The 144,179-nt window shown below is 39.4% G+C and overlaps 1 protein-coding gene across 11 annotated transcripts; it reads right to left on the reverse strand.

Moving 5' to 3' along the window:
* Positions 1-23,561: 23,561 nt before the first annotated feature.
* On the reverse strand, positions 23,562-121,148 carry RALB (RAS like proto-oncogene B). 11 transcript variants are annotated; one of them, XM_078146800.1, is made up of 9 exons: positions 113,838-113,937; positions 100,971-101,107; positions 55,801-55,941; positions 46,989-47,070; positions 46,119-46,215; positions 43,793-43,960; positions 39,885-40,093; positions 33,558-33,735; positions 23,562-25,249 (listed from the first exon to the last, which is right to left on the reverse strand). In XM_078146800.1, the coding sequence occupies exons 6-9, from the start codon at positions 43,904-43,906 to the stop codon at positions 25,130-25,132; spliced, it is 621 nt and encodes a 206-aa protein (XP_078002926.1). In that variant the 5' UTR covers positions 43,907-43,960; positions 46,119-46,215; positions 46,989-47,070; positions 55,801-55,941; positions 100,971-101,107; positions 113,838-113,937; the 3' UTR covers positions 23,562-25,129. The 11 variants fall into 11 exon arrangements, with proteins under 11 accessions (XP_078002926.1, XP_078002930.1, XP_078002925.1 ...); XM_078146807.1 differs by lacking the exon at positions 55,801-55,941 and adding an exon at positions 26,632-26,669 and having other exon boundaries at positions 25,174-25,249; positions 113,838-113,938; XM_078146804.1 differs by lacking the exons at positions 55,801-55,941; positions 113,838-113,937 and adding an exon at positions 121,070-121,148.
* Positions 121,149-144,179: the final 23,031 nt, after the last annotated feature.

Here is a 144,179-nt window from a genome sequence, read left to right on the forward strand (position 1 = left end):
CACAACAACCTTGGGAGGTAGGTGGTATTACTATCCCCATTTTACAGATGAGGAAGTAGAAACAGAGGTTAAATGACTTGTACAGGGTCACACAACCAATAAATGTCTGAGCCTGGATTGTACTTAGGTCTTCCTATTTCCAGGATCAGCACTCTAGTTACTTCTAACCTACCCTAATCCGTCTTCTTTTCAGAGTCCAATGGGTTCATGCTGACACTTAACTATCCAAGGCACTAGAAGAGGCTATGAACCCCACCCAGGACTGCCTAAACAGGGTGGCATTCCATGCTTTTGACCAGATGCTCCCTTTCACAAAAAAAAAAATTTTTAACCAGTCTTGTGTTCATCATCTCTGCTTTCCAAGAGGACAACTAAGTAACCAGGCACAGTCATTTGAGTTGCATTTGTGGATGCTAATGGTTTAACTTATTACACCTCACAGGTTTGAATTTTAACAGGGATCTTCTTCAGAGAATACCTTAACCCAAAGGAGTAATTAATGAAAGATAATTTTACCATATCAGAATTAGTTGGAAAAATATCATGAAGTATGTGGGTCTCTTGATACCCTTTAAATCACATCATGTAGGGAGGCCCTAGAGAAGGAGAAGTTGGGATTTACTAGAACAAGAGAGCAGCTATTGGTTTATTTAATTTTAATTCATCAGATCTGGAGTTAAATGAGCCCTTTGTAAAATATCACAGAATCTAACCCCTTTCTTTTACAATTTTAATAATAAGATGGTGTCTATTTTTTACCAAGCACCTACTGTGGGCCGGGCCCTATGCTACACGCTGAGGATAAGAATACAAGCAGAAGGAAAGGCAATCCCTGACCCAAAGGAGCTCATATTCTAGTGAGAGAAGACAGTACATAAAATGGAGCAGAAAGTGGGGAAGGGGAGATGGGGTCCTGTGTAAGAACAAGGTGAAGAGGTCTGGAAAATCCAAAGAAAAGTTGGGCTTGTGTACTTCCTCAAATGGAGGTTCCAAGCTAGGACATACCAATTAGAGGAGAGGGCAGAGGCATCTTCCAGGGTGAGAAGGCTGCTAGGGTGAAGGTGGAGAAATCCAGAGGGTTAGGAGCACAGCCAGGAGATGATGCAAAGGGTAGACATCCATAGCAAGTAAGCTTGATTAAGGTTAGGAAGATTAAGTGACTTATCCCAAAGGTCACAAAGAAGAAGAACCTCTTCCCTATCTTCAAGACTGTCAAAATCCACAACTCTCTATCTCTCTACATACCTGTATGAAAACTTAAAAAAAAAAAAAGATCTGACAGAGGAAATCAGAGATGCCTAAGGGCGTTTACTTTTCTTCATTTAAAAAATAAATTCATCCCTCAAATTAGCTTCCTATGTCACCCCCATTTAAAAAACAAAACACAAATAACCCACCAGCTACAAACCCTGAAACTTTCCATCTCCATCTCTTTAGTTGTGTTTGGTTCAGGAACTTTAAAATAAGCCCTTCTTGGCAAGCCTAATTTCTTCCCTATCTTTAATTCTCCATAGCACATCTTTACAAACATGAAAGAACTTTTCAAGTTCTGGCCCAAACTGATATGTTGGAGCTATACTGGCGTAGTGGCACCACTGATTTGGAGTCCGGGTCCCTGGATTCAAATCCTGGCTCCATTACTTATATATGTGATCTTGGGTAAGTCCCAATCTATCTGGTCCTCAGTTCCCTCATCCATAAAATGAGGGGTTAGATTAAATGACCCCTGAGTTCCCTTGCAGCTCTAAATCTATGATCCTATGAAATATAAACAGTAAGAAATTGAATTTTCAGAAAAGACAACTTGAGGAGAAACTGCAGTCAATCAATAAGCATTTATTAAATGTCAACTCTGTGCCTCGCATTGTGATAGGAACTCTGAGAAATACACAAGAAACATATGGTATAGTCTGGTCCAAAAGGGATCCTATTAATAGGAGGACTTTGGAACGTATAAAAATCAAAGCCATTTGCAAAAATCACTTTTAAGTGATGACAGACCAAAATTAGACATAAAAAAAAATCTTTCCCATTTCACTGGGCTAAGAAAATACAAGAATTTGTCTGCATCTAATACACTTACAATTCCCACAAATTGACTCCTAGTAAAAATTACCATAAAAGGAGTAAAATACAAATCATCACAATATACAGAAACAAACAAGCATAGTAATCTAGCATTTGAAAACCCAACGATCCAACTATTAAGACAAGAACTCCCTATCCTATATAACTCTTGGGGAAAACTGAAAAGCAGGCAGTTTGGCAGAAACTGGGTATAGACCAACCATATATCAAGACAAGTTCCAAATGGGTACATGATTTAGACATAAAGGGTGACATCATACATTAGAGAAGCATGGAAGAAATTAGCTAGCAGATCCATGATGGGGGAAGAGTTCATGATCAAACAAGAGCTAGAGAGGTTCACAGGAGGTAAAACGGACAATTTTGCTTATACAAAATTAAAAGGTTTGTGTACAAGCAAAAACAGTTCAGCTAAAATTAGAAGAGAAGCAGTAAATTGGAAAAAAAGTCTTTGCAGCAAGTTTCTTTGATAAAGGTCTAATTTCTAAGACATGTTGGGAATGAGTTCAAAATAAGCCATTCTCCAATTAATAAATGGTCAAAGGATATGAATAGGAAGTTTTCAGAGGAAGAAATCCAAGTTATCACTAGCTATGTGAAAAATAATGCTCACCTAAATCATTAACAATTAGAGAAATGAACATTAAAACAACTCTGAGGAGCCACCTCCCATAATTCAGATCAGCAAAGTTCACCAAAAAAAAAAAGGAAAAACAACAAATGCTGGAGGGGCTGTGGGAAAATAAGTACATTAATACTCTACTGGTAGAACTGTGAACTGATCCAGTCATTCTGGATAGCAATTTGGAACTATATCCCAAAAGCTATTAAGTTGTGCATTCTCTTTGACCCAGTGATACTGCTGCTAGGTTTATACCCCCAAAGAGATCGAAGGGAGAAGAAAAAGAGTAATATGTATGAAAATACTTGTATCAGCTCCTTTGGCAGCAAAGAATTGGAAACTGAGAGTACCCATCAATTGGGGAATGTCTGAGCAAGTTATGGTATATGAATGTCATGGAAAACCACTGTCCTATTAAAAAAAAAAAAAGATAAAGGGGATGCTTTCAGAGAAACCTGAAAAAACTTACATGAACTTCTACAGAGTAAAATAAGCAAAACCAGGAGAATAATTTATACAGTAGCAACAAAACTGTAAAAAAAGACTTAGGAACTCTGATCAACACAAGGATCAACCACAGTTCCAGAGAATTCATGATGAAACATGCTAACCACCTCCTGTTAGAAAAATGATAGACTCAGAGTGCATAGTGAAGCCTATTTTTTTTTTGACATGGCTAATGCAGGAAGATTTTTCTTTCCTATACATGTTTGTAATGGGTTTTAGTTTTCTTGCTTTCTGAATGGGGGAGGGACAGTGGGGAAAAAAAGAGAATTTGGACCTGAAAATAAAATAAAAATTGAATGTTTAAAAAGAAAACAAATCATTAAAATTAGCACTAGAACTGATTTGAGGGATGAAGTATATTTCATTTAAGCTTATGGCATAAAGGTCAGTGTTCATTTCCATGGCTGCCCTAAGTAGTTCAAAGGAGAGAAAAAGGTAGCTTAATCATCTATAGGAAAGTCCTCCCTCAATTACTTATCCCAGTATCCAACACTATAAATAAATTTCTTCCTTGTTTCTGTCAAAAATCCAAGCCTTCCCTACACACACACACACACACACACACACACACCTGAAATTCTCAGTGAAGGAGGGTGACAGCTAGGAACCTCACTGTGTAAATGGCCCTTTACATACATAAAGATTACACTGGGTCTTTTCTTAGCTCTAAGTTAACAAACCCTAATTTCTCTCTAAATTTTTTCTTATTTTCCAACTGCCCATTTTGAATGCCCTTGTCCAAAATTTTTACAAATTCTCCACATCTCCCAAAATCAAGGAGCCCAGAATTAGGCACAGTACTTAAATGGGGCTAACTAATAGTGATTGTAGTACAGTTACCCCACAGTTCTTTTACGTCAATTAAAACTATAAATTGAAATTGCTACTTCCTAGAATCAAACATAAGGAGAATCACAGGAGATGCACTTGTCATTTCACTTACATCAGGCACTTTCAAATGAGGAAAGTCCTTCTACCAATAAAGGTTGGCATCTTCTCTGAAATTTATAGTCTTAGAGAGTTACCTAGAGCACTGAGAGGTTAAGACTTGCCCAGAGTCACATAAACCAAATGTGTCAGAGGTGGGCTTTGAACTCAGGCCTTTTTGGCTCTGAGCTGGCCAGCTCTTTATCCATTATACCATACTGCCTCTCAGAGCCCACATTTTGGGTTCAGTAACATTATATATTTAACTAGACAGCTGGAAAAATCTTCCACACATCAGTCAGTCAAAGGCATTTATCAAGTACCTACTACTGTGTGCCAGACTTGGTCTCAATGCTAAGCCCTGAGGATACAAAGAAAGTCAAAAAGTCCCTGCTTTCATGGGACTCACAGTCTAATAGTTGAAATAACAACATACACACAACTATGGAGAAATAAGCTATATGCAGGGTAAATTGGAGATAATAAATAGAGGTAAGGTACTAGTATTAAGTGGAATCAGGAAAGGCTTCCTATAGATAAGATTTTAGCTGGGACTTGAAGGAAACCAGGTAAGCCAGGAGGCAGATATGAGGAAGGAGGACATTGCAGGTATGGAGGACAACCAGAGAAAATTCCCAGCCCTTGATGAGTATAGAAAGAATTTCAGATGTGGCAGATTCAGAGAAATTCTACCTAAGTTTATTTTCCAATATTAAACAAAATGCTACAGTAAAAATGACAAAACAGCATACAGGAAGAGTATGTTTATATTATACTGTGCATATGTTTTTGCTTAGTGTTTGAGTAATAATGAAATCTTTTATCAGAATCCCAACTGTACTCAGAGATGCCTGGCATCCAGCAACAATGGGTATAATTCTACCAACATGTAATCTGTTAGAGCTTTAAATAACCAGGAATTTGCTTCTCTTTTAGCTCAATTTGTGAATCAGTTTTGAAACTGTGTGCCAGCTAATTAAAAGGTACACCATAAAAATGAGTTTTGTCCAAGAGGGTGGGGATGGAGAAGGGGTAGCAAAATATAGAGGGCAGACATAGCCATTGTTCCTTGCTAGAATGAACTTCATCTGAATGACTCCACATCTCTATAGGCCAGTCTTCATTCCCCTCCTCAGCCCTGTTCTTGGCTCCTAGACTTCCAAATCATGTTCCTTGAAGGCAGCCACCTAGCTGCCCCATCAGCGTAGATGATCATTCAATTGATAGGACCTGATGAGACCACCAAATAAAGTAGTACAGAGGAAGAAAGGGGGCCCAGTACAGAACCCAGAGGGACACCTACATGTAGAGGGCATGATATGGAGGAGGATCCAGAAAAGGAGACAGAGAAGGAGCAGTCAGAAAGGTAGGAGGAGAACCAGGAGACAGTAGTGTCCCAAAAACCTAGAGAGAAGAGATTACCAAGGAGGAAAGAATGATCAACAGTGTCAAAGACAACAGAGAGGTCATGAGGATGAAGAAAAGGCCACTGGATTTGGCAACTAAGAGATTATTAGTAACTTTGGAGAGCAGTTTCAGTGGAATAAGGTCTGGTGCCAGATCGAAAGGTATTAAAAGAGTGAAAGGAGAAAAGTGGAGGCACCTATTGTGGATGGCCCTTTCCAGGAGAAATAGGACAATAGTTAGTTAGCAGGGATAGAAGGATCAAGCAGGGGTTTTTCCAAGATAGGGGAGGTGTGGGCATGTTTGTAGGCAATAGGAAATGAGTAAATAGAGAGGGAGAGATTGAAAATAAGTGAAAGAGTGGGAATGACAGAGAAGACAATCTGTTGAAGGAGTCAGAATGTAATGGGATCACTTGAACAAGTAGAAAGTTAGTTCTGGTGAGTAATGAGGCCACTTCATCATGTGAAACAGGGCTGAAGGAGGACAAAGTGGCAGAAGGCTCCTGAGGGATAGGAGAAGAGGAAAAGGAGAGAAAAGGGAAGTTCACATCAAATGGCCTCAATTTATTCAGTAAAATATGAGGCAAAGCTCTCACTTGGGGGTGGGGGAGGGGCAGGGGAAGAGCCATGGGAGGTTTGCCCTACAGAAATTATGAAAGTAACAGGATTGAGTTCTGAACTCCATGGGTTTAAAATCTAGTTGAGAAGATGTGTCCATAGCAAAAGAAAACAGAGGACAAAACAAGCAATAATTGAACACTAGATCATGTGGTACATACTAACTACACATCTGATAACCTCCACATCTCTCAAATCTGACCCCTTCTCTCTACTAACACACCCTCAACCTTCAACTAGGACTTCTTATCACTTCTTACCTGAACTGCTTTAAAGGCCTTTTAATAGGTCTCCCTGCCTCAACTCTTTCCCTACTCCAAATTCATGCTCCACATAAGCAAAGATCTGCTCATGCTATTCCCCCTCCCCTTAAACTCCAGTGACTCTCTACTGCCTCATGGATAAAACTTTTTGTTTGGCTTTTAAAGCCCTCACAAACTAGTCCCTATCTATCTTTCTAGTCTAATTATACGTTACTCTCCAGAGTCTATGGTATAGTCAAATTGGTCTTCTCTGGTCTTCAAACAGCATCGCATCCCTCACTGCCCTTACCTTCCCTGATCTCAGTGCATAAGCCCAAGGCACACTGGCCAACACCACACACACACACACACACACACACACACACACACCCCATGCCTGGAATGTACTACCTCCTCACCTCCACCTTAAAGAATCTCTCACTTATTTCAAGACACAGCTCAACACACCATCTACTCAAAGCCTTTCCTGTTCCCCTCAACTGTTACTGTTCTCCCTCTGCAGCCACATTACAACCATCTTGATTTACTTTGTATTTATTCTATAGCATATATGAACACATCTCCTCTCAAAGAATGTTAGCTCCTTGAAAGTAAAGTATTTTTTTACATTTATCTTTATACTGCCAGCATTTAGTACAGTACCTGGCATATACTAGCACTTAATAAATGCAATAATTATTGGTTGGGATTGGTTAAGAAAGGCTTCATAGAACAGAGAGGGCTTGAGGTTGGTCTTAATGAAGTATAGGATTTAAATTGGCAGAGAGGAGAGGTTAAGAACATTCTAAGACAGGGAAAGAGCATAAAGAGAGGAATAAGCATGGAATGTGTGGAGCATAGGAAGGAATTGGCTTGACTGGATTAAAACATCTCTGTTGGAAAACAGTGAGATAAGTTAGTGGCAGTTGATGGAAACCTTCAAATGTCAGGTTGACAAGCCTAGGTTTGATCAAAAGGAAGCCACTACAGGTTCTGAAAATTGAGAGAAAGAAAAGAGAAAGGAGACTGGGAGAATGAAACTTACATGATAAAGCTTTATTAAAATTAATCTGTATTCCACTAGTCTGGCCACTAGGTGCTAGATTCTTTGTCCCCCACAAACCACTGGAAAAAAAAAAGGTAGAAAGTAACTCTCAGTACCGTTCAGTCCACTTCTGCAGCAATGTGACTGAATGACCAAAAAGGGGGCAGAGAGTGCGAAATACCAGTTTTTAGACCATAAAAATTAACTTCCTTATTAGTATTCTAAATATGAGATCATTGCCCAATAACCAATGAGTAGACATACTACTAGAGGAACTAAGTAATATCAACTTACATACTTATAAGTACAAATGAAACCAGAAGATTAAAAAAAATTATAACTATAGATTTAGAGCTGGAAGGGACCCTTTAAAGTCATCTAAAGCGACCTTCTTATGTTACAGATGAGGAATCTGAGGCCCAAAAAAAGGTTAGGTGACTTGACTAATGTCACACAGCAATTGGCAGAGATGGGATTTAAATTCAGTTCCTCTACATGCAAATCCCACACTCTTTCCACTTCACCACATTGCTTCTAGTTGCACCCAACTGAAAGGATGCCCCAGGTTCTCCATGAAGAAGCAAATAAAGGATAATCCAGTTGAATTCTTCTCCCCTACAAACCCAAACCCAAACCCAGATCCCTAGTTCTTGTTCCATTTCCTTCTTCTCCTTATGTTTTTTTTTCCCTTTCATAATCTATCCTCTGTATCTCTATACCTCCTCAACTCTACCCTCTCACTGGCCTCCCAGTCTGGTCCACTGCTTACTTAACTTTCTATCAATATTATTTTTAGTATCATTTACTTATTATTTTGGTCACATGATAAGTTCACAAAAAAAGATGAGAAATCCTGGATGGCCTATGGCAAAATGGATAGACTGTTGCATACCCGTTCACTACTGGTGGAACTGTGAACTAACTGGTCCAGTCATTCTGACTGAGCAGCTAATGGTACATTAACTCTTTTTTTTTCTTTTGCCAATTAGTCGTGTCCCACTCTTCATGACCTCATTTGGAGCTGTTTGCCATTTCCTTTCCTTCTCCAGCTCATTTTTCAAATGAGGGAACTGAAGCAAACAAGATTAACGTGCCCAAGGTCACACTGATAGTAAATGTCTGAGATCACATTTGAACTCCTGACTCCACTGCCAGCATTCTATCCATCTCGCCACCTAACTGCCCATAATGGAATACTAACTGCAACATGTGACAAAAGATACTTATTCAGAGAAGCCTGGGAAGACCCGTGTGAAGTAATGACAAAATGAAGCAAGAAGAAAACAGAAGAACCACACATACAGATATAGATGGACAGATAGATAGATAGTATCTTCTTCTGGGTACTTCCTCATTCCTAGGTCTTGTTACATACCTTTCTGGCTTACTCCCTATATTTTTGGCTGTACCCTCTCAGTCTCTCTTGCTTGTTCTTCATCTACGTAATGCTCATTAATCATGGGTGTACCCCATAGTGCCGTACTGAGGCCCTCTTTCTTCTCTCTACACTATATCACCTGGAGATTTCATCAATTGCCATGGGGTCAGTAATCTCAGTGCAGATGATTATCATATCTATATATCCAGCCCTAAAGTCTCACCATCACCAACTAACACTCATATATCTCAAGCTGGATACCTCATAGACATCTCAAATTCAACACGTCCAAAACAAAACTTAATACCTTTCCCTCCAGACCCTCCCCTCTTCCAAACATTTCTATTTCTGTCAAGGGTACCACCATCCTCCCAGACTCACAAACTCGGCGTCACTCCCAACTCCTACTCAACCTACATATCCAATCAGTTGGCAAATTTTGCCTTCCATATCTTCACATCTCTCATATACATCCTATTCTCCACTCAAAAAGGTATAAGCCCAATTCAGACTAGCATCACCTCTCACCTGGACTATTGCAATGGCTTTCTAACTCTACTCCCTATGGTAAGTCTTTCCTCATTGCAATCTATTCCTTACTCAGCTGTCAAGTTGGGTTTTTTTTCCCTGAAAGTGTCACTTTGCTTCCCAATCTCCAGGCTCTGTTGTGCACTTAAGGTTCTTCATAACCTAGTCTTCTTACACCTTATTCTCCTTTACACATTCTATGATTCAACTACACTGGCTTACTACGAACATGATGGCTTCATCTCCCATGTCTCTCTGTGCCTTTGCACTTCCTATCCCCCATGACTGGAATGCTCCCTCTTCTCACCTCCGTCTCTGGGTTTCCTTGGCTTCCTTCAAGACATAGTTCAAGTCCCACTTTCTATAGGAAACCTTTCCTGCTGGGTCCCTGTCGCTTCTAGTATCATCCTCCTCTCAGATTACCTTCTATCTATTTTACACATAGCTTGTATATAGTTATTTACATGTTGTCTCTCTCATTAGAATGTATGTTCCTTGAAGACATGAACTGTTTTTGCCTTTCTTGGTATCCCCAGCACTCAGCACTATGGCTGGTACATAATAAACACTTAAAACTTGTTGACTTAAGGTTGAAAGTAACTTTGAAAGAGCTGAGAACTCTGATTAATACAAGATCCAATCATAAATATAAAAGACTGATAATGAATTATGTGTCACCTCTTGGCAGAGACGAAATGAACTAGAGATTCAGAGCAAGAAATACATTTTCAGACAGGATCAATACGTGAATTCCTTTTCCTTGAATATGCTTTTCTCGTTACAAGAGAAAACCAGTTAGTGGGGAGTGGTAGATATGCAAAATAGAAAAGAAAATACCATTAATGAAACATTTAAAAAAAAACACAGACAAAAGCAGAAGGAAGTTCATAAGGGAATACAAATAATATACATATAGTTTTATTATTGCCTTAAATACAATATATACTTAAAATTGTTTATAATGGAGAGTTAGTTTCTAATATAGTCTACTTTTCTTTTAATATTGAAATTTTCAAGTTTGTTGAAGCTTATTAGTTTATTATAAAAAACAAAATTTTATATGAAAATTAGCATTATTTGCAAAAGAAAAACATTAAAAGCTTTGTACTAATATCAGGGTATAAAGAAAGGATGTCCATTGTTTCCACTATTATTTGTTTTAATGCTAGAAATGCTAGGTATAACAATAATTCTTCTTTCATAAAGAAATAGGGGGGCAAAGAGGTGGCAAAATTATCTCTAGTTGCAGATGTAATATGTGACATGAAGATTTACTTACAGTATCTCCGGAAATTCAATGAAAAAATAATCAAGGTAGGTAATCAATGATGTCAGTAAAGTATCAGGATACAACATCCTCTTCATCAGTCCTTCCATATAGCAAAACTCAAGAGGAAAAAATAGAGAAATTCTATTTTTTCAAACTACCAAATTCATAAAATATTTGGAATTTGACTACTCAGACATATTTAGAATTTATATTAACACAACCACAAAACACAATTTGCAAATAAAAGAAATAAAGGAAGACAAATAATTGGAGATCTACTCATTGTTCACTGCTAAGCTATGTGATGTAATACAAAGGGGCTATCATACTTAAATTACATAGGATTATATTATAACACTTAACATATATAGTATATTATATTATATATATTATATTTTATAATACTTAAATTACATAGGATAAATTACACAGATTTAGAACTGGAAAGGACCTCAGCCACCATTTAATCTAATCAGTTCATTTTACAGATGAGGAAAATGAAGTACTACGAAGTTAGGTGACTTGCCCAAGGTCATGTAAGTAGCAAGAACTGGAGGCAAGATTTGAACCAATGTCCTATGACTCCAGTGCGTATGCTTTTTCCATGTACCACTCTACTTAAATAACAAAGGGACTAGATAGACAAAATCTGGAAGAAACAAAAAGTCAGGAATTTCAAGGGAAATAGTGAAAAAGCTCAAGAATCAAGGCTTAGCATCAACAAGTCTGAAATTATACTACAAAGTAGTAGTCATCAAAACAATTTGGTATAGGTTCAAAAACAGAAAAGTAGATTAGTGGAACAAACTAGATGGACTGGAAGCAAATGAACACAGGAAGTAGCCCAGTATTCCATAAACTCTACAGCACACGTTTCTGAGGGAAGAGAATTCTGTATTTAATAAGAACTGCTATGAAAACTAGAAAGTAATTTGGCAGAAAATAAGTTTTTATATTTGTGCCAGTTTCCATCCAAGACCAACAGTCATTTCTAAATAGATAAATGAGGAAAAATTAGGAAGTTTGTTTTCATTCTTTAGAAAACTACCAATAACCACATCATACTCCTAATCACTAAAGTAAAATGCAAATTTTAAAAACTCTAAGGTTTTGTCTCACAGCCATGAAATAAGCAAAGACGATAAAAGACAGAAAAAGAGTCTATGTTGTAGAGGCTGTGGTAAGTCAACTAAACAAATAACTATTAGCATAGCTATGAATTGGTCTGACGACTCCATAAAATAATTTAAGTCTAGAGACAATGGATAAGGTGTCCACTAACTACCATCACCAATCAATCATTTATTAAGCACCTACTAGGTACCAGGCACTAAATGAGCTTTCATTAACTGAGGAGACAACGAGAACATTCACAGGTATGTACAGAGTAAGTACAAAAAGAATAAATACAAATAAATACAAAGTCATTAAATACAAGGTATTTTAACAGGGAGGGATGGCACAAGAAATTATGGATATCAGTATCAGGTAGAAGATGTTGCTTGAGCTGTGTCTGGAAGGAAGAGAGGGATTCCCTGAGACAAAAGTGGGGAGGGGGTGGACAGGAAGCAGTCCATTTTAGACATGGAGGATAGCCTACAGCAGGAAATGGAAAAAGGAGCATAGAGAAGGCCTATTTATCTCGATCACTGCATGCTAGACAGAAGTAATGTAGATGAGGCCAGAGAGATAGATTGGGGCAAAGCTGTGAAAGACTTTAAAAGCTAAACAGAGGAGTTTATATTTTATTCCAGAAGCAATAAAAAGTTACTGAAGTTTACTGAGTAGTGGAATAAATTTGACTATACCTACACCAATAGATTACCATTGGGTAATTCATTGAGTTATCAATATCTTTCCAAATCAGCTGTCTGTGCATAGTCAAACCATCAACTTGTTGGAGCAAAGGAATAGGAGATAGGGCACTGGATTTGAAATCAGGAAGATATGGGTTCAAATCATGCCTTTAAAACACTGCTTTACCTATGTGATTCCAGGCAAATCACTTAACTTCTCAGTATCTCTGCTAAAGTTAGAAGATTAGACTCAATGTCTCCAAAATCCCCTACAGGTATACATTTATGATCCTATGATCCAATTCTAAATTAGAAGTAAGAATTAAAATGAGAAGATATACCATGTAATTAAAAAAGCTCCAAACCTGTATTTAAACAAGCTGATGACATGAAAAATTGTAAATGGATAAAAAAACAGACATTAACACAAAATATAACCATTTCCTAAAGTAATTTAACCAACGTGAATCAGATACCACAAAAAAGATGCCCCCAAAGCCTATAAACCACCTCAGCCAGTAAATGCTGGCTCTACCTTCCTGACTGAGGGATATAGCAGCCAAAGGAAACATTACCTTAACTATAAACTCGTTCATAAAATCTTATGGAGGAGGATGGTGGAAGAACATGAACAGTGAAAAGTGGAAAGGGGAAAAGTGAGTTAACAGAAGACATGGTGAGTGATAACTCATATATTTGCCAGAACACCCTAAGTATGAAGGATGAAGCTAGAAGAAAAAAATGGAATGGGGGCGGGGAGGAGAGAGTCTTCCACTGCTTTTATAACAGATTGTCTTCTCCATCAATTGACAGTAGATCCATCATCTTTGGACTCCAATATCAAAGTTCCCAGGTGTGCTAGAAAAGGAAATACTAATGGCTTAAAAAAAAAAACGGGGAGAGCTGACAGACTGGAAACCTACACAGAAGAGAGACCTGAGCTGGAGGAGATGCAACTGAGAGGGCTGAAGGATCAATTCTCAGCATATTTGAAAAGAAAAGTCAAATGTTTAGGCAAAGTTATGGCAATTACTACTGGGGGTGCAGGAAAATTATGATTTTTAAAAATATCAAGTAATGATCTATTAATGCTACTTTTCCATCTCTAGTAAGACTCTGAGAGAAACTTTTTAGTATCCAAAGAGTAGTTCATCCAAACATAGTGATTGGAACCAGGAAGTCTTCGATTCAAGTCCTGACATATACAAGCTAAGTGATGCTAGGTAGGTCCCTTAAACTTTTAGTGCTCTAGGACAGAACAGCTGTCATTCAGGAAATTATTACAGTAATTCAGGTGCAAAGCAATAAGAATCTAGAGTGGTAGCCACAGGAAGAGAGTAGCATAGCACGAATCACAAAGACACCAACAAGTTAAAAAGCAATATAACTTGGTGACCAGATATTTAAGCCCAAAGCAAAGGGAGGAGGAGTCAAAAGGTAACCAAGGTTGAGTTGCAGAGCCTGAGACATGGTGATGCTAATATTAAGACTAGACCTAGTTCAAGACCAGAAGATACTTCTAGAAAGAAAGGTTAAGAGAAGATAGAAAGAAAAGTATTAACTAATAGATGGGATGATGTATGGTGTGGAGAGAAAGTAGGAGGCTGAGAAGGATATAGGGGTAAGGTTAGATACTAGACCTGTGATTTCACAGATATAGGGAACTCGCTGTTGAAAAAAGTTCCTACCAATATAAGTTGGCACCTTCCCTACAACATACAGTATCAAAGAATTGCCTAGAGTACTGAGAGTTTAAGGGGTCTACCCAGAAACACATAGCCTGCATATGTCAGGATTTGAACTCAGTACTTCCTGGTTCCAAAACTGGCTTTATCCCCTATGCCACAATGCCTCTCAATATAGGGGCAAAATAATAATAATAGCTCATCTATATAGCATGCGAAGGTTTACAAAACATGTTACATCATTATCTTGGTTTTTATAACAACCCAATGAGGTAGGTAGCACAAATATTATTCCCATTTTACAGATGAGGAAACTGAGAAGATTGAATTTTGCCCAAGATCATATGCTAGTAAGAGGCTAGTATCCTGGAGAGTGATTACAGGGCATGACAGTATAAGAAAATTTATGTTCTGAGATACAAAAAGGGAGATGTAAATTTTGGTCAGATGTCTAAGGAAAGAAAAAGTTAGGAAACCACTGCCTTAGGCTATACCACCTCCTACACAGACAGTATTATCCAAGGTTAGTAAAGAGCTGGCATAAAGCCCTATAGTCTTTCATCAGGCTAGCCACATCAGCTTGCCCTGTTTTATTACCTTTGCGTTGCCTCAGAAGAGCTCACTCCATCTGGTTGTGACTGTTAAAAATGTGCTTGGCTTTCTTCTTAAAAATAAAAGCCCCAATCAAGGGATAAAAGAAAGTATTTTTGGAAGCAGTCCAGGGAACCACTGCATACAGGTGGGAAGGGAGAGAGAAATGAGAAGATGAGTGAAGAGGAAAGTCAGGTGAAGGTAAGAATCAGAAAATGTTGAAAAAAAAATTTGTTATAACAAAAGCACCCACTTTCAAGCACAAGATAAGCCAAAAGATGTTTTCCAATGCCCAGAGACTGCAAAGATCTGCCACTGAGTGTAAAGAGGGAAGGGAGGTGTGAAAATGTAATTCAAGAAATATGCAGCTACTTTTAGAAAGGCAATGCCATAGAAACATCTGTTAAAAGCCTGCATTGAAATGTAAAGCAACATATACTCACAACTCTTATTTTCTACAAGTGAATGATCTGTGCTTTGTGGGTTATCTATAGCAGCCCAAGGTCACATTCAATCAAATAGCTAGGTTCTCAATCCTCAACAGAATGGAGCTAGAAGGGGATTGAGACCAAGTGCCACACGTTGCAAGTTCCCCTTCCACCTTTAGTTACATCCATCCCAATCTTAAGACTTTTTTTTTTGGGGGGGGGATTCTCCACAATATTTACAATAAGTTTCTTCATAGCAAGTCAACAAGCATATTCCCCTGTTCTCAGGCAGACTTTCATGAAAACTTTACCAAAAAACTAGAATTTCCTAAAATTAGATTTAGGTCTACTGCCTAATTTCTGTGATGATTCCTTTTCATGCTGAAAGTATATGCTTCATGGTGGGCCTGGAACCTTTGACATTAGCTTATTTGGGAACAGTCTCTGAGGCAGAGGCCATCACATTCAAATACAGTCAAAATGCCAAGTGGCAGCAACTAAAAGCATACCACTTTGACATCACAGCAGAAGTGATTCTCAGAATCAAGGCCCAAGGCAGGCACTCTTTAGGTGTATAGCAACTTGTATATTCAGAAGAAAGAACTCCTTTGCATCTGGGTTGCCTTGGTCGGCTGTAATTTCCCTTTAAGACTCCAAGTCATTTTGCAGTAAACAAGACTCAGTGTGGGAACAATGTCCCTATAAATTACAATACAAATTGATTAATGCCATAAAAATGTTGCTGAAACCACCGGCCCTTGGAAACAGTGGGTCTTATGTTGTCTGATGTATTCCAAGGAAGATTTAACTTTGGAGCTTGTATATTGTTCACCCTTTATGTTGGCACACACACAGCCTTCTTAAAGCATATAATAAGGCAGGTCATTAAACTAAACAACTTAATTTGGACCATTTTCAAGGGAGTGATTCAGTCATGAGTACTCAACACACAATCAGTTTACAATATCTTATCAGATGTTATAAGAGGAGTGGGAAGACAAGCCAGAAAATGTTTTTCTTGCTTTCTGGAAAAGTTCACCTTCTCATGGCCACAAGGTGGAGCTAAATGGTTTTTTTAAAAATAGTTAAAAGCAACTGCTACAGCTTCCAACTCCCTAGGCTATATCATCTAGCTTATACAACTAAATAGAAAAAGGAAATAACAGAAGAGATTAAACGAACATGAAATTCTTACGTGTGATGCTTGCATAAAAATATAAATTATGTTCTGAACATAATCAAAATGGAAACAATCACTTGCTTTTACTTAGGATCATACACAGGACTTAGGACCATAAGATTTTAGAGTAGGAGAGAAACCTAAAGTCATCTAATCCAACCCCCTCATTAGACAGATGAAGACAGGGAGAAGTGAAGTGACTTGCCCAAGGTCATACATACAGTATGTGAAAGACCCAGAATCTGAGTCCTGTTCTTTTGATTCTAAATACAGTATTATATCATATTTAGAGATAAAAATGGCCATGTACATGCCATCATGAATCATTGAGAACATCATACAATTGAAATTTATATTTGGCCACGAGTCAGGAGACCCAAGTTCTAGTTTCAGCTTTGCTACTATTGAACTGTATGACCTTGGGCAAGTCATTGAAGTTCTGTGCCTCCATTTCCTCATCTGTCAAAAAAAAATTTATCCCTACATCACAATTTTGGTGAAAATTAATGAAGCAGAACTTCAGAGTTGGAAGGCAACTCAAAAGTCATGATTAATCAATCAACAAGTATTTAGCACCTTTGTACCAGGAACTGGAGTTAAAAAGACCTCCCCAAAAATAATAACAAAAGAAACTGCTTGTTTCTCAAGGAGTTTTTATGCAATCAGGGAGACATACAAAATAAATCCATAAATATAATATTGGAAGGGGGGCACTAACAGATGGAAGTAGAGTCTGAAAAAGCCCCATATGGGTGATGGCTGGGCTGAGCTTTAAAGGAAATCAAGGATTGTAAGAGGCAAAGGTGAGGAGGGAGGGCATTCCAGGCATGGGGACAACTTGTTGAAAAAGCACAGGAGAAGAGCAATGGAATGTCATGTGTGAAGAGCAGCAAAGATGACAATTTGACTAGACTGTAGGATATCAAAGGGAAGTAAAGTATAAAAAGGTAGACAAGTAGGTTGGTGCCTGGTTATGAAGGGCTTTAAAAGCTAAACACAGGAGTTTCTATTTGACATTAGAGGTAATAGGGAGCCACTGGAATTTACTAAATAGTAGAATGACATGATCAGACTTGTACTTTACGCAGCTGTATGGAGGATATACTAGGGAAGGGAGAGACTGGAGGCAGGGACCAATTAGGAAGCTAAAGTAACAGGCCACACCAAAGGCAATAAAGTCATATAGAGTCCAACTCCAACCTGAACAGGAATGCCCCTCATACTAACCCCAACAACTTGTCATCTGGCTTCCACCTGAAGACTCCTACTAAGGAGTTATTCACTAACTCATGAAACAGTCTGCTTTGTTTTGGGCAGCTCAAATTATTAATTAGTTTTTCTGTTTATATTTCTAGACATCCTGCTTTTATGTTAATGCAACCAAAGGTCACGGTATTTTTTTTGTCTACCACATAACACTATGGAATTATACTGAAACTGGGACAAAGTCTTGGCAGTCCTAATGAACAGTTGCCTAGCTAGCTATATCTTTACTTGTGCACCTGATTTTTAATCCAAATATAGAGGCTTTACATTTATCCCTATTAAATGTATCTTATTAGATTTATTCCATCAATCTTAACTTAGAGCGACTTTTTTAATCACTATTCTGTCATTCAGTATACTAGCCCTCTCCCAGCTTCCTGTTATCCACAAATAATGTATATGAAAGTACTCCATAAAATTATTGCGACCCATAAAGTATTATTTTATTGTTGTTTTTTACCAAATGGATATGGGCCTATAAAAAATCACCAGAAGAGCATTAACGATAGGCTATGTGAGGAAAGAGTCTAGGGACAAGAAGTATCTCCTGACTAAATTTTCATGTTCAAAATTAAATGAAAATTCTTACAGTAAAAAATATACTGAATTATAAATAATAAACATATATTAGTTTCCGTATTTAATTGGCCTAGTAAAAAAATATGGCAAAATTACCCAAGTATATAACTTAGCTTCTGCTTAGAAATACACACTATAGCACCAAGAACTATAGTTAGATGTAGGAATAATGAGACCAGACCATTAACTCATTAGGGTTACTGAAGGAGGTGGTGAAGTCTATGAAGTCCTATGATTTTAAGAATGGGAAAATATTCATCCACAGAGTCTGTAGACAAGCACATGGATTATATAATCTTAAGAGTTCTACCATACTTTCGGCTCAATTATTTAGTTTGTGTGGTAAGGACCTAGGAATTCCCAAAACTGTAAAGGTTATTATGCCCCAAATAATGGCTATTTTACAGAGAAAGGGATCTTTTAATACCACAAATACATCTCACTTCATACAATAAATAGTTTTCTGCCAACTTGTCTGTAAAATCAATTGTTAAAAATCAAATCTTTTTACATGCAATCAGGAATCCTGCATCATGCTTTGTAGTTTTCAAATACATCATCTATCTAATTTGATCCTAACAACCACCCTGGGAGTTAAGAGGGATGGATGATACTATGCTTACTACACAAATAGAGAAATTAAGAACCTCATTGTAATGTAAATAGTTACTTCCTAAATTTGTTTTGATCTGATTTTCTTTTATTTTTAACTTACCTTTTTTTTGGGGGGGGGCATAAGGCAATTGGGGTTAAATGACTTGCCCACGGTCACATGGCTAGCAAGTGTTATGTGTATGAGGTCACATTTGAACTCAGGTCCTCCTGACTCCAGGGCTGATGCTTTATCCACTGCGCCACCTAGTGGCCCATTGATCAGATTTTCTTAAAGATACATTTGCATTTCTGACTACATTTGCCTTCACATTCTATACTAATAAGTATAATTCAATTTTATTTTAAATAAATCATCATATAAAAGTATTAATAGCTCTAGGAAACTGCAGTATACAGTTAGTTTGAAAAGGAAGTAGGACATCAAAAGTAAGTGCTTTAGAATAAGGTAGAAAAATAAACCAAAAGACAGAATAAGTTCAAAATATCTATATTCAATCACAGGATATGATAGATGAGAAAAGTCTGGAGAAAATCCAAAGGACATAAATGTAGATCACTAAAGTAGTCTTGAAAACAGCGATATAAACAAAGCAGCTAAGTTTTAGAGATGACCAAGTAATTATTTTTCTGGAAATGTGCTTCCACTGCCATTTGAACCATACGTAAATTAAATAGAACAGAAAAGTTTCACTGCTTCTTCTTCCCTCTATGAGATGTTATCTATGCAAAAATCACATTCCTGCACATTATTTCTAAATTCAAATGATCAGATTTTATCAGAGGTAGGCAGTAGATATCACTGAACAAGAGTTATAAAATAGATAGTAGAAGATTATAGGAATTAAAATTTTAGCAGTCCATATTGTTATATATTCTGCCCTTTGTTTTGAAAAGAATAAAATGTAGAATGATTCTTGGATTGGAGCTAATTTCCATTAGGTAGTATGAGCTGTTTCAGAAAATAAAGGCTAAAATCTGTTATCATCTATTCAAGGCAAAAGTGACCAAGACCCAGAGTCATAAATTTAAATTAGGCATTGAAAGTAACATTCAGAAAAGGCTTCCTTACCATTAACTGCAAAAAACAAACATCTACAGCAGAAAACCCTTGAAAGTCCATTTGGTATAAAACAGCAATGAAACACTCTTATGCCCCTGCATTTAGGAATAATTATTGCACTTGTCAGAATGTTTATTGGAATAAGCCGATTCTGTTAGCAGATACTGCTAAGATCCTATAAGACATAAGAGCTAGGATAATAAACAAAATTCTAAAAAATAAAACTGCTTATGGATTCTGGAATCTACCCTTAAAACTGATTATTTACACACACACACACACACACACACACACACACACGTACGAATGAAGATGGGTTGGATTTGTGGTGAAAACAAGAGATAACTGTTGAGCATCTCACATGCACCACAGGCATCCTTGAGAAGAGAAAGCAAAGCTCTATATCAATAAAATCATAGGTCCAGTCTATAACCCCCAAAGTCATCACTTTATATAAATGGGTTTATTTTAAATTAAAATGGGCTTATTTTCTTATCTCATCAATGCAATTTCAACTATATTTGAGATAATTTAGGAGCCCACAGTATGAAAAACAAAATTCCTTCACAATTTCTCATTATTTAGAAGGGGCATATTTAATGTAACCACTGAAAATACTATATTAAATTCACAATTATACTCCAGAGTGATTTTCTACTTCAGTTTTCTCATCCAGAAAAACTACATGAAACACTAACGTCTGTTTAACTTGCCCTAACACGTAGAAGCCAGTTTTAGTTCTAAGTTTTCTGTTGTTTTTAAAGTTTTGTAGTCTTTATTGACCTTGGGCACATACAGAAGGTTCAACAGTAACTCACAATAGGAGTTATAAGTCAAACCTGTTGCATTTTTACATTAAGCTTAAATTTAAAAAAAAAATACACTATACTGATTTTCTACTGGTGAAACCAATTGGCTGGTAAGAAAAAAATTTTTGCCATCTGTAACTACAGAAGGGTATTAATCAAGAATTGTAGTCCATCCCTTTGTATCAAGCTGTGCATCATTCAGACCATCTTAGGTCACTTTTAATAGGTGAACTACCAAGTATAAAACTTTTTCTCCCTTTGCCTTTCCTCCCCACTAACTCCCTGCCCCTGGGGTATGTGTGTTGTGTGGGTTTGGGTGGGGAGGGGAGAGGGAGAGGGAGTAACATTCTGACTTCCTTGTCAGATTGAGTCCTAGTAGAACTCAATTCTCCTTTCCTTAACTTCATTTCTTTCTCAAACCCTGGTATACCACCTAATATTGCAATTAAAAACAGAGGAAGAGATTACAACACCTACTGTTATCAATTCCTTCCTTTCCCAAGGTAGCTGGGGGAAAAAATCCCACTCAAAGGGCTAGCATAATGTTTTAACAAGCATTCCCTGCCAACCTGGACATAAGCCTCAGTCCTCACTTCTCTAGTGTTACTAGGCTACTGTTACACAACCAGGTATGCCAATTTTGACTTAATGTGTTACTTGTGTGGTAATGAGTCATTCTGGCAATATGCCAAATATAGTATAACTGAAACTAGTGGCCAAAAATAAGAGAAGAGAGATGAACAGCTATATTATGTTAGAACATGATTTAGCACTTGAACTAAAAAAAACCTGTGGGAAACTTTTTTCTGTTCATTTATCCCTACTTAAACAGTGGAAATTAGTCATCTGGTTAGAAGTGTAAAAAACTGTAAGCTGCTCAAATCAGCATGATTTTGAAATTTTCAACAAACAGCTTCTCCAAATGCTTTATAGAAAACTAGAATTTAATGAAGGAACTCAAACAGCATGTCAAGTAGTACAACTCAACAGTTCCCATGTTCATTTTGCAAAAGGAAATATTGCTTGAGAGCAAGATAAAGAACACTGAATGAATATACAATTTATGCAAAACATACCTCAAGATTTTAAAATAGAAGTCAGTCCAAAGTCTCATGGTCAATGTCTGTAAAATCATTAACATCAAGAAAATAATTATTAGATCAAATCCTGAAATCTGAGGCAAGAGGGCACACTCTTTATAAATTTAAATAAGTGGAAAGACAAATAAAACAAATATCACTTTACAAATTCATTGCGGGGGGGGTTTAGATAGGGAAGAGCTGATACATTATACAAATGAATTCAAAAGAGGCATGGACAAAATTTATAAATACCTGCCCTTTAAGGCTGATGTATAACCCTGAACAATTAAGTCACATCATTGTTTCAGGTCTCAATTTTCTCTTCTGTAAAATGAGGAAATTGGACTAGATAATCTAAAGGCCCTATCTCAAAAACTAATATTCTATGCTGGGGAAATAACTGTACTTTCTCACATGTCATAGACAATCTCTGTTGGCAACAGAATAAATACTAGGCTGTTCAGCTGCGGCAATTACTATGTTCCTACAAAATGAAAATTGTTATAAAGTCCTATGAATTAGTCCTTCAATATTACTTTGTAATATCTTAATATGGCCAAGTTATCCAAGTAAACATCTTCCAAACTCTTAAACACTGGTTTGCAATGAAAAAAATATTCACATATCTGAAAACATAAAAGCTGAATCTACTTAGGTCTTAGGATATGACTTGGACATAACTATTCACAGTTTTGAGATTCTGTGGCTTATTTTTTTTTCACTATGTTTCGATTTCCAGCTGAATACAAAATCCATGTTTCTTGATTTGCCACTTTTAAGTCCTACAATTATAATAATATACCTAACTACTGTTCCTTTTTTCTTCCAATAACCCCCAATGAGTGTGTGTGTGTGTGTGTGTGTGTGTGTACAATTTCTGTATTTCAAGGACATGTGATCTCATCACTGTATGTACTCCCTCAGCATTCAGATCATAAGAGTATACAAAGATATAAATAACTGGGGAGAACAAGTCCAAATTATAGGACACTAACATCATCCAGTGGGCTAATAAATGACTATCTCAAATTTTCAAATAAGGCAAACTGTCTTTTGTTTTTCAAATGAAAATAAGTGTCTATACAAATCCTTAATATAAAGACTAAACATCTCTAGTTATTGCTATTCAGTTAAGCATGATTTTTTTAAAACACCAATTACAAATACCAAAAGGAATTTCCACAGTCCAAGTTACAATATCTAGTATTCACAATACAAATACATCCCAAACACGCTTTCCAAACCAGTCACAAGATCGTCTATGTAACACAAGCAAAATGTGGGGAAAAGACAGAATCAGAAAATCTAGGAAACTACTTCACAGAATCACAGTTTTAGAATTGGAAGAGGCTTTAAAGGCCTTCTAGTCAAACTCCCTCCTTTCACAGCTGAGGAAATACAAGTTCACAGAAGTTGTGACTTGCCCAGGGTCACAAAGGAAAGTGATAGAGCTGAGATTTAAAGTTGTGCTCTCTAATTTACATACTTCCTCACCATACATTTAGATTTATTTGAGAGATCTCAATAAATATTTCTAAAAGGTGATGCTCAATTAAATGAATAAAGCTAATCACATTGAATAATAGCTCAATGAAGGATTCATGAAGATTAAAGTGACACTAATATTTGTAATCTTGTTTCTTTTCTCCAATTTCAGAGAGCTAACACAAATAATAATGTTTGTGTGGTAGAGATTCAAGCATGAGAAAATAAATAAAAGGAAGAATGTTTTCTTTTTACTCCTTTTCACCTCACCAGCAGAGTGCCTTGCATACTATATAGGTACACTCAACAAAGTGTGAATGAATGGTAACAAAACGTAAAATAAAAAGGCCCAAATTCAGAAGTTTTTGTCTGTTTTTTTATTCCAAAAAAAAGTTCATGATTCATTGGGAAGTTATACAAGATGGTTTTCCAAATCAAAATCATAATCTTTACAATTTCTGTAACAATAAAATAGAGAGTGTTTTTCTTTTTGGCACCCACACTTGAAGTCTCATTTTTACTGAAAAGAAAAGGCAGCTAACTTTTTACTTTTTTTTTAAAACCATATTATTCTTCCTTCTGGCAAAATTTGCGTGATTGCTCAGCTTAGAAATATGGCAGCAGCAAGTAGGACAGCTACACTTAACCGTTTTTCTTCCATCATTAAAAATCTCTTTCTAAATGTTAATATGTCTGTCAGAAGAAAACCATATGAAAAACTGCAACCAGAGAGAACATGGCAGTGGCCTACCTTCACTCTCCTCACCGTTTTTCTGATTTAAATTTAGAATTACTGAGTAATTCTGTGAGAGGTAGCAAAATGTCTGGCACTGGCTCTGGCTTCATGATTTTAGGTTACAACTGTAGCTCATCATTCTTCCAAAGCATTTGTATTAAACTAAACAAGGTAAAGAAACAAAGTAGAGCATCAGCAACATTTACTCCATGCACAGGAGTTTATCAAGTGCTGTTAGAAAAAATATAATTTTTAAATGATGACAATTACTTTGGGGATAAAATGGTCCTTGTAAATTGTTAATGCCAATTATTGTGTGAAGCTAGCATAGGCATGAAATTTTAAAGTATGTTTTGGGATAATTGTTGTTGGTTTTGTTTTGTTTTTAATTAAAAAGCTATAAAAGGTGAAGTATAAGAAAGTGCATTTTTTTTAAAGTTCCGACACAATCTTAGGACCCTTAGGGAAGAACCAGACAATAAGGTAAAACTAGCCAATATTTAAATATTAAAAGAAAAACAAAAATAAAGCCAGGACAGATTACATTTCATACCTTAAGTGTGTATGAATAAGGTTTATGAACTTCACAATGACCTAGTTGAGACAACTCAAATTTACATTTTAGCTACTTTTTGGACTCTTCTGGGAAATACTAAGAAAATCTGACTGTAAAAGTCACTCAATTTTACTTAAGTCATTAAACACAAACAAACCACTTGCTTTGTAATTTAATGATTTTTCTGACTGCCATTAATAAAATGGTAAAGTGTTAGATTGCTGTGTGTAGAAGAAAGTCTGGTTTTCCTTCCCCAAACCTAAAGAAAACAAGAAAATTTTAATTTCTGACTGAAATGGTGATGTTATAAACTGGAAAAATATCATAAGCTACAATACAGTATTTTTAAAATTAACACTGGATTACTTTCTGCTTGTGGTACTAAGTTTGTTGTTTCTAAGCTTTCAGTTTAAAAAAAATTGACAGAGGAATAGTTTCACTCCATGGAAAATGAGTCATTTTTTCTGCCAGCTATTGACTGATTCACAATTTTTTTTTCATTTAAAGAAGTAATGCATGAATCGAATAAAAAGAAAAGACAGTACAAGTAAAGAAATACAGTCTTCCTTTCATGAATCCAGTACTATGTTCTCAGTGGCAACTGACAGATTTGATCCATGTTCTCAGCAATCACAGTAAACAGCATCTTTCTTTAAAACTTTTCTTGTTTTTGCTGCTTTTTTTGCCATTCTTATCTTTGTTTTCTGACATCTTCTTTGCTCTTATTTCTCTCATTAGATCAAAGAATACCTAGAGGAGAATAAAGAAGAGGGAAAAGAAGGCCATTTTACCAAACATAATTATACAAAGCAATAAAATCAGAATGATGTGCTAAAGCACAAATCAAAGTTAAATTTGAAAAAAGTAAAAAAAAATACGCCAAGAACATAGGACCTAAAGCAAAGAACAAAAATTACTTGAATATAGTTGTCAATTGAATAGATTAATGATGTTTATATCATGTAAATGATCAAAAGAAGAGAATGGAAAAGGGTATTCTTAATTGTTACTAGTCATTTAGCAATCTGCTTTAAAATAAGCTTGTTGTTATTGTTTTTGTGAAGCACAAAAACAAAATACAGTGGCAGAAAGAAGGTGAAAACCTTCATAAAATTATGTGAGAAAAGTGACTAAACAGTCCATGTCCTTTGATCCAGAAATGCCTCTACTGAGCATATAACCTAAAGGAAGGGTCTATAAATTTTAATTAAAACTTTCATAGCAGCACTTTTTGTAGAAACAGAAAACTGGAAATATCAGGTACTCATCAACTGAGAAATGGTTCAACAAATTACAGTATATAAATTATAGGATATTAATGAACAAATGGAATGACAAATGTGAGAAGTTCAGAGATACATGGGAAAACTTGTATGAACTGAAAACAGAAAGCAAAGAAAACAGAACAGCTACAACTACAATAATATAAAAAGACAAGAACTGAAAGTCACTATAAGAATTTTGATCAATTTCTGACCAATGATGGATTCAGAGATGCTGAAACACACTAACAACACAACTAGCTTGGGAACTCTGCACAAGTCACTAACTCTCTTTGAGCCTCTGATAACTCTCCCAGATTCTCTTTTGGGGAGTGGAAAGGATTAATATGAACTTTCTGGAACACTACAGCAAGGATAAGTTGTTCCTATGAACTGAGGATATAATAAATTTTTGAAGGACTGTCTATCTCCAACACCACTAACCTTCCCCCCAATTTCACAATGCTCTTAGGAGTTTTGTACTACAATGTGCAACTTTAATGTTGTGACCTTAAAGTTGCTGGGATAAATTTTTGCAATTCCACGATGACTATGCTATACTCTGCCCTGAAATTCTCAGGAGCTTGATAATTCTTATCCCAGTGATTATCAATCCCCCAAAACTGTAAATCCACCAATACTGTATATTCTTTTCATTTACCTTTTTTTAATTCTAGTGTTTTGTTGACGTATGCCTGTACTTTTATACCCAATAGCTTCAAAATTTTATTATATCTTCAATTCACAGGAACAACCCTTACCCTTGCTCTAGTGTTCCAGAAAGTTTGTATAAACCCTCCCCTCCACCCAAAAAAAAGATAAGGCTATTAAACATTTTCAGATCTTCTCAAAGAAAAAGGAAACAAATACCTGGGCTGGTAGGTGGCACAATGGCTAGAGCATCAGTCCTGAAATCAGAAACACCTGAGTTCAAATATAACCTTACACACTTCCTAGTAGTGAGACCCTGGACAAGTCATTTATCCCTATTATGAATCATCCCTTTCTCACAAACCCAGTTCTCTCAGAAATTGATGGAGACAAATCAAAAGTATTTGTTTTGATTCCAAAGAATCCTAAAAAACACAATTTGGATGGATATGCTCACCCTTACACAAGTCAAAAAAGGACAAAAACTTTTTCATCGTCTTATGCACAGCATTAAGAGTTGGGAGAAACCCTGAAAATCATTTAATTGAAGCCCCTCTTTTTTTATAGATAAGCAAGATGGGGAGGAAATATTAAAGTAATACCAGTAGACATTTAAAAAATCTTTTCAGTATTTGCTACCCAAAGTAAAGCAAATGAAGATTCTACATGAAACCACAAAATCATTATTATGCAAAGCTTGCTTTTTGAAAACTATATCATAAATTCAGTATGTTACTTTTGAAGTTTTTCTGATCATCTGTGAACCTTTGAACTTTTGTTTGCTTCTGCTCATTTTTTTAAAAAATGCTTCAATGACCCTTTTTGCTTTCTTTTTTTTTAAATACAATTTCTTAGCCTCCCTAAGGAGAAAAAAAAACTTATAACATACATGCATAATGAAGCAAAATAAATTTACACAATGGTCATGTCCAAAAATGCATGCCTAATTCTGCACTTTGAGTCCATCACCTCTCTGTGAGAAGGCAGGCAGCTTTACTTTATCATCAGTCTTCTGGAGTGGAAGTTGGGCATCACATTGATCAAATTTTTTTAAGTCTTTCAGAGTTGTTTTTTTCTTTACAATGTGATTTTTTTGATATACATAGTTCTACTGGTTCTGCTCACTTCACTTAGTTCATACAAGTCTTCTCAGGTGTTCCTGAAACCATTTCTTTGATCATTTCTTACAGTATAATACAAAATACATTGAAATACCATAAAGCTGTTTCCCAACTGATGATTATCCCTTTAGTTTCCATGTAAAACAAAATGCTATTTTTTGTATATACTAATCATTTCCTTTTTTTTTCTTTAATCTCTTTGGGGTACAGACCTACCAGTGGTATGATGGGTCAAAGGATATGTGATTTTTGGAGCATAGTTCCAAATTGCTTTCCAGAATGGCTGAATTAATTTATAGATCCACCATCAGTGCATTAATATGGCTGATTTCCCACAACCCCTCCAATAGCTGTGATTTTCCTTTTCTCTCACCTCTGCCAATCTGACGGAACCCCTAGAGAGTTTGTTTTAATTTTCATTTCTCTTATTATTAATGATTTAGAGCATTTTTGTATAGCTGTGAATAGCTTTTTTCCTCTGAAATTTGCCTGCTCACATTTTTTGACCATTTATCTAAAGGGGAATAGCTATTATTCTTATATATTTTAATCTCTTCCTCATATAACTTGGATATCAGACTTTGTCAGAGAAACCTGCTACAAAGATTCTTTTTTAACCAGCTAACTGTTGCCCTCCTAATTCATCCATTTTACATAAAAACTTCTGAATTTTATGCAATCAAAATTGTCCATTTTATCTCCTGTGACTCCTTCAATATCTTGCTTCAATAATTCAAAGCTGTAAAAATTATTTCTTTCCCTGTTCCTGTAATTTAGGTGTAATATAACATTTACATTTAGCTCATGTATTATTTGGAACTTATCTTGGTATGTAGTGTGAAAGCTAGTCTAAGACTATTTTCTGCCACAGTGCTTTCCAGATTTCCTATCAGTTTTTGTTGAATACTTAGCCCTTGTCCCACTAGCTGAGATTTTTAGGTTTGGTTAACACTATGTTATTGTGTTCATTTGCTTCTGTATTTTGTGTTGTTGATTTGTTCCATTGATCAACTTTTCTGATTTTCAATCAACAGCAAATAGTTTTCGAGACTATTTTGTAGTATAATTTGAGACCTGGTATTATTTAAGCTTCCTTCCTTCTTGCTTTTATTCTCTTAGATTCTTGACTTTTTGTAACCTAGACAAAATGTAATTTCTTCTAGCTTTATGATTTTTTGGTAAATTGACTGGTTTGGCATTGAACAAATAAATGAATTTAGGTAGTATTGTCATTTTTATTATATGACATGACCTAACATGAGCAACTAATACCTCTCCAATTATTTAAATCTGTTTTTATTTTTATTTATTTATTCATTTATTTTTGGTGAGGCAATTGGGGTTAAGTGACTTGCCCAGGGTCACACAGCTAGTAAATATCAAGTGTTTGAACTCAGTTCCTCCTGACTCTAGGGCCGGCGCTCCATCCACTGTGCCACCTAGCTGCCCCGGTTTTTTTTAATTAATTTATTTATTTTTAGTTTTCAACATTTATTTCCACAAGATTTTGAGTTCCAAATTTTCTCCCCATCTCGCCCCTTCCCCTACCCCAAGTGAGAGTGCATTCTGAATACCCCTTCCCCTAATCTGCCCTTCCTTATATCACCTTCCCCCTTCTCCTATCTCCTTCCCCTTCCATTTTCTTGTAGGGGAGGATAGATTTCTATACTTCATTGCCTGTATATCTTATTTCCCAGTTGCATGTAAAAACAATTTTTAACATTTGTTTTTAAAGCTTTGGGTTCCAAATTCTCTCCTTTCCTCCCTCCCTACCCACCCTCATTGAGAAGGCAACTCAATACAGGTCATACATGTATAGTCATACAAAACACTTCCATAGTAGTCATGTTGTGAAAAACTAACTATATTTCCCTTCATCCTATCCCATCCCATTTATTCTCTTCTCCTTTTAACCTTGTTCCTCTTCAGAAGTGTTTGCTTCTGATTACCCCCTCCCCCAATCTGCCCTTCCTTCTATCATCTCCCCCTCTCTTATCCTTTTCCCCCCCTATTTTCCTGTAGGGTAAGATAGATTTCCATACCCAATTGAGTGTGTATGTTATTCCCTCCTTAAGCCAAATCCGATGAGAGTAAGATTCACTCATTTCCTCTCACACTCCCCCAGTTCCTGTCCACGGTAAAAGCTTTTTCTTGTCTGTTTTATGTAAGATAATTTACCTACTCCATTCTACCTATCTCTTTCTCCTTCCCCCAAGATAATCCTCTCACCCCTTAATTTTTTTTTATATCATCCCTTCATCTTCAACTCACCCTGTGCCCTTTATCTACACATATTTTTTCCCTCCAACTACCCCAATACTAACAAAGATCTCATGAGTTACAAATATCATCTTTCCATGTAGGAATGTAAACAATTCAACTTTAAGATTTCTCTTTCTTGTTTACCTTTTCATGTTTCTCTTGAGTTTCATATTTGAAAGTCAAATTTTCTACTCAGCTCTGGTCTTTTCATCAAGAATGTATGAAAGTTCTCTATTTCACTGAATTTCCATTTTTTTCCCCTGAAGGATTATACTCGTTTTTGCTGGGCAGGTGATTCTTGGCTGCAATCTTATCTCTTTTGCCTTCAGGAATTATCATATTCCAAGCCCTCTGATCCCTTAAGTAGCAGCTGCTAAATCTTGTGTTATCCTGATAGTGTTTCCACAACTATTTTTTTCTGGCTGCTTGCAATATTTTCTCCTTGACCTGGGAACTCTGGAATTTGGCTATAATATTCCTAGGGGTTTTCCTTTGGGGATCTCTTTCAGGAGGTGATTGGTAGATTCTTTCAATTTCTATTTTATCCTCTGGTTCTAGAATATCAGGGCAGTTTACCTTGATAATTCCTTGAAAGATGATGTGTAGGCTCTTTTTTTGATCATGGCTTTCAGATAGTCCAATAATTTTTAAATTATCTCTCCTGGATCTATTTTCCAGGTCAGTTGTTTTTCCAATGAGATATTTCACATTGTCTTCTATATTTTCATTCTTTTGGTTTTGTTTTATAATGTCTTGATTTCTCATAAAGTCATTAGCTTCCATCTGCTCCATTCTAATTTTTAAGGAAGTATTTTCTTCAGTGAGCTTTTGGACTTCCTTTTCCATTTGGTCAATTCTGCTTTGGATATAGGAACTTTTGACTTTGTTGTCTTCCTCTGGTTGTATGTTTTGATCTTCTTCGTCACCAAAGTAAGATTCCATGGTCTGACTTTTTTTTGCGCAGTTTGCTCATGATCCCAGCCAATTATTTGACTTTCAAACTCTTTGTTAAGATAGGGATCTGCTTCCAGTATGGAGAATGTACTGTCCCAAGCTTTGAAGATTTTGTGTAGCTGTTTTCAGAGATACTTCTAGGGACCTGTAAGTTTTCAGTTCTTCCAAGATGGCATGATCAAGGGCAAGGTATTTATTCTTTTCCTGGCCTGTGTTCTGGTCTATAAGTGACCACAAGCACTCTTTTCTGCCTTGGAACTGTGAGAAGGATTCCCTCCACACCACCACCACCACAAGCTCTACCCTGCCAGAGCTCCTCCTCACCACAGGACCACCACCCAGAACTGGTACCCAGATCCAAGCACAGGCAAAGCATGAGAATCCTGCCTCAGCACCATCAAAGAGATCCCAGCAATCCCCCTCTGATCAGCTGCTTGATTCCCCCCCCAATCTGTGGGCCAAGAGCTCTGTCCCAGGGTTGCGCTGCAACTGGGGCCCAACCAAGCTCCTCTCTCACCAAGGTCACCATTCCTACTGACCTTCTAAGTTGTCTTTGGTTTTTGTGGGTTGAGAAGTCTGGAAACCACCACAGCTCCCTTTGATTCAATCCCCTGAGCACTGCTCTAGGTTTGCTGAAGCCTGGCTTTCACCTGCACAGCCTGTGCAGCCCACACTGAACTGTGCTCCTTTCCTAGCCCAACACAACAGACTTTTCCTGCCAACCTTCCAGGTTGTCTTAGGCTGGAAATTTGTTTCACTCTGTCTTTTTGTGGGTTCTGCTGCTCTAGAATTTGTTTAGAGCCATTTTTTACAGACATTTGGAGGGGGCTGGGGGAGAGCTCAAGCAAGTCACTGCTTTTACTCCACCATCTTTATTTTTATATTTTTAAAGAGTGTTTTGTAGTTGTGTCCAAAGAGTTCCATAAACAGTAATTTAAGGAGACTTGACCCAAGTCATGTGCTCTTCCCACTACACAGTTTTCCTTCCTTCTCTTATTCCTAAGAATATACTTCTCTGTTGCATAGGATTCCATGCACAGTTGTGTTAGTAGTGTCAAACAATAAAAGATTCTCCCCAACAGATAATGAAAACTCTGGACCTAAAGTACTAGAGGTACTCTTTACTTTAAGTTTACTACCTAAAAGACCACCAGCCAATAATTGACACACTTATCATCAGCTGTGAATTACTAACAATAAAACACACATTTCAGGTTATTTTTGTTCTAGCAACAGAGGAGAAAGGATGACTCAATTTAAACAGATGACACAAACAGTTGTTAGCTGTCTTGAAAAACAGTTCTCTTTCACACAAACTGTTTATAAGTGAAAACAATACGACTATTTCAAGATCCTGCTTGTTCTGGTTTGACAGGTAAAGCTTGTCCAAAAGGGAGAAACAAATTTCAGATGTGGATAGAAACATATTCATCAGTGATTTCATATTGAGAAAGCCTTCCTTATTTGCTTAAAATAAAGTCAATATCTGACATTTACTATTATTATTATTATTATCTCCAAGATTAAGGATCACTTAATTTCAAAGGAAGCAGAGGTCAGGAACTACACAACAACTAACATAAAGACTGAAATGAAACAGACTTTTAAACAATGTTCTGCTATTTGGTTATGTTTCACAATGAGACATTCTTAACTAAAGAAGGTAGGACTATATCTTCCTAACAGAAATCCCCCAAAATGCTTATAACTCATAGAGAGTCCTTAATAGTGAATATCCTGTAACACTATTCCTCAGAATTCTCCCTACATCTAGTTCAGAATACTTGGCCACATGTGTATAAAAGCTCTTCTTTCTTCATAATGAAGATAACTCTTCTCCCCAAATGAAAAAAATTCATACAAATGTATGAAAACCTTGATCCAAGTCCAGATGCCAATAAAACTAATATAAAGAGATCACTAACTCTGTGATTGCTAAGTGATATGTTGAATTTGAAAAACAAGACCATGCAAAATGATGGCACATGGGAAAAGCCACATCTTTCTGGTTTTGGTTTTGTTTTGTTTTGTTTTTCTGGACAAGTACACTGACTTAATAAAATCATATCTGCTTTTTAAAAAAAAAAGTACTCTTTAAAAGCAATCCCTGGTACCTAATTTTTCCACCCCTGCTCCACTTTTCCTAAACTTAATTTTTATGACAATCTCACCATCCTAGATATCCTCACAAAAGTTTTGGCTACCCAAAAGAGAAAAAAGATTTAAGGAATTTAGACCTTAAGAATGAATATTGTTTAGACACCAAGTTAGAAAGAGGTAGCTTTAGTGCTTTTTGGTACTGAAGGGTGAGAGAACTGAAATACCCAAGTTCAATAAAAACCAAACCAGGCTAATTGGCTAATGTTTTCTTAGTAGTAGTGGCTCCTCTATGAAGTGGATTGACTGAATTATCCCTGTTCCTTATTAGCAATAAGAGATCAAAACAAGAAGTACTTAATGGCTATCCCTCCCTCCTTCAACAAGCTTGACCCAAAACATACTGATTACTTAACTTTATTTCAAATATTATGTAAAAATTCAATATGCTTTAACAAAGTTATCCACTATGAATCAAAACTTTTGAGTTAACTCTTTTCTGATGTTTTAACAGGAAAAAAAAAGAAACTCCAACATTTCTTATAGTATTGCTTAGTAACAAAATACTCAAATTAATCAATTTGAATATTTGGAAAAATCCCAGTGATTGCATTCTAATTTCTGTAAGTTTCTTTATAACCATAAAGTTAAGAATGATAAACATTTTATTATGTCTTATATCATCCTAAAAGAAAAAGAGAAATTCCATACCTTGTCTACATTGGCTCTAGTTTTGGCAGATGTCTCTACATACTGGACACCCCACTCTTCAGCTTTACTTCTAGACTCTTCAATGGGTACCTGTCTCCGCTCTTCCAAGTCAGATTTGTTTCCCACCACAAGCAAAGGGATTTTATCTTCTTCAGCCTTAACACGCAGAATCTGTTCCCTAATGCATTACATCAAAAATAAAATAGCTGACAAGACTGTAGTATGTCATATCAGTAGGGACAGAAGCAACAACACATAAAGTCTTAGAAATAATGAAGACTTCATAATGGCATAACAAGAAGTTTCTGTAGGAGGCACATTCGAAACACTGCATTTTAAGCATAATTTAGATCAGATTAAAAGAGCAAGGAGCATCCCCACAAATAAATAAATATTTGAATGTCTCTGGAATGGAAAGGGAGCTCAGCACTTCCTCAAGGTGGAGCTTGATGGCAGTCTTGCAATGCCTGCTGAGGCAGCTGACTTGGAGCTAGCAGACTGAGGAGACACAAAGTTCTTCCAAGCTCAGGGACAACTGCCAGGACCAAAGGGGTAGGCATTCTCCTTCCAACATGCAGCTGAGTAAAGCTCCTCCCTTTCTTCCCCAACTAATTTTTGCCATATAGTAATCTTCATGTTCTTTTATTCACAAATAGTTTATTTTTTCTTAAGTTCAGATACACAATGTACCCCAAATATAAAATGGCAATATTACAAAGTTCACTCTCTCATCAGATACATATGCAAAGTACAATTTCATATGCTTCTATGTTTTTGCATGTATATTCCAACATATTTAACATTTGAATGATGAGGGATTTTTAAGGTATAAGGTCCTAATCACTCAGTATCTTAAGTGTAAATAGGTAAGTTATTCCAAAAAGTCCTATCAACGTTATTTATCAAATTTCTATAAGACACTATGTAAGCAGTAAAGATGAAGCCCCAGAATTTCTTATCAATTTCCAAACTCAAAGTATTTCTTCAGACTGAAAACAAAATGAAAAGGTAAACTAAGCTAACAATATAACTATCAAAGGTATCACCATCCTTATAGTCACAAATGTTTGCAATCTCAGCATCATGACAGAGTCCTCATTCTCACTTATCCCATATAAACAATTAGTTCTTTCTCCATAACATCTCTCCTATGTGTCCCCTTCTCCCCACTCACACAGCCAACACCTTAGATCTCAAACCCTCATCCACCTCTCACATGGACTACTGTAACAGCTTCCTAATTGAGCCTTCCTGTTTCAAATCTCTCCCCTTTCCAATCCATCCTCCACACAGCTGGCAAAATGATATTCCTAAAGCACAGATTAGACCACAGCATCCCCACTATTCAAACTCCATTGGTTCTCTATTACCTCTAAGATAAAATACAAACTTCTCTGTTAGGAATTTAAAGCTCTTCACAACTTGGCCACTTCCTGTCTTTCCATTCTTCTTACACCTTACTCCCATGCATGCACTCTAGGCACTCTAGTCATACTGATAGACTTGTAGTTCATCATCCATCATGCTCCATCTCCCATAATCATACTTCTGCACTGGCTGTTCCCCAAGCTTAGAATTTTCCCTTCTCATCAACCAATCCTTAAGAAATACTCTAATCCAAAGTTCAACAAATCTTGATGACCAGATGTACACAAAAATGAGGAAAGTTCCTGAGTGGCAATTCTGGGGTTGGCCAATTCCAAGGGTTGGACAGTTACAGCCACTTCTCCCTAAGAATGGCACATGAAGCTCCAAGTTCTGTTTCTGCAATCCTAGAGATGAAGGTATCCTCAGGATCAGGAAGGTGGACACGATGAAGGAAATCTGAGTAGAGGGCATATTATAGGAAAGCACAAGACAAGGTGTGAGAAGACTCAGATAGGTTTAGGAGATGTATGGAATGGATCCTCTTCACAGGAATGGGTAGAAGAAAATGCCATGGACATTAGGGGAAGGAGAAAGAATCTGAAGTGTTATTAGGCCTGAGGAAAATGGGAGAGGAACTGTTGTTATATTAATTTTTCTCAAGGAATACCATAAAAATGAATTATAGAAAAACAGCTAGGAGATCTGAAAATGAAAAACAATTCTAATAGATTTTTTAAAGTTTCATCATTAGAAGGAAAAATGTGTCTGTCTTCTAAATTTGGGGGACAGTGCCTAGATTCTAAGCAAAGCAAATTTTGTCTTCTTTATGCTCTAAATCTTACAAATAAGCTGTTTGAAGGAAATTCAGTCTTTTTTTTTTTGGCTTTTAGGCAATTAGGGTTAAGTGACTTGCCCAAGGTCACACAGCTAGTAAGTGTCAAGTGTTGGGTCTGAGGCCAGATTTGAACTCAGGTCCTCCTGACTTCAGGGCCGGTGCTCTATCCACTGCGCCACCTAGCTGCCCCTGGGGAAATTCAGTCTTAAGAGTTCATAGATCAGAAAGCAGAATTTGAAGAAGATACATAATAACTATAAAAATGTAAATGAAAACACTGCTAAAAGGCAACTAAACTCAAATTAATTGCAATGACTATCTTTGGTCTAAACAAAAAGACAATAAAACATATTTCTCCTATCTTGGGAAAGAGGTGTGTGGGGAGAGGGAAGGTTCTAAGGGTACAAAATGTTGCATGTATTGTCAAATGCAGACATTGTACTGATGAGTTTTGCTTAACTGTGCTTCTTTTGTTACAAGGAGGGTTCAATAGCAGGGAGATGATCCTGGGAAATAGTTTTATCTGAAAAACAAAAATCATCAATACAGTTTTTTAAAATTAATATAGCTATAACCTACAATGTTTTATTCACTAGAAACTAAACTTCTTTTATTTTAAAAACACTGAGATTTTAATGAGGCAAGAATCACAGCACAGTGGATAAGAGTTTGCCTCAAAGTCAGAATGAGCTGGTTTCAAGTGCTACCTCAGATACTTAACTCCTCAGTGTACCAAACAACTTTCTCAAGACTATGAATGGTTGCCAGTCTACATTGCAGGAGGAAGTTTCCTCACTGGAATACCTCACAGCAGTGAAGTCACAGGTCTAGACCAAAACAAAATCAGTATCAACAGAAAAAAAAAATCAAAGGTTAACCAAGATACTGTAACTGGGTGCTGGGGCAGAGGGAAGCCCCAAAGGGATTCCTACCTCTATTTCTGGATATAATTTTTGGAAAATAAAGTCCCCTATATAAACGTATGATGCCTTATGTGGTGGGAAAATATAATGATAAATAAACAAAAGCATGTCTTTTCACATAGTCTATTAAAAGCACATGAAACGGAATCTTCTGAAATTAGAAAAGGAACAAGCAGATGTTTGCAATTTGCCTCCTAAACAACTATGACATCTCAAACGTTTCAAGGGTACAATCATCCAAGCTCATGATTTCAGTGTCATCCTCCACTCCTCATTCTCACTCAACCCACATATCTAATCAATTGCCAAATCTCGTTGTTTCTTCTTCACAACAGCTTTCACATATGTCCTCTTCTCACCACTCATCAACCTCAACTCTAATTCAGACCCTCATCACCTCTTGCTTCGGCTAATGCCTAATAGCCTTCTAACTGGTTTCCCTGCCTTAAATTTCTCCCCACTCCAATTCTCCACTCAACTGTCAAGGTGATTTTCTGAAGTGTAAATCTGACCATGTCAGCATCTCCCTACTCAATGAAGTCTTATTAATTGCCTATTAAACTCCTCTGGTTAGCATTTAAAGCTCTTCAAAATCTAGTCTCTTCTTCTCTTTTTCAATCTTACTACACTTTACTCTTCTACACATAATCTATGATCTAGCTACACTGGTCTTCTTGCTATTCCTTGAAGATGACACTCCATCTCCCACCTCCAGACCTTTTCACTGACTATTCCCCATGCCTGGGATATTCTGCCTCCTCACACCCATTTTCCCTGGTCTCCTTTTTAAGACAACTCAAATCCCAGATTATGCAGAAGGCCTTTCTTGGTTCCTCTTGCTAATATCTTTTTTTTTCCTTTCAATTTACCTTCCGTCTACTTTGTATACATCTTGTCTTTACCTAGTTATTTACATGTTGTTTCCCCCATTAAAATTAGAAATAGAATTCTCTTCCTTAAGGATGGGGGGGGGATGTCTTGGTATTCCTAATGGTTAGCACAGTGCCCAATATATAGTAAATGTTTAATAAATGTTTAGAAATTGACTGATATGGGGTCACTCTTAAGCATATAATTTTTAAAAAGAGACTTTATTTATAGGCTCAAAACATGATCTCCTATCAAAAGCACAAGAAGATGAAAATTTATGGTTAGTTTCAAAGGGTCAGGTGGAGAGGTATGCCTCCTAAATTAGTGATCCCATTCTATCCCATCTCCTCCAACAGAATTGCCCCCTCTGTCATCTCCATTCTATCAGTTACCTTCAATCTCTCCCTCTCTATACCAGCTCCTTTTCTAATGCCTTCAATCATGCCTGTATCTCTCCCACAACCTTAAAAAAAAAAAACCTTTACAGGAATATAGTGCCATTCCCAGTTTATTTTTTAAAAGTAAAAAGTAGCATAAAAGTCACTGCATCATCAATTGATCTCTACCTATTCTCTATTCAATCACAAAAAATGGCCATTTCTGGAATCTGTAGCCAAAGTTTACATAGAACTTTATTCACAATAACACAGTGTAGTCGACAGTGCAAGTATTATCTCCATTTTACATATGCAGAAACTTTTCACTCAAAGAGGTTAAGTGATTTGCCCTTGGACATAAAATGAGTCCTGGAGCTAAGAATCCAGCACAGATATGAAACACTCTTTCCACCCTTCAGAGCTATCCTTTACATTATCACAAAATTCTCAAGAAGAAACAAAGACTTGATGTAGAACCATTAAAGAACACTAATGTCATTTTTGTGCTAGACTTGTTGGAAAGGAGAGAGTGACATAATCTTTCTCCTGAGAATAACTGTACTACTTTCCCTTTAGGTAAACCACAGAACATGAGGAAACAAAAGAACAGAAGAAAGAATAAGATGTTCGTGTCCCTTTTGTCTTTTGAAGAGGTATAAAAACAAAGTCTGCATCCCTCCAAAAAGTGAAAATAATTATGAGTACATTTGCTACATTTGGCAACCAAGGTCCACAAGGAACAGAAGCAGCAAAGGAAATTCCTGAAAAGAGACTTCTAGGAACATAACTATACTCCAATATTATGCTAGATTCTTTCTTCAGGAGGAAAGAGGGTCCTTCACACTACTGTATTATGCGTGTACAGTTGTATGGAATTATATACCATGCTAAAAGATAATATACTTTAATGACTCAAAACTATACAACAGAAGAACTGAGATACTTCTTTTGTTGCCTTCCACTCATATTTTCCTATTTACCTTCATTTCACCTTTGAGGCCTTCCTGGCTCAATGATGCTCCTTACAAATCTTGGGACAAAAAAATTAGCTTCCTCATTTTCACCCTTTGTTGGTCACCTGACTCTCTGATCAGAACTTGCTAAGAAAGGAAAAGAAAATACTGGGTGTTTTGTCTGTTTTTTTGTCTGGTTGTTAAAGTCCCCTTGAGGTTAAGATATTTTAAGTTTACTTACAATAACTGGTAACTGCTTATGAGAAGCACAGATGAAAATATTTAATTCCCCAAGAGAAATGGGGAATTTTGATTGAAGGAAGTATCAAGGTAAACAGTGACTGTATCCCAAAGATCCTATTTCTTTACAATAGAAGATTAGCAACTGAAAGTATTTTAAACCTCAATAATGTACAATTAATAAGATATATATTTATTCTACTCCAAAATAGAAAGAAATTAAAATTCTGAAAATTCTGAAGCTCTGTAGTTCCAAGTCAAATCTTTTCTTCTCCTGTCAATGTCCTACATAAACAAACCTCACAATACAATCAATGCCAACTTTCCACTGAAATTTTAAAATGAGTATGTCACATTAATCACTCACTATTTCTTAGGAGTCATACAAATATATGATCACCAAATATTGTGTGTGTATGTGTATGTAATATACACACATATATGAAACACACACACATATAAATACAAACACAAATCATCAGGTCCTCTTTTAGAGAAGATAAGATTCCAATACTTGTAACCATAAAAGCAAGAGCCAAAAGGTCCACAAAAGGAATCTAGTACAGACTACTTACTGCTTTGATGCACAAATACTAGAAAAAACAGACAGCTATACTTCTATTTAGAAGTCCCAACATCTTTAAACTAGTTACACTGGGAGTGATGTTATTGGCATGCATTGCTTCTCAACCAAGGCTATAAGGAAGGAGGACAAAAAAAGACTTCAAGAGCCTTCACATATCTTTTATTTAAAAACATACCTGAACTCTGCTGTGGCTGTAAAGGATTCATGTTCTGTTATGGAGAAGACTAAGAGAAACCCCTCCCCACTGCGGAAGTAGTTGTCTCGAATAGCTGCATAATCCTCTTGTCCAGCCGTATCCAGAATGTCTATCTGCACTTCTTCTCCATCAAGGACCACTTTCTTTCTATAACTGTCAGCTTTAGTAGGTTCATAGTCTTCTACAAACTAGAGAACACGACACACAAGTAATGTCATCAAATAACTAAACTACTTCAAAAACAGAATTTTAATATTACAAACATATACTTTGCTCATAAACTAAAAATATTTACTGAGTGCTTACTATATGTAATATAATGTCTTCATTGTATAACTATTATTAATGTTCTGCATTTACATGGTGGTTTAGCTCCCCCAAAGCAACATATAAGCTATCATTTCATTTGTCTTTTGAATACTTCTGTAAAATAGACAGGTATTAACCTTATTTTACAGATGTGGAAAAACTGAAGAACAGATAGGATAAGTTGGTAATATTGTCACGAAAACAAGAACACCTATAGCACCCTGAGATTTATAAAAGCACCTTCCTCACAATCTCTCTCCCCCATCTCTTCCTAAACACACTAATATATCTTCATTTTTGAAGTCGAACTTGTTTCGAATGCAGTAGGTATAAAATGTGACACCATGATTAAAAAATGTTACTGATAAAAACCTCCTTTGAATATCATGATTCATTTTACTTTCATTGAAGTATTTTTGAGCTGATTAGGTTTTTTTTTTTTAAAGTTCCATTTATTCCTTTGAGACTGGGAGTCAGGATGTCCTGATTCATATACCTCATTGTTAAATGAAAAATGTATGCCATTTTTAGACATCTAGAGTACAACTCTGATGTTTACATTTTTCAGCTAGGAAAACAGGCAATGAGACTCTTTAGAAAGATAGGGAACATGAACTAGACTGATTCTACAGGAAAAGACAAACATTTTAATTCCCTCTAAAGTTGTTATTTGGTAATTCTTAAACATTCAGTAGTCACAAAATCTTTATAAACCTGTATTTTTTTGTTTTTTCTCACCTACCCTTCACATTAACACCAATGTCCCCTTTGCCAGTTACTACAGAAACCATTACTGCCACAACTATACCATTATTATCTTCAGGTTTCTGAGCATCAGTGCAGGGGACACTTAATTAGAGAAACTTAGAAATGAATGCTAAGCTTCAACCACACTGAGAGGCAGTGACCTGCTAATATTTCACAAAAAATCTAAAACTGCTGACTCCCAGAGTGTCACTATTATTCTGCCTATGAAACCTGATCTTCAAATGTAAAACTAGGTATGTAACAGAAAATAAAATAAGGACAACAAAAATACAAGTCTCCTCTTACCCATTTTTTCCCTCTTTCCTTTCCAAAAGGCTTAAACTGTATTTCCTTTGTCATATTACCCCACTAACTGTCCTCTCCTCAGACCTGAACACATACCAGATCACAATACTAATAATAATAGCTAGCATTTACAAACACTTTATATATATCATCTCAATTGACTCTCATAATGACCCTGTGAAGTAGGTGCTATTTTTATCCTCATTTTACAGATGAAGAAACTAAGACCCAAGGAGGTTAAGTGACTTGCTCGGAAACATATAGCTAATAAGTGTCTGAGAAAGGATTCAAACTCAGGTCATCCTAACTGTAATTCCAGCACTCCAGCCACTATACTACTTAGGGAAAGGGAAGGGAATAAGTATTTATATAGTGCCTACTATGTATCAGGCACTATGCTAAGTGCTTTACAATTATTATCTCATTTGATACTCTCAACAACCCTGGGAGGTAAGCACTATTATTATTCCCATTTTACAGATGAGGAAACTGAGGCAAACAGAGGCTAAGTGACTTGCTCAGGATCACACAGCAAGGAAATGTCTGAGACTTGATCTGAACTCAAGTCTTCCTGACTCCCGACCCAGCACCCTATCTACCATACCACCTAACTCCAATTTCAGAGAACGGGAATATTAGAAAATGACTCAATTCATATCCATGCTTGCTTCTTTTCCTCTAGTCATCCTCCCCTTCAAAAAAAATTTTATCCATCTATGGCTCAAGCAGTCGCACTGATAAGGCTTAGGAGCCAAGGATAGGGCTGGTCCTCACAGCCTTCATCATCCTGGATTAAGAGCTACAAGGAATTTGGATATTGTCTAGTCCAGGAATTATCAAATTTTTTATACTCTTAAAAATTACTGAAGATCCCAAAGAGCTTTTGCTTATCTCAGTATACAAGTTAATATTTACCATATTAGAAATTGGAACTGTTAAATTTTACACTTGTCATTTCATTTAAAATAACAATCAATTCATATGTTAAATAACAATTTAATGAAAAATAACTATTTTCCAAAGCAAAAAAAATTTAGTGAGAAGAGTGGCATTGTTTTACATATTTGTGCAAATCTCTTTAATGTCTGGCTTAAAAGAAGACAGCTGGATTCTCAGATCTGCTTCTGCATTCAATCTGTTGTGATATGTTGTTTTGGTTGAAATATATGAAGAAAATCCAGCCTCACACAGATATGTAGCTGGAAGAGGGAAGAGCATTTTAATAGACAAATAATGTCTTTATACTACAATGAAAATAGTTTTGACCTCAAGGACCCCTCTTAAAGTGTCTCAAGAACACCTGGGGTCTGCAGACATTTTGAAAATCAATGGTCTAGTCCAACCCTTTCATTCTACAGATGAAGAAATAGTCTCAGAGAAAAAAAGTGACCTACCTAAGATTACACTGGAGTAAATAAAAGACCTGGGAATTATAGGCAAGTCCTCTGACTTCAAATCCAGTGTTCTATACCACACTAACAGGTATTCTGCTCTGCACTTGAATTCTGGGTTTGCTAATCTGGGAATGCCCGGCCATACTTTGTGGGAATCTTCCCTCTCTCAATTTAGCAAGCCTCTCTCTCTGATCCTGCTTCTTCATCCCATGATTCCCCATCCCACAAGTCACCAAAGGGAAAAACAATCTCTCTGATCTAGGGTCCAAATCTGTCTCTCCTTTTATGCAAATAGTACTTTCATTTAATCAAGCAGATGTTTGCATTTCCATTTTAGCTTGCGGTATGAAGTAAGGATAAGTGGACACCAAAGAAGGTATTTAACCACAAAGCAGAATATCATAGGAGCAGTTCTGCTACCCCTTCTAAACAGGACCAGCAAAGAACACTCCATCTGGGGCACAGAGCAGTGGGTCCTTTGCCAAACTATATGCAATATAATATCTATTATCACACCAGATGCAGCACAGTTTTGACTATGACACCCACATCAAGTAAGTGATTTAAACTTTGGCAAGGATGGGGAAGAGACAGAAAGCCAAACCTCACTCTTGCTGTATGGAAGAAAAGTAGGGAAAACTTTACATCTATTAATTATGGCAAAGAAGATCAGAGTCTAGACCTTGTGAAAACTCAATTCAGTTCCCCTCTATTCCACAGTTCACTTTTCACAAGGCTAAACACATGATCAGCCCATTCACAATGGAAGGTTACCAGTTTTTCTCTCTTTCTCTCCTCCCTTTTCTCCACAAACAGCAGGACCAAAGAAAATGTAACAAGAGGAATAAAAGCAAGAGAAAAGAAACGTCCCCTCCAGGCCCTACCCAGCCCTGCCAAAGTTTAAATCACCTACCTGATATCAACAATTTATAAATTTTATTCTTGCTGAGATTCACAGGAGGCTGCAGACCTTTCACTCTTCAGGAAACTTTTACAGGGTTGATTGGTTACATAACCCTAGAGGGCACATAGGGAAATACATACTAAGAAAAAACTTTTTATCTTTTTGAAAGGGGGACATCTGTACCAACAGGTAAATGAGCTGGACAACTTGTGATTTAATCATCTTACCTCATCATACATGAACTGAAGGGTAAGTGCAGATTTGCCCACCCCTCCACTGCCAACCATAATCACTTTGTGAAGAACTAACGAGCTCTGGTTCTTATTCTTGTTTGCAGCCATTGTGCTGGTTGTCTAGGGTTGCTGAGCACTGTTCGAGGAGCTGTTGAAGAATTGCTGGTAAAAAAGCACAAAGACTTAGGGGCACTTTTTTCTCTATCCAACTGAAATAAAACAAAATCCATGCCCTCTACCAAAGCCTAAGCTCCACGTTTCCAAACAGGGGCTAAACTTTTGACATGGGAAAGCAATAAAAAGCTTCCCACAGTTCAGAAAGTCAATAATTATAGGAGTCAAACCAGGTGAGAAGCAACAGCACACATGGTCCTGCCTATTTCATTGGGCAAGCTAGTTAAGGGAGAAAGAGCTTGAACAAGGAAAATTAACATCTTACAAACTGCCACATGTCTCCTCATTTGGAATGACCAAACCGCCCTGAGTGGTAGATTCCACTCCCTAACCCTCCACATCACTGCCACAGGACAGAATGTCTGTGCCAGGCTCAGAATTTATACAACCCCATTTTCCATCCTCTAGTCTGTCATCCTCCTCCCCCCTCATAAAAGCTTCCATCTGAACTGGTGTGAGCTATAAATGGAGAGAATTGGGTATATTTTTAATCCACTACCCAACACTGTAAATTTAAAGGATAAAGAACCAAATTTAACTTGATTCTCATATTTGTGTTGAAAAGGTAAACAGGAAAAGGAAATCATAAGGGACTTATTAAGGTTGACCTGTTTACATTCCTATATGGAAAGATGATATTTGTAACTCATGAGACCTCTGTCAGTATTAGAGTAGTTATATGTATAGATAGACTGATATATAGAGGGCACAGGGTGAGTTGAAGATGAATGGATGATATCTGGAGAATAAAATTAAGGGGTAAGAGGTGATTATACTGGGAGAAGGAGAAAGGAAGAGGTAGAATGGGGTAAATTATCTCACATAAAACAGACAAGAAAAGGCTTTTATAGTGGAGGGGAAGTGGGGGAAGGTGAGAGGGAATGAGTGAATCTTATTCGCATTGGATTTGGCTTAAGGAGGGAATAACATACACACTCAATTGGGTATGGAAAGCTATCTTACCCTACAGGAAAATAGAGGGGAAGGGGATAAGAGAGTGGGTGGGGGATGATAGAGAGGAGGGCAGATTGGGGGAGGGAGTAAGCAGAAGCAAACACTTCTGAGGAGGGACAGGGTCAAAAGAGAGAATAGAATAAACGGGGGGGGGGGATAGGATGAAGGGAAATATAGTCAGTTTTCCATGGCATAACTACTCTGGAAGCATTTTGCAAGATTACACAAGCATAACCTGTATCAAGTTGCTTGCCTTCTCAATGAGGGTGGGTAGGGAGGGAGGAAGGGAGAAAATTTGGAACCCAAAGTTTTAAAAACAAATGTTAAAAATTGTTTTCACATACTACTGGGAAATAAGATATACAGGCAATGGGGTATAGAAGTCTATCCTGCCCTACAGGAAAATAGAAGAGGAAGGGTATAACAGAAGGTGGGGGGGAGATAGAAGGGAAGGCAGATTAGGGAAAAGGGTATTCAGAACGCACGCTGTCTTGGGGTTGGGGGAGGGACGAGATGGGGAGAAAATCTGGAACTCAAAATCTTGTGGAAGTGAATGCTGAAAACTAAAAATAAATAATGAATCTTAAAAAAATAAACAGAGGTTTATCCACACCCTTTAACAGTAAACCAAATCTGATTGAAATCAGTTTATTCCTACTAAAGTTACTCTCAAATGAATAAATATAAAGACACAAAGGACTGAGCAGTTGAATCTGAAACAAAGATCTTACTTCTTTAGTCAATTATTTTCTAAATGAAAATATATGTTAAGGTTTAGAAAAATAAACGTACACAAAAATAACTTCATTTAATTCTTTTAATCAAATTTTATTTTTATCATTAATAGCACTAAGATTAATTGATTTTTTCCTATACCTCAAGAGACAGTTGAGGAGACAATTATTTCCATTTTATATACAAAATAAAGTTAAACCTCATACCAGAGGCAATAGGAAAATAAAAGGGAACTCTTGATTGTTTATACTTTAGCCAGAAGGTTGTCAATACTATAATATTAATTTTACCTAAATAGTTTTATGATATTTTGGAGGGGAAGGTTATTTTTTCCTAATACATTTGCCGTGATTTTATTAAATCTGGATCAATTTGTCCCACAATAGTAAGGAAGAGGAGCTAAAATAAATAATATACTAAATCTCTGCTACCAAGAAAAATTGACTTATCCACTTACAGTAATTAAAATGTTACTTCAGTTTCTTCAGGAAAGATTAGTCTTCATTCTTTACCTTGAGAAAATAGCACAAACTACCTTCTTCTTTCAATGAGACCTGAAAATTTAATTAAAGGAAATGTTTAATATAATATTTGATGGTTATTTCTTTAGTTATTGACTCAAAAACTCCAATATCTTCAAACTAGACAATTCAATCATTATTCCAACAGAACAGAGCTCTACCAAGTTCTCCTATATCACCCACCTCTACTCCAACTTTGGCTAAAAAATATGGTCCTAAAAAGCTTCACATTTTCTGTAATTTTAGTATATGGCTTTAAAAATTTATATATCATTATGTGGAAAATTAAATAAATCCTTCAATATTTTTAAGGTTTTGTTCTTAGGTTTTCTCTGGCTTTTTCTAAGATTTAATTGGCTTTAAAAGTTTCTGTTAATCAGCTTCTGCTAACTTATTAATTTTTGCTCTAAGACTTAGAAATTGTGATTCTAATTGTTAACCTTAGCTAGCTAATTCTTCCACTGGCTAAGAAACTGGGGTGTTTATCACCTTAAGGTTTCTTTAGACTTAATTGCTTGGGAGGTTGGGGAGGAAACAGGTGAATTTCAAAGGCTAAGTGTTCAAATCACTCAAAATATTTGGGAAGTAAGACTACAATACATATAATTGCTGCCTGTTAGGAAATTGTCAGCAGTTATTTCAACCAAAAAAAAAAAAGGTTTTGCTCTGACACTTAGATGCATATATAATAAGATACTATATGCACTCAAAAGACAGGAACAAGCTAAATATTTGTAAAAATGTCATTTTCTCGGGGCAGCTAGGTGGCACAGTGGATAGAGCACTGGCCCTGAAGTCAGAAGTACCTGAGTTCAAATCCGGTCTCAAACCAAACACTTGACACGTACCAGCTGTGTGACCCTGGGCAAGTCACTTAACCCCAACTGCCTTAGAAAAGAAAAAAGAAAGAAAAAAAATGTCATTTTCTCCATCCCTAAGTCATCATACAAGCTTTTCTAAATCTATGATTTTTAGTTGTATAGTGAGCAAAATAGGTTAGAAAACTATTTTGAAGCTTTGGATACTGTTGTATATGAGAGAGATAGATTTTTAGTATTTAAATAAATCTGTAAAAGACTGTATTATCCATTATACAAAAATTCATCATGTAAAATTTTCACCTCCAACATGTCCTATTTAATGGTCTGTGGCTTTGAAAATTTTCATTTCAAGTCTAAAACCATTTAACTTTAGGTAAAAGGAGGGGAAAAGATCTAAGTAAGCATATAAATTCTACATTCTAACAGATGAAAGCACAAATGCAGTACTTGCTAAATTAAAGTAGGTTTCAGGACTTCTGATGTTCTGTTTCATGGGCTCTTAACCAGGGATCCAGCATCCTAGTTGAATTTTTTACTTTATGCACTTAAAAACAGTATACTGGGGAGGGGTCCACAGACTTCACCAGATTGCCAAAGGGACTCAGGATATGAAAAAGTTAAGAAGCCCTACTCTACTGTGATCCCTAGAGACAGATGCTGCTGCGGCTTGAATATCACAAAACAGTAAAATGTATGACAAAAGAAATTGTGAAGGAAAAAAGCAAGGGCTAGGAGTACTGACATAAGTTCAAAAGAAAACTAAAATAAAGTTAAGATTAAAAAGATAGGTTTATAAAAGAAAGATACAAAGGTCAGGCTTAAACTGTTTTTCTAAAGATAAAAATAAAACTCATCTTATGCCTCCACTCTGCCCTCTCTAATCCTAAAGTTCACATTTCTTAGAAAGTAAACTTGCCTGCTTGTTTGTAGCTAGGTGACACAGTGGATAAAGCATTGTTCTTAGAGAGAGAAAGATTTGAATCCTGGTCTGGTCTCAGACACTTAGGAGCTGCATGACCCTGATCAAGTTACTTAACCTATGTTTGCCTCAGTTTCCTCAACTGTAATATGAGGATAATAATAGCACCTACTTCTGAGATTGTTTTGGGATCAAATGAGTTAATATTTATAAAGTGCTTACCACAGTGAATAGTACATAGTAGGCGCTTAATAAATGCTTATTCCTTCTTCCCCTTATCCAGATTTTTAATTATAAAAGAGATTATAGAGTTGCTACTTATAATATACATCCTGGTTTTAACAACATAAATCTTGGAAAGGGAGATCTGACAGTTGAAATCTAGAAGTACCTTAAAATAGCTATTTTGATTTGGGTGGGAGGAGAGGCATGTTTGGTATGGACTTATGCTTCCAGCAGTGAAAGGAATTCCTGTAAGGGAATTCCCTCTACCAATAAAGATAGGCAGCTATTCCGCTATTTAAACTATCGGACTTACTTGAAAGAAATATAGATTTATAGATTCAAGGGATCTTAAAGGATAGCAAAGTCCATCTTCCACTCTCTGCAGCCCAGAGGTATTAAATGAGTTGTCCAAAGTGACACAGATGAGGATTTGAACTCAGGACCCAACTCCAAAGCAAGTGCTTTTTCCACTATGCTTAAAGGATTATCTGGGAAAGGTGGGGAGGACACTTAAGGCAACTAGATAAGGAAGGGGAAGGGACAGATACAGAAGGATTGAGTTTAGTGACTTGCCCTGCCCAAAGAAGCTGGCTCTCTCTACCATTACCCAATGCTACTTCTACATCTAAGATGTGCTTAAGAGCATAGATACTATTAAGAATTCTTTTACTTAAGTATTAAATATTAAGAACTAATCTCCAATGTTTTTAATATTTAAACAAAATTATTTATAATAATCTGGTCATTACTCAAAGGATAAGAAAACAAAGGATACGAACAGGTGATTCTCAAGTGAAGAAACACAAATGATCAACAACCATATGAAAAACTGTTCCAAATCACTAACAATGACAGAGAATCTATTAAGTGCTTACTATGTGCCAGGCACTGTGCTAAGCACTAGAGATACAAGTACAAACAAACTGGATAGTCCCTGTCCTCAAGGAGCTTACTTTCTAATAAAGAAACTCAACACATATACAGAAGGGTATTTTGTAGTATTGATTTTATTACGGCCCTCAGAGGAACATAAGCAATGAAGATAGTCAAGGAGTAAATGGTGGGCCTGGATCTAGGCTACATCTGGTGAACACTCACCAATCAAAAGCCTAGGGATCCAGAGACAAAACCTTAGTATGCCACATCGAAGGTGCAGGCTAGGGTGTAAGAGGATGGCTCAATGAAGATTACAAATTGAAAACAATTATGAGATTCTACCTCACATTCATCATACTGGCAAAGATGACAAGTGGAAAATGAGGACTGTTGGAGGGGCTGGGTACACTAACATAGAGTTGGTAGAACTATGGTGCAACCACTCTAGAAAACAATTTGGATCACCAAATCACCAAACTGTATATACCCTACGACCCAGCTATATTCTTACTAAGTATATATGCCAAAGAGCTCAAAGACAGAGGAAAAGAACCTGTGTATACAAACATCTTTAAACAGCTCCTTTTATTGTAACAAAGAACTGGGTAAAAATGGGTGTCCATCAACTTGATGGCACAGTGAGCTGGGCCTGAAGTCTGGGAGACCTGAGTTCAAATCTGGCCTTAGATACTTATTAGCTGAGCAGTCTGGGTCCTGGTGACCCTAGGTAAGTCATTTAAAATTTCTGTGCCTCAGTTTCCTCAGTTGTAAAATGGGGATCATGATACACCTACCTTGCACCATTGTTGTGAGGGTCAAAAGAGATAATATTTGTAAAAGTGCTTAGCACAGTACTTGGCACATACTTGGCACCTGACAAATGTTTGTTTCCTTCCTCTTTCTACCAAGTGAGGAACGACTAAAAAAATTGTGACATATGGATTAATGAAATATTATCACTCTGTAATAAATGGTGCTGCTATGCCAGGCCTGACTCAGGCTAGTCTGGTACTTCAGGTTCAGAACTGTAACGAAATGAAACACTCATAAACTAATAGCAAAAGAAATATTTATTTAACCCAGCAAGGAAAGAATATTCAGCAAGGATTTGGTTGGGTACAATTCTCCTGCATTTATGTGGGCCATGGAGGTCAGCTAGTAGCCTGAAGGAAGGGAAACTTTATCCTTGTGGTCTGGCTTTTATGCTTAGCCACCAGGAAGCTATGACAATGGCCAGAAGTGAGCCAATGAACTCTTGAGTACAGTTTTCCATCCCGTTAAAGGACAAGCTAGCCTAGCCTAGCCTACAAAGCAGACAGGTTCCTACCACACATGAGAAGACTTACATGAACTAGAGCAGAATGAAATGAGCCGAGGCAGGAGAACAATTTCCACAACAACCAAAATAATATAAAGGAAAACAAGTCTGAAAATCTTCAGAACTCCGATTAAAGCAAAGATCAATAATGACTTCATGCCTTCCATCTCTTGTCAGAGAGATAATGGACTTGAAGCCCAGAACCCAACTGAATCCTTTGACCAGAATCCAAGGGGCCTCACTTGAGGACCTAGAGGGCCACATGTGGCCTCAGGGTCAAAAGTTCCCCACCCTTGTGCAAGACCCTAGGGATACTAAGACAAATATTAAATAATCCCTACCCCTAAGGAGTCTGCATTCTATCAGGAAAGATTAAAAAGTACAAACATAAGTATATTAAAAAGATATATAAGGTAATGGAAGGGAGAAGGAGGGAAAAAAAGAGACGGTCTCCTGTAAAAGTGGTCTGACTTGAGCTCTGAAGGAAACTAAGGATTCTTGGAGGTAGAGATAAGGAGGCAGTACATTCCAGACATCAGTGACAGTTTGTGGAAAGGCACTGAGATTAAAGGAGTGTCTCATGTGAAGAAGAGTAAGAAAGCCAGTTTAGCTGGACTGTGGCATTTGTGAAAAGGCATAATGTGTAATTGGCCTGGCCAAGTTAAGTTGGAGCCAAGTTGTAAAGGGCTTTAAACACCAAACACAGGCGTCTGTATTTGATGCTAAAAATCAAAGGAGAACCACTGGAATTTTAATTAAGCAGGATACTGACACGGTCAGACCTGCACTTTAGGAATATATCACCTTGGTTGCCCAGAAGAGGATGAACTGGAAAACAAAGGGGCTAAAGGCAGAAAGTCCAACTTTCAAAGCTACTGCCACACTCTAGGTAAAAAGCAATGAGGAACTGAACCAGGGTGGTGGCCATGTGAGTAGAGATGACGGGATGGATGTCAGAGATGCTATGGAGGTAACAGAAACAAATTAGGAGACTAACTGATTAGATAGATATGGGAGATGAAGGAGGAGGGTAAGAGTGAATGGGGAGTTGAAGGTTGCTCTGAAGTTGCAAACCTGGGTGACCAGAAAGACAGAAATGTTTCTGCCAGAAAATGGATGTTTCATGGGTTGCTATAACCAAAATATTCACTATCTGGTGACCAATTCAATATTTTATAGTTTCATATTTCAGATTTTTAAAAATGCTTTAGACTCGCAACTCAATCCAAAACATAATCTCCACAAAGTCTTACTCTAATGGCTTCACTGTGGCACATGAACAAAAATGCAAGAATCTAGCAGTCTACCATCCTTTAAAGGCTTCAAATATAGTCCCTACAGTAGACTATTTTCCAGCTTGCCTAGCTAAAAATGGGAAGGATCAACCCTAAAAGGCTAGCTACAAAAATACAAAATGGCCCACCGGCCTGTACCAACCCCTTTCAACTCATTTCATGAAGTACCTACTTAGCCTCTTTTCACAAAACCTCTAAGAATATCTATATTTGTATCCTTGATATGGTTTTGAGAAGGGAACACAAGGCTTTTACAATGATACAGCAAACTACATCTTTATAATGACATAACTGACTGAAAGATGCAGAGAACATAAGATCCCATTGTTTGTTCCCTAATTATAGAAAAGGATTTGATTTGGTAGAGAAAATGCCACCTTTATTATTGCATTCAATAAGCATTTATATGGCATCTACACTTTGTGCCAAGTACTGTGTCAGGCCATGGATTTACGAAATAAAAGCCAAATGTCTCTGTCCTCAAGGAACTTACATTCTATTGGGGGGGGGAGGCACACAATTTATGCACAGAAAAATAAGTAAATGTAAAATGCATACTTAAATAAGTATAAAATATGAAGTTATTTCAAAGAAAAAAGGAAGAACATTAGTAACTCAGGGGAAGGAGGCAAATCAGAACACACTTCTTATAGGAGGAAGCACTTGAGTTAAGCATTGAAGAAATCTGAGAATGGTTTTACACAACAGAAGAAGGGAATGCATTCCAGACATGGGTGACAGCCAATGCAGAGAAATAATGTTGTATATTAGCAAGTTTGGCTGGAATGCAGAATGCATGAAGAAGAGTAACAAAAAATAAACCGACAAGTGTAGGTTTGAGTCAGAATACAAAGCTCTTTAAAAGCTAGGGAATTTTCATTTGATCCTAGAGGCAATAGGGAGCCACTGGAGCTTCTAGAGCAGGGAAGTGATATTGTCATGTGAGAGATGGCCTGAAGTGCAGTTTCCTCAGGCCTAAGCTCCGAGTTGAGTTTCACCTTTGTCAAAAAGCCACGTCAGCACAGGAAGTTCCTGGTCACTCCTGCTTCCTGGAGCACACATACATCTAGTTCCTAAATATGGGTATGTTTGCTTCTTTTGAGTATTAGTTGCCGCGTTTAGATTGTACGCCTTAAGTACCCAGCCAATGGGGGAAAGAGGGTAAGAGAGTGGGAGGGGGCATGCAATAGGGCTATAAAACTTTGCTTCTCACAGCCAGTTTCGCACTCCCTGGCTGCTGTTGCTTGAGTAGCCACAAGGGCTGTGCCCTTTCTCATGAGAAAGAATAAAGACCTTTTCTGATCTCTGATTCAGACTCCAAACTCTTGATTTCAGTGGTCACTGTCCCACACAGTCAGATCGTGCTTTAATAGAATCATCTTGGTGGCTTGTATTGAAGAAAGAGAGAAACCTTAGGCAAGGAAAACATTTATGGGGCTAGTGAGCTAAGACATCAAGATTAAGGGAGAAGGAAGAGTTAAAGATAACTAAGGTTGCAAAACAGGACAACTAAAAGGATGATGGATTTCAACAGAAATGGGGGGGATGGGGAAGGGAGTTGATAATCTATCCTGCCATTCTACTGTGAACAAACTGACATACTTTCTACGCTTTCTTCTCCCACTGGAATATAAACTCCTAGAAGCAGGGATTGTTAATTTGTTATTTTGTTATTGTTAATTTGTATTTATACCCGTGTATTAGCATAGTACCAGACACAAAGTAATCAGATAAAGTCATAAATGCTTTATCTGTAACTGTTAATTTGTATTTACACCTGTGCATTAGCTCAGTACCAGACACAAAGTAAGCAGATAAAGTCATAAATGCTTAATCTGTAACTGTTGAAAAAGATATTACCAAAAAAATGTAGATTCAAATGGAAGAAGTACATCAGTGTACTTATTAAATCATGACACTAATTTTTCAATCCCATCCACCAATTACGCATAAGTTTTTGTTGAAATCTGGCTAGCTGATTTTCATTTTGCCAGATGTCAATCAGTTGTTTTTGGAAGCTAATCAGCATTATAGTTTTAACAAGTTAATTAACCCACTGAAACTCTTCTTTTGGAAGATTAATTTTAAACAGGTTAAAAACTTTTGTTTCCAAGTTAAGTGTGCGGATATGAAAGTTTTCACAAATGTCACATATTTTTGGCAACAAAAACTTAGTTTCTAAATGCCTTGGTAATCCTGGTGGCTTCATTCTATCACTAGTTAATATCTCAAAACACAACATATACACACTTAAGGTGAGGTACATCATTAATAACAGTGGGTGTGAAGCAGTATTTCAAATAATCTTAACAATTTCAAGTTGTCAGGTATAATTAGATAGTCACTGTTTTTACTTGTAATGTAGCTAGCAAAAAGTGTCAGTATTAGTATCACAATCCATTCAGTTTCTTTGCCAGAAATTTTTTTAGCTGTTGTATCCTTTAAGAGTGAATTTAGTTAAAATTAGATTATGTAATCCAAAACCCCACTTAGCCAGACACATATATAAACTGTAATATGCACAATATACTGAAAGCAAGTAAATGACTGAACCCTTCCACACTGTGGAACACTCAGCCTTTCCGCAGGATGCCCTGAAAACCATACATGACCCTATAATTACCTTACTCACTCTGAGCATCTAAATTTTAGATTAAATACTAGTCAAACTAAATTTCTTATTTTTTAAATAAAAAGTATAATAAATATAAACAGAAGTTCTCATTTTTCTCCTTGCATGCCAATGGAACATTTTATGTGGCTCCTGGCATGCCCAGACCCAAAATGAAGTTCAATGCTGTTGTCAATCTCTGAAATACTAGGACAAATTCACTAAGTGCTGCGTAAATTCATCTTTGGTGAAACTTATCTATTGATTTAAAACTCACCCTGGCATACTGCTTTACATTTTACAAAGTGCTTTCCTCAAGACAACCCTGTAAAGTATTATTCCCATTTTATTGAAGTGGAATTTGCGCCTCAGAAAGGTTAAATGACTAACCTATGACCATACAGCTAATAGATTATAGGATTTAGAAATGAAAGGTAATTTAAGAGTTTATCTATTCCAACCCTCTCAATATCACAGATAAGGAAATTGTAGCCCATAAAGGTTTAAATGAATTGTCCCAAGCTTATAGCAGAACAGCCTGGGTTCAAACTGAGATTCTCTGACTACAAATTCAGTGTTCTTTGCACAGCTAGCTGGATTTGCATTAGAAAGCTGGAAAATGCTAACAACTTCACATGGTCCTTACAAGCTCTGACTGAGAAGTCAATGCCAGATACAATGATGAAAAGAGATGGAATAGGTTAGGAATAGGTTAGGACTTTGTTCTTGATGGCACTCAAAAGACCACTTCATCACTTGCAATTTCTGCAAGAATCATATTCACTAAAGAACAATCCAAATCTATACCTACTGATGGTCTGTAAGTCATCTGGGCTAAGTCCAGGTAGGGGGAGGAGAAAAAGGAGAAAGTGGGCTCTTCTGGTGCCCCTGAGCCACAAAGGACTATATCAGTCCCTTTGGAAAAAGAAGGAATATTTTCTTGACAGTCTAGGAACTTAGGCATGATCCAGTTTACATTTTGTGGCTTTTGGATCAGGTTAAATAACACCTGTCCCATAGTCAATGCCTCATCACTAAGTTCTTGCAGAAGATCAGTGGGCCTTTTTAATAAAGCAAAATAAAGGGTGTCCTTAGGACTTTATCTAAATTGGCAACTGACTTTGCAAGTACATTAATAAGTACACTAAAATTATACTAGAATATATCATGCTGAGAGTCAAGTGACAAATGAATTTTAATGTTGCCTCTCCAAATTAAAATAATCACTTCTTAATCTAATTTTTAAAGCATTTTCTTAATCAGATTTTATTAAAGCACAGCAAACCTGCAACAGTATTCACAATGCGAACTAAATAAAACCAATCATTTTACTTATTCAAGTATTTTTCCCCACTTACAGTTCAGCCTCTCCCACAAATTGACATAAGAAAAAAATAAAAAATGTTTCCTCTCTGCATTCTCCTTCAAGTAGGCTGCCACTATCTGGCAAACAGAAAATCTGAATTAGCTCAGTTTCCCCAGTGACCTTCATTAAAATACATGTTGTATTACTTACAATCTGAGGTTAATTATTTATTCATCAGTTTCTTTACCTGTAAAATGAAGGTTAAAAGGATAATCTCCAATTCTTGTAATTATATGTGATCAATAATGTCCTTTCAGTTCTTCATAAACACAGAATCTTTAAAATAGACTAGGCTGTGTTGTCTGAGGACATCTAGTGCAACTTGTACCTAAAGAAGAAACCAACAAATGGCCATTGGCATTTACTTGAAAACCTCTAATAAAAGAGAACAAATACCTCCTGAGGCAGTTGCTTCCACTCCATCATCCACCCAAAGTTCGTGGGTCTGCTCTCTAACATTAAGCAGAACAAGTTCAATCCTTTCTCCACAGTATAGCCTTTTAAATCCTTAAAAGTGACTACCATATCCCTGCTAAGTCTTCTTTTTAACACACTAAATATCCCCAGTTCTTTCCACCAATTCTCACAGAGTTTCATTTAAGTTCTTGACTATCACGGCTGCCTTCCTCTGGACATTCTCCACCTTATTAATGTTCTTCCTAAAATATAGCACCAAAATATAATATATAAACATATATATACACATACACACACACACACATATATACACACACACTTAAAATATTCCAGATGTGAACTAAACAGGACAAAGTATAGAGCCATATCAAACAAGTATTTATTAAGTGCCTGTTCTGTGCCAGGAATTGTGGATGCATAGATAAAAACAAAACAGTCACTGATCTCAAAGAATTTACATTTTATTAGAGAAGATACCATGTAGGAGGTGACAGTATCATCTCTATTAGTCTAGAACACTATGCCTCTCTCACTACAGCCTAAGAATGAATTAGCTTTCTCAGTTGCCAACTGATATCTATCTATGCTTCCTAACTGTGTTTCAGAAATTGATTTAACAAAAGTATAAGATTTTATATCCATTCCTATTAAATTTCATTTTATTAGACTCAGTACAAGTACATTATAGCTTCTAGAAACACTTTGGGATTCTGTCATACAAGGAGCTGAGTATCTTATTTAGCTTTGTAACATCTAGAAATTTGATAAATATATCATCTATACTTTTTCCAAGTCATTGATAAAAATATTAGACAGCAGATGGGTCAAACAAAGATCCCTGAGGCATTCCATAAGACCCTTCCAAACTGACACAGAACCATTATTAACTACTTCTTGGGTCCAGTCATTCTACCAGTTCAGAAGCCAGCTAACTAGACTATTTTCTAGCCCTCAAAGAATCACAGTATCATAAATTTAAAGCTGGAAAGGACCTCAAAGGCCATCTATCTAGTCCAACTCCATTTTAGAGATGAAGAAACTGAGACCCAGGGAGGTAAAGTGACAAAGCTGGGGTTTGAACCCAGGGTCTTTAAATCCAGAGCCAGTGTTCCTTACTATCTTTACCATAGAAAGAGTATGCAAGAGTCTGTCCACTGTTCTGCTAAAATCTAGGTAAACTTAAATATAAAAATAGCTAGTAATAGCTAGAATTTATTTAATGCTTTAAGGTTTGCAAAACGCTTTGCAAATATCTCATTTTATTCTCACAATAACCTTGAGAGGTAGGCACCATTATTAACCTCATGTTACAGATGAGGAAACTGAGGCTGAGAGAGGCTAAATGACTTGTTCAGGCTCACACAGGTAGTGTCTTCCCCACGCTAGGTACAGCATTCTATCCACTGTGATACCTAACTGCTATCTACAAAATTCCCCTGATCTACCAGTTAGTAACTGTTAAAAAGGGGAAAAGTCTGGTATGACCATCCAGTGAAAGTAGCCCTGGAGTGAATCAAAAGGCCTAGGTTCCAATCCTGGTTCTGCTACTTTCTTCCTGTTCAACCTTTGGCAAGTCACTTCACTCCTGTGGTTCTCAGTTTCATCTGGCACGTAAGGAGGCTGGATTAAGAGACCTAAGCCATGCTGACTTTTTGCACTCATTGTTTTCTTTTCTAGATGCTCACTAGCCAAACCTTTAATTATATGTTCAAGAATTTTGCCAGCAATTAATGTTAAGCATACTAGCCAATAGTTTATAGAGTCTTTATAACTGAGCCTAAAATTCCTGTTTTTCTGAAATTAGATGAGTCAACACCTCACTTTACCACTTCTTTTTGCTCAAGCAAATGCCTGAAAAGAATATATTTCCATTTCCCCCAGAAATAACATTTCTCAAAATACTTTATTCTGAGCTTCTTAAATGAATATAGCAGTCTGAGATAAAACTGCCCCAGTCAAGTTTAACTTAATTTAGATAAGAGAAGGGAAACAGAACAAGCATTTAGGTAGCACCTACTATGTGTCAGGCACTATGCTAAGTGCTAAGAAATATCTCATTTGGGGTTCATAATTTAGATATAAAGGCTGATACTATAAGCAAACTGGGAGAGCAAGGAATAGTTTACCTATCAGATTTATGGAGAACAGAAGAATTCATGACCAAAAAGGAGATAGAGGACATTATGAAATGCAAAGTAGATAACTTTGATTATATTAAATTGAAAAGTTTTTGCACAAACAAAGCCAATGAAACCAAGATTAGAAGGAAAGTAGAAAACTAGGAAAGAATTTTTATAACCAGTCTCTCTGATAAGGGCCTCATTTCTAAAATATACAGAGAATTAAGTGAAATTTATAAGAATACAAGTCATTCCCCAATTGATAAATGGTCAAAGGATACAAACAGGTAGTTCTCAGATGAAGACATTAAAACCATCTATAGTCACATGAAAAAATGCTCTAAATCACTATTGATTAGAGAAAAGCAAATCAAAACAACTCTGAGGTACCACATCACACCTATCAGATTGGCCAACAGGACAATGACAGATGTTGGAGAAGATGTGGGAAAATTGGAACACTAATGCATTGTTGGTGGAGTTGTGAAATGATCCAACCATTTTGGAGAGCAATTTGGAACTATGCCCAAAGAGCTATAAAAATGTGCATACCCTTTGACCCAGCAATAGCACTTCTAGGGCTATATCTCAAAGAGATAATACAAATGGGAAAAGGACCCACAAAGTACAAAAATATTTATAGCAGCTCTTTTTGTGGTGGCAAAGAATTGGAAATTGAGAAGATGCCCATCAATTGGGGAATGGCTGAACAAGCTGTGGTATATGAATGTAATGGAATACTACTGTGCTATAAGAAATGATGAAAAGGCTTACTTCAGAAAAACCTGGAAAGACTTGTATGGTCTGATGCTGAGAGTGAGCAGAACCTGCAGAATGTTATACACAGTAACAGCCATATTGTGCGATGACTAATACTGATAGACCTAACCTTTCTCAGCAATACAAGGATCTAAGATATTGCCAACGGCCTCATGATGAGGGGTAGCTAGGTGGCGCAGTGGATAGAGCACCCTGAAGTCAGGAGTACCTGAGTTCAAATCCAGCCTCGGACTAAATACTTGACACTAGCTATGTGACCTTGGGCAAGTCACTTAACCCCAACTGCCTAAATAAAAAAAAAAGCCTCATGATTGAAAATGCTATCCACATCCAAAGAAAGAACTATGGAGTTTGAATGTAGATTGAAGCATACTATTTGCTATTTTTTTTCTTCTGTTGTGTTTTGTTTCCTTTCTGGTGGTTTCTCCTATTAATTCTAATTCTTACTTACAACATCACCAATGTGAAAATATGTTTAATAGCAATGTATATGTATAGCCTATATCAGATTGCTCACTGTTTTGGGAAATGAGGAGGGGAGGAAGGGGGAGAAAAATTTAAAACTCGGGGCAGCTAGGTGGCACAGTGGATAGAGATCTGGCCTTGGAGTCAGGAGGACCTGAGTTCAAATCTGGCCTCAGACACACAACACATAACATTTACTAGCTGTGTAACCGTGGGCAAGGCACTTAACCCCAATTGCCTAGCAAAAAGAAAAAAAAAATTTTAAACTCAAAAGCTTATAGAAATGATTGTTGATAATTCAAAATAAACTAATTCTTAAAAAATCTCATTTGATCACCACAACAACCCTGGGAGGTAAATGCTATTATTATCCTTCACAGATGAGGAAAATGAGGCAAACAGAAATTAAGTGATTTGCCTAGGGTTACACAGCTGATAAATGTCAAAGGCTACATCTGAATTGTGGTTTTCCTGACTCCAGGCTCAGAGATTTACTGCACCAACCAATTGCCTACATGCTCTTTAATACAGGAAATCACTAATTATCAATGCCTTTCAAAATGTTAATTACCCCTCCCCAGTTTGTGCTTTGCAAAAATATTTCCACACTTTCAGGATCAGATACGTATGCTTTTCATATTTAACAAAATGATTTTGGAAAGAAAGGTTATTTCTCCTATGGAATATGAAAAGTTTTTCACAAAAAGAATGAGAGTTTAGAAATTGATTTAGGACCTTTAGAAAAATCTAAAAATTTACATAAAAGAAGTCAGTGCCAAAAAGGTTTTTCCCACCTTATCCCCCTGCCCCAAAAGAAAAAAAAACTACAACCAACATATCCTACCAGGAACCAGGGGCAGTTGGGAAAGTAAGGAGAACTTCAAAGAATTAGGAAAAGTTTATCTTCAGGACCAAAATTAGCAGTAATCCTTCTTATCCCATCCCCAAACCCGATCATCTGCATACTGATGCATAAAATTCCTTTAATGGAATTCCACAGTGAAATAAAAAATATAAAACACAAATGTTGGTTGAGGTAACACACGGAAAACTCTAATCTCTACTAAAAGTATAATCAATCAGCAACAAATTACTGACTGACATCTGATTTTTTCATGCCCTGTACAAGAATAATAATACTTATGCTAACTACCATACAGGATTATGAGTCAAAAAGCACTTTAAAAACTGTAAAAGCATTTAATGTGAGTTGTTTGTTTATTATGATATAAAAATATCTAGGAACACAATACCAAGTACACTACCAGAATTTATTCATTTGTGGCCTCAAGGATAGGTGTACACAGTACAGACACAGTACAGAGGTGCTTAGAATAAATGTTCAACAACTTGCATGGCAGAATCAAGAGAGGTAAATTTTAAAACTGAATCCCTTTACTCTTTTTTGTTTTTGGTTTTGGTTTTTAGGCAATTGGGGCTAAGTGACTTGCCTACAATCAGACAGCCAGTAAGTGTCAAGTGTCTGGTCTAAGCCAGATTTGACCTCAGATCCTCCTGACTCCAAGGCGGGTGTTCTATCCGCTGCGCCACCTAGCTGCCCCTTGAACCCCTTTACTCTTACCTCCCCCTTTCATAACTCTAGTTAAACTTAATTTAATATAAAGACTTAGGAACAAATACAACTAGTTTAGGGAAAATGTGATAATGAAAAAACAAGTGGACCCTCAGAGCACCTGAAATAGTAGGAGCTGGACAGCACCAAATGGGGAAAAGGAAAACTAGGCAAATTTTAATACATTCCCAATTTGACTGAAAATGGGCCTAGTTTACCTTCCACAGAGGAGGAAGAAAAAGAAACAGTGGTAGAAAGTCTTCCTGTCACTGGTCACAAACACACAGAATTTATGATTGAGTTAAATCTTCATTCCCAAAGGATTTGTTAATTGAGGCATTGCTGTAGTTTCCAACAGCTTTTAAGAGGCAAAAAAGGAGAAAGACTGGTAAAGTAAAAATTTACTGTTACAAGATAAAAGGTCAAAAGGAAGTTTTTGTTCCCCAAGAGTGAAGTATGCCACTTTGCCAACTACTACTTTTCAAATAACACTGAAGATTAACAGTTTAAAACCCTTCAAGTAAATCCTTTTGGTATTACTCTTTTTACCAACTTGTTTAGATGGTAGGAAACCCTAAATATCTAATTCTAGTGATCCCATAAATATTAAAATTAAGCTCAATTTTTAAAGCTCCAAAGCTACTGCACATCTGACTATTTAACTGAATCATTTTAGCATCTGGTGCTAGAATCCATAAACAAAAAAATGCTAAGCTGCAAAGCACATACATTAAAAGCACTAGCGCAGTCAAAATTCCAGCTCTGCTTTAATTCTTTACAATAACCTTACTAATAATGAAAACACATGTAGGTCAGGGCAAAAAGTACAAAAATATCTGGGCTAAACAAAAAATAGCAATTGATACTTATCAAGGACTTACTACCTGTAAGGCACACCAGGTAAAATGCCAATGACCAAGCAGGACTAAATTTTCCTTCAACTTTGCAGTGCTGGTTTAAGGGTTATCTTCTTTAGATGTACAATATACTCTGTTGAGAGAGAGCAGCTGGGTGGCCCAGTGGATAAAGCCCTGGGCCTGGAGTCTGGAAGACCTCAGTTCAAATCCAGCCTCAGACATTTACTAGCTGTGTGACACTGGCCACATCATTTATCCCTGTGTGCCTCAGTTTTCTCATTTGTAAAATGATCAAGAGAAGGAAACGACAAACCATTCCAGTTACTTTGCCAAGAAAGCCCCAAATGGGGTCACAGAGAGTTAGACACAACTGAAATGACTAAACAACAACAAAAATAAAGACTCCGTTGAAAATGTTAGGAAATAACTGCCAAATATATCCTTCAGGATACAAGGGGAAATGTGATAAAGAAAACATCACATAGTAGTAGAAAGACAGAATTTAGAGTCAGAGGACCTGAATATGAATCTCAACAGTGTTACCTATATTACCTGTGTAACCTTGTGCATGTCACTGTGTCTGGGCTTCAGTTTCTTTACATGCAAAATTGAAGGCAGTGGAGAGAAAGGTATGGGAAGTGAAAAAAGCACTGCCTAGGAGTCAGAGGCCCTGAATTCAAAAGTCTCAAAGATGATGCTTACTCACTATGCGACCTTGGGCAAGTAACAACCTCCAAAGGCATGCACAAAATAAAAGGGGTTGTTCTAGATAGCCTATGGGCTCCTTTCCAACTCCATCGATTATGCTATTAAAAGGAAAGATGGGTTAGGCTAAATGATTTCTAAAGTTCTTTCCATCTCTGTCCTTTTAACCCTAAATTTTATAAAAACAATCAATTTTAAAAACCGTATGTGACAAACTAATGAGTCTAAAAGAAGCGCTCCTGTACGTTCCCTTCTCTCCAGTAACACAGGCACCACCCTAGTCCACGCCCTCATCATCTTCCTTCCAGTCCTGCCTCATCTCTCCCTCCTCCAATCTGTCCTCCACACATTTGCCAAATTCATTTTCTAGAGACCACGTCACTGCCCTACTCAATAAATTCCACTGACTCCCACCGCCTATCTCTAGGAGCAAGTGTAAACTCTTCTGTTTGGCATTTAAAGCTTTTCATAACCTGGCCTTTTCCTATCTTTCCACTATTACATATTACTCCTTTCTTGCTGCTCCTCAAATTCCATCTCCTAACCTTCAAACCTTTACACTGGCTGGTCCCCATGCCTGGAATATTTGATTGCTATCTTCTCATCTCCCAATCTCTTATATCCGCGGCTCCCTTCAAGCACCAGATCAAGTGCTATCTTCTGCAACAGTACTTTTCCAAGCACCCTAACTGCTAGTATCTTCCCCTCTAAAGTTACCTTTTATCCATTTTGTCTGTTTATACATGTATATGCATATGTATGTACATGTTTTCACTTTCATTTGAATTTAAGTTCCTTGAGAATAGGCACTATTTTTGCTTTTTCTTTATATCTCCAGTGTTAGTACAGTACCTGGCACATAGTAAGGGTTTAATAAATGCTTGTCAGTTGATTGGTCCTGGTCTAATTTAAATATGTTTGATGATATATATGTGTATGTGTGTATATATACACACATACACATATATATATGTATATATATCTATACTTTTTTCATACTCACTCCAATATCTTTGCCAAGAAAACTCCATATGGGGTCACAAAGACACATGACTGAACAACAACATTAATACATAGGGTTTATATCAGATTTCTTTAAAACAGTATTAATTTTTCATTTTTATTTGAAGATTTGATACTTATGATGAAAAAGTTTACCATTATTTCAATTGCAATAATTTTATTTGATATATTTTTTAAAATCAACGCCAACTTTTTCATCTAATAGGCTAGGAATATATAGCAATCTCAAATTATAATTCTGTGCAGGTTTCACTGAAAAAAATACAAAATAATTTAATAGCAAATGTGGAACAACACCTTTGCATTCTGCTGGTTTGTTGTTGTTGTTTTTAAAGGAAAATCTAAAAAAGCTTCTAGAGTTTCAAACCTTGATGAAGATCACTCAAGAAAACTGTTAATAGCTGGGCACCATACAACTGTTGTGTTCAATCTGAAGTTAAGAAACAACTGTCATCCTGTGTTTCTACTAACAACCTAATCATCTTCCTTCTGAGGCATTTATTATCTCATATCCAGTCTATTCCCTCATCCATTTAATAATACAAATACATATTCGCTCCCCAATCTCACCCAACACATCTAGTCACCAATTCTTATAATATGTATTTCTAGGAAGGCATAAATATATACATGTGTTCCAGATACCATAACTGTGGAGTTCATTAATGGCACCTACCATCCCAGCAAAATTTATGATCAGAGATCATTTATACTTGCCAGTCAGTTCTAGGCTACACAGTTATTTGGAATCAGGCTGAGAGACCACTACCACCAAACTGAGTTCCCAAACTGGTTCCCAAACTGAGCCACGAAGGCTACTTCATGATCTCTGAATGAGTAGCCCTACCTTGGATAGTTTGGGCCAACTTTTCCCCTCCTACTTAGCTCCTGTATTTCCCAGTCAGAAAGCAGATGATGTAGATTAAATATTTTTTGTAAAATAAATCCTAAAGCATAGCAATTTGTAGTAATCCCCACCTCCGGCCCTGAACTGCTAGATTCTCCCCTGAAATATGCATTCAAGCATTTGCCCTACTATATACACACAACAGAGGGGAGTCAGAAATCAGTTTGAAAGTGGTCTCTATGTCATAAAAATTAAGTAGGCTTAAAATCTAGCTATGCAAGGAGACTACAGCTGCTTCTCAATGAATTCAATTCAATTCCTTATTACTGTTACATAAAGGTTTGTGACAGAATGCAAACGATTGTTCCAATTTCAAATTTATGACCATTAGTTATGGCATAAAGTTTCTTGAACATAACACCACTTCTACACTTGTCAAGTGTAGAACTAAAGCCATAAGAAAATTCACAATTCTGGTGGTAGAGCCAGCAGAATGCTCCCAGACCAACTCAATTCTACTACGAGCAAGGGATTGTACTAAAGCAGAAGCAAACAAAACCTAGTGGTTGCTTTCAAAGAGCTTACTTTGGGGGGGGGTACTAAGAGATGCATATTATACAAAGGGTGGATGCTTTCTATAGGGGGAGGGAAGAGGCGAGACCTGGGGACCGAGGGCCTTCACCCTACCCATGGGTGGAACGACACACTCCCTTTTCTGCAGGGTTTCAACTGACTGGGCCAACCTGCATCTGCCAGGTACAGGTGACTAAGGAGCTGGGCTGGGGGAGATGCTCAGGTAAATAAATACAAGATAACTTGAGGAAGAAAAGCATATTACAAACTATTAGCAAAAGCTAACAACTATGGGCAAGGTTTCAGTGGTACCTGAGCCTTGTAAGAAGCTAAGGAGTCAAAGAATCCTTAGGAGGAAGGGCTGCTTTCCCAGCAGGAGAAATGGTCTGTGCAAAGGCACTGAAACAAAAGGGGGAGTACAAGATTAGCCAGTTACAATGTAATGTAAGATGATGTAAAATAAGGTTGGAAAGGTAGGATGGAGTCAGTGTGCAAAGAACTTTAAAGGCCAAGCTAAAGAATTTAACTGCATATCACAAACTCATATTTAGGTTTTAAAATTTACAAAATTTCTTATAACACATTTGAAGTAGTGAATACAACGATCATCCCCACATCATGGAGGAGGAACTGGAGTCCCCAAGAGGTTACATGACTTGCCCAAAGAGTAAGTGATGAAACCTGGATTCAAACTCAGTTCTCCTAAAGGCAAGTTTTTTCCACTGCTGCCCTCTACTTCCCATCCACAATCTTTCCACTTTGAACCTCTACTTAAACATTCTTTTTTTTTTATCAGTTTTCTTAACATAAAAATCTTGACAGCATGGCCCAGAGTCTCAGATATTCCAAAATTATTTACATGGCCAAGATACACACTACTCCTCTGAACAGCCGGGCAATACTTACCTGGCCCTAAAGTTATACTAAAAATAAATGACTTTAAAAAGTAGATTGAAAGCTCTTTGCAGCAAAACTGCAGAGGTCAAATCAAAGGACATCAATTCAAGCAGATTAATAGCCCATTAAGTAGCATCAATCAGCTTAAACATTAAACAGGCATCAAAAAGTTCTTAAAAGCTGGCTAACTTCCTCTCCTCAAAATTCCTGCTTGATAAATTTTTAATTTTCACCTTTTCCAATAAATTCCAACTTCAATATTTTCCAAAGACTGGCTACAACTGACCTGGAATGTCAGATCTCACTTATCTCAATACCAATCTGTTTAATATTTTATCAAACATAACTTTAAGCGTATGGCATTCCACCTAGAAACATCTGGAGGATTGGCAATAACACAGCTCTTGCCTGCATCACAAACACAGAACATGAAGCTTGCCAAAATGAAACTCTTTTAGTGTATAGCTGGGTAATGTGTGATTAATGAATGAAAGCAAAATGCCACACGTGGGGTGCTAGGAATCTAGGTAACAAGGATCCCAAACGGAGAGGGCACAGATCTGAAGGAGACAATTTGTCTCGGGTCCATCACCCAAACCAAAGATGCTTCACTGTGTACTGACGCTTGCACAGAGCACACGGAGAACTTTGCACAACTCGGAAAGCATATGAACTCTGAACGTGACACCAGCTGTGGGAATGAGGAAGGGGATCACACTCAGCGGAGGCCTTCCTTTAAGAGAGGTAGGAAGTTAAAGTCTTAGCACTTCTGGGGAGCGGGTTGACGAGGTGAGGGGGGGAGAAGGGATCACTAAGAGATGCATATTATACAAAGGGTGGATGCTTTCTATAGGGGGAGAGAAGAGGCGAGACCTGGGGGACCGAGGGCCTTCACCCTGTCCATGGGCGTAACGACACACTCCCTTTTCTGCAGGGTTTCAACTGACTGGGCCAACCAGCATCTGCCAGGTACAGGTGACTAAGGAGCTGGGCTGGGGGAGACGCCCAGCCTGAAGGCTGGGAGGGGTGGGCAGGGAAGGACACGGGAGCTTCGGTCCTATTAAGAATCCCAGCTTTTGAAGTTTCACTCTGGGAGACAGAAGAGAGCCTCTAATGGGCCTGGAGCCTCACAGCATGGGGGGGGGGGGAGCAGGAGAAATGGAGCAGACGCCCCCCCACTCTCTCCGCCGCTTCTTCTCTCCGCGGCGGGGCGGGGACTGGGGGCAGCCGGCCTTAGAGCCAGTCCCCCGCCCCCTACAGTGGGGAGGGGGAGAGAGAAGAGGAAGAGGGAAGGGGAGGGGAGGGGCCACGCCCGAAGCCCTGCAGGCCCGCCCCGCACCCGGCTCCCCCTCAGCGCCCCCGCTTCGGCCGTTACCTGGACCTGAGAGCGGCCGGCCCCCTCCTCCTCCTTTTCTTCTTCTTTTTCTTCTTCTTCTTCTTCTTCTTCTTCCCAGCCCCGATCCACCCTCTCTTACTCCCGGACGCTTTTAAATTTCTCCTTCCTCCTCCCCCGCCGGGAGCCGGGCCACCCTCCGCCGCCGCCACTGCCGCCTCCTCAGTATTGTCATTGAGCCACCCAGGCACGCTCCCGGAGGCGCGCCCCCGCCCGTCGCCGAGGCAACCCAGCGGGTCTCGGGAACGCGCGCTCCGAGCGCGGTTCCGTTACCACCCCCTCGGGCCCAGCAGCCAATCGCGAGCGAGGGGCGGGGCGGTGCCTAGAAGTCACGAGGGATAAGGAGGAGGCGGGAGCTCTGGGGAAGCCGGCCCGAGTCGGGCTGGCGCTCCCCAGCCCTCCTCCCCTCCTCCCTCCTTCCCCAGGGCTTGAGGCTGCGGAGAGAGCCGGGGGGCGAGGGGCTGGGGAAGGTGGCGGGGGCGGGGCAGGCCCTGAGCCGGGCTTAGGCCAGAAGGAAAAATCTGCAGAGTCAGGAGAAACCCGCAGAACCGGGACGTAAAAGATGCATTTAAACCAGCCCGGAAAGCGTGCCCGGAGCGCAGCTGCGAGTGGACGCCTGACTCGAGCGCTCCGGGTTTGAGCGAGTCGATTCTCCTGTCATTTGTCCTCATCTGCAAAATGACAGGGTTGGACCTAAGTCACTGCCAAGTCCTCTCCCAGCCTAAGGGTCCAGGGCTTATATCCTAGCGAAAATAGCAAGGACACTCATACGGGTCCGCGAGCTTTGAGTCGATCAGTGGAGCAGGGTCCCAAAAGCAAGGTTTCTCAATAAAGCAGGGTCTCCCAAGCTTTGAGTCAGTTAATCAAGAATTTAAGAGCCTCCTATGTTCCAAGCATTGCGATTAAAAAAAAATCTCTGATATTTCACTGGGGTAGGGAACTCAGTGTTTAAGTACTTTCTCTTTAGGTAGCCGCCACCAGGGGTTCTTAACCCCTTTGTCAGAGTAAGGCTTATAAATTATTTGAGGAAATGGTAAATTTCAGTTAAAGGTTAGTGAAAATAAAGGTGTAATTTTTTTTTTCATATTCAAGTTCATGGACCCCCTGAAATCTATGCACATGGCAATCTAAATAGCCCTGTAATAAGAAATAAGCTTTCAGAATTGATTGGGGGGTGGAGGGGCAGGCACTGAAGTTATGTTAGGAATTAGGTTATCAATGCCAGTATGTGCTCCGGGCCAGAATCCCAGTCTTCCTGATTCTATCTACATGTTACTCTCAAGTGCTAGGATCATCTAATGGTGGAATTAATTGGAATGTTACTCAGTAGAGTACCCCAGAGACCATACCTGAAAAGGGTATGGTCCCTCTACAAGATAGCAGGCATTGGGTCAAGAGGTCACTACTCTCTGAAGCATCCCATTCCACTTTAAGGAAATTTTTCCTTGCATCAAGCCTATATTTGCTTCTCTGAAATTCCATCTGCCCTCCAGAGGCAAACAAAACAAGCCTAATCCCTGCTCTGAGGTTGAGGGTGAAGTGAGTTAAAGTAGGGTGCCTTAGGGTAAGTGACTGAGCCAAGTCTATAGCCCAGGTCTCTACTAGTACACCTAGAACTTGAACTCTGCCCCTGGGCCCTCTATTCTATATGTATATATTTTCTTTCTTAGTGATTTCACCAGCTCCTATGAGTTCAACTATATTTATGCTATACAAATATTCTTTGATTTGATCCTCACAACAACCTTGGAAGGTAGGTGCTGTTATCCCCATTTTACAGTTGAAGAAACTGAGTTAAGTGATTTGCCCAAGGTCATACAGCTAGTGGTCTCTGAGGCTAGATTTGAACTCAGATCTTCCTGACTCTAGGCCTTGGGTTTGATCCACTGTGCCACATAATCTCCATCTATCCTAATTTAGCCACCATTCTAATTCAGCCTTTACCAACTCTTGCTTAGACTACTGCAAAAACCTTCTAAGTGGTCTCTCTGACTACTCTTTCCCTTCTCCAGTCCATCTTCCATACAGATGTCAAAATGATTTCCCTAAAATACAGGTATCACCATGAAACGTCCCTGCTGAAGAAACTCCTCTAAGATAAAGTATGAACTCTTTCTCTGGCTGTTTAAAGGCCTTCACGTTCTGGTCCCAGACTACCTTTACCAACATATTACACATTATTTCCCTTCACATACTCTACATTCCATCCAAATTTCCCTCCACAGGATAATCTATCTCATCTACATGCCTCTTCACCTACTGAACTGCTGCCTACAATGCACTCCCCCTAATCTATGCCTTTTCCAATTCATAGCTCATTTTTATATTCCATAGGGTTTTGGAGGATTTGAAGCCCTATTCTCATTCACTAATGTAAAGAACATTAATAATTAGCTGGATAGCTATATGTATATACTAGTACATCTATTATAATAGCAAAAACTCACTCTTATGTAGTACATTAAGATATACTCAGTACTTTCCTCAACAACCCTGTGAAACAGCTGGTGCAGATATAATTACGTCTATTTTGCAGATAAGAAAACTCAGGCTTTCAAAAGCTGAGGTTAGCCCATGATCAGTCATGGCAGGTGTGTAAGGCAGGATCTGAACCCAAATCTCCTGGCTCCAAGTTCAATTTTATATTTGTATGTGGGAAGTAACATTCCTTTTTTAAACTCCTAGCACCATAGAGAATATTAGAACTGGAAAAAAACCTTAGACATCACCTAGTTCAAGCTCCTCATTTTGCTGACAAAGCAACTAAGACCCAGAAAGGAGATTGTCCAAAGTCGTGATTCCATATCCAGTGTTCTTTCCATTAAGATCTCCTTGCCTCCAAATATTTATTATTCTATATCTGATTAAATGACTTCCATCAGTGTCCAGAAAAGACCCCACTTAAGGTGATACAATAATTAAAGTTAGAGAAACATTTCCTCCTCAGAGCAGGAGTTCTGAACTTGGAGTCCAAAGATCCCCAAGAATTCCATGGAAGGTTTCAGGAGGTCCATGAACTTGGATGGGAAAAATTTTACATTGTTATTTTCCACCAACCTCCAACTGAAATTTAGCACATCATTCAGTTACAAATTTTTAAAATTATTCCAAGAGGGGGTAGAAGGAAGGAAGACTGCCAAGAGGGTATATGACACAAAAAGAGGTTAAGAACCCCTGTTCTAGAGCTTCTCTATTTACAATAGGAGCAGTTTAGAGTTCAACCATATCTCCAGAGGCCATCTAGTCATCCACTCCAGGTCTTCTTACAGGTGAGAAAACTGAAGCCCAAAAAAGTTCAGTGATTTGCTCAAAGGAATTCAAACCCAGGTCTTATGCCTGCAGATCTAGAGTTACTTGCACAAACCCTGCTGCCTCTTTTGTAACACCATCATTTTTTTTAAGTTTGTAACTCCATAGTTTATTTAAAAAATCAAAAGCCAGAATGGAAATTTAAGACTTTTTTCCTTTGTGCAATATTTTAACCAAAGCAAGTTTAGATATGTGAGCCAAGCCCCTATTGCCAAAGCCAAATGGGAGATTCAGACAGCAAATTGAACAAATTCAAAGGCAGACTGAGATTTTCCAGTAACAATAGTGTTCTTAAGTGATTTCTTACCCTTCCTTAGTAAGATTTAAAATGATCATTTTTTTTTCAGATTGCTAACTAGCTGTGGCAGGGTCTACACTCTGCCTACCCCCTTGTTACTCTCCCAGCTCAGTACCTAGAACCATCTCTCATCACTCTTTTCTATTGTTCTCTGTTTCAAGGATGTGAGGCCTGTCTTTGCTAAGTAGGCAACAAAATCTTTAAGGGAAAAAAATCATGTTTTATACTACTATTTTTTTTATCCCATAGTACCTACCATAAGGCTAAACCATTATTTTCATCATTGGAGTAAACAACTTCCATTTTTTTAATCGTGTGTAAAAATAATCTTGATATGTTACTCTTGGAACAGATTTTCATTAATAAAGAATTTTAGTTTGGGGAAAAGATTTTGCTAGGATTTTTGGTATGATAACACAATGCATAATGCATAATGTAATGACTTACAAACTGGGTAAACAGAAGACATTTATCCTAAATAAAATTGATGGTCATACAATCTTATTTTCTAGCCACCTGAACAAAAATATAGTGACTATTATTCACATTCATGATTATCCATTAATATATTCACATTCATTATTGTTATTCACCATATTTTTATATTTAACAGTCCTTATAATAAAGTAGGTCCCTGGTTTTGCCTGCAATAAATAATCTCTGACTCTTTAATGTTTTCTTTCTCCTAAAATTATATTGAATTTATTTATCTGTTACATCCATTGAATCTGTCGTATAGCTTTAATAAAAGGTAGGCTGCCTGAGGGCAGGGATTGTTTCTCCTTTTATCTTTGCATCACTAGTTCCTAACACTATGTAGTATACAGCTAACTTGGTGCTGAGGTGCTCAGTGAATGAATGAATATGAGGTGTTTGATGAATTATTAGAATAGTATGTTATAATGGAAAGGAAACGGAGCTATTGTCCCAACTCTGCCACTGAGTCAACCTGAGCAAATCACTTCATTTCTTTAGGACCTCAGTTTTCTCCTCTATAAAATGAAGGAGTTGGGTTAAGTCAGTCAATAAGCATTTATAAAGTGCCTACTATGTGCCAGGCACTGTGCTAAGCCCTGGGGCTGGGATACAAGAAATGGCAAAAGACAGTCCAGTCCGGCCCTCAAGGTGCTTACAATCTAATGGAGAAAGACAACACACAAAAGAAAGCTGAAAAGTAACAGGGTAGGGAGGTATTCAGCAGGAGAAAGGGGGATGAGGGTGGAGAAAGTCCAGAGGAGTGCAGCCAGGTGAGAAACGAAGAAGTGATTTGCTCCTGACAACCTAGTTTAACGTAGGTTTAATGCATAACCTAAGCACTCTCCTTGAAAGGAGGTTGTGGGAGTAGCTCTCAGTTCTCTATCCTCTAATCAGCCAGGGCCTGGCCAAGTTTCTGTCTTTTATTTGTATCACTCACAGTGTGTGCATTTGACTGTCTTACCCATAGTAGGTGCTTAACAAATACTAAATCAGTCAGTCAATAAATCTTAATTTATGTGATCTCCAAGCTCCCTCCAGGCCTCTGACATACTATGATTCTATGATTGATCCCTGTACTCCACTTATAGTTCTCCAATCTTACTCTTTATTTCATGTTATGCGTCCTATACCTTCACTATCTGACACCTGTCCATAGGATGGTTAAAGAGGAAGGTGAGCCCAACTTATCTGGATGCTCAAAGAATACTATTTATTCTAATCATCTGGAGAACATGACAACAGTCTACCATAGGTAAAACTGTGAAGTCATCAGTGTTCATCTTCCATTCCTCTTCACCTCCCTATTCTTATTCATCTTTCTCATTCATTAATGAAGCCCCGTGTCTTTGGGCTCACTGTCCAGTGTACCAAAAATCACTCTCAGGAATGGATTTGTAAACTCTTTCACATTCACTCATTCATTAATTCCTTCAACAAACATTTATTAGCCACCTACTACAGGCAAAACACTGTGCTAGGGGGTGAAGGAGAATTGAAGTTTAGGTAAGACACAGCCCTGCCCACTGGAGTTTACAATCTTGTAGGAGAGATCAGTCCCATATCACTGATACAATTAGAGAATAGTAAGAGGGAATGGGTCCTAGATACTACATACTCCCTAGTCTTAGAATATTTTAAGAAATCAAAACTGAAATTTATGTATCAATCTAAATATGGAAATTGTTCAGTCCAATGATTGATTTTCCCATATCTGGTCTACTGAAATTCTACTTCCTTTAAAAGATCCAGCTGAAATGCCATCTACTACAATAAGTATTCTCAGATCTTCCCAGTCCACATTGATTCTTCTCCCTAGACATGGAATAGGATTTAGTCCATACATCTCTCTTACATAGGATTTAGTCTACACCTCTGTCTTACATCCTTGTTATTTTTTAGTCACAGCTGACTCTTCATGATCCCTTTGGGGTTTTCTTGGCAAAGATACTGGAGGGCTTTGCCATTTCTTACAGATGAGGAAACTGAGGCAAACAGGGTTAAGCGACTTGCCCAAAGTCACACAACCAGTAAGTATCTGAGGCTGAATTTGAACTCAGGTCTTCCTGACTCCAGTCCCAGCACTCTATCCATTGCACTACTTTAGCTATCCATACATTAAACAAGTTCTATTCTGCACTGTTGGCAGAACTGTAAATTGGCCCAGTCATCCTGCAAAGCAAATTTGGAACTATGCCCCCAAAGTTAATAAATTACAAATATTCTCTGACTCAACTACCAGACCTATACCCCCCAAAGAGATTTTTAAAAAAAGAGGAAAAGGACCCATATATACAAAAATTTTTATAGCAGCAATTTCATAGTAGCCAAAAACTGGCAATCGAGAAGATGCCCACTTACTGAGAAATGGCTAAACAAGTTATAGTTTAGGAATGTAATGAAATATTATCGTGCCTTAAGAAATGATGAAATGAACAGTTTGAGAGGAAACCAAGAAGACTTCTATAAAGTAGTGGAGAGCAAAATGAGCAAAATTAGAACAATTTATACAATGATAATGACAATATAAAGAAAAACAACTGTGAAAGACTATGGAACTCTGATCAATGCAATGATAAACCATGAGTCCAGAGTAGTGAAGATGAAATAGGCCACTCATCTCCTGCCAGAGAGGTGACAGACTCACAGAATGAGACATTCATTTTTGGATGTGGGGATCTTTGTTGTTAGACTATGTGGTATTTGATATGAGTATTTTCTTTTTCTTTTTTTTTTCTTATTGTTAAATAAGGGATGGAGGAGGCAGGGAGAGAAAAGGATATTAATATGCATAAAAATAAATAAATAAATGTTTAAAATATTTTAGGTTCTATTCTGTATTATAGTTGATGGTATGTTTCATGTGCCCCTACTAGACTGTGAGTTCCTTAAGACCTCTATTTAATCCTGTTTCTTCTTCAGTACAGGGCTCTGTAGAAGAGGTTGTGTTAATCAAAGTTGAAGCAACAGTTTAAAGTATGACTCCATCCAGGGGTATTCGGATTTTAGCTGGGAGCTTCAAGATAAAGAAATGGTGTCTTAACATCCTCCAAGGAGTAGGCAAGCATCTCTGGTGCTCTCTTTTTTTTTTTTGTAAGGCAATTAGGGTTAAGTGACTTGCCCAGGGTCAAACAGCTAGTAAGTGTCAAGTGTTTGGTCTGAGGCCCGATTTGAACTCAGGTCCTCCTGACTTCAGGGCCAGTGCTCTATCCACAGCACCACCAAGCTGCCCCACTGATGCTCTTGAAATCACCAACTCCAACTGACTATGGCATAGTCACATGTAAAATCACAATAATAAATCCAAGCCTTTTACTCAGACTTGACCTGGCAGCTCAGGACCATATGGAAGAATATTTTTTGAGTGGAGTACCAATAATAGGAAAGAGGACTGCCATTTGCAGTGTGGGACTCTCCAAATAGGACAATGCTCTCAAATGCCCTAGTTATAGACTCATCAAAGGGAAACCCTCCATTTTCTTGTGGAAGTTTATTGTAGCACTCCCTCCCTCTAAAAACTTTAAAACTCATTTCAGCATTCCAACTTAATAGTTATTGGAGTAGCAAGATAACCAGATATTTTTTTAAACCAATGACTTACAAGTATCTTTGTCAAAGGTCTTTCCAAAATCACCTATCACAGGAGAGTTTATCTATTTATTAAAGTCCCTCTAGGGAAGGAATGGGGGGAACATTGCCATGAACTAACCAAAGATTGGTAAGAGTAATAAGGCCCAGGTGAGCCAGCCCATGAAATTAGCTTTGACATGAGCTATCTTCTTCCACAAGAAATTTATCCAGTCAGAAAACATCCCACCTCCTGCCCCCCAAAAAACTATCTTAATATATCAAAGTAGCTGGAATTATTGACTCACAGGCAGAAGTTAAGGAAAATGAGTTCCCCAAAATAAAATATAGTTCCTTGCATTATTTAATAAGATCACTGTAATGCTAATTTCTCACATCCTTTGGTCCTTAGTTTTTCTAACTTTTCTAACGACATTACTCGAATTTCAGAAATGGAATTGATTTCTTAACAAAACGTTTAAACCCATGCAAAATAGCAACTAGAAAGATCTGCATTCAATTTACACAAATGAAGAATAGAATCTGCTATAGCATTGTTCTCCTTGGGTAATTTTTCTCTTAAATATGTGTATTTATTTTTCCTCCAGCTACTGTATATTATTCCCAAATCACTATGATTCAGAGCTAGTCTGACAGTAATGAAATATTCAAGTTAAGTACATCTCCTCTTAATCTTGGCTTAGATTTTCCTGTCCTGTGACATGAAAGTCAAGTCACTGTGGATACAGTTGAACTTCTTCTTGATGGACACTGGATAAACAGATGACTAGAAGGTGAGCTTAGAAAGGGTATGCAATCTCAAGTATCAGCTTCTAACTCATGGATGAGAGGAAGGAAAACCATAGAATCAGAGTTTGAGTTTTAACAGACCTTAGAGGTCATCTTGTTCAACCCCCTCTTCCCATTTTACAGTCGAGGAAACCATGGCCCAGGAAAGTTATTCGGCCAAGGTTAAGATCACCTTGGTGAAGGTGGAAGATGTAGGAAGATGTAGGTATCAGACCCTGAAGGATAAGTGGGGAGTAGGGAGTTCATTTCAGATAGCAGAAAAAGGACTGAAGTTGTTCTGTCTAAAAGATTTTATATCAGTCATTTACACTCTAGTGCGAAACTATGTCCCTGGGACCCCTCTCCCAGAAGGAATCTGCATGGAAACCTTAAATCAAATCAATCAACAAATAAATTCGACGTGTGGAATGACAGACTGTGTTCCTTATTAAAGAAAGTTCAAGTGTCAGAGTTATCAGATGACCTTCCCAGTGCTTCTTATGATGTAGTTCATATATCAAGAGCTAGAAAGGACCTTAGACAATCTCTAATCCAATCCTCTCATTTTACAGATGAGGAAACTGAGGCCAGATAGTTCAAGTGCCTTGCACAAGGTCATTTAGGTAGTGAGTAGCTAACCTGTTCAAACCCAGTTCTTCTAATTCCATATTCAGGGCTCTTTCACACCAGTAGCCTATGACATCTAATGCAAATTAGTTCAACAAACATTTATTAAACTCTTATTATGAGCAGCTAGGTGGCACAGTAGATAGAGTCAGGAAGACTCATCTTCATGAATTCAAATCCAGCCTCAGAGAGTTCAAATACAGCCTCAGACACTAGCTGTGTATCTTGGGCAAGTAACTTAACTCTGTTTGCCTCAGTTTCCTCATCTGTAAAGATGAGCTGGAGAAGAAAATGGCAAACCAATCCAGCACCTCTGCCAAGAAAACCCCAAAATGGGGTCACAAAGTGTCAGATATAACTGAGACAACTTAACAACAAAATGTGCAAGGGCACCCAGGACTCGAAGATGGGCCTGGCCTCCCTCCACCATCATAAAACACTTCAGAGAAAAAGTTCATTGCTCCATCATGTCAACATCCTCATTTCTCTGCAGGTTGAGTGTGGTTTGGGTATAGATAGAAAGTCCTTGTGTCTCCTACTTCACCCCAGTTGGCTTCAGACGCATTTGGAAACAGCTGAAAATAATGGCAGTCTATGAAGCCTACAGGCATACAGAGCAAGACTTCCTAAAACAGGGACAAACCTCCCCTGGATGGGAAGAAATAAGCTGAGTCAGTTCTGGGAGGATGTCTGCCGAGCTGTATCCTGGAGCTGAACCATCTAACAATTCTGCCATCATCTGCCCCTCCCCCTTGAATAGGTCAGCAGTCCCTTAGGTGAGATTTCTATCAGTAATCTCTTTCAAAGCCAAATCACAGCATAACCTCTTCTTTACAGGGACTCAGAGGAAAGAGAACAAGGCCAAAAGCATGACTCAAAGATGTCTAAATAACACTGTGTCAGCAGCTAAGAAACAGAACAGGGAGGCTCCTGCACTGGAAAGAAGTTGACATTTTTAATCAATTTATTCTTCTCCACTCCCACCAACCATCTTCACTTGTTTAAAAATACCCTGTATTCTGGATTTGCAGTTTTACCTACGATCCTTTCCTTCTGTTCTACTGTGTCTATAGAAATACTCATTTTATTTAGTGAGTAGGTTCAGAATTTTTAAAAAGAAAAATATCATATTTTAATATATTTTACATATACTTATTTCTGATTGTCTAGCTAGTCTATGGATAGATCATAAATTTATAGGATGCAAGAAACCTTCAAGATCTTCTAACATACCAATTAGAGGCAGCTAGGTGGTTCAGTGGATACAGCACTGGGCCTGGAGTCAAGAAGACCTAAATTCAAATCCAACCTCATGTGACTCTGGGCAAGTCACTTTAACTTCTGTTTGCCCTAATCCACTGGAGAAGGAAATGACAAACCACTCCAGTAACTTTGCCAAGAAAACCCCAAGGACAAATGAACAAACAACAAAAAGAGTGGGGCAATGGATCGAGAGCTAGGTGTGGAGTTAGGAAGACCTGGGTTCAAATGTGATTTCAGACAGTTGCTAGCCAGGTGACTTTTGGGGAAGCCACTTAATCTCTGTCTGCCCAGTTTACACAATTGTAAAATGGGGATAATAACACTATTCCTCCCCACACACACACCTTGCTGTGAGGATCAAATGAGATAGTATTTATAAAGTGCTTAGCTCAATGTCTGGCATATAGTAGGTGCTATATAAATGCTTGTTTGCTTGCTCCCTTCCTTCTCCTCAAATTACAGGTGTAGAAACTGAGGAAATACGGAGCAGAGCAAGATTCTGAAGCCAGGTTATCTTATTCCAAACCTAGTGCTTTTTCTACCATTCCACATTGCTTGCCAGGCATACGCTAGACTAGAAATCAGAATGACAAAGAGTCTTTCTGACAATGGTATTTCAACTATTTTACAGAGAAGGAAACTGAGTCTCAGAGGGATGAAGTAATCTGTTAGCCTAAGATGGACTTCAAGACTCTTGACCTTTAGCCAAAGGATATTTCCAAAATCTCTCCTTAGGCTCTGCTAGGATTCCCAGTGCTCTCCTAGACCTTCACATTTTCTCTAGAGTGAAGTTTCCTTTAACACATTAGCTCCCTGGGGGGAGGGGCAGCTAGGTGGCACAATGGCTCCAGCCTTGGAGTCAGGAGGACCTGAGTTCAAATTCGGCCTCACATACTTGACACTTACTAGCTGTGTGATCTTGAGCAAGTCACTTAACCCCAAATGCCTCACCAAAAAGCAAAACAAACAAAAAAAGAATCCACCCTCTTAATGGGTCTTAAATTGTCCACCAAGGGGCCCACAACAAGGGCAATACAAGAGTGATTATCCCCACAAAAGATCTGTGGGTGTCGGGTGCCTAGGGAACTTTATATCTCCTTCTCTACATCCAATCACAGTCATAAACTTGGGTGATTGGGTTTAAAAGGTTCACAAGCACAACCTCAGCAAGATAGGAATCTGATTGGAACATTTATGACAGCAAATCTCTCAAAACTCTTTAGGTATTCAGTTTATTCCCAGGGCAGACTGACCCTGAGACTTCCTGCCTCACCTTCCCAACCAAGGCTGCCAATCAGAATTCCTGCTCCCCCAACTCCCAAACCCCAACCAATTATACAAGTCTTTCCCATCATTCATGGCCCAGTTCAAATCCCTGTGGCTCTATGAAGCCTTCCCTGAGGTTGCTGGCCCAAGCTAACCTCTCCCTCTGTGACCTCCTATAGCACTTATAACTAGTGCCACCCCATGTACTACTCACTCCAATGTCTTACTTTGTTCTGTTTTATTAGGGTTAAATCTTAACACCTCAATTAGAACATAAACTCACCAAGGAAAAAAACTGGGTCTTCTCCTGAATCCTTCATAGTCCCTAGCTCAGAGCTAGCTGGGTACCTTAGTGCTCAGCAACTGGGTGTGGATTGAAGTGAAATTGGGCTTTGGTTACCCCAGAACCTATCACTCAATCACCAGACAAGGTTTTCTTCACCACTACCCTTATAAATTTGTTTATCAAATTCATCTTTAGGTAATTTTTTATTATTATATTTATAAAATAAAATTTTCTACAAAATTTAATTTTATAAATATAAATTTACTCATAAATTTATAAATGAAAAAGGAAATTATACTCTCCTTTTCCTCTCCAAGAAAACATCCTCTGTCCTCTCTCTTAAAACCTCAGGACCTTTACCAAGTCTCTATGACTTTCCTCCTTCAAAAGATGGAATTTCTATTCTGGAGCTGATTCTTACCAACAGGGGAAATTGGGTTGCTGTGGTGGTAGCCTACTTAGTGGGCTAGTGACCATTCCATCTTAGGATCTCTGATAGAGGAGAGAAAACCCATGAATAGCCTAACACACACCCTAATTTGAGAAAACAGATTTCAAATGGTTCAGAGGAAAAATAGGTCTAGAACCATTGCCTTCGATTCCTCACCTTCTACTTCTCAATCCCCTGAAATCTGGCTTCCACCACTTGCCTGAAATTGCTTGCTCCAACATCAGCAATGATTTTTTTTAACTACTAAATCCAGTCCTCTTTTCCCAGACTTCATCATACACGATGCCTCTGCAGTTTTTGAAACTACTGACTATCCCCCCTTCCTAGACACTCTCTGGTTCCTTAGCTTACACAACTTTCTTGGTTCTCTTCCTACCACTCAGACCATTTCAGTCTCCTTTGCTAAACCACCATCATCATCCTCCCATCTACTTACTGTGCTGTCCCTAAGAGCTCCTTTCTCTTTTCTCTATATTTTCCCTTGGTCACCTTATCAGATTCCATGGCTTTAATTATCATCTCTATGCAGATGACTCCTAAATCTATATGTCTAGCAGCTAGACTCTAGCCCTTGTCTCTGAACTCTAGTTCCATTTCACCAAATGCTACCTCCATGAGATTTCTAGCTCTACATTCCCAAAACAAATATCCAGTTTCTCTTGAGCTTACCACCATCCTTCAAGTCACCCAGGTTCACCACATTGGAGTCATGCTTAGCCATTCACTCCCCCTCACCACCCATATCTAATCAGTTCCCAAATCTCATCAATCTTATCTCCACCGTCTCTCACATCTACCCCTTTCTCTCCACAGAACTCCCACTTAGCCTCTTTCAAGTCCTTATCTTTCACTTAGACTGTTGTGATAGCCTTTTATCTTCCCAGTTCCAGTTTGCCCCCTTTCCAATCTATCCTCCCAAGTGATAGTCCTAAACCATAGATCTAGTCACCCCTCACACCCATGAGTGCATGTACATACACTCAAAAATCCTTAATGGCTCCCTATAAACTCTAGGATAAAATACAAAGTCCATAGACTGTCATTTAAATCCCTCTACAGTCTGGCTGCCGACTCCCTTTCCAAGCTTATTCATATTAATCCCCTCAATATCATCTTTGTTCAAGTCAAATTAGCCTATCGGCTACTGGCCTTCACACCTTTTTACCCATGGTCCCTCAAGTCTGGAATGAATTCCTTCTTCACCTCTACCTTATGGGATCTCGAGTTTCCTTCAAAGTATAGCTTATGTCACCTCCTATACAAGGCTTTTCATTGTGTCCCTCTTCCTCCTAAAACTACTTTGTATAGCATCATATATGTATGCTTTCTATTTACTAGCTTGTGGGCATGATGTATTCCCCCAGTAGAAGGGAGAGCAGGGACTGTTTCATCTCTGTCTTTGTGTTCCTAGTACTTAGTACAGTGCATACATAGCAGGCACTTAACATGTAATTAATTAATTATAACATATATTATATAAATTATAAAATGTATATTATTAATATTATATATATAATATATTATAATATATGAATACAATATAATATATTATAATATATAATTAATTAATATATAGTGTTTGTTGAATTGAATTAAATTGAACTACAACACGACAGCTAGAAAATTTGAGAATAAGAGAGGCAACAGCAAGTGGGAGGGGGGGAGGGGCAGGAGAAGGGAGCTGGGAAAGCCCCTAAGACAACCTTTGTAGACATTTTAGTCAAGGCCAATTATGTTTTCTATTAAGGGTGACCCAGAAAGAATAATAAGGCATGCAAAAATGTTAAGTGACGTGGTTTAGGAGGTGGGGGTAGGGAATTTTCAGCTAGGTTCTGAGCATTTCCACATAGGCTAATGCTTCCAGATGCCCCTCTGTGTTTGTGGTCCCACAGCAGCTAAGAAATGCCTCCCTAGTGAATTTAATTTAAAAGATGGCATTGCTGCATAAGTTATATTTCTTAAACATTTAGCAAATTGTATCTGATTAAGGTATCATTATTGGATAAGCTTAGACTTAAACTAACCAACCAACAGGTATAGCCGAGTCCAGTCAAGGGACATTTTTTTTAAACGTCTACTACATGTAGGGCACTGTGTTAGGCACTCAGAAAGCTACAAAGATAAATAAACCACAGGCCCTGCTAAATAAACTCATAATCAAATATAAGTAAGAAAAAAAGTCATCTTATATTTTTACCCAGCACTTCATAATTTGTAGAACATTTCACAACCTTTGAAGTAGGTAATACAAGTATCTTTAGCCACATTTGATAGATGAGAAGAGTGAAGATCAGAGAGGTAAAGCAATCTGCCCAAGGTTGCACAGCCAGTAAATGTCAGAGTTGGGAGCAGAAAAATGTCCAGCCATCTTTCCCCTAAACGGTGCTGCCTACCACAAGCTAGGACACAGTCTTTGTCCCAAAGGGCCCATAGTAAAATAACCCAGAAACATAGCATTGGGCCAAGCCCAGCAAATTGACAGGGACATCTCAGAGGTAGAGATTTCCATGGCAAACACAGTATTATAATGGAAAGCACACTAACTTAGGAGGCCAGAGACAAACTCTAGCCTTGGTTCTTACCTTAAGTCACTTAAACCCTCTATGCCTTGGTTCCTATTTGTCAAACAGTGGAATAATACCTGGGCTACTTAAGTGGCCATACAATTATAAGATATTATCAATTAGAATCCTAAGAAATGAGCATTTGTGATCAGTCTGAAGCACTTAACCTTCCCCTAGTTTACATTTGCATTATGGAAAAAGAGACAAAAAGGGGGGGGGGTGCAGAGAGAATATTAAATTCCTAAAGAAAAAATGATTTCAAAAACTTCAGCAACATCTATTTGCATATAATTCACATTAGGCTCATAGGATCACAGAGTTAGACCTGTAAAGGAACCTTAGGGTCCCAACCTCTTCGTTTTAAAAATGAAGGAGCAGAGGCTCCCAGAGGTTAAGTGATTTGCCCAAGGTTACACAGCCTGTAAAAACCAGGGTCAAGTCCCTGGATTCCAAATCCAGCAATTTTTCCTCCTGAGAGCCCCTGCTTTGCAATACTTCATTTTTCACTGTTCATTTGGGTTTCTGTGTGCTTGAGAGCAAGAAAATTGCACTTCTTTAAAAGAGCCTACATTTTACACTTTTCACTCATTCAGGCTGACCTCCCTTCCATTACCCTCCTCTAAATCTGCAGAAGTAGGTAGAATTTTGTTCAGTCATGTCTGACTCTTCATGACCCCATCTGGGATTTCTTGGCAAAGATGCTGGAGTAGTTTGCCATTTCCCTTTCCAGTTCATTTTACAGATGAGGAAACTGAGGCAAACAGGGCTAAGTAACCTGCCCAAAACCACACGGTTAGTAAGTGGCTGAGGCCAAATATAAATTTGGAAAGAAAAGTCCTCCTGACTTACATCTAGCTGCCCCAAATCTGCAGGAGTAAGAGCTTTAATTGGATTTCTCCCTCTGCCCCTAAGTAGGACAGCACCTGAATCAACTAAAACAGATATGTGCCTCACCTTCCCTTCATGCTTTTCTTGATGAGGAGGCATCATGGTACATTGGGAGTTTGTGCTGCACTTGAACTCAGAAGACATAGGTTCAGGCGTGGCTGTTGTCACTTAAGAACTGGGTGACCAAGTGCCAGACTCTGAGCTTCATTTTCCTCGTTGATAAAATAAATCCGTTGCTAAGGAATTTGTTGCCTAACCCGAAAGCCCCACGCTGCAATTTATGCCCTTTCCCCCTCTATCTTTAGGGGATATCAATCATAGAATCATAGATGTAGAGTTGGAAGGGAGCTTAAGAGGCCATCTAAACTAATCCTTGCCTTCCTGCCTTCCTTCGAGTCCCAACCAAAACCCTACCTTCTAAAGGAAGCCTTCTCCAACCCCTCTTAATTCCAGCGCCTTCCCTCTGTTAATTATTTCTTTTATTTTTTAGCCTGTATATAACTTGTTTTGTATATATTTGTTTGAATGTTGTTTCTCCCCACCCCACCTCCATTAGATTGTAAACTCAATGAGGGCAGGGACTGACTTTTGCCTCTTTTTGTATCTCCAGTTGCTCAGCACAATGCCTGGCACATAACAGGGTTTTAATAAGTGTTGATTGATTGATTTTTAAAATAAGGAATCTGAGACCCAGGGAGGCTGAGTGAGCCCAAGTTCATACAAGTAGAGGTGGGACTTGAATCCAGATCCTCTGACTCAGTCAACAAGCATTTATTAAGCATCTATTACATGTCAGACACTGGATACAAAGAAAATTCTAGAAAGACTTTCAATCAATGGGTATTGAGTAGGATAAAATACAACCAGTCATAGGATTATAGATTTGGAGCTTGAAGGGAACTTTTTGTCACTGTTCTACATAAAATCACCCTCTATAAACCTGAAACCTACAGAGTCACTGGTCTTTTCTTCCTGAATGAAAGCAGGGCTGAAGATGAGGTGGGGGGCACAGTGATAACTCCAGTTCAAGTTTGAAAGGAACAAAAATCTAATTGTGAAATTTCAGTTATCAAGGGTAAGAGATTTTGTGATAAGAGGAACGGTTGGGGAATTTCTTTGCATCTCTCAAATCCCAGCACAAAGGCAGTATGTATTCTGCCTTTGCATGAAGCTGGCTTGTGACCCACAAAAAGCTGGCACAACAGAATGAGACTGGAGACCTAGTCTACCTACTGGGCCTCCCTCTCTGGGAACAGGGAGCAACAGAGATACCAGTGCCTACGGTGGTACGTTAGATTGGACGTGCAGCAGCAATTAAGGGCCAAAAAGCCCATTAATCACAGGGGCTTATTTTACAGTTGGGGTTTTGTGAGCTGACAGGACATGTTAATTGTAATGTACACTTAGCAGACGAAAACAATGGCCGGTAATTACCAGGTAGTGAGTAACCCAGGTCATATGTCTGGCACCATTCCCTGATTCACGAACCCACAGCTGAAGCGCAAGGGCTTATGGAGCATGTCTGGAGTTAGGTGAGGGGGAATAGGTAGAAAAGAGAACAGGCAGGTGCACAGCAGGCCAAGGCCTGGCTTTAAAGAAACCCTGAGAGAGCGAAGGCTTAAGGTTCCCACAGGAGAAGTAGTTCCTGCTAGCCTACACAACAGAGGGATGGACAAGGGAGGAAGGGTGAGCTCACCGCAGAGCTAAGGATACGGGAATCATTCAACAAAGAAGTTCTGGAGGTCCGGGCTGGGCAGCCTCCTCAAAATGGATTCAGAGGGAGAGCCAGACTTCTTGGGACACTACTACCTGAACTCTAGTTCTAACCCACAAGTATGCCAGAGGTTTAAACGAGCCAGCGTCTGGGGGAGTCTGACTGTGCCAAGGAGAAACAAGAAACCAAAATAAAGGACCTTCACAGGAATCTGAAACATGATATGGGGGAAAGAGCACTGAACTTGGGGTCAGAAGCGGCCTGGCTTGAGTTCCAATTCTGCTAGCTATGACCTTGGGCCAATTACTTCTCCATTCTGGGCCTCAGTTTTCCCATCTGTGAAGTAAAAAGAGGTAAACTAAATGATAGCTTAAATTCCTTCCCAGATCTAACTTTGTGATTAAGTAGTCAATAGGGCTGTTTATTTTTGTAGTAAGTTCCTTCTGTTCACAGTCCCATCCTATCATCTCTTATCTTCTTCTTGTTGTTCAGTCTTTGCAGTTGTGTCCAACTCTTCATGACCCCATTTGGGGTTTTCTTGGCAAAGATACTGGAGTGGTTTGCCATTTCCTTCTCCAGCTCATTTTACAGATGAGGAAACTGAGGCAAACAGGGTGAAATGACTTGGCCAGGGTCACACAGCTACTAAGTGTCTGAGGACAGATTTGAACTCAAAAAGAGGAGTCTTCCTGACTCCCAGGCCTGATACTCTATCCACTACACCACTTAGCTGCTCTAGCTCCTATCTCACAAATACATATTTATCAAAGCCTACTATATGCCCAGCCTTGTGCTAGGTACTCTATAGGACACAAAAGAAGACATGATCCCTGACCTCTAGGAATTTACCATCTCCTATAGGAGGCTACCTCCTGCATGAGATCTTTCCAAATCCTCCCACTTGCGAATGCCTCTTCCTAGAAATTAACTTTGTAGTATGTGTGTACACTGTGGGGAGTTATCAGGATACCTTTGATCAATTGATTCCCATCCCCTCTTCAGCCCAGTTAATGAAAGTACAAAAGCTGCCAACAATGGAAAATGAGGTAGTAAGGTCTTGAGAGAAGTACAAAGAAGGAATTAGAGTGCTGTATCCACTGGCTGGCAGACAGATCAGCTGCCATGCCCCTATATCTCCCCCCCAACCCTTGAAAAAGAAATCATTCCCCTGTCAATGAAATGCATGTTTTTTAAACAGAACCCTACCTGGGAATCATCATACCGTTGGCTAATTCAGTTGGGGCATGAGTAACAACGGGGCAGAGGGCAGTCTGACTGATGATGCCATTGTACCAAGTGGAAGGGCAACCCTAACTTGGAAGGTTCAGCCATGCTAATCTCTTTCTCTGGTAGGGTCAAGAGGGTAAGTCCAGAAAGAGGGTCAATAAAGGAATAGGAGGCTGAGATGGTTGTAGAACACAATGCTGTGGCTGAGGCACCAGGCAGGGATGGTATTTGCTACGAGGGAGAAAGCTCACCTCCCTCCTGGTCAGCCCTATGAGGCAAAGCCCCTATTGCCCCTCCTTAATTACGGTTCTGTTTTTAAATGTCAATATGTTAAATAGACTCTCCCTCACAGGGTTGTGTTAAACTGTAAAAGACTATATAAATGGAAGCTCTTTTCATTGCCTCCTTCATGTACATAAGTAAGTGGAGTATAAGGTGGAATGTAAATGAGTTCCACCCTTGTATTGAGACACTAAAGAAAGGCTCTATGCAAACTGTCAACATTTTTAGCCATCACAAAGATCTGTTTACTTACAGCGCATTACAAGAAGGTAAACGTGTTGCTCTCCTAATAAGAATCCCACCTGCCAACAGTAGATCATGCACTTTCAGTCATTTCTCCAAGACCAGGCAGTGATTTGTCCTGCCCCAGACTGACCCTTCCTTACCCAGTTCCCTCGGTGAACAAAAGCACACGTTTGCATGACTGGACTTTGTGAGGGCTATTCAGTATCAGGCGGAGCCCTGGAACAGAGTGACCACAACTGGCTTTCCACATGATCAAATGATAGGCTTGGCTTCCTTGGCTCCCTGCTCTTCTAACCAGTTCCTGTCACACACTCTGAGGCCCTTGTTCTCATTCGTCCTATCCAGATTCAGCTGATTGTCCAGGCCTAGCTCATGTCCCAGCTCCATACAGCCTTCCCCCTACGTTCCACTCTACAGGGATCTCTCTTCCTTCTGAATTCTCTTCCTTCTGAATTCAGCCCTTAATAATCTGTGTATATCTTGGTCACTGTTATTTTACCCCGTTTGGCTTTACTCTCTAACTAGACTGTACATTCCCATCTGTAGGGACTGCGTCTTTTGAGAGAAAAGAGGGAAGTACCAGTGTACAGAAAAGGGGGTGAGAGGAATCACTGCATCAGAGATTTAAAACTGGGAGGGACCTTTGGGATCATCTGGTTCCACCTTTTCCTTTTACAGATGAGGAAATTCAATTTGGGAGAGAGGTAGAATAGACAGAAAGGAGAAATGAAAGGGAGAGGAAGGGAAGAAGAGAGAGAGAAGAGAAAGGTAGGGGACAGAGTGAGCAAGAAAAAAATGAAATGGGGGGGAGAGAGGGAAGGATGAAATGGAGAGAAAGGGAAGAGAGAAATTCCCACTCTAGAAGGACAGGGGTGGGAGGGCTTTTTTCTGCTCCCTGGCTCTGCAGGACACTCTGTACATCCAGGAGGGGAGGATCCGTGGTTATTACAATTTGTCTTGGAAATTCACCTCTTTCTTTTCCTCCTCCCTCTAATGAAGCCTTTGTCTCCCCGAACTCCCCATAGAGCCCCAGGCCCTCTTTACACCAAAGGGATGATGCCAACTTTTTCATTATCATTGTTTGCTTGTTGCTATTGTTTTCTTATAAGAAATAAGCCATTAGTGAACAGCAATCTTTACTCCACCCTTTCTGGACATTTTGGTTCTTTCAAACAACCTCCCCAGAACAATGGATCACGGTGATGATTTCCTACTAGGACTCCCCCTAAAAATCCCCCAGCTAGTGGGAAGCTCACTTAAAAGAAAAATAAGTTGCTTCCAGAGAAGAGGCACATATCCAAGTAAGCTGTCAGACACCCACCCGCCCTGCACCTTGCAGCCACAGAGTTTGGCTGCCCCTTAAGGCCTAGCCCTCCCCTCGCAAACACTGAGCCACAGCCAGGGTGGCCCAAGGCCAAACTGAGAGGAGGGCAAAGCGTTTGCATCTCCAACAGCCACGTCTTTCAGCAACCTCCCCTTCCTTGACTCAATGCTCTTCATGCTGCACCCCACTTCTCAGGCGAGATCCCCGCACTGGAGCATTCCACCAGAATCTTCACCTCCTGAGCCCAATGCATCCTCTCGGGGCTCTGACGGACAAGAGAAGCTAAGCCGACAGATTAATTCATGCTATGACGTGACTGGCTAACAAAGCCTCCCAACACGTACACATTATAACAGGGGCCTTGGATGCCTCAACACAAAGAAATTACTCCTATGGTGGAATTTCAGCAGTCAGAGAATCTTGAACATGGGACCTTATCCCAGAATTCCTTCAAATCACAATAAATCGGTCTGGGGGAGGAGTGGTCCAGCCTGGATGAGGGATAATATAAAGCTTTAATGTTAGTAAAACACTGAGAAAGCCAGTGGTGCTTCATGAAAGACAACTGTCCCAAAACAGAACCTATTGGCTCCCTCTCGCCCAAGCTCCCAACCCGAATACTGCTTTCCCAATCTTGCTCCTAACCGTCATTGTTACCACTATTCTGCCAACTCAAGCTAGCTACCTTAGAATTACTTTCAACTCCCCCTCTTCTATCCCATCCTCATCTCCATCCCCTTTAGAATTACTTTCAACTCCCTCTCTTTTATCCCATCCTGCTCTCCATCCCCATCCCCGATTAGTTTCCACTACAGCTTTCAGAATCATAGCTACTGCCTTCATCCAGAACCTCCCAAGTTGCTGGAGACCAATATGATTCAGATCCTCAAATAGTAGTAGACAGCTGCCTGAGGTGTGATTATTTGGGAGGCGGGGCACAACACTTAATTTTAAATGCCAGAGAATTCTGATTTTCTGCACCTAGATAATTATTTTGTTAGAATTCAAATCTCATGAGTTACAATCATTAGCTCAAAGCCTCCAGTGGAAAAGTACCGCATAATGGCTGCATTTTTAAAGGGAGAGAGACATTTTCAAATTTTGTGTGGTGGTATAATGACCACTGCCAACCATCCCCCACCATCCCCATTGATTGGACTGCTGAACCATGATCAGTATTTTCTTAGCCAATGTATGCAAATGTAAGTGCATCCTGCTGAATTCACTTTAATAATAAAAAGAATGGGAAGCTAAATGCTGAAGCACCTAAGTAACCTCTAAACCACCAAACAAATGACTAATAAGGTACTCCTGATCAACAGTGGTTTGAAAGCCTAGTAGACTCAAGGAAACAGAACTTTAATAGGGAAATGAACCTTGATGTTGCTAAAAGGAGAATGTAGTTTTCCTTCTTCAGACAATCTAAATCCAATGACACTCAAGTGATAAATCTCATATTCTCCATATCACTCCACACAATGTAATTGTGAAATTGTGTAATACTTCTGGAAATAACCTGGCAACATACAGTAAAATGACAAAATTGGTCACACCCTCTGACCCCATAATCCCACAACTAAAGCTTTAACCTAAATATATAATTTAAAAGGAGAAGAGAGAGAGAGAAGATGAAGAAGAGTTATCTGTACCAAAGTATTCATAGCTATTACATTGTTAAAATTATTATTTTTAATTCCAAATTCTATTCCTCCCTCTAACCCCTCCCCTACCCATTGAGAAGGGAAGAAATATGACACCCATTCTACATATGAAGTTAGATAAAATATATTTCTACATTAACCACACTGGGGGGGAAAAAGCAAGAAAAATAAAGTGAAAAAAATAGATTTCAATCTGCACTCAGAGTTCATCAATTCTTTCTCTGGAGGTAGATAGTACTTTTTACAATGAGTTCTTTGGAATTGTCATGGATCATAGTATTGATCAGAGTAGCTGTAAATCTATTATCTTTACTCAAATGGATCTGTGACCTGTCTAGAAACTCTGTTTACCTCCTGTGGTGAATGAATGGGAGAACTTGGGATGCAATCACAGATCCATGGACAAAGATGTCACAGGATAGACAGGCACAGTTTGGTTTTGGCCTATATAGTACACATGCGCGCACTCACATACACACACACACACACACACACACGAAAGAGGAGATTCAAAGTACATGAGCTGTCCCTATTATTCTTTTGTAAAAGTTTATATTCTTTGTAAAATAAGTTCTGCTCATGTGATTTTATTTGGAGTTTAACTTGTTAAGAATATTCATGTGTCTGTTTTGGTTGACCTTGTTAAATCCTAAAGGTTGTCTCATCAGGAGCTTGGAGGTGACCCTGAGCTCTCAAAGGCTGTACCAATACAGCATGAGTTCTGGCAAGTTCTCCCAAATTGAAAAGGCCCAGAGAACAGGTGTGGAGAAAGTCAGAGACTCTGCAAAGACCATCCTAACTAACTTCTTCACTAGCTGTTCACTAGGCTGGCCACAGAGTGATGAATTTTTCAGCCATGGCAACACTCAAGGCCATTTGATAAGTTGTAAAGAGGGCACTATCTACGGGAGTATAAAGAGATCTCTTAGTGAAGAAATCAGTAGAAATCAATATCCTTCTAGTAATGTAGATGTTATTCAGTTTGTAATTAAAAACAATTATTTTTAAAAGACGCTTAACAGGAAAATGAGCAGTGATAGCTCCAAACTAGATATCTTAATGAGTGGCAAAGACCAAAAAAAAATACCATAGCAGCTCAGAGGAGGAAGAGGTCCATGTGAGCTGGAATTGTGAAGAAGGACTTGTAGAAGAGGTATGGCTGGAGCTGGTCCATGATGGACGAGCAGGATTCATATAGGGAGAGGAAGATGGGGGACAACTTAGGTGGGGAAGTATACAGTTTAGTGACTTTGGGGGTATAATTGCAACTTGCTTTCCAGAATGGCTAAATTAATTCATAGCTTCACCATTAGTGAATTATTGTATCTGCCTTCCCATAACCCTTCCTAAAACTGTCACTTTTCTCTTTTGCCAATCTGATGGGTGTGAGCTAGACCCTCAGAGTTGTTTTACTTGGCAGTTCTCTTATCACTGACGATTTGGAGTATTCTTTTATATGACCGTTAATCATTTGTATTTTTTTAACTGTCTGCTCATATCCTTGGATTATTAATCTACTGAGGAATGATTCTTATTCTTACACATTTAAATCAGTTTCCTATATGTGTTGGATCTCAGACCTTCATTTATTTATTTATTTGCTTTTGGGTGAGGCATTTGGGGTTAAGTGACTTGTCCAGGGTCATACAGCTAGTAAGTGCCAAGTGTCTGAGGCTGGATTTGAACTCAGGTCCTCCTGACCCCAAGGCCAGAGCTCTATCCACTGTGCCATCTAGCTGCCCCATCTCAGACCTTTATTCGAGAAATTTGCTGCAAAATTTTTCCCAGTTACCTGCTTCTTAGGTAGGCAAGGGCAGGGTGTGTTTGAAGGAAAATGAGGAGACTTAATTGACCAAAAGGGAGTGATAGAAAATCATGCTGAAAACGTGGATAAGTGCGAGGCTGAAGAGTTTAGATGTCACTGTACAGGTGTCACCATGTCACTTGCCTGCTCAATAAACTGCAGTGCCTCCCTATTCCAAGAGGATCAACTCTAAGCTCCTCTTTTTGGCATTTAATACCTTTCACAATCTGGCTCCAGCCTACCTTGATAGCCATATAATACATGACTCCCCCGCCTGGTGCTTAGTAATCACTTAATAAATGCATGTTGATTGACTGACTGATTGATTGATTGATATGCACTGTCTTTTTCCTCACACATGGCTCTATCTTCCCATCTCTGTGCATTTGCACACTGGCTGTTCTCCATGCCTAGAAAGGATCCCCTTCTCACTTGTGCTTCATAAAATCCCTCATTTCCTTCAAAGCTCAGGCCAAATGTAACCTTCTACATGAATCTTTCCTGATTCCCCCCTCCCCAGGGCTGCCAGTGCCTTCCTACCGAAATAACTAACAGTATTTATCTTATAGGTATTTTGCTTATGCTTATACATGTACATGTCACATTCCTCCAACAGAATCTGAGTCCCAAGAGACTGTTTCATTTTTGTCTTTGCTTCTGAAAGACTTCAAACAGTGCCTGCATATAGTAGGTGCCTAAAATCTTGTTGATTAATCGATTCTGAAATAGGGAATGATTGTAAGTTTTTGATTGGAATGAAGTAATCAAGGGGTAGTTTAGGAAAATTAATCTGGAAGTGGTGAGTAAATTTGATTCAAGGGACAAGACGCCGAAGGCAAAGAGATCTTGCAATAGTACTAAGGTAAAGTGATAAGGGCCTGAGCTAGGGTGGTGGCAACAGAACCAAGAAGAAGGAGATGGCTGTGAAAACAATGCCTAAGGGAAAGGTTCTTGTTGACTGCCTGAATGTAGGGGTGAATGAAAACTCACCTGGGTTTCTATTCCAGTCTTACTCAAAATTAGGCTCTCAGAAACGTTCCCTGATTAACCCCATCGAATCCTGATTCTGTGCCCCATTCTATCAATTAGGTCTCTACAGTGTTTAATTTACACATGTCTATTTATTGCTTTAAAAGTCTTCCTAAATCTTTTTAAGATATGAGCACTTTTGCCCCAAGGAAACTGTTAATCCCCCCAGAGTCCAACTAGGAATATGTTCAATGGCTGAGAGAGAGCAGCTGTTGGTAACGCAGTCTGACTTAAGGCGAGAGGAATGGAGTTGGGTCCTTGCTTCTGACACGGTTTTTGGAGGGGAGGGGAGCCCCAAGACAGCAATGACATCATTGCAGAATCTTGGGGGGAGGGGGAGTAGGGACAATTGTATCACCTGGCACTGTGGGCTGGTAGAAGTAGCTGGCAGAGGACCATGAGGTAAGACATCATGATGCTGTTCTCCCCTGAGGAAACATGGTACCCCTCTTCATGTCAGCCCTATGAGACAAAGCCCCTGGCGTTCCTCTGCTAGCTACAACAACTCTGGAGTGCTATTTTTTGTGATGTTGAGAGCCCCCGTAGCACCTAGAACATGGCTGTGCATTCATCAGGTCTCTGTTAGAAGACTCTTGACAGTCTTCTAAACAAGGTGAATTTTCCTGTGTGTATGTATATGTGACAGACGGAGACAGAGAGAAACAAGAGAGAGAACACAAACCTCTATTTAATTTGTCTTAACAATAAAAAGAATGAAGATCTGCATGCAAGGAATAATTAGGTGAATGAGAATCTATTAGACAAAATGATTCACTAACAAAATGCACCTGCACAACATTGGATTAAAAGCCCAGACCAAAGGAAATGGAGTTTTAATAAGGAAATGAATGGTGTTGATGCTTACAAAATAAAATTTAAAAACTTTTTAACACAAATGAAGTTCAATGATAAATTCAAATGACCATCCCCATATTTTTCTATTTTGTGCTATATAAATTTAGAGATGCCAGGGAAGGGGAGTGGAGAAGGGCAAGAGGGAAGCCTCTTGGCTTGACATTGGGGTAAATTGAAAAAAGCATTAGACTCAGAGTCACAGAGACCTGATCACATTCAGGCTCTAAACATCACACCTGTGTGACCTTGCCCAAGGCCATAGTGAGAAGGGAATAAGACCACGTGTGCAAAGTGCTATGGAAAATACAGGGGGCTATCGAGATGCCAGTGGGTGTGCTCTTGGGCTGTATTAGAAGGGGCACAGCTTTTTGGAGTATAGACTACTTCTGAAGTATTGTGTTTAATTCTGGGGGCCACAGTTTAAGAAGGTTATGGATAAATCAGAGATCATTTAGCAGAATGGTGAAGAGCCTTGAATCCATGTCATGCAGAGATCAGTTAAAGGAACTGGGGATATCCAGCCTGGAGAAGGTTCAGTGCAGACCTGATGGCTATCTTCAGGTATTTGAAGAGCTCTCATGTGGAGGAGGAGAAATTAGACGTAGTCTATTTTACCCCAAAAGGGCAGGATCAGGAGCAATGAGCAGAAGGTACAAAGAAGTCAATTTGAGCTTGATCTTGGGAAGATCTTTATAATGATTACAGCTGCCCAAATAAGGGATGGGCTGCCTCTAGAGAGGGTGGATGATCTCTAGTACAGGCTGGATGTACCAGGTATGTCATGGTGGGAATTCTGTGGGGAACAGGGTTTGAATAGAGGGGCTCTAATATCTTGTTCAACTCTAAATTCTGTGATTGTGGGATAATTGGACATTTAACATTTTGCTATTTCTTGAACAGATGATAAATTCTCCAAAGAGCCATACAAAATCTGCACATAAGTGTGAGAGAAGACTATAGCTGGGGTTGGGGGAAGGGATATTCAAGATTGATGTTAGAGAAACCATTCATATACATGCAGTCACAGGAACACTCCAAGGCCTGATACACTTTTCATTTAGCTCCAACAACTCATTTAAACACACCCTAGGCTCTGAGAATACTAGAATATTAAAGCTGAAAAGGACAGTAAAGATCACCCTGCCCAAATCTCTCATTTTACAGGTGGGGAGATTGAGGTCAGACTGTGACAAATGATCTGATAGGAGACACATCTTGTTATAATGGAAAGAGCATTCAAAGGAGAGTCAGGAGACACAGATTCTTGCCCCAGCTCTTCCATCTGCTAAGAGTAAGACTGGCCTTCACCTTTTGGAGCTTTCAGCAACGTTCTCTTCTTTAAAATGTGGATCATAATACACACCCTACTGTGCAGAATTATTGGGAAGACAGAGGTCTTTAAACTGTAGATCTACACAAATATAAGCTATTATTACTCAAATAAAAATTAGGTTTTCAAATTATCCACCTAGAACTCTTTTGAGTCCCCACTTGGCCATAGTAGGATGGTGCTGGTCACTGTTGGTGGGTATGAAAGATATATTTCATACCTTTCTTTGGTCTCACATTCCTATTGCCCTTAGCTTAGAGAGATAATACTGACATCCTCCTTTTATCCCTTCAAGCCATATGATGCAGAAAAATATCCTCATTGGTGAAACGAGACCAAGAAGGACTATTTAGTGAGATAGGAGGAAGCTCAGAGAGCTAATTGAATGAGTCATTCGGTGAATTAAATTAAGGATAGCAATTTAATGTCTTCTATCTGGCAAAGAAGCAGGCAGTTAACAGCTTCTCCCGGGAGACGGGAGGAGAGGGGCTGAATTTTAAAGCTAGAAGCACCCATAGAGGGCCCATCTAGGCCAATCCTTCATTTTACTTATCAGGAGATGGAGGCCTAGGGAGGTAAAGCAATTTGTCCAAGCACGATGTGCAGAAGTCCTCCAACTCCAAATTCAATGGGTTTTATCCCCATTTTTTCCTCATTATACCATGCTCCCAGATGTCCCAATTAACTGACAAAATGCTTTCCCTACAGAAAAACCTGTATACATGAAAAATAACTTTGGCACAGGGGGAAGCAATCAGGATTAAGTGACTTGCCCAAGGTCACACAGCTAGTAAGTGTCTGAGGCCAGATTTGAACTCAGGTCCTCTTGACTCCAGGGCCAGTTCTCTATCCACCCCACCATCCAGCTGTCCCTATAATAAATAACATTAAAATCCTCCTTCTTACCACCAAGAGGACCTTAGCTTATTAAAACTAAAAGGATATTTTGTATAATTCTCATCTACTTAAATGAAGTCTATAAATACAAGTTGCTTTCTTCTTAATGGCCAAAAGAAATCCTCATTTACATTGAGAAAAGAAAAAACAACATTTGGAAACAAGTTACTCTCTAGCTGTTTGACTGAATCCAACAGGGAAGGCTGGTAATACTGGATTCATGATACTAATTCATTGTCAAGAGCTGTTCAACCATCCAAAATGTCTCCCTAGACAAAGCCAGGAAGTTTATTGCCATTTTAGCCAATTTAGAAAGTGCTTCTATGACTGTAAATAATTTTTATGTACTTGCAAGGAAAAAAAAAGACCAAATGAAACCCTAAAATTTCATTTTTTCCACTTGCTGACACATTAGAAGGAATCCCATTAAAAGGCAGGGATTGCTGGGTCAAGGTTTTAAAACAGTCTCCAAGATTTATTGCCAGAGAAAGGACCTGTTTCAATTTAACTGATACTTGTAGAGAACAAATCCTGTTTTTAGAGATTAGATTTTTCCTCTCCATTGCATCGCTCAGCAAGCAGGGTGTCTGACAGCATTGCTCATGATTTATGTGCATGCTTATTAGACCCAGAACTTCATTTGATCATGTTATCAGTCAATACCAAGGAAGCATCCCTACCCTAATGAAAAATGAAGAGTCAAGAGCTGTGGTGAATATGTAAGAATCACAAAAAAGATATGTATCTTGTTATAGATGACAGAAGTCACTTAACACAGAATAGCTAGGTGGATAGAGTACTGGGCATGGAGTCAGGAAAACCTGAATTCAAATCCAGCCTCAGACACTTAATAACTGTGTGACCTTGGACAAGTCACTTAACCTCTGTTTGCCTCCATTTCCTCAACTATAAAATTGGAGTAAAATAGCACCTATCTCTCAGGGTTGTTTTGAGACTCAAATGAGATAATATTTATAAAGTGCTTAGCCTAGTTCCTGGTCCATAGTAAGTGTTATATAGATGGTAGCTATTATTATTGTTGTAGTTCTTATTATTATTCTTTATTTTTGAGGCATTAGGGGGCTTTAGAGATGATCTAGTCTAGGGGCTCATAACCTTTTTGGTGTGTCATGGACTTCTTTGTCACTCTGGTGAAGCCTAGGGACCTTTTCTCTGAATATTTTAAATGCATAAAATAAAATACATAGGATTACAGAGGAAACCAATTATACTGAAATACAGTTATCAAAAAAAATTTGAGGGGGCGGATAGGCAATGGGGTTAAGTGACTTGCCCAGGGTCACACAGCTAGTAAGTGAGGCTAGATTTGAACTCACGTCCTCCTGACTCCAGAGCCAGTGCTCTACCTACTGGGCCACCTAGCTGTTCCTATCAAAATACTTTTTTAAAAAGAAGCTCACAGACCCCAGAATAAGAACCACTGGTCTAAATTCAACATCCTCACTTTACAGAGGAGGAAGCTGAAGCCCAGAAGGGAGAAATTTCTTGTGGAAGTTACACAGCTAATTTGGCATCTTGGATCCCGGCAATACCATCATCCCACAGAGTCCTCAAAAATAGATAGACAGAAAAACAGACAGACAGACAGACACACACACACACACACACACACACACACACACACACACACAGAATGCAGTACATAACAGGGATGAACACACAATAAAGTTACTGAAGTCTCATTAAGATAAAATCCAAGAAACTACACCAGTATAGAACAGAAAGGCTAGCAGGGATTGGTTGAGGCCAGGTTATAAAAGTCTTTTTTTTTTAGGCAATCTGGATTAAGTGACTTGCCCAGGGTCACACAACTAGTAAGTGTCTGAAGTGGAACTGAAACTACAGGGCTGGTGTTCGATCTGCTGTGCCACTTACCTGCCCCGTAAAGGTCTTTTAAAGCCAAAATAGGAGTTTATATTTTATATTTTATCCTAGAGGCAAAGGAAAGCTACTAGAGGTGGGAGAGGAAGGGAGAATTGGTATTTAAGGCAAATTTCTTTGGCAGTTGTGTGTACTCAGACTGGTAGAAGATGTGAGGCTGATTACTGGTTACTGATTAAACCAGAAACCAGGTAGGAGATTATTGCAATAATTTAGGTGAGAGGTGATAAATGTTCTGGTGGTAACCATGTAAGTAAAAAGAAAGGGTCAAATGCAAGCAATGTTATAAAGGCAGAAATGACTACACAAAATTTATGGTCCATGGAGCATTCATTTGGCAATTCATCACATATTTATTGCCTTGGGCCATCTCTTGGACTATTCCTCTCTTACTTTACACTTGTAATTGTTGCTTAACTTTTCGAGTATTTTACCTAGATTGTAAGCACCCTCAGGGCTAGGACTGAATCATAAATCTTGCGTATCTCCACAGCACTGAGCGCCCACTCAATATAAGAATACATGATGGATGGATATGTGATTTTGTTGGCATGAGGTGTGCCCAGCATGGGGACTCCCACCAACATAAATGAAAACCCATCTATGACTCCAAAAGTTTGAGGGAGTTGAGTCACAGAGTTTGTGAATATCAGAAGTGGGATTTAAATCCAAGTCTTCCTGACTTCAAACCCAGCAATCTATCCCAAGGTTGCCTTTAGATACTCCATGAATATGTTAAATATGCCTCAAGCATAGTCTCAGAATGTCAGTGCTAGAAGGGGCCTTAAAGGTTATCTTGTCCAACCACTTCATTACAAATGGGAGAATTAAAACCCAGGGAGGTGAAGGTCCTAAGGTCACATGTTAAATTAATGGCATGAATGAATTGCATAAAATAAGTAGACCACTGGGTAGGGCTTAAAAATGTGCCTTTTATGTTCTGTTGCAATGGGATTTGTTGTAACAGAATTTGTCCTGTAGAAACACAGCAATCTTCAATTAAATGTAGAGAATACCATCCAGTTTCCTTTCTTTCTTGCCTCCCTAAGGATGTAGGGAGGTATTCATCTAAACTATGCCCTTGACCTGGGGTTTAATCAGTAAGCAGCACCTGCTGCCAGAGAAAGAGACCAGCCCCCTTCAGCCGCAGCGCAATTTCCTCAGGGAGAAGCTATGACAGATATGAGTGCAGGTGTCAGTATTTAGCACCAGCTATCTGAAGGAAATACACACGGAAATGAGGGCTGAGTTTCCATCAAATGTCTATTTCTATTACAGTAAAAAAAAAAATCTCATCAATTCAGACTCCACAGTGCTTTGCATATGAGTACTTAATAACTCTTGACTTGAATTCAGAGTTGATGGCAAACTTGTACAGGAACTGGACTGAAATAGGGGCTAATAGTGTTGGCCCAAAAAAAGCTAATCAAAACTTTAAAAGCTCATTCAAATTTATAAGAAAAAGAGCCATTCCCCAAATGATAAATGGTCTAAGTTCTGAAGAGAGTTCTTAAGGAAAGAATGTAAATTAAATCAATTTTGTGATTCTACTTCATTTCCATTAGAGTAGCAAAGATGACAAAAATGTTGGTGGGACTGTGGGGAAACAGGAACATTGATGTACTGCTGGTGGACATGTGAATGGGTATAACCATTCTAGAAAACAATTTGGAATTATGGACAAAATGTTGCTAAACAGTGTGTATGTACCCTTTTACCCAGCTATATCACTGGTAGACCTATACCCAAAAGAGATCAAAGAAAGAGGAAAAGTTCTTTAATGTACAAAAATATTTAAAGTAGCTTTTTTTGTGGTTCAAAAAATCCTGGAAACTACAACGATGTATAACAATTGAGGAATAACTGGTTAAATTATGGTATATGAAATGTGATGGAAAACTATCATGCCACAAAAAATGAGAAAATATTAGTGATTTCAAAAAGACATGGAAAGACTCATATGAATTGATGCAAAGTGACATGAGCAGAACCAGAAGAAATGTTTCTAATATAACACCAATGTCATAAAAATGAACAATTTTAAGGACATGTACAGACTGATGATGAATGAAATGAGCAGAACCTGGAGAACAATTCATACAATAACAACATTATAAAAACAGCTTTGAAATCTACAAAAACTGTAATCAATACAATGTCCATTTATGATTTTAGAGTAGTGATGATGAGAAATGCTATCCTTTACAGAGATGTGATTGATTTATGGTGCAGAATAATACAATTTTTAAAAAAGCCATTGAGGGAATTTGTCTTGCTTAACTATGCACATTTGTTATAAGAAATTTTTTTTTTTCCGACTAGACTGCCTGTTGGGTGGGAGTGAAAATAGATTTCTGTTAATTTTCAAACGGAGAGATGGGGAGTGCTACAGACTGGAATGTTGCATGCACTTTCAGATGAGGTCACTGCATTTTTACTTTTACTTAACTGTTTTACTTTGTTACAAAAGGCCTATCATGAAGTAGGAGTAATCTGTAAATATACATAATTTAAAAACAAAACACATCAATACCACTTTTAAAAGAATTTTTAAAAGAAAAATGCAGCTTTAGTTGCATAAATAAAAGTAGAATGTCCAAAATGAAGGGAGTGATGGTTCCTTTGTCCCTTACCCTAGTCAGACCACACCCAGAGTACTGAGTTCAAGTCTGAACACATCCTGTTAAGAGAAACACTGAAAAGCTGAAGCCTATTCAGAGGAGGGTCACCAGGATGTCAAGGGATCCAGAAATATCATTTAAAGAATGAATTAGAAACATTTCTCCTGAGGAAGAGAGTGCTTCAACAAGATATGACAAGTGTCTTCAAATATTTAAAGGACTGTCATATAGAAAAAGGATTAGATACCAATGGATGGAAGTTCTAAGAAGGAAGTTAAATGATTTAATATAAAGAGGAGGTAATGAGTTAATAAAGAGTAAATGACTCAGCACAATTTCTAATTATTAAAGCTGTGGAAATAAAGGAATGCTTATGAAGTAGTGGGTTCACCATCACTGGAAGTGTTTGCGCAAAGGCTAGATGAGTACCTAACCAGGCTGTTGTAGAAGACATTCCTGCTTCAGGTGGGAGATTAGAAAAGATGATCTTTAGATGCCCCTCGGGGCTATAAAATTTATGACTCTATAATTCAGACAGTCCTCGGATCATTAGAATTCATGTGGTTTGACTGAATTTGGGTACCTTGAACCAAATTATCTTCGGCATTCATTATGCCATTTCACAAAGGATCATGTGACACTTGCTTCTCCGTGTCTCTGTTTCTATCTCTGTCTGCTGTCTCTCTCTCTCTCTCTCTCTCTCTCTCTCTCTCTCTCTCTCTCTCTCTCTCTCTCTCTCTCTCTCTCTTTCTCTCTCTCTCTCTCTCTCTCTCTCTCTCTCTCTCTCTCTCTCTCTCTCTCTCTCTCTCTCTCTCTCTCTTTCTCAGTCTCTGTGTCTTAACCTCTGTCTGTCTGTCTCTGTCTCTTTCTCTCTCTCTCTCTCTCTCTCTCTCTCAGTCTCTGTGTCTTAACCTCTGTCTGTTTGTCTGTCTCTGTCTCTTTCACAAACACACACACACACACACACACACACACACCCAATGATTGGTTTGGTTTGCTACAGACCTCTCTAATTAATAAAATGGACACTCACCTCTTGCTTTGGACCAGTCAGCCAAGTTGACTTTTTCCCCCAACTCTTGTAGAGAGTTTTTCAGACCAAAGCTTCCAGATCAGCTGTCAGTGAGTCAGGCTCGCACACTCAATCTTGCCCTGCTTCCTTTGCCAGTTCTACAACAACATTCAATATGAAAGGAAAATGATCACTCTGTGCCCAACTTTTAAAACTGCTTATCTCAGGCAGTCCTAGCCTGGGTTTGACATGGAGGCTGGGTCTGTATATTCAGTAATTAAACTTTTTCCAACTGTGGCATAACTTTGGGCTGAACTAGTCACTTGCAGATTGTTTCCAGGACAACACAATCAACAGAGCCAGAAATATCAGTTGTACCAGTTACACGGTTCTGTAGGGAGCACACAAGCCCACGATTGGGCAAGTCAGTGCCCTCTCTGGGCAATCCTTTCCTTATCTGTCAAGTAACCTGGCTATCTCACAAGACTGTTATGAGAATCAAGAGATAACAGATGTGAAAGTGCTTTAAGATCTTTTAAACACTCCAAAAACCTGAAGTGAGATTATTTTTCTAGAATGATTCTTAAGACAGGTCCCAGGACATAGTCTCAAGGGGATATCACAAATGATGTATTTGGTTTTGTTTTGACTGGGAATTACTACACTCAAAAAATTGATAACTCTTCACTGCAGCGAAAATATACTAATTCAGATTCTTTCATCCCTTCTTCCTTCTTTCCATCACTCTTCCTCCTTTCTTTCTCTCCCTTCCTCATGCCTTCACTCTTTCTTCCTCTTCTCTCCTCTCTCTCCCTTCATCCCTTTGCACCATTCTTCCCATTTTCATTCTCTGTCTTCTTCATCTCTTCACTCCTTTCTTCTCTCTCTTCATTCCATCCTTTCTTCTCTCCTTCCTTCCCTTTTCTCTTTTTCATTTGCAAGACTCCTTTCCCCTTCTCTTTCTCTCTGCCTCTTCCTTCTCTCCTCCCTTCCCCCTTTCCCCCATCCCAGATAGACTGCTCCTTTTCTGCACAGGAAGAAATGCCAGCATGAGTCAAGAGGCTACCATGAGTCACTGATGACTTTTTTTTTTGCTACATTGTATTAGAAGGAAGTAATGTCATACCAATCAAAGAACAAGTCATGTTGACACTAGGAGTTTCTTTCAGTTCTTTCAGAAAAGGGGGAAACTTCTCCTACACTCCACCTCTTTGCACCACCCAAAGTAAAAAATGAATGTTGATAATAATTTCTCCAACTCCATTTTGGGAATTCAGAAAAATGCTGATTTCTATATTCTCTCCATGGCTATCTATAAAGCACACAGTCAGATATCTGTAAAAATTTAATTGTGAAATATTTATTTCCACCTGTTGTCTATCGATAAATTCAATTCAATAGATATTTATTAAGCCCTTACTATCTATAAATCCTGGTAATAAACTAAGTATGTTTGTTGGCCAAGGACTGTCCTAATGAAGTTTGATGGGGTTCATCACTAGGCTGGCTACAGGGTGATGAATTTTCAGCCTTAGCAACTCAAGAAGACCATCTATTAATCTAGAGAAGAGCTGTGATCTGGGAGGTGAAGGGAATGCAGATCCTTGGAATATCTATAGGATACCATAGGGAATACAAAGAGCATGGTTCCTGGCCTTGAGGAGCTTACAAAGACATACACCAGTAACTGTAATATAAAGGAGGAAATGACAAGTACTATTAAGTTCAGAGACAGACAGATAAATGAGAGAAAGATAGATACACAGATATAGGTAGGTAGATTGATAGATAATAGATAAGAATATAGATAGAGATAAGTAGATAGATTGATAATAGCTAGATAGGTAGATAGAACATTTATTAAGCACTTACTATTTTTGTTATGACATTGTATTAAATACTGAGGATACAATTAAAAGCAAGCAAGACCATACCTTCCTACATGGAGCTTACTTTCTAATAGTGAATCCTGGGAAGACTTGTGTTAACTACTCAGAGTTAAGTAAGCAGAACCAGAAGAACACTAATGCCTACAAAATGACAAAAGAAAACAACTGTGATAGACTAAATAACTGCTCAGTAACTAGTCATGACCCCAGAAGAGTGACAATTCTCTGTGCTTCCCCACTCTTGGCCACAAAGAGCCAGACACAATCGAAATGACTAAACAACAACACAACTCTTGGCAGAAAAAGAACGGACTAGCGTGGCAGGATGGGGCAGACCTTATCAGACACAGCTAAAGTGCAGATATGCTTCACTCTACTTATTTGTTAGAAGAGAGGGCTGTTATGTTGGGTGGGGGAGGAGTTGTGGAAAGGGCAATAATGTTGTTGTTGAGTTTTCAGTTGTGTCTGACTCTTTGTGACTCCATTTGGGATTTTCCTGGCAAAGACACTGAAGTGGTTTGCCATTTGTCTCTCCAGCTCATTTTACAGATGAGGAAACTGAAGCAAGCAGAGTTGAGTGACTTGCCCAGCTAATAAGTATCGGAGGCCAGATTGAACTCAGGAAGATGAGCCTGGCACTCTATCCACTGTGCCACCTAGCTGAAAGGAGGTTCGGAAGGGGATATATAGGCAAAGAATCGATGGAAGCACCCTGTTAAATTTAATATATACTTTTTAAAAAGCTGTACATAATAAATTAATTATTATATATAATTTCTATTCTTTTTATATGGAAATATTCATTTTATGTATGTCAAACATGATAATATATAATGTGTGTGTATATATACATATATATGTATATATATGTATATATACACACACATACACACATATATATTTTACTGGACATGTGATGCCATCAGTGTAGGGAGCTTTTGGTGAGGAACTCCCTCTCCTAATGCAGAGCAGCACCTTCTCTGTGACTTCTAGTTTTAGGAGGGGGGGGAAGGTGGAAAAGAGAGAGAGAGAGAGAGAGAGAGAGAGAGAGAGAGAGAGAGAGAAGGAAAAAGAGGAAAAGATAGGTAAATCGATTAGATAGATGGACAGATTGATAGCAGATAAATAGATATAGACAGGCAGATAGATAAATAGATAAACAGATATTTACACAGATAGAAGAAGTAGATAGACAGACAGACAGACAGACAGACAGACAGACAGACAGACAGATAGATAGATAGATAGATAGATAGATAGATAGATAGATAGATAGATGTAGACAGGCAGATAGAGAGTAGACAGATAGATACTTAGATAGAGGTAGACAGAAAGACAAACAAACAGATGGAAGTAGATAGATGTAGACAGACAGAAGTGAACAGATAGACAGACAAACAGAAGTAGATAGGCAGATAAATAGAGGTAGACAGGCAGAAAGACAGAGAGATAAATAAGTAGATAGATAGATAAATGATACTTCTGAGAAGTCATTTTAATTTAAAAGTTATTTTATTTTCATTTCCTAGGTAAATGGAAACCCAAAATGAATAATGTATGTCATATACACAGAGTAAAACTTTGTTGACACGAAAGCCAGCTGCTCAGAACTACCCTGGTAGTATACACTGAGCTAGGGAATGGACCTGCTATTTCACTGGTACAAGGAATGTAGCTTATGAGGAAACTCCCTGTACAGATTTGGTGGGTCAATCCCTTCTTTGTAGCCCAGAGCCACCACTGACTGATTAAATGATTTGTCCAGGGTCATAGAGCCAGTAGGTATCACAGTCAGGAATCTGAACCCAGGTCTTCCTGTTTCCAAGACCAGGCAGCCCCTCTAACCACTGAACCACACTGTCTCTTTTCATGTGGTAAGCACAGTGAAGTTTTACATTTTTATAGCCCTTCATGCTTACACAGTGCTTTCATTTGCCTGTCCTGGCATCTCAGTTAACTGAATAGTTTTTGGTGAAAAGTGAAAGAAGCAAATCACAAGAAAATGAGTTCATGTAAGAGATTTGAGGGAGAAGAAAATTAACTTTGAAAACTTAGAACACTGAGCAATGAATGCAATGATCAACCATAATTTCAGAGCATCTATGATGAGGAGTGTTACATCCTGACAGACAGGTGATGGACTCAGGATATGCAGAATGGAGACACAAATTTTTTAACATGGCCAATGTAGAAATTGGCTCTGTTTGACTGTGTATTTGTTTTAAAGGTTTTACCTTTCTTTTTATTTTTTGCTCAGCTAGGGAAGCAAAGGGGAGACAGGAGAGAAAGAATGTTTGTTACTTGAAAAAAAATTATGATTAATTTTTAAAAAGAGATGGGGGTTCTAGACTCCACTCTAGACTCAGTATGACTCACTAAATCCTTCTACACCTCCTCCCTCTTCATAGAGAAGCCTGAACAGATTTTAGTGTTCAGAATAGTAATAGATAATCCTAGAGACACTGCAATTGAACTTTATTGAACAAAGTATTTTCTACATGTTATGTTATTATTGTTCAGTCATGTCTGACTGACTCTTTTTGATGCTGTATGGGGTATTCTTGGCAAAAATAGTGGAGTGATTTGCCATTTCCTTCTCCAGCTCATTTTACCAGATGAGGAAACTGAGACAAGGTGAAGTGACTTGCCCAGGGTCACACAGTTAGTAAGTGTCTGAGGCCAGATTTGAACTCAGGAAGATGAGTCTTCCTGATTCCAAGCCCAGTGCCCTAGCCACTGTACCACTAGCTGCTCCAAAGATATATGTGACATATCCTATGATATAGGACCCCTATATATTTCAGCTGTGTCTGACTCTTCACTGACCCCATTTGGGGTTTTCTTGGCAAAGATACTGGAGTAGTTTGCCATTTCCTCCTCCAGCTCGTTTGACAAATCAGGAAACTGAGGCAAACAGTAATCTGGTTAAGTGACTTGCCTAGGGTCACACAACTAGTAAATGTCTGAGGCAAGATTTGAACTCAGGAAGATGAGTCTTCTTGACCCCAGGTCCAGGGCTCCATCCGTCTAAACACCTGCTTTTTGCATGGCACTAGAATGACCACTGGGAGCTATACAGCCAAAATGATAAACAATCCCTACACAAAAAAGAGAAAAAGATTCATCCCATTCAACTAACTATAAGGACCTTGAGGGCAGGGCTTCAGCGATATCACCTTTGTCCTCACAACTACACTGATCAATCAGTCAGTCAACAAACTGGCATTTATGAGATGTTCATCTTGTGCCAGGAACTATTCTGGGTGCTAGAGAGACTAAGACAAAGATGACACCATCCCTGACCTCAGGGAGGTTATGCTGTATCAGGGATAAAACACATAGCAGGCACTTCAATATTTGAGTGGAGGAAGCAGCTGTCCAGTGGGGAGGGCTCTCACTGCCTCTGGAGTCAGAGGGTCTACATTCAAACCCCTTCTCTGTCTGTTACTACTGATGTTCTATCATAACCTACTGCCCTTCCCTAACTCCCCAGCAACTACACCATGCTCCTCTAGAGCCTAGAAGCTGCCAAAAAGACAAGAAAAAGGAAGGTAGGACACAGAAACAAGAGTTAACAGTCTCTGTCCTCATCATCCGTACCCTCAACCCTGACAGGTGTGCAAAGGAAGTATTATAAGGACAACAGTCAATAGTCAGTAAACATTTAAGTGCCTATTAGGTGCCAGGCAGCTAGGTGGTACAATAGCTAGCATACCGGGTCTGGAGTCAGGAAGACTCAATTTTTTGAGTTCAAGTCTGGCCTCATACACTTACTAGCTATGTGACCCTGAGAAAGTCACTTAACCCTGTTTGCCTCTGTTCTTCATCTGTAAAATAAGCTAGAGAGGAAAATGGCAAACCACCCTAGGATCTTTGCCAAGAAAACCCCAAATAGGATCATGAAGAGTCAGATGTGACCAAAAAATGACTCAACAATAATCACTAAGGTTCCACATAGAAAAAGGATTTAACCCAAGCTACCTGCTGGCCTCCCACCCCACAATACAGCACATAAAATTAATGAAACAATAGCTTCCTCCAAATTAACACTGATCTGTATGAAAATAATTGGATTTGGAGTTGGAAGGGACCTTAAAGGTCATCTACTATAACCCAGCTCTGATGTGAAGCCTTCTCTCTCCTGAACTCTTAAATATGCCTGTTCCATTCATGTGGCATTTACTATAGAATTACAGAAGGGTGATGGACGCTTGGGCCAAAAAGGATCTTAAAGATCACCTAGTACGACCCCTGCATTATACAGATAGAGAAACTAAAGCCAGAGAAAGAGTTGCCCACCATGGTCACTAAGTAATAAGGCCAGGATTCAAACACAAGATGCCCTGAATCCAAATCCCTGGATCTTTCAGCACAGCCAGATTCTGCCCTTTGTTTCATGGATAGAAGGGCTTATGTGGTGTCTACAATCCTAAGTCAGGCAAGAAAACTCAGGGCAAGAGTGGCCTTATGCATAGGTAGAAAGAAATTCCACCAATGGACTCCAGGCATTTTCACTGGCTGTTCTCCACGCCTGTCCTGCTCTCCCTCCACATCTCTACTTCCTGGCTTCCTTCAAATCCCAGCTAAAATCCCACTTTCCGCCAAGCCCCCTTAATTCTCGTGCCTCCCCTCCGCTGATTACCCTCAATTTATCTTGAATATATTTTGTTCATACATAGTTGTTTGCATGTTGTCTCCCCCACTAGATTGTGAGCTCCCTGAAGACAGAGGCTGTCTTTTGCCTTTCTTTCTTTTCCTAGAGCTCAGTACAGTACCTGGTACACAGCAGGCAATTAATGAATGTTTACTGATTGACAGATTAGGGTATATTATTTGATATGAAGAATACAGAAAGGCCCCCCTCAGTGGCCTGACACATGCTCTTCTCCTCTCCTACTGGCCTATTTGAAATCCCCAACATTAAGGTCACTTCCTCAAGGTTAGACAATAAAACTCTAATCTCATGATTTAGGATTTCCAGATCATTTTCATAAACATCATCTCATGTGAGTCTCACAACAGCTCCAAGTATTACTACCTCCATTTTACTGATAAACTAAGAGAAGTAGAGAAGTTAAGTATTTTGTCCAAAGTCACACAGATAATACATGGCCAGGACTCAAACGCAGGTTCATTATTCTAAGTCTAATATTCATTTGTCTGTAGCATCGCTGTTGCCAAAATATTATGATGAAAATCAGTTCATCAGCAAGAATTTATTAAATGCTTACTTTGTGCCAGGCACCATGCTAGATGATGAAGATGTAAGTACAGACCCAGGAACACTGTTTTAGCTCTCTCTGGATAGGAGAAGACAGTTGTCACCTTAGAAGGCACAAAGAATCCAACCCCGAGGGGATGAAATCCAAGACAGGGGAGTTGTGATGGAGGGAGCAGTGACAGATTCCAGGTAGATTGAAGGAGGACAGTTTGGAGAGAGAGCATTTCCAGAGTGATGGAGCACCCGGGCAAGAGAGCATCTCACTTTAAAGTACTAGGATTCAGGGGTGGGGAACCTGCAGCCTTGAGGCTACATGCAGCCTTCTAGATCCTTAGGTGCAGCCTTTTGATAGAATCCAGACTTTACGGAACAAGATTTTGATTCCGTCAAAAGGCCACATTTAAGGATCTAGAAGGCCACAGGTTCCCCATCCCTGTAACTAGGTAGACTGAAGGCACATATGTTCTTTGAGGGTGGACTGTGGGCCCACACACCATCAAAAGGTCAGGTGAGGATTGCCATTGGCTCTCACACCAGAGTTCCACCTCATCTAGCGTCAACATTCTATGATGCTGAAATGTTTTGGTCTTTTCCTTGATCGTCAAAGGTCAAAGTGGGGCATGCTCCTGACATTGCTCTGGACTTCATCATTCTTTCCGGTGCTCTCCCCAAAGCTCTGGCTGTTTTCCTTCCCCTTCTTCCTGTCTCCTTGTTCTCAGGACCTTTTAAAATTTGGATTGGAGTAAGGATGAAGGATGAAATATGCACTGATGGGCAGTTCCTCTCATCCCCCCATTCCTCATTTCCTGTAGCCCTGGGATGCCATGATGACTCCAGACTCTCCTATGGGGGCCAGGGAGGTTGAGTCAGAGGGGGGCTAAAAAAAATAGTGTCAGGAACTCAGTGAGGTAAAGGGAAAAGTATTGACCCAGAGTTCACTGAAGATGCTTCCTGGAAATGGGCAGGAAACAGGGAGGTCACTTTCTCCTGTCAGAATTCAGCCTCACCAGTCCATCTGTCCAGAAGGAACAAATAGGCCCAGAGCTGTTAACAGAAAGGTCAAAGGGCTTTTTAGGGAAGCTGTCTTTCATAGAAACCATCAAAGTGGGACTGTGTCAACAAAGGGTTCTGTGGAAATATGAAGAACAGAAATGGGAATAAACATGGGGAGTCAGAAAAAGTCTCCACCCTTTCTCTCCCCATTTTAAAAGACTTCTCCCATACTCCCACACACTTCACTTATTGCCATTCTAGAGCCAAAGATAGACTCCCCCTGCCTCCTCAGGGGCTGTTAGGCTGTCCCACCCATGCCAAGACAGCATCTAGCACAACAGCTGGCCAGTGAGGCCAAGCTAGGCTGTCTTGGGCCCTCCTGTCCTCTCCAGGCCAGGTCAGACTGAGGGTCGCTATCTCTCATTTTCTACTTCATTTGATAGAGTGTTGGATTTCACCTCTAACATCCTTTACAATTGTAAGATTCAAGGTTTCTATGAGCTTCAGGAAGCTCCACAACCCCTGAAATCTCTTACAGGTTACATGTGGTATTAAGGCCTTAGGTTCCTCACCCCCGCTAGGATATAGCAGCCAGTATAACATGGGCAGGGAGAGAGGTAGAGATGGGCTGAGACTGGGAGGCGCAGTAGTGGCAGGAGACAGTGTGGTACTTTCACAGGGATTTGCTGGTAAACGTTTAACAATCAACTCTTCAGAAAGAAAAAAAACCCCAGCACACATGACACACTTTTAAGTTAACATTTTCTTCATCATTTTCTTAAATCTAGACAATCCACAAAACCATAAACCAAGCCCTGGTTTATAGGTTTGTCCAACATTCTCAAAGGTCATGAAACCCCATCAATTAAGCCTGTTAGCTGTTCAAAAGCACTAAACCATTGCATTGATGACAAAAGGTTAAATACCATACAGGAACCACACACACTTACCCAGAATGGCCCTCTGAGTAGGCAAATTAGGCCACAGCCTACCCACGTGATAAAAGCGTCATATTGAGCTATCCTGTTCCATCAGCCTGCCATGTTTTCCTCCTTTCCTATCTGCCATAAAATTCCATCCTTCCATTTTGAAGGTATGGGGAACCAGTTTCCAAAAGACCACGACTAAAATACACACCCATGACCAGTGAGGTAGGCAGACCCACCAAGTGATCTAATTAGCACATTTTAGGGCTTAGCACAGCCTTTATAAGGACTCCATAAATATTTTACATTCATTCATGTTACCATTAGCTGATCACTTTCTTGGAAGGCACAAGAAGCAGAGCCTTGAGGGGATGAGATAGAATAGGGATACACCAATGTGAGGTCAGCTTAAGCAGCACTGCATTTATAATCCTACAGCAACTCCATCTTTCTCTCTGGGCCTCAGTTTCTTTATCTATAAAATGAATGGGTGGTGAGGAAGGGTTGAGAAAACACACTTCTTCCTAGGGCTGGTACAGGAGACAAAGACAGTGATACATTGTATATCAGCGCTGCAAGACCTAGTTGAGAGTGATGGTTAGTTTTGTTGAACCACTTTTTGTCCTCCATCTGCTACAGAGGATGGCTTGCTAGGCTTGATAGGGATGGAGAAGTGACACATTCAGAAATGAAGGTGTTATAAAAACAAAAGCTAACAGTAAAAAAATTGATTTTTTAAAAATAGTGATTCTAAAAATGAGGAGTTGGGTGCAATGAGCACAAAAGTCCTTTCCAGCTCTAAATCAGTGAGTTAGGTTGTTTTTGACAGTGCCTGGGGTCAGTCAATTGATCAATAAAAATTTATTAAGTGCCTACTATGTGCCAGGCACTCTGCTAAGCCTTAGGGATATAAAGAGAGACAAGATGGTTCCCGCCGTCAAGGAGCTCATAGTCTAATTGCAGAAAACAAGTACAAATGAGCTGTATGCCAGATAAATTGGAGATAATCAACAGAAGGAAGGCCTTAAGAGTTAAAAAGGTAACCAAATGAGATGATACTGATTTCCATTTCAAGAAGGAACAGATCCTTTGTGACATAGGCTGGACTGTACCTAAAGTTAGTTACCAAAGGAACCCTCCTATCTCTAGATGGAAGCTCTCTAACTTTAAATCTACCATTGAGGAAAAGTAGCTGCTAAAGATGCCAAAGGGACCCCACTGGCCTGACAGCTAAATGAGTATCTGACACAACAGTGATTAGTTAGGGCAGTCAGTATCTGGAAATTGTTGCAAGCTCTGATTTTTGCTAGTTGACATAGACCCTAGATTCAGAGCTGGAAGGGATCTTTAGAGATCAACTAGTCTGACATCTTCATTTTACAGAGGATGTCCTAAGGTGCAGAGAGAGGTGAATGACTTATCTTACTTACCAGGGTCACACAACCTGTTATATGTCAGAGGCAAGACTTGAACGCAGGTTTTACTGATAGAAACCATTCTCTTTCTACTATACTATGCTGACTCTCAATTATACAGACTTGAATACATGGGATAGAGACAGGGGTGGGACCTATGATTTCACTGGTACATATATGCCCTCTTCTTAAGTCCTCCATCCATGCCCCTTGGTCATCAAAAGTTATGACAATACAGTACAATAGGTCACACCAAATTGGAAAGGCCTAGAGTAAGGGTCCAACAATGGATTGTGTATCTATTACCTGACGAGCAACCTGGCTAAGTATTAAAAAAAAAAAAAGCCCCTTATGAGAGGGCTGGTTACCAGGGCCTGAATTGTTTTCCAACCACAAAAACCCACAAAGAACCATCTACTAAAGGTGCACAGACGGTGTCATGTGTATTAATAAAGAGAGCACTGGAAAGAACATGAATCTGGAGTCAGAAGACCTGAGTTCAAATCTATATTCTAACACTTGCTTTCAGAGTGACCTGGGACAAATCCTTTAAACCTTCTGAGCCTATTTCCCTATCTGGAAAATGAGACGGTTGGACCAGATGACATACAGTCCCAGCGCTAAATCCTGTGAGCATCTAAACTGGTGAATGAAATCAGGGATCTTTGAAGCACTAATGTCTAAAACATCTGCATCCCGGGTGTGCCTGTGATGTTCTCATACATACCCTTTGGGCCCTAAAAACCCTGAAGAACTGAATGTTCTAGGGTAAGGGCAAGGGTTGGGGCAGGGGGAGATGGGTTAACCCCAGGTGGTCCTAGGGTGGAGAGGAGAATGAGGGGAGGGGGATCAGAGAAGATGGGGATCATGCCCAAAGTAATGGAATTCTAAAACCTGGGGGAATCCAAAGGAGGCAATTACAGGAGAAACTGATAAGGAACCAAAATAAGCTTCATCTGTTTCACAGTTTCGTCTGGGCCCACCTAAGCACAGTGAATTTCACAGTTGTCTAGAAAGCTCTGCCAGTTGGGAGGTGGGGAGAAAGGGAGATTAGGGGCATGAAAACAAACATTATCAAATCTACTCAAGGTTAGGTATGCATTTCCACCTTCTAGCCCCTAGCCCATGCCAAGACTGTGGGCCCTGCCTCATCAGCTGAGACTTCTAAGAGCAGAGAAACCATACCCTCATTCCTCTTCCCCTCCCCACCTGAACCCCTTATTTTATCTCTCAGATCACAGAATGTTCGAATTAGAAGAGGCCTTAGAAATTATCTAGTCAAACCCTTTTGTTTTACAACTAAAGACAAAATGAGGCCCAGAGAGGGAAACTGACCCAAGGGGACATATACAGGTAGAGCCTGGGCCAGAACTGGTTTAAGAAACCATCCCGCTTCCCCTTAGTGTAAATGGATTCCATCCCGCTTCCCCTTAGTGTAAATGGATTCATCAGATTATTTTCCTCCCATGAAGGAGGACCCTCAGGCCTTATGAAGCTACTCTTAGAAGGAAGGGAGAGAGACAGAGAGAGAGACAGAGAGATACAGAGAGACAGACAGAGAGAGAGAGAGAGAGAGAGAGAGAGAGAGAGAGAGAGAGAGAGAGAGAGAACAGAGGGCTTAAAAAGAGTATTATGAAATTTTGAAATTGGCAAAACCAAACTTTACCAATTTCACCCAAGCGCCTACCCTGTTGCTATTACCACTAGCTTCTCTGAGCTCCCAATATGAAAAGTCAAAGGTCCCAATATGCCAGTTTGTCTACTCATGAGACACCCGTCAGTCTTTTTCCATCCCAGCAGGGTCTTCCTTTTACCCCAGCTAGGGCAATTTCTGCATCTTGTTCTTCCCTTTTCAGTCCCACTCCTCTGCCAGGGCTAGGAGAACCTAGTGAAGAAGCATGATACAGCAGAAAAGAACACTCAATTTGGAGTCTGGGGGGCCTGGATTTGAATCCTAACTCTGACCCAACTACCTGTGTGACCTTGGGCAAGTGATGTAACCTCTCTGTTCTTAATTTCCTCATCTTTAAAATGAGAAAGATCACAGATTTAGAGCTGTAAAAGACCCAAGAGTCCATCAAGTCCAATCTCATCATTTTAAATGAGGAAGATGAAGCCCAGGGTCACACAGCCAATGTCAGAGGCAGGATTCGAACCCAGGTCTTCCAAACTCCAAATCCAGGTCCCTCATCTACTATAGTTGAGGCTAGAGGACCTCTAGGGTTACTCCCTTCCAGCTAGAAATCTATGCTCAAATAGACAGTCCTATGATTTCCCTTTGCAGCTACCACCCCTTTTCCTTTCCCCCAAGGCTAGCCTGAAAAAAAACCAGCTGTCACCACATCTGGCAGGGGCGGTCCGCGGCCCACCCACCACCACCCGGTGGGCAACAGCCCCAAAAAGCTGCAGCTGCTCCTAAATGCTTTGCTACTTACAGCACCCACCAGAGCCTGGACATGCAGAGGCCGCTTCCTCGAGAGCAGCAGAAGAAAGCCTGGGGCAGGGGTGGGGGCATCCGCCGCCTTCCCAGAGCGGCTCTCCCTCCCCCTCTGGCAACTCCGCCCACACTCCCTTCCTCCCTTCTCCCCACCTCCCCCCTCTTCTGGCTTGGGAGGGCTAGGAGAAAAGGGAAGGGCTCAGGATGTGAGATCACACTAGGAAACAGTCAGAGATAAGGCGCTGCCCAAACCGCTGAGCCAAGAAAGTTTTATCTGTGGGGTGTGCAGCCTGCTTCCAGGGTATTGTTTCTCCTGGTGCAAATTTCAAAGTTCCCAGTTCCTATTTAGATCTTTGGTTGCCTTTTCTCTTTTCCCTTTGGAAAACACAAGAAACTGAGATGCAACCAATACCTTTGTAACTGTCAACCAATGGATGCGTATTTCTTGAGGAAGCTCCTATGTACCCAGCAGGGTTTGCAAAAGTGACCAGTCAGTCCCTGCCTTTGAGGAACGGACAGTCAGGCTGAAGAGAGACAGAGAGAGACAGACAGAGACAGAGACAAGTTCACAAGAAGCAATAACAAAATAGGACGAGACCCTACATGTTGTAAAGAGTAAATGGGGTAATGCTGTCAGTGCTGTGGACATCCGAAAAGGACAAATACCCAGCATTTTAAAGTTTTCAAAACATTTTTCATAGCTTATCTCATTTGAACGTCACCATCACTCTGGGGTTATCATCCCTATTTTACAGATAAGGACAGAGCCCTTTCTTGTTCTCTCTCTACTCTCCCTTGGTGACCTCAACAGCTCCCATGGGTTTAATGGTCATCTATCTGCATATTCTCACAGCTCTATCTATGTTTCTAGATCCTCAAGTGGACATGTCCCCCAGAATCTCAAAGTCAGCCTGCCCCATAATAGAATGTTTACCTCCTACTACGCCCTCACCTCTTTTGAACTTATTTCCATCAAGGGCAACTACCATTGTTCCAGGCTTCCAGGTCTGGGACCTTGGCATTGTACTATATACATCTAATCAATTGCTAAGGCTTTCCACCTCCCCTCCATCTCTCCTACCTGTTTTCTACTAACATAGACTATATTATGGATTGGTTCCTCACCCCCTCTTGCCTGGTCTGCTGCAGCAGCCTGCTAGTCTCTCCCCACCCAACCCAACCTCCACATTGCTGCCAAAGTGATTTTCTTTGAGCGCAGATCTGACCATGTCCGTCCTCATTCAAAAAGCTCAAGAAGCTCTGAAGTTTTTCTCTAGAAACCTCTAGAATAAAATGTAAACTCTTCTGACTTTTAAGGCCCTTATCAACTTAGCCTCCATCTATCTTTCCAGCCTCTTTATATATTAATACCTTTCCCACACTCTTCAGTCCAGCCAAACTGGCCTTTTCTGTGTTACACACACACACACACCACACACCACACACCACACACACACACACACACACACACACACACACACACACACATACTACAGTCTCCCACTTTCGCATTTTGGTAATCCCCATACCTGGAGTACACTCCTCACAGAATCTCTCATTTCCTTCAAGATTCAACTTAAGTACCAATTTCTACAGAAAGGTCTTCCTCACCCTTTCAACTGTTAGTGCATTCTCTCCTTATCTTTTGTTGTTGTCCAGTTGTGTCCCACTCTTTGTGACCCAATTTGGGGTTTTCTTGGCAAAGATCCAGGAGTGGTCTGCATTTCCTTCTCCAGCTCATTTGACAGATGAAGAAACTGAGGCAAACAGGGTTAAGTGACTTACCCAGGGTCACACAGCTAGTAAGTGTTTTGTGTCTGAGACCGGATTTGAACTCAGGTCCTTCTGAATCCAGGGCCAGTGTTCTATCCATTGCGCCACTTAGCTGCCTCCTCATACGGCTAGTAAGAGACCAGATTTGTACTTTTCCTGATTTCTGGTTCAGCTCTCTATCCACTGTGCCACCTAGCTGCCCTTCCTTATCTATCTTATGATAAACACCATTTGTTCATTCATTCATTTTGTTGTCAGTGCTGCAGGCAATTAGAAATGAATAACAATTATAAAGCACTTTTAATAGCTTTATCTCATTTAAGCCTCAATCTGCAGTAAGGTAGGTACTCAGGAATTATAATCTCATTTTACAGATAAGAATATTTAGATCTCAGTTTTTAAATTACCTTTTATTTCTTTTGTATTTGTTCAGTATATATTTTTTCTGGCTATATTCATAAATGAGCATTGCTGGCAGCAGGCTCACCAACCCTTCAAGGGTGGATTGGCCATAAGCAGAGTATGTGGCACCTGCTGAAAGGACCAGGCTCCTGTTGGCCAGTCCCTGTCACATGTACATGTTGTATCTCTGGATAGAATTCAAGCTCTTAGAAAGCAGGGACTATTTCAATTTATGATCTTTGAATCCCCGGAGTCTGGCCCAAAGTGGGCATTTAATAAATCTTTTATTGTTTTGATTTGACTCAGAGAGAAAAAGTGACTTGCATGAAATCACACAACTTGTATCAAGCAGGATTTGAGCCCAGGTTTTCATGATGCCAAGTTCAACACTATCCATTTTGCCGTGCTGCCTCTCATGAAGAAGGGGGAGAGAACACTGGATCTAGATTCAGAGGACCTGGTTCCAGTCCTGGCTCTGCTCCTTTCTACCTCAGTGATGTTGGACAAGTCACTGAGCCTTTCCAGGCCTCAGTTTCCCTATCGGTAAAATGCGGGTATTGTACTTGTTCTCTAAGGCACCTTTTAGTGCTAAATTCCAAGATCTTAAGTGTGCTGGACTAATCAAAAAAAAGGTTTTAAGGAGGAGGTGCAATAAAGCTTTGAAGAATGAGTGGCATTGAAATAGAGAGCAGGGCAAGGCATTACAAGCAGCCATGACAGCGTGAGTAAAGACATCCAGGCTGGACAGACCCTGAATATTTGTGAGACAGTAGGGGGAGTGGTCTAGGCCAGAAAACCAGCAGAGAGAAAAAGTGAGGGATAAGGTAGGAAAAATAGAGTAGGTCAAGTAGGGCATGCCTTGAATATCAGAGTAAGAAGTTTGGATTTTGTGCCTTTAGGAAACCACTAGAGGCCTTAAAACAGATAAATGATAGGAAGAAATCCTTATTCTCAGAAGGAGAATAATAATCTCTGACAACAATTTATAGGATGGTTTGGAGGGGGAGAAACCATAGGCAGGGAGACCACAGAGGAGACATGAGGTGATAAGAGATAGGGGCAAGAGATAATGGGAGAAGCACAAGGGTTCAGAGAGCAATGTTCCCCCCACCTCAAATTTTGGTAGAATGGATACTATAGTAATCCAGAGGAGGCTAAAGTTGTTAAGTTCAACTTTAACAATGAAGTTAACAAATAAATAAATAACAAATAAACAAATAATAAAGTTATTAAGCTTTAAGGATGAAGTCATCAATGAAATCCCTTGATCCATAGAATGTCAGAGTTGGAAGGGACATCAAAGCTCATCTACCTAAACAATCCAACTCCAACGTCCTTAACACATTATCTTGAATTCTTGCGGAAGATGACTCAAGAAGCGTAACAGGCAACAAGTCTTCTGTTTGAGCTCTGGCTGAGGAGTGCTCATTTGTCAAAAGCTCCAAGTTTAAGTAGACATCATTTTGATGGGGGGCAGGGAGAGAAGAGATATTAAAGGCATGAAATCTGTTCTATGGCAAGGTTGAGATGACTACATAGTTAAGAAAATTAAGTATTATCTCCACAGAAAAAGATGCCCAAGGGTTATGTTGTCAACAGGTACAGATAGCTAAAAGATGACATATACTGTACATGATCTAGCTAAATGTTACTTTTAAGATATTTTCTCAACAGTATGGATTAACTAAATGAAATAGCATATATATATTATATGTATATGATAGTAGCATATATATGATAGATAATATATATATAGCATAGTAGATCGACTCAGTATATAATATATATAGCATAATAGACTCAGGATGATAGTTCTTGACAGTTTAGTCATATGATCCTGGACAAGTCACTTGCCCTCTCAATGCCCTAGTTGCAGAACTATTTCCTCACCTAGAATTGTTCCTTATACTAATTAAATCACGTCTTACCGAACAAGTCTTCCCTGACATACCTCTGATATGAGGGCTTGCTGAGCCCTTCTTGGGGCTGCTCATCCTTTGGATATCTTTGGTATCTACCTGTCAACCAGCTCTCACCTGTGGCTCCAAGAAGCTGTAATATGTGCAATGGCCACACTTCAGTCTCAGGTAAATGGCCTAAAGCAAGTTGAGGGTAACCAACCGCAGTGAGTGAGGGGGATATCTACCCCAAGCATGTGAAGACTTCCCCCCAGGAGGAATGGGTGGATGAGAACAATTTGTTCCAAAGGCCATGAAGGCAGCTGAAGCAGATGCTGTGGAGGGCTTAGCAGGGGTCGGGGAACCTGTGCTTTGACCCTCTAGGTCCTCAAGGCGGCCCTTTGACTGAATCCAGACTCGAGGCACAGGCTCCCCACCCCTGGCTTCCAGCTTGGTCAGTCATCAAAGACAATAACACCATCCACTGCATCTTGGGCCATTGACAGTCCTCTTGATGTTTGTCTTGCCACTGGACTTGGATGGCTCTGGAAGAGAGAGTGAGGCTGATGACTTTGTGCAGCTCTGCCTCGCTTAAATCCAATTCACATGCAAGTCAATACATCACCCTATGGTGTCATTGGTCCTCCTCAGAAACAATAATAACAACAGGAAAGGATGTCTATCCCTTCCTCCTGGTTTCACCTTTCCTCCCTGTTCCCTAGGAAACAGAAATAGAGGGGAAGAGAGACAGGAGACATTTCAGAGGAAGAATCAGTGTACTTCATGATATAATGGAAAGGGCACTAGATTTGGAATTTTAAGACCGAGGTTCAAATCTTGGCTCTGATCCTTCTTATCAGTGTGAACTTGGCCAAGTGACTTAATTGATTTGGACTTCAGTTTCCCCATCTGAAAAACGAGAAGTTTGAACTAAATGGCCTTGGAAGTTGTTTCCATCTCTAAATCTGTGAGCCTATCACTTGGTAACTAACAAGTAGAGAATGTAAATCATAGGTCATAAACTAACCCCTGACAGCAGAGTGATACTGGGGCCATCACTCACACTGGAAGAAGGAAACCTTATTGAAATAGACTTCTGCTAGACTTAATTTATGACTTACCCACAGTCTAATTTTTCCCATATAAATCTTGTTGGCATAGAGTTATTTGCATGTTGTCTCCTCCATCAGATAGTGAGCTCCTTGAGGGCAGGGACAGTTTTTCCCTTCCTTTGTATCTGGAGAGCTTAGTATAGTGCCACATACATAGTAGGCTCTTAATAAATGCTAGTTGATTGACAAGACTTAAAGATGGAAAGTCTCATGAAGACTAAGATGAACTCTAACGTCCTGTTCAGCTCTGAATGTCTCTATATCAGTATCTTTGTGTTACAGAAATGTATCTGCTTTGACTACACCCCCCACACCCTTTCCTCCTCTCTCCCAATTCAATTAGGTCAGAAAAAGTAAAAGAAAACAAAGCCTCTGACCCTGTGAAACCCATGGCTGTGATCAAAACAAATTCTTGTTTTAGTAGCCACCCAGCTCCTTATAGATCCCCCCACCCCAGGCTTTTTCCCTAGGAAACCCAATCAAAAAAACTGTGGCTATAGATAACAATAATGATGATGATTGCTAACATTTATTAGCACCAAGGGTTTTATAGAGCACTTTATATACAGTATCCCAGCTGATCCTCACAACAGTCTGGTGAGTTACATTTTACAGATGAGGAGACTGAGGCTCAGAGAAACCCAGCTCCAATTCACATAGCTAAATAACAGAGCCAGGATTCTAACCAATGTCTTCTGATTCTGAGTCTAGCACTTTTTCTACTAAATCATTGGTCTTGAAGTCAGAAGATCTGGATTCAAATCCTAACTTGTCCATTCATATCTGGGTCACCTTGCAGAAGTCATTTCCTTTTCTCCAAGCCTCAGCTCACTGCTCATCTAGAAAATGGGAATAAGTAAAACATCAACTACCTACCTTGTAGGGCTGTTGTGAGGAAAAGACCTTGTAACTTTTTAAAGCACTAGATAAAATGTGAGTTATCATTGTAATTTTCTCACCACAGCTGCCTCCCTGAGTACAAAGAGCTCCTTGGAGAACATGATTCTAAGCAGCCCACACAACTGGCCTGGCTGTAACTGGTCACAGTTCAGTTCCCGTTTTGCAAGTCACTTCCTTTAGTATTGTAATGGGGGAGATGAGGTGAGACTTCCTATTGTACCACCTCCAGAGAAGGAGGCCTCAGTTCTTCAAAACAAAACAACTGTCTGGCAGTTCTATGTTAGCTACTTTTTCTGTAATCTTTCCCTCGGTCCCAACTAGTCTCATCCAAATCTTCATCCATTCATCTTGTTATATTGGTCAGGATGTTCAGTTTTAAAGCTGAGTTTTCCCCCTAATAAGTGTCTGAAGCCAGATTTGAACTCAGGTCTTCCTGATTCCAGGCCTGGTACTCTATCTGCCACCTAAGTGCCCATACATTATAGTATCAGAGTTTTAAAACTAGAAGAGATTTTGGAGGTTATTTAGTCCAACCCCATCATTATATATGCAGATGGAGAAACTGAGGCCCAAAGAGGTAAAGTAACTCATCCATGGTCATAGAAGAAAGAGTGGAGCTGGGGACTGAACTTAGATCCTCTGAGTAACAAATAAAGTATTCCATCCACTGTCCCATGCTAAGTAACTTGTCCTGTGATATTGACTGAATCCAAGTAATAATGAATCATATTTTACTGGGCTCAGATTTAGGGCAATTCTTATCTCATGGTATTTCTGAGTCTAGGCAACAATGGCTCATGTGCTGGGGTTCATGCCTCAGAGCCCATCTAATCCAATCCCTCACTTTATAGATGAGGAAAGTGAGGCCCAGTGAGATTGAATGACTTGCCCTAGGTCACACAGATAGGGCCGCTAAGTAGCACAGTAGATAGAGTGCTGGGGCTGGAGTCAGGAAGACTCATCTTCCTGAGTTCAAATCCAGTCTCTGACACTTAATAGCTATGTGATCCTGGACAAGACACTTAACCCTGTTTGCCTCAGTCTCCTCATCTGTAAAATGGTCTGGAGAAAGAAATGGCAAGCCACTCCAGTACATTGGCCAAGAAAACCCCAAATGGGATCATGAAGAGTTGGACATGACAGAAATGACTCACCAACAACAAAAGGTCCCACGGATAATATGTCAGGGGTGAGCTTCAAACCTAGATCCTCTGGCTCTAGCATTAGTGCTCTTTCCGCCATACCAGGCTACCACATTCATTTTCAGAGCAACTGGGAAGGACAATCATGGATGCTTGTCAAAAAGCAGAAATTATTCAGCAATTTGCCATCAGTCTTAACCTGGCGCTGTCCGGATATCCTGTTTATACATTATACTTCAAAGAAAAAAAATACAAGGTGATTTCATAACCTGCCTACCCCACAGATGCAGCAGCTGCAGCTGCAAAGATCTCTGACCCCAGCACGCAAGCCTTTCAACACAACATTGTCACTCACCATCCTGAGGATCATAGCCCTGCTTCCTGTGTCCTGGACTGTCCTTCAAGGCTTCCGCTACCTGCCTGAACCCTGCAGGTCCAGGATTTCTGGCCTTTGCCAGACTTTCTGTGTAAGAAACATTCAGGCAGCTAGGCAGCACAGTGGATAGAGTACCAAACTTACAGTCAGGGAAGAGTCATCTTCCTGCATTCAAATCTGGCCTCAGACACATACTAGGTGTGTGACCCTGGGCAAGTCACTTAACCCTGTTTGCCTCTATTTCTTCATCTGTAAAATGAACTGGAGAAAAAGATGACAAACCACTCCAGTATCTTTGCCAAGAAAAACCCTAAATGGTGTCATGACGAGTTAGATATGACTGAAATGATTGAACAACAACATAAGTGACATTCACCTAAAGCTCTGTCTTAGACGTGATGTGGCTTCAAAGGGTCAGTTGGGTTTATGTTGATCTCAGTCTAGTTAGTAAAATTTTAAAGCCCACCTCTGTATCTCATATCCATTGTTTATTTCTGCTATAGAAGCTCAGGAGAGAAGAAGATGGATCTACGTGACATAGTGAGGGAAAAATTCTTGGGTAGAATTAGAGCTAAAGGGTGAAGTTTCAAAGAAGCAAATTCAGGCTTGATAAATTTAGATAACCTTCCTAACACTCAGAGCTGTCCAAAAGTGGAATGGGTCCCCTTGGGCATTCACAAGCATCCTCTTCCTGGAGGTCTTCAAGCAATGGCTGCATGACCATTTGTCCAGTATTTTATAGAAGGGATTCTAGTTCATCTCTGAGTTAGACTAGGCGGCCATAGAATACCCTTCCTAATCTAAGATTCTGAGATTCTGGGACTAAACAGAGGGTCAGCAAAATTTTGAGGCAGGCAAAGGATCTATGACTTTCCACCCATTTCAATTTCCAAACAGAGGGTTTAGCCACCATAAGAAATGGAAACTGACTTTCATGAGACCTTTAACTGAGTGACAGTGGAAAGGCGGAAACAACATTCAGATGCAAAATAGCTTTCTCTTTATACTTTATTTTGATGCTTAAAAATGCACAAAACTACCCTGCCTCATTCTAAGGCCAATTTTCTTTACAAATTCTTTTTAAATGAGGCAATATAATATAGTGGAAAGGTCATTGGGCTGGATTAGGGTTAGAAGACACTGGGTTCTAGTCCTTTCTCTATCACCTTGATCAAGACATTTCCTCTCCTCTGAACCTTAGTTTTCTCCTTTGTGATATTAGGGAGTTGGATCAGATAGAGGATGGATAACTTAAGCCCCTTCTCAATAGTCTTAGATTATAGGGATGTGCAAACCAGCAAGTTATAGATGGGGTCTAGACCTGGAAAGGAACTCTAAGAGATAATATCAATAGAAAACATTTATATGATGTTTTTAAGGTTTGAAAGTGATTTACAAATATTTCATTTGATCCTTACAACAACACTGCAAAGGAGGTACTATTGTAATCCCCATTTTACAGATAAGGAGACTGAAGAACAAAAATTAAATGATTTGCTGCTTTAACACAGATTTAGCAGGTTCAGAATACCGAAGGTCTAGTACAAGGAAAGATAGAATTCCTAACAAGACAGTAAAGTTGTTCAGTCATTTCTCAGTCAGGTCTGACTCTTCATGACCCCATTTGGGTTTTCTTGGCAAAGACCCTGGAGTGGTTTTCCATTTCCTTCTCCAGCTCATTTTACAGATGAGGAAACTGAGGCAAACAGGGTTAAGTGAGACAAGTTTACTGAGGGAAAACGCAAAACAAAAGGCAGTCGGGGAAGATTACATCAACAGATCTTTTGGGCCCCTGGGTAGAACTGGGCACTGCCTGCTTGGGATCCCAGAAAGAACGGAGCACCTTCTCCCAAAACAAGCAAAGCAGATGGATTTTTATAGGATTTTATCTGGATCTGGCAGGACCAGGCACTGGGGAAAGGAAGTAAGGAGTGGTTTCTTTGCTCAGAGGTTCAGAGAGACTACTGTATTCCTTCCACTTGGCCAGGGTCACACAGCTAGTAAGTGACTGAGGCAGACACTTCCTGGCTCTAAATCTAACACACAGCAACCTGCCTGTCATCTACTCAGACCCACTCATTTAAAAGATAAGACAACTGAGGCAAAGAGGGATTAAATGATTTGCCCTAGATCATACAAATAGAAAGTAGCAGAACTAGTATTTAAACCCAGATTCTGTGGCTCCAGATCCAGTGTTCCTGCCACTACACCACACAATTCTCTCCTCAATCCAAGACTGATAGGAATTGAATGATCTTGGATGCTCCTACAGGTGATGGAATAGGAAAGGGCTTCTCTTTGTTCTCCACTTCATTGAAATGGGAATGAAGAAGTAGACAAGCCAAGGGTGGCCCTACAGTCATCTCCTTCATGAACCCTTCATCTAATTGCTTGCTAACTGATTTTTTTTTATTTATTCATTTATTTGCTTATTTATTTATCGAGGCAATGGGGTTGAGTGACTTGCCCAGGATCACACAGCTAGTAAGTGTCAAGTGTCTGGGGCCGCATTTGAATTCAGGTCCTCCTGACTCCAAGGCCCATGCTCTATCCACTGTGCCACCTACACTGTGCCACCTTGCTAATTGATTTTTTTAAAAATAATTTTTAAAAAATTAAAAAACCCCAAACCTACACCATACCATTTCTCTTTTATAAAGCAGTTGCCTGTAGCAGCTCCCAAGCTATAATTTTGCTTTCTGCCCATTTCCCCTTAGGTCTGTCCCTAAAAATATCTCTGGTTCTTTGTTTAGTTCATACTCTCAACCACCCCTTTCCCCAGGGATTTTCCCATCTTCACTTCTTCAGATCCTCCAAGATTAAGATCAAGTCCTCACTACTCCTTATGAAGTCTTTCCTGACCCACTTCACCCAATGATCTTTCCTTCCCTTGAATTCATATCATTTACTGCCTGCACCATGATTTGGTCACTTATGATTAGACACTTGTGACATCTCCTGTGTGGTGTTCTTGTATTCAAAGGATCTAAAAATGATTTAGAGATGAAAGAAACCTTAGAGATCATTTGGTCCAACTCCAAATGCAGCACATTGCCTATTATATCCTATTGTCTCTGTCAGTTTATTATGGTTTTATAAGCTTCCCTTGGGAAGAAACTATGTCTTAGACCTCACATCACCTTATATAGATGCTCAATAAGTAAGTGAGAAAAGAAAGAAGGAAGAATGACTCTTAAAGAAATAACAAAAACTACAAGAATAATTAGGCTCTTTAATGCATTGATTCCATTGTTGGGATTATGCTCTGACAGTATTATTTTAAAAAAAGGTATTCATTTAAAGATTTTCATAGAAAAACTATGTGTAATTGGGGAAAAAACTGGAAGCAAACTAATATACAGCAGAGTAACAGTTAAATAAATTGTAGTACATTAGTGTAATAGAAAGTTATAATTAAGATAAACAAGGGAACAAACATTTATTAAGCACCTACTATGTGCCAGGCAATGTGCTAAGAGCTTTACAATAAACAAGAATGAGGAATACAAAGAAATCTGAAAAGATTCTTATAAAATAATTCAAAATGAATATAGCACCTAGAGTATCTTTCTCTCTCCCATTGGGTCCCTAGAGTAGGCTACCCAGGTTTCAAGTATTCTGTGGTCTGTAAACACAAAACCATAATTCCCAAGTCTCTAGCTATCTTTCCTCCAGTTAACCAAAGGAAAAATTAATTTTAAGCAAAGGTGTTTCATGAAATAATATAGCAACAGAAAATTTTCCTGGAACAAAATCTCTCACAAATATATCATTTGTGGGAAAAGTAAACTCACCGAGATCACTAATGACACATGTACACATATGGAACATGTATGGACTACTCACAACTCTGACTGCCAGTGTCTTTGGGTGATGATCCAGAGCTGCTCTCGTTGAGTTTGCTTCCTGAAGGGTGTGATGTCTCCTTTGGGCACTATGCCTCTTGGGCCAGGTCATTGTTGTTATTTGTCCTTTGTTCTCAGAGAGGACCATGGCGTCAGGAAGGTGAACTGGATTTAAGTTAGAGAGGGGTATGCAAAGTCACCAGGCTCATTTTCTCCTCCAAAGCCATTGTAGTGTCTGCCTGATGGTACTATCTGCTACCAGCTTTTTAGCTTTATTTCTTCAAGACCATCTTTTGGATACTTTAGCTTCAGCATTGTAGAGCAATGGTCTTCAAAGTAGAGCTGCAGCTGCCTGGGAAGTCCTAGAATAAGATCAAGAGGAAATCAAAAGGGGTATGAGCCACAAATCAAAGGGTGGGAAGGTGGGTCACATCCCACTCTCTTCCTCCACAGCCAGTTGTGGACTTGTCTCCAACACAACTACCCAGATAGTCAGTAAACACTTAAGTACCTACTATGTGGTAGGCATTGCGCTAAGCACTGGGGATACAGAAAGAGGCACACAGAGCTTACAATCTAATGGGCGAGACAACCAGCAAACAAACAGGCTATTTAGGCAGAGATGAAGAGGTCTTGAGAACATTCCAGGTATGGGGGATAGTTAGAGAAAATGCCTGGAGTGAAAATATAGAGTGTCTTGTTTATGGAACAGCAAGGAGGCCTGTGTCACTCAATAGAAAAATATATGTCAGAAAGGAAGTTATAAGAAGACAGGAAAGGGAGAAGAGGACTAGGTTATGAAGGGCTTTGAAAGCTAAACAGAAGATTTTGTATTTTCTCCTGAAGGTGATAGGGAGCTACTGGAGTTTATTGAGAAGGGATATGATATGGTAGGACCTGTGCTTTTCTTTTGTTGTTCAGTTGTTTTAGTCACATGTAACTTTCTGTAACCCTATTTGTGGTTTTCTTGGCCAAAATACTGGAGTGGTTTTCCATTTCCTTCTCCAGTTCATTTTACAGATGAAGAAACTGAAGCAAACAGGGTTAAGTGACTTGACCAGGGTCACACAACTGGTGTCTGAGGCAGGATTTAAACTCAAGTCCTCCTGACTCAGGCTCTATCCATTGAGCCGCCTAGCTGCTAACCATCCCTTTAATGATGTAATGGGAATCTGGGTTAGGCAAAGATTACATCCATTGTCTTCTCCCTAAGGGGAGACTCCTTCCTGCTTCTGGGTGTTGATATGGAATGGAAGAACCTTGGAGAGAAGGAGCATGCAGAGACAGTCCGTGACTGGTTGTAGTCTGCTAATCACATGGATAAGAGGAGACTCTTTAATTGGCTGCAGAGGACTGTCAGCTTTAGCTCTCTTTTTGCCTCAGAACCCTTGGGGAAGCTTGGAAACTGGTGAAAGGAGTGGCATCTGTAATCTTGTGAATATAGAAGGCCCAGAGGGCTCCTTGGCACCCCATTGCTGCAGAATTTGTGTTTGCAGCTGGTAAAGCATCATTGGCCCTGGGATACAAAGGGAGCTGAGCCTCCTTCAGCATCCCAGAATTCTTAGAATATAGTTTTTGCAGCCTATGTCCTGAGGATCAAGAAGCAACCCTTGGAAGTGACCTTTGGAATCCCAGCCCAGTCATAGCTGAGATGTAGACTCATCTAATATCACACCACCCCTGGACATGAACTTGGTAGGACCAATGCTATGCAGGAACTGAGCTAAGTTCCAAGGCTACTCTCCCAGAAACTGAGGTGGTATAGAAGAGAGTATTCCTCAAGGTGTTGGAGGAGGGGGAAAATGTATATTTATTCTTGCTCTATCTGTGAAGTAAAAGTCTCTTTGTAAAAGCTATTCAGCGTTAAGTAATTAAATGGTGGAAAACCAGGCAGGAGTCAGGAAGACCTGTGTTCAAATTTGGCTCAGACTTGTGCTAGCTGTATGACCCTGGGCAAGTCACTTAACCCTGTTTGCCACGGTTTCTTCATCTGTAAAATGAGCTGGAGAAGGACATGGCAATCCACCCCAGTATCTTTGCCAAGAAAACCCCAAATGGGGTCACAAAGAGTCAGACACAACTGAAAGAACAAAGTGCTATTCATAGGCCCTTCATAAATAGGGAGAACACAACTAGTGGAGGCTTAAGCCAGTGGCTGAGGGAAGTGATGCCTCCAACCCTTCACAGCACTCGAGAGCCCTCAAGGAAAGATGCAGCTGGCCATGGCCAGAGCACTCATGGTACTGTAAGAAGTTCTGGAATGTTGTCAGGAATCAAAGTCAAGTTCACCTGCTTACACTTTTCCGACTCCATTCTCTTCCCTTTCTTTGAAATCTGTAGTCCTTTTCCTTCCTCATCAGTATCTCCCCTCTGGCATTCTCCATGACCTTTTAAGAGATCATTGACGGTATTTCTGCAATTCTAGTTGTCAATTCTTTCAGCACCCAAAGATGTAGATCATTTGGGTCAGGTGACTTGAACTCATTAAGAGGAACTAGGTACTCTTTATCTCCTTACTTATCTTGGGTGTCATCTCCCTAATGACCATATTTGTTCTGTCCTTTCCAGTACAAAGATCATTCTACTTGCCAAAGACAACAGAAATAAGAGTCCAGCAGCTCTGCCTCCTCTTTATCATCAGTTATCCCATCTATTACAAGCCGTGGCCTCCTTATCCCATCTTTGACCTTCCTGTTGTCTAAATAGAGGTTTATACACACACACACACACACACACACACACACACACACACACACACACACATACACACACACCATTTTTGTTGCTCTTAGCTTTCCTTGCCAGACTGAGTTCATTCTGAGCTTCAGCATTCCTGAAAGTATTTTTACAGAACCATGCTACACTTATATTCAGCCTCTGCTACCTGCCCTTAATTTTATCTTCCAGAAATGCCTTTTTAAAATCTGCACATCCACTTTGGTTTCCTTTAAACAACTTCCCTTTTTCTTCCTTATCAGAATAGCTTCTCTTTATGTCTTCAAGATTTCATTCTTGGAAGTTTTCCATCTATCCTAGGCTAATTTACCCCATAGAATTTTAGTCCACAGTATTCTACTTAACTGTCCTCTACACCTTCTGAAATCTACTCTCCCAAAATGTGGGAGGTATATCATACTATTCTCATATTTCTCATTCTCTATCATAAACTCGAAAATGGAATGATTACTTCCTCCTAGGGTTCCCATAATTTTCAGCCTAGTAACCAGTTAGTCTCTATCAGTGGGAATCAGATTGGTTAAGAATAGAATTTCCCTTGGTTCTTCCACCTTTTGAAGCTCAAAATTATCATTGAGAGAAGCTGAGAGAGACAGACAGATAGACAGACAGAGACAGAGAGACAGAGACAGAGAAAACAGAGAGACATAGAGACAGAGACAGAGCTTAAGAAACAGAGAAGCAGAGACACACAGAAAGAGAACTCTGGTAGATGTCCAAATAATTGAAGTCTCCATATCACCACTATCTCATGTCTCTATGCTAAGTTTGTGATATTTCCCAAACTTTTCATCCATTTCTTTCTTCTGTCCAGGTGGTCTATCATAGACTCCAATAACAATACACCTTCTGTTTCTGTCTTCACTGATCTTGTCACAAATGCTTTCCACAATGTTCAATGCCTCTGGTTCCTAGACTTCCTCATATATTCCTCATATATTCTTAATCTACCCAGACATGCATTGTACTAATGTTCCTCTGGGGTCCTTGCTCATAACGCTCTCTACCTCCCACCACCTTACTCAGACAGTTTTTAAAACCTTTCTCAAATATTACCTCTGCTATGAAACCATCTCTCAGCTGGACGTGACCCTTTTAAATTCTACAGAGAAGTTGGTTTCTGTCTCTCTAAAACATTTCTTATATGTTATTTTTTATTAATTTGCCACCATTCCTTTTTTAAAGAGGCAGCTGGTGGCAGTGCATAGAGCATTGGGCCTGGAGTCAGGAAGATTTGAGTTCAAATCCAAGCTCAGATGCTGTGTGACCTTGGGCAAGCTATGTGACCATACTTAGCCTTTAATTGCCTGACAAAATGGATCCACTGGATCCAGTGGAGAAGGAAAAAAAAAAAGGTTTCGCGAAGGATTAGGCAAGACTGAAACACCCGAACAACCACGCGTTTTTAAGATCCTTAGGAATAAAATCTGTTATCTCAATTTTTTGATCCCCAGCACTGACTGCACTAACATGCACATAGCTGGCATTTCGTATTTGCTGAATTGACCTTCTCCATATTAGACAGGCAGAAGACCTAGCTCACTGCCATTTACGATTTCTGCAATGTTAGGCAAAAGCAGCTACTGTACTCCCAGTGCCGTGTTGGGTAGAACACCAGTGGAGAAGGATTCTGCCTTTAAGGAGTTTGCACTTGAGTTAGTGTTAGAAATTGAGACACATGAAACAATTAGAGAATAAGTGAATGCTAAGCATCAAAGTTTGGGCTTCCAGATGTTGTCTTGTCAATTTGATTTGCTTTGCCTGACCCAGGCAGGTTTGAGAGCCATGAGAACACCTTCCTACCCATGAGAACTGAATAAAAATGGAATGGAGGCAGTGACTTCCTGACTAGAGGACTTCAGGGTAAAGGTAGATAATTGGCAGCTATATTGTAGAACAAATTCTTCTTTTTGTTGTTGTTTGTTTTTTTGCTAGGCAATGGGGGCGAAGTGACTTGCCCAGGGTCACATAGCAAGTAAGTGTCAAATGTATGAGACCAGATTCGAACTCAGGTCCTCATGACTCCAGGGCCAGTGCTCTATCCACTGCACCACCTAGCTGCCCCTTGTTTGTTTGTTTATTTGTTTTTTTGAGGGGGTGGAGGGAGAAAGGGGGATGGTTTGGAATAACTCTTTCTCTCACAAATCCGAGGTCTTCAAGCTGCTCTAAACTAAGCCACCGCTTCCTGATCTATAAAATGAGAAGGTTTTTGTTTTGTTTTGTTTTACTAAATCCCTTCTAGACCTAAAATCTCATAAATCCATCCTCCTAGACTATAAACTTTATGAAGGTATCTTCCTAGTCCTAGCATAGTGCTGTGCATACAGTAGGTGCTTAATAAATTTCTGTTGTATTTCACCTATTCATAGCTTGAGAACTAAAAGGAAACTTAAAAGTCATATAGCTCAACCCTCCTTGTTTTACAAATGAGAAAACTGAAATGAAAAAAAATTATACTGCATGGTTTCAATAGACAGCTACTCAGCACTGTTTAGGACTTGAACCCAGATCTTCTGGATCAAAATCCAGTGTTTTTTCCACCATGTTACATTGTCTCAATTTATATTTATATAAGTGAAGGGGCAGTCTGAGAATCCTCTTTGTGGGGGAGAGGTGCCAAAGTGAGTAGAGTACTAGACCTGGAGTCAGGGAGACTTCAGTTCAAACCTAGTCTCAGACACTTAGTAGCTTTATGACCCTGGGCAAACCATTTAATCTCCATCTGCCTTAGTTTCCCCAACTGTAAAATGGAAATATTAATAGCATCTACTTCCTAGAGTTGTTGTGAATATCAAATAGAATCATATTTGTAAAGCACTTTAACACAATGCCTGGCACATAGTAGGAACTTAATGTTTGTTTCCTTTCTTTCCCTAGTGAATACCCAAGGCTGTTGATTAACGCATCTAGCTAGGCAGATGGCTTCACTGTTCAAAATGGGTGGCTAGCCACTGAAGAATGGCTGAACAAGGAATGTTGCGGAATATTATTGTGCCATGAGAAACAATGAATGTGGGGAATTCAAAGACACATGGGAAAATCTTAATGAACTGATGCAGAATAAGGTAAGCTTTTTTGCTACCACAATGAGTGATATTTTGTTTTATATATAGGACCTTACAGAGCAGCTAAGTGGGGCAGTGGATAGAGGGCTGGGCCTAGTGTCTGGAAGACTCATCTTCCTGAGTTCCTATCTGGCCTCAGACACTTATTACCTGTGTGACCATGGGCAAGTCACTCAACCCTGTTTGCCTCAGTTTCTTCATCTGTAAAATGAGCTGGAGAAGGAAATGCAAACTACTACAGCATCTTGGTTAAGAAAACCCCAAATGGGGTCATGAAGAATCAGAGATGTCTGAAAACTCAACAACAACAACAAAACAGAACTTTTCTGTCACTGACATCTTTGCTGTCCCCTCATTTTACAGATGAGGACGCTGAGGCCTAGAGAATATTCCCAAGGTCACACAGCTATTAAGAGTAGCTTCACCACACTGAGAAGTTCAGTTCACCAGAAAATCCCATTCTATGAGGATTCTGGTCAATTGAGGTTCCTTGCCCTGATCCCTCAAGTTATGACCTGTGACCCTGAAGGTCTTCCCTTCTTCCCACCCTCACTGTGTAGCCTCTCCCTCACCATCGTGTCTGTTATTTCTGAATTCCTTTCTCTGGACTTTCTCTGCTCACACCTTTCGCTTCCCTCCCCTGTCTCTTTGATGCAATGGCTCTGGCCTCTTTGCTATTCCCTGAAGAAGAGACTCAATCTCCCAATCCAGCTGTTTTCCCTGGCTGTTCTCTCACACCTGGAATCCCCTCCCTTCTGTCTCTGCCCCCTGTCTTCCTTCAAGCCTCAGCTAAAACCCCCCTACTAGAGAAAGCCTTTCCTCATCTCCCTTAAACCAGTGCCTTCTCTCTGTCAACCATTCCCCAATGATTCTGCATCTAGCTTGTTTGTTCATGGTTCTCTGTCTGTAGTCTCCCCCATTAGACTGTGAGCTCATTGAGAGCCGGGAATGTCATTTACCTTTCTTTGTGTCCCTCATGCTTAATCCAGTCCCCAGAACACAGTAGGCACTTAATGCAAGTTCATTGACCACTGAGTATGGTGTAGGTGATTTTTATATCCCGGCTTCATAAGACTTAGAGCTGGAAGAGACTTTGTAGCTCATTTAATGAAATCTCTTCATTTTACAGCTAAGAAATTGAGGTGCTGATCAGGGAAGAGACTTCTCCAATGTTATACAGTTAAGCCACAGAGATAAGATTTGAACCCAAGTCTTCTGAGTACTTTTCACCATACTCATAGCCTGTTTTCCTCTGTCATCTACCCTTCACCTAAAAAGCGTATTAATAATAGTATTCTAATAGGTCTGTTAATAATAATGGCTTATATTTGTATAGCAGCCTGGCAGAGAGCTAGCCTCAGATTCAGGGAGATCTGGGTTCAAGACTCACCTCTGACTATGGCTATGTAATCTCGGGCAAGTTACCTACCCTTTCTTGGCCACCAGGCAATTCTTTAAGACTATAAGTTGCAGCATTCTGCAATTCAATTCAATTCAATAAACATTTATTAAGCATCTACTATATGCCAGGCATTGTGCTAAGCACTGGGAAATAGAAATAAGAAAAAAAAGTCCCTACTCTCAAAGAGTTTACAATCTAGTGATGGAAAAATACACAAAAGGAAGCTAAAAAAGGGGGCTGTCAGGGAATACCTAATATGGGAGGTATGATATTCAGTCGACTGGAAACCAAATAGGGATGCTGATGAAAAGTGGAGAGTCACTTGAAAAGTTGAGAGCCCTCTATAAAGGAAGGCTTTGGGAGGAATTTCTTGCTCCAATCAGAAGGAGTGATATCACAGGTCAGGAAACCAAAAAAAAATAAAAACAATAATATTAATGCTTAGCATGTATGGCCCTTTAAATTTCATCCAGCAGTTTCAAACCTCTCCACTCATCTGATCCCTGAGGAGTTCTTAGGAAGTCAGGTATTATTAGCCAATGTGACAAGTGAGCACTGCAGAGGCTCGATATCTTGTTTGTCTAAGCTCATACAGCAAGTTATTCTCAGAGCTAGGACTAGAACCAAAGCCCCTCATTTCTGAGTACTGCTAACTCTTCTTCCCCGATACCAGTGGACATCAGAGTTACCCAGCATTTGGCATAAACAAAATCTCCTCCATTTTGTACCTTTGTTCACTGGCCCTGTGGGCTCTGACCTGGTTTAGATTTAAAGGGAGAGCCTGGGAATGGGCTGGCCCTGGGATCCCAGAAGGGAAAGGAGAAGTTGAGCCTCCTCATTGCATAAACAATGAACAGGAAGTCCTGGTCAGCTAGGCAGTCTCCCACCGCCCACTACTTCCCTGGGCCTCAGAGAAGCCAGCACTTCCTCTTACCTAGGCCAAAATCTCAGGGCCAAATATAGGATGGACAGAGTTAACGAAGAGGAGAGGGCATCGAGACTCGAATGCAATGAGTCAGGCAGTTGTCTGACTCAAACATACCCAAGGCCCATCCAGTCCTTTAGCTCTTGTCTGGGCAGTCCTTCCTGTTTTGCCAGTGTTTTATGATTCCTTGGGCTGTGTCTATACACATCAACTGGTTTAGGGTGAAAAGGTATGAATTCAGGAATATTCTCAGTTTTCCTTCAGTTCTTCTTGCCTGTGTCTTTCAATTATCACCAACATTACTGATCATCAATGGTGAACGTTCATTCTGATCAATACTTGTAGTGATCAATGATTATGTGAACCGATACAAAGTGAAGGAAGTGAATCAGGGAAACAGTCCATACAATGAATACAATGATGGAAATGAACATCAAAAAATGTAAACTGAGCATTGTCTGATTATAAGGACCAACTATGATTCTGCAGAAGAGATGTGAGCCCTTGGTATTAGCCCCCTCCCCACACCCTACCCCAACCACCTTTATAGCCTTGTTGCACCTTACTGGATACCGTGTCCTCTTCCATCCAATGACACCAGCCTCCTGGTTGCTCCATGAACAAGATATTCCATCTCTTGGCTCCAGGCATTTTCTCTGGCTGGCCCTCATGTCTGGAATGCTCTCTGTCTTCATCTCTGACTACTTCTCTGGCTTCCTTCAAGGCCCAGCTAAAATCTCATAATCTCTAAGAAGACTTTCCCAATCTTCTTAATTCTAGTGTCCTCTCTTTTAACTATTGTCTATTTATCCTGTGAGAGCTCATTTGTACATAGTTGTTTGCATATGTGTCCCTCATTAGATTGTGAGCTCCTCAAGGGCAATGACAGGTCTTTTGCCTTTCTTTGTAGACCCAGAGCTTTGCAAAGCACCTGGCACAAAGCAAGCCTTTAATAAATATTTATTAACTAGCTGACTGAGGATGCACCTCCCTCCCTTTTTTGCAGAGGTGGAAGACCATGGGTGTAGAACATAGCGCACAATGTGAGACTCGGCTGATGTCTGGGTTAGTTTTCCTGGACTGCTTTTCCCCCCTCTTCCTCTTCCATTCATTTTTATAAGGGATGGTTCTCTGGATAGGGCAGGGAGATATCAGGAAGTGAAAGTGATAATAAACAAAAGATATCAATTTTTAAATGAATTATTTAATATTATTCATATACTTTAAAGTTTCCATGCATTTTGTCAGTCTGAATACTCCCCTCATCCTCTGCTGGTATAGTCTGATATCCTTCCCTGCCTTCAAATCCATGTTTTAATATTTTAAGTATCAATCACTCTGGAGAACATAGTAGAAGTATGGAAGAAAAGGGAAGGGAATAAACATTTTGACAGCACCTGCTTTGTGCCATGTACTCTGCTTCTGAGAGTACAACCCCAATGGGCCGTCCACATTGTTCAAATGTAAAAGGTACACGTGCCAAAAAGACTATTTTATGGAGAACTCACACGGCAGCCAGAAGAAGCGATATAGGTCTCTCTTAAGAATTTGAAATTGATTGTGTGACATGGGAGACACTGGGACAGGACTACTCAGCATCAGAGAAGGAGCTGTGCTCTATGAGTAAAGCAGAATGTAAACAGCTCAAAGAAAACGCAGGATGCATAAATTTAGAGAATCCATCCCACACGTTCACACAGACTATTTGTGCCCAACCTGTGGTAGAGCATTCCGAGTAGTGTTGGTCTGCTCAGCCACAGTCAGACACACTGAAACTTGACTCCAGCACAGTGATGTCATTGTAGTCTTCTTCCACAGCGAAGGACAACAACCAGACATGTCATGTACTTTTTTTTTCCTTTTTGGCTAGGCAATGGGGTTAAGTGACTTGCCCAGGGTCACACAGCTAGTAAGTGTCAAGTGTCTGAGGCCAGATTTGAACTCAGGTCCTCCTGACTTCAGGGCCGGTGCTCTATCCACTGCGCCACCTAGCTGCCCTGATGCTATGTACTTTTTATGGATTATTACTTCATATTTTGAGTCTTGGCCAACCTGTATTTGAGGCTTTTGTATTTTAAACATTCCTTTTGGGTGGAGGAAATAAATAACTGTACTATACCAGATCTACCTTATATTGAATACCTTTCTACTCCCTTTTGGGTAGACCCTAGACATGAACCAAACTGAAGCTTTAAGGGATTTTCCCTAAGGCTCTGGGGTGGGGTCATAAGGAGCCCGGGCTTTGAGAAAGGGGGCCTGACTGTTGCAGTCTGAGAGGTTGAGACCCCTCAAAGACTGGAGTATAGGATGGGTCATCTGGAATGAATTCACAGACTCAAGCATTCTTTAAGTCAAGGTGGCAAAGATTTATTGTTACACGTTTTAGCGGACAAAGATTCTTAAGGAACCTGCAAGAGACTGAGGATGGAGCTAGGGTTTATAGGGAAAAGGACATGGGAAAGGAATGCCAGGGACACTGATGAGGTAATTTAAAGGTCCAGGTGTCTTTGGGAGCTATGGATGAGAAAGTACAGGGAGTATATTGGACAGGGAGGGAGATGACAGAAGTATGGATCTCTGGAGCTGACAGGAGGAAGAGTCCTTGGGCTGGCCAAGGACAAAACTCTTTGGGCTGGGCAAGGCACCCCTCTCCCTCTATCTTGATAAGAGAATGCTCTGCAACAAGGGAAAGCTTTCTCACAAGACAGGAACTTACTAAGGAATTGGAAGGCTTCCAGAGACATGATCTGAGGGCTGGGGCCTGAGCAGCCCAGCACTCTCTTACCCAGCTTTGCGTAGCTGCACCGGGGAGAGAGATAAGGGTCGTGCTGGGGCCCATGCATGAATAACTGGTAGGCACAGTGTCCTTGGGCTGGGGAATGGTTGTTAGAGACAGTGTTTCTGAGACTAGGGAGAAATTGGGGGGTCCAAGTACAAGCACAAGCATCCAAGCACCCCATCACAACCACTCTCTTTAGAGGTCAGATTCCCCCAAAACTGAACCTGGTCTATGTCGGAGCCCAGAACTGGAGTACCTTAGTAGGAAAGGGTTTCTCAGTTACACATGTAATCATGGCTCCACTATTTATATCTATGTGACCTGGCCAAGTCTCTGGCTTCTATTTCTTTGTCTATAAACTGAGAAGTTGAACTAGATGACTTCTGATTTCCTTCTGGTGCTTATGTAACTTCTCAAGTGTAAGTCATTATTGATGATGTTGCAGCCAACTTATATCTATCAGGTATCTTTACTTTGCCTTCAGGGTAACCTTCAATGTTGATTTAAGATGGAGTAATCTATCATTAAAAACTTTATAACATCACTGGGAAACTGTTGGTATTAAAATGATAGTCTGGGCAGTTAGGTGGTACAGTTGATAGAGCCCTGGCCCTGGAGTCAGTCAGTTCACTGTCCATCTGCCCCATTCATTTTGTTATCTAGGCAATATGTGTTTTTCATGGACTACTTTGGTTTTCCATTTGAATGCCTGGGTCCACGTTTCTCAAATGACCATGAACCTCCTGAAAGAGGCTCTCTAGGGTTCCAGATCTCAATACAATCAGCAAAATGTAATCTATGAATGAGAGTATTGGGAAACTCAAAAGACTCATAAGGAGTCTCCTTATCCTCCATGACTGGGGCATACCTTAGCATAATACACACACACGTGCATATGTATACACACACATACATATATAGGTATATATCTGTTTTTCGTATACAGAGACAGTTCCAGGTAGAATTTGAAAACAAAAGTTTTGAAGAAACTGTTCTCTTGTTGGGAGATATACGTAATAAGAGAAGGAATGGCCCAGGTGTTTCATCCGGTCTTTTTTCTTCTTCATCTAACTTCATTTCATCATGAACCAAAGAGGTTCTTTGGAATGAGGGGGACTTTGTTGCTCCAGCCTCAGTACAATTCCTGTGTGTTTTTGAAGGCCAGGACTTCAAAAAGACTTGGGAGAAACAGGCTTCCTAACAGCAGTAAGTAGAAAAATTTTTGAGGAAAGCCTTTAAGGCTACAACTTTATAAAATATATTTTTATTAGTATAAATTCAATAAATACCAAAAAGATCATCTTATGCAAAAATAAGATTGTATGTAACACCATGAATCTCTATTATATTTGTTGTTTAGTCCCTTTTCAGTCATGTCTGACTCTGTGACCCCGTTTGGGGTTTTTCTTGGCAAAGATGTTGGAGCGGTTTGCCATTTCCTTCTCCGGCTCATTTTACAGATGAGAAAACTGAGGCAAACAGAGTTAAGTGACTTGCCAAGGGTCACACAACAGTAAGTGTCTGAGATCAGATTTGAACTCAGGTCTTCCTAACTCTAGGCCCAGTGCTCTAACCACTGTGCCACTTAACTGTTATCTATTATATAGTTTAAAAAAACATACATGCTAATTTTAAAACAGTAGTTCCCACACTGCCCTGCACACCTGTGTACACTTCTGAACTTCTTTCTGCTCTCTTTAAAAAAATGGCTTTACTGATAATCTTTTCTTTTTTATATCATTATCACTACCCCCATGCTCCAAATAATTCTGCCTCTTGCTTCCCCACTTCGACTATTTCTAAAAATTGATGTCTTGTTTCATATCTCTATTCCATCCCTTCTCTGCCAAGAGTTGTGAAGCATGCTCCATCTTTAGTCTCCTAGAGTCCTGAATGGTCATTGCAATCCATCAGGGAATCTTAAAACTTTCACAGATGTTTTCTTTTACAGTTTTGCAATTTTTATATAAATTGTTCTCCTTCTTCTACTCACTTTACTCTGCATCACTTCATATAGGTCCTTCAAAGGTTTTTCTGAACCCATCCCTTTTGCCATTTCTTAAGTCACAATAATAATCCATGATATCTATATAGCATAATTGCTTCATTCATTCTCCAGTTCACGGTCACACAATCTGTTTCCAGTTGGTCACCACTACAAAAATAGTAGTGGGATATTTTAGATTGCAGAATGGCATAAGCCAAGGCTGAGAGGAAAAAATGATCATGGTTTGTATTGATCCATTTTCCAGGTGGGGCATCAATAGTACTGCTAACCTTACCACACAATGGGGTTTCCATAAGCCAAAATAATTGACCTTTCCTCACAAATCCCTTCCAAGTGATCGAATTACAGTGTCATTATATTTACTTAATTGTTCATTAAAATCATTCAGGTTTTGAATGCACAGATGTATCAATGGAGAGACAACATGACATAGTGGATAGGGATTAGGGCTTGGAGGCTATGTTCAATCATACTGATGTATGACCCCTGAGTAAGTCGTTGTTGTTTGTCCTTCGTTTTCAAAGGGGACCAATGACATCACAGGGTGATTTCTTGACTTGCTGTAAATTGGATTTAAGTGAGACAGAGTTGAACAAAGTCACCAGCCTCACTCTCTCTTCTAAAGTCATCGACGTCCAGTGGCATGACAAAAATCAGGACAACTGGTGATGGCCCAGGGTGCAGCGGAGGATTGTGGAGTCCCCATGTCTCACCAAGCTCTAGGCACTCCGAATAGCCTGCTTCAGTTGCCTTCATGGCCTTTGGGACAAATTGTTCTTACCCACCCTTTCTGCTTCAGGGGATGTCTTCAGATGCTTGGGATAGATATCCTCCTAACTCACCGACAGGTTTGAGGTCTATTGGTTTGAGGTCAGTTGGTTACCCTCAATCTGGTTTAGCTCATCTGCCAAGATAGTTTTACTGGGATGTGGCCACTTACATTAAAGAAAGTTCAGATAAGGACAGGAGTACACTTGCCTGATTGGCATATGTAGGAAGTAGGTAGTCTCCAAGAGAAGGGCATTTTGAGATGTGTATCAGCAGATAAGTCAATCTGTTTTGGGGAACCCAAACACAAATCCTCAGAAGACCTGGGGGGACCCCAAACAAAGGATCTAAGCCTTCCTCACAACCATTTGGTTTCCCTGGCGCATCTCTCTGAGGTCAGCCTGACCCTAAGAAAGCCATTTAACTTTTCAGTGCCTCTAGGCAATTCTCTAAACTGCAAATTGCAGAGGAGAGGCTGATCTGCTTTGGTTGAGAGTTTCCTCATTGGGAGCTCTCTATCCCAAGGAAACCACAGTTCCAAACCAAAAAAACAAAAAAATGTAGCAATAAGATTTACCTCAATGCTTCAAGCAACTATGATGTCATCATTGTGGTTACTCCCTCCACATTTCAGTGAAGTTCCAACGGCCAGAAACTATAATCTGCTAATATTCAACCCTTTGATCGTTAGACTTTCCAAACTTGATTGGGAAGTCTTCAGCAATGAGGCCTGAACTGAAGTCTTCCAGTTTGGTGGAGTCTGACAGAACTTTCAGGACACTGTTATAGCCTTGGAGAAACTAGAGCCACCGTGACGCCATGATGAAGCCTAAGAAGAAAACATTAGTGATGATAATATGAATGATAATGATAACTAATGCATGTATACAATGCTTTGGGGGAAGTCAGGTGGCTTTTGAATTCTTCCAGAATTTAAATCCAGCCTCAGACACTTACTAACTGTGTGATCCTGGCAAGTTACTTTACTCTGCCTCAGTTCATCATCTGTAAAATGAGTTGGAGAAGGAAATGACAAACCACTACAGCATCTTTGCCAAGAAAACCCCAAATGGGGTCACAAAGAGTCAGGCATGACTGAAATAACTGAACAACAAATTTGAAATTTGTAAAGCACTTTACATATTCTTGTTTAATCATGTATGCAATAATGCTAGAATAGTGCTCAGACATTTTAAAATAGATTTTTATATCTTTTGTTTTTATATCACCTAAATTTCCCCCAATATTCCTGCACCTCCCCTCCCCAGAGAGCTCTCTCTTATATTTAAAAAAAATTCAACAAATTGATCAATACATTAAAAAAATCTGACCTGAACAATGATCCATACCTGTGGGACCACTCCCCTCCCCCCACCTCTGCCAAGGAGTAGAGGGTCTTTGCATATCTTTCCCTGGGGGGCCAAGTTTGCTCTTTGTAATTTTAATGCACAAAGATTTTTATACGTAAGAGAAGAAAATCCAAGAGCACACGTATCCAAGTGTTAGACTCTGGAAAGGAGTTGGGGAAAGTCATCTGACAGCCTAAATCATACAGTAATACCTCTTTAATTAAGATATCAGTAATGTAGAGTTTCTATTCATTTGGAGAGATACTTGACCAAAGCACACTCCCCTAAAGCATCTATATACCATGTATACATACTATATCTATATATGGCATACTATATATAATTCAGTTATATACCCATTTAAGATTGGCAAAGCACTTTTATTTCATTTGGTCCTCATGACCTTATGAGGCAAGTGCTATAATTATTCCCATTCTATATATGAGAAAATTGAGGCTCAAAGAATCGATCATTTGTCCACACATAGTTATTGTTGTTCAGTCAATTCAGTCTTCGTGACCCCATTTTATGATTTTCTTGGCAAAGTTACTGGAGTGATTTGCCATTTCCACCTCCAGCTCATCTTTACAGATAAGAAAACTGAGGCAAGAAGGGTTAAGTGACTTGCCCAGGGTCACATAGCTAGTAAGTGTCTGAGGCCAGGTTTGAACTCAAGAAGATGAGTCTTCCTGCTATTCACTGCACCACCTACCTGCCCCCAAATAGTAGGTGTTAAATAAATGTTTACTGACTGACTGACTGACTGACTAGTCCAGGGTCAAATAGGTAGTAAATTCCTAAGGCAGGATTACAGCCTGTCTTCTTGGCTCTAACCACTTAGATTGGGTCACAAGTCCAGGGCTATTATTTAGTGTTAGTTTACATATTTATATTGGAGACCTAGAGGAAAGTCAAGGCTTCTTCGAGGAAATGATTTACACATATGCCCCTATGCTCTGCAGGAAGAGTGGTGGCCAGACAAGGAGCACTGTGACGGGAGGCATTGGCATCCTGAACATTGAGTGAGGCATCCGTATCATAACTGTCTTTGACTGTTGGCCTGTCCCTGCATGCCTTAATCGCAATCAGCCTCAGTCTCTTTATCTTTAAAATGGGGATGATAATAGTACCTACCTAACTGAGGTTTTTTTGAGGACCAAATAAAATCAAATAAGATAGCGTATGTTACAGTAATTTGCAAACTTTAAAGCATTATATAAACGCTATTATTATTATGCCTCTACTCTTGCAATACTCTTTTATAGTTGACTCAAGAATGTTTACAAAGGATTACCTATGAGGAGATTCACACTCAGGGAAGTCTGGAGGAATCCCTCATTGCTTGAGATATGTTAAGCCCCAGTTCTATCATAGGGATGAGATTTCCCTTCTTGACCAATGAAGGTAAGTATTCTAATCCCAGATCTGATACTTGCTACCTCTGAAGCCTTGGATAAGTCACTTGAACTGCCTGGGCCTCAGTTTGTCTTTAAAATAAGGAACCAGGGGGAAAAAATTAAGATTTTCTCTGGGAAAGAGAAAAAAATGCACCTTCCTCCCTTTTTTGTAGAAGTCACAGACCAGAGGTGTGATATTGCTTCTACTGTCAGATTTGGTTGAAATAATTAGTTATGAATGGGAGTTTTTTTCTTTGCTTTTTTCCTTTTTCTTATTACAAAAGATGATTTGTTGGGGAAAGAAGACGAAGGTATATATTTAGGTATGAGGGTGATACCAAAACAAAAGACATCAATAAAGCTAAAACTTTTTAAAAGGCCCCTGTCTACTTAGAGGAGTTGTGGGGGGGGGGTGGATGTGCGTGTGTAGAAGAAGGGTTACAGGTGTGGGATACTATCTGCTGTCAGGCTTGGTTGATATGTTGATTAATTTTATTGAATTTTCTTTTTATCCTTTTTTTGGTAAGAAATGAAGGTGATGTAAAAACAAAAGATAGCCATAAAAATACTTTAAAATAAATCAAATGATGGGTTGGACCAGACCTTCTCTAAGGCAGCACTAAAACCTATGATCCTATGATGCCCTGAGGCTTCATTCAAAGAAATATGTTCTCCTAGGAGCAAGGGGGAAGAGGGCTCACTTAGGTGGAATGGGAGCACAGCTGGAGTGTCTAGAAGGCCCATCTCTGGAGCTTTTCCAGTGGTGCTGGATGACCCATTGTGGAGGCAACTGTAGGGAACAGTCATGAAGGGGTGGGAGGGAGGGGAGCTAGAGGAGATAACCCAGGAGGTCTCTTCTACCTCTGAAATTCTAAAGATTTAAACAATTCCATAAACTTTAAGGATAGCTTAACTGCCTTCCTCCCCTACTTCTGCACTACAACCACAGATCTAGAGAGGGGCCACCTCAACTTCATATCCCTCAGGTAATTTGGCCACCATTACACTTATTTATCCTTTCTCTTATTTTTATAACATATCTAAATCTGCATGTTATCTTTTTCAGGACCTCCAGGAACTGATCTACCTGTCCTAGTAAAGAGGGCACTGAACTTGGAATCAGGAAAATGTGGGTGCAAACCTGTATGCTCATTGTATAGTGCCAAGCAAGTCACCTAACAGCTCTGTGCCTCAGTTTTCTCATCTGTAAAACAAGGGAGTTGGACTTAATGGCCTCTAAGGTAACTTCCATCTCTAAATTTATGATAACAATGACTACAGCAGCAGTTTGCAATAACTAATTCAACCCCTTGGGAAAGACATCTGTTGGGAGTATTGGGGTTCACTCTGAGCCAAGGGAAGGTCAGAGTTCTGTGTACCTATGATAGTAGCATGCTGTAAATATTTAACAATCAGCTGGGGGGGTACTCATTTCATAATGCAAATTTAATTTGTACTATTAACATTTTCTTTAAGCTTAAAATTAAATGCTAAATTTAAATTTAATCTGCTTTATTAACATTTTCTTCATCATTTTCTTAAGTCTAGAAATCAACAAAACAACGAATTTGTAGTATTGATTTGTAGTATTTGCCAATTCCTGAGGTGTAAAAGCTCACACTGAAAATTTAACAATCCAGCACCCCTGGCTTGGGCCACAGCAAGGAGGGTCAGCTAAGATATTTGGCAGAACTACTAAGTCTGTATCCAAAAAAAATCATAAAAAAAGGAAAAGGACCCGCATGTACAAAAATATTTATAGCAGCTTCTTTTGTGGTGGCAAGAATTGGAAATTGAGAGGATGCCCATCAATTGGGGAATGGCTGAGCAAGTTGTGGTATATGAATGTAATGGAATACTATTGTGCTGTAAGAGATGATGAGCAGACAGATTTCCGAAAAACCGGGACTTACATGAACCGATGCTGAGTGAAGTGAGCAGAACCAGGAGAGCATTGTACACAGAGACAGCAACATTGTGTTATGACCAACTTCGATAGACTTGGCTTTTCTCAGCAATACAATGATCTCAGACATCTCCAAGTCTCACGATGGAAAATGCTATCCACATCCAGAGAAAGAACTATGGAGTCTGAATGCAGATCGAAGCATAGTATTCTCTCTCTCTTTTTTCATGCTCTTGGTTTTTCTCTTTTGTTCTAATTCTTCTTTCACAACATGACTAATGTGGAAATATGTTAAAAAAAAAAGATATTTGGCAGATTGTTTTGGGCTTGCAGCCCTAGTGGGCTCCACAGGACTTTGAAATTTTTGTTGTTTTTTAAATGTAAAGAGTTCTTTGAAAGAGGGATGCAATACTGAACCAGCCACTAGAGGGCACAGTGGGGAGGGAGGCCCCAATGCGCTGACCTTTGCAAGTGATGCTGAAAGAACCCCAACAAACTTCCCCAGGTGAGTCTAGAACTTCAGAACTAGAAGAGACTTCATGGGTCTTCTAGTCCACCCCTTTTAT

This window comes from Phascolarctos cinereus, unplaced genomic scaffold (genome assembly GCF_003287225.1).
Source record: "Phascolarctos cinereus isolate Bilbo 61053 unplaced genomic scaffold, phaCin_HiC Scaffold_726;HRSCAF=1367, whole genome shotgun sequence".
In the NCBI taxonomy this organism is placed as follows: Eukaryota; Metazoa; Chordata; class Mammalia; order Diprotodontia; family Phascolarctidae; genus Phascolarctos; species Phascolarctos cinereus.

Bases quoted from the DNA above. Each gene is read 5' to 3' on its own strand.
- RALB (XM_078146804.1), bottom strand. From the start codon at position 43,906: ATGGCTGCAAACAAGAATAAGAACCAGAGCTCGTTAGTTCTTCACAAA. The intron at 33,736-39,884 runs GTATGTTTTTAA...GTAATGCATTAG, and splicing joins ACAGCCACAGCAGAGTTCAG to GGAACAGATTCTGCGTGTTA. The intron at 25,250-33,557 runs GTATGGAATTTC...ATTCTCCTCTAG, and splicing joins CTAGAGCCAATGTAGACAAG to GTATTCTTTGATCTAATGAG.